Source organism: Leptodactylus fuscus, chromosome 2 (genome assembly GCF_031893055.1).
Source record: "Leptodactylus fuscus isolate aLepFus1 chromosome 2, aLepFus1.hap2, whole genome shotgun sequence".
Taxonomy (NCBI): Eukaryota; Metazoa; Chordata; class Amphibia; order Anura; family Leptodactylidae; genus Leptodactylus; species Leptodactylus fuscus.
The window spans coordinates 114,253,536-114,397,714 of record NC_134266.1 but is presented as its reverse complement, the minus strand read 5'-3'; the positions used below and the strand labels follow the sequence as shown (position 1 = coordinate 114,397,714).

The following is a 144,179-nucleotide window of genomic DNA, read 5'->3' as shown; positions in this document are numbered from 1 at the left end:
GACCATCCACCACTACCAGTAAACCAGAAGATAACCAGTCCTCAAATCTAATTCATTCCAATGAAGTTAGTATCCCTTCAAACTAAGGGACGTAGGTGGAGTCTCAGTACTCAGATGCAGTTTTTACAACCAAAACCAGGTGTGGGTCAGACAACGTGAAAGGACAAATGGTACGTCAATTCTTGACTGTTTAGGTAATCAGGCTTCTTGATGCCATTCCCCAAGTAGGAATGGACCACTAAAGGACCACTAAACACTGTTTATACAGGGAGTGTAGCCATTTTGTTAGATGCAATCCCCCAAGCAACCAATGACCAAGAATTCTTAATACTAGATTTAACTATTGCCCTGATACTCTTTGCCTCTCTGGTGCAGCCCAGCTGAACGCACGGCCAGCACTGCTACATCTCGGCATAGGAATGCATTGACCAGCGTTGATTGGTGGAATGCCATACGAGTACAGTACAATGGGAAAAAGTCAGCTCCCGCATATCACAAGCTGACAGGGATCCCGACGTAATACAGTGACTTGGGCATGTTAGATGCCCCCAGACATGCTTCCCCTGCTGTCCCAGTTGAATTCCAGGGTGTTGGCATCATTTCCTGGGATGTCATAGTGGACTTGGTGACCCTCCTGAGTCAAATAGTATAGCCATGTCTTATTCTTTGATGACCTATTCTATTCGTCACAATTTTGAGTTTCACAATATGAACTGATTAGCTTTCATTAACTTTTTTGTGGGGTCATTGTTAAAATCTACACGAGACTGGGCCACACAGTGCTCTATAGAGTTCCTGGACTTACCTGTGGTGGTGGGACTGTAGATAAATGGCTGTGCCATTTAAGCCACAACCCTTCCATCAGAAACTACGCCCATTACTTCCTATTAAGCCAACACCTCCATGAGTTTCTCTGCAGGCCTGGAATTCTTCCAGACTAAAGCAGGGTGAACACCCCTGCCTGGACATTGCACCCCTGTGGAACATAGCTAGGGGCACTGACTCCAAACCATTGCTCGTAGAGGGAGAGGCACAAACCCTACCAGTACAACCTCTCTTATGTCATCATCAGGTAAGCCTGCCCCAAAGCATTCACATAGGTCTGTTCCTGTCCCTAGGAGAAGATCTCTCTGGGTGCTGTTGTGGGTGATGGGAAAACCTAAGTTTGCTAATGTGACCAGCAGAGTCTGCAGTATCACCGCTGGAGAAAAATTTTCTTATGTTATAATACATGAGACAAAGCAGAGATTAAAAGATTGGTTAATACCATCCCAACAAGTTTCACCCTAACATGTACATATAGGGTCAAACACATAGATCACAAAATCCTATTATGGGGTTAGCGAAATCATTACTAATGTTACAAACCATTTATGACCCAATAGGAACATTTTATAATCAGCATATCATTACTACCACTCAAATTAAACCATACACCCCTAATGAGAATCTCTCTCCAATCAGAGTAAATGCACTACCAGACAGGCGCAATTGCTTGAGCATGAGTGACATGTATATGTTCTACTTGGGCTGAAATGCAGAGAATTCAAGTTTTGATGAAACCACAGGTACTTTTTGTTTTAAATATAAAGGAGGATTACTTACCATAATGGCCACATAGTGTCTCTCTGGAAGGGACAGAGCACCATCCATACGCAAAAGCTGTTGCTGAGTCTTCCGAAAGATACGCATATATTCTGGATGAAGCCCCATTACTGCTGCAATGTTATCACTCAGAATCGGCCCTGGCAACTGTAATAAAGATAACATTTAGGAATACACAATTACACTATGTATCTAGAATACATGGGTACACATCTTTTACCTGTGACAAAGGAATATAAGCACTGGGTCCCCTGACCTTTCCTGGTCTCATCTGATCACCTGAATCCTGAAAAGTGAAACACTGGTTTAATGCCAGAAAGCTCAATATCTACCCAGCCATTAAAAAAGCAAGAATATGACTGAGGCAAACTGGATGTGTTCTTTCAGGTTCAATACTAGCTCTAGCATCAACTGGATTTGCTCGATACCATGACAGAGGAGGATTCTCTCCTCTTACGTGGATGCTAAGGACAGGAAAACCTGTAACTTTTCAGACCTCCTCCTGGCATCAGTAGTTCCTGAGCTTTAGTCAGAGAATATGCAGTATATACACTCACCGGCCACTTTATTAGGTACACCTGTCCAACTGCTCGTTAACACTTAATTTCTAATCAGCCAATCACATGGCGGCAACTCAGTGCATTTAGGCATGTAGACATGGTCAAGACAATCTCCTGCAGTTCAAACCGAGCATCAGTATGGGGAAGAAAGGTGATTTGAGTGCCTTTGAACGTGGCATGGTTGTTGGTGCCAGAAGGGCTGGTCTGAGTATTTCAGAAACTGCTGATCTACTGGGATTTTCACACACAACTATCTCTAGGGTTTACAGAGAATGGTCCGAAAAAGAAAAAACATCCAGTGAGCGGCAGTTCTGTGGGCGGAAATGCGTTGTTGATGCCAGAGGTCAGAGGAGAATGGCCAGACTGGTTCGAGCTGATAGAAAGGCAACAGTGACTCAAATAGCCACCCGTTACAACCAAGGTAGCCAGAAGAGCATCTCTGAACGCACAGTACGTCGAACTTTGAGGCAGATGGGCTACAGCAGCAGAAGACCACACCGGGTGCCACTCCTTTCAGCTAAGAACAGGAAACTGAGGCTACAATTTGCACAAGCTCATCGAAATTGGACAATTGAAGATTGGAAAAACGTTGCCTGGTCTGATGAGTCTCGATTTCTGCTGCGACATTCGGATGGTAGGGTCAGAATTTGGCGTCAACAACATGAAAGCATGGATTCATCCTGCCTTGTATCAACGGTTCAGGCTGGTGGTGGTGGTGTCATGGTGTGGGGAATATTTTCTTGGCACTCTTTGGGCCCCTTGGTACCAATTGAGCATCGTTGCAACGCCAAAGCCTACCTGAGTATTGTTGCTGACCATGTCCATCCCTTTATGACCACAATGTACCCAACATCTGATGGCTACTTTCAGCAGGATAATGCGCCATGTCATAAAGCTGGAATCATCTCAGACTGGTTTCTTGAATATGACAATGAGTTCTTATTCTTATAGTAGAGTTGGAAGGGACCTCAAGGGCCATCGGGTCCAACCCCCTGCAAGTGCAGGTTTTCCTAAATCATCCCAGCTATATGTTTATCCAGATTCCGCTTGAAGATTTCCATTGATGGAGCGCCCACCACCTCCCGTGGCAGCCTATTCCACTCTCTCACTACCCTCACTGTCAGAAAGTTTTTCCTAATGTCTAATCTGTATCTTTCCCTTTAGTTTCATCCCATTGCTTCTTGTACTTCCTTGTGCTAATGAGAATAGGGGAGATCCCTCTGCACTGTGACTACCTTTCAGATATTTGTAGACTGCTATTAAATCTCCCCTCAGCCTTCTCTTCTGCAAACTAAACAATCCCAGTTCTTTTAGCCGCTCCTCATAGGACATGGTTTGCAGACCTTCACTGTACTCCAATGGCCTCCAGATCTCAATCCAATAGAGCATCTTTGGGATGTGGTGGAACGGGAGATTCGCATCATGGATGTGCAGCCGACAAATCTGCGGCAACTGTGTGATGCCATCATGTCAATATGGACCAAACTCTCTGAGGAATGCTTCCAGCACCTTGTTGAATCTGTGCCACGAAGAATTGAGGCAATTCTGAAGGCAAAAGGGGGTCCAACCCGTTACTAGCATGGTGTACCTAATAAAGTGGCCGGTGAGTGTATAACAACACCAGTGAATAGTTGACAGAATAAGCACCCAAGAAACATTTCGGATTTTTTTTCTGCATGTGCAGAAAAATCTATCACATGGGGTGGAAATTTGATGGGGTGCTGTCATGGGATTGAGGAAATCCAATTACTGGTAATGACCAGATGGCAGCCTTACAAACTTGGTCAATGCCAACTACACAGCAGCTATGAGGTCAGAAAAGATTTATGGGTTTCCTGACCTGGGAGGAAGATCCTCCTGTGTGGGTGCAGTCATGGGAGAAGGGGGAAGCACTGTACTGTTAAATACCATGTATTGAAGTACATTACATTTCCAACCATGGAGTCAGAACAATCTGTCACATAGCTTTCCTCATCACAGCAAGTACCACAGGTGAAATGGTCTACAATTCAGCAGACTTAAGATGGGAAGACATGGTTAAGACAGTTTATTTAGTTTTCTGGTTGCTTGTAGGTAAACATATCTGAAGTAACAGATTACCGTATATACTCAAGTATAAGCTGACCTGAATATAAGCAGAGGCCCCTAATTTTACCACAAAAAACTGGGAAAATTTATTGACTTGAGTATAAGCCTAGGGGGGAAATGCAGCAGCTACTGGAAAATTTCAAAAAATAATATGGTCGGAGTTTTTGGGTGCAGTAGATGCTGGGTACTGGGGAAGGGGAGGGGGTGTTTTGGTTGTCTGTCTGCCCCTTCCCTGAGCTTGAGGACTCTTTCTTCCCCCACTTGGAATTCAGTCTGGCTGAATATAGGGTATCTGCAGTGCTCCTATTAACCCCTTCCCGACGGAACAGCAGCACTGCAGATCCCCTATATTCAGTAGACCGGGCACTGTCAGACACAGGGATACCTAATGTGTATGTGTTTCACAGTCATTTTCTATTTTTGTATGTACTCTAGGGAAAGGAGGGATTAAGAACTTTTTTTTTTATTATTATTTTTGCACTATTTTATGGGAGATTCTATACATTGATATTGTGGCTGGTCATAGACCCCCCTCACCCTCCTAAAAAAATTTTTTTTCTTTTTTTTGCTGACTCGAGTATAAGCCAAGGGTGGCCTTTTCAGCACAAAAACTGGGCTGCAAAATTCTGCTTAAACTCGAGTATATAATACGGTATATGGGTAACGAATTCACATGGTCTCAGCAGTGTCAATATACTGGCTGCTGAGTGTGCCAGGACCTCTCCTGAGACACAAAGATCTATAAAACCCTGCTTATTAAAGAGAGACCAATTTGGCTTCTATTCAATGGAGTTTCTATTAAAGTGCTGTTTGCAGTAGCACAGCAGGATGCAATATTCTGTACCAGAGTAATCTACTCTTATTAAACCTCTGCCATCAGGTGAAGGTTAGAGTCACAGTAGCTAAACAAATCCAGTATTTACCTGACTAAGATGCACCCCAGGTTTAAACAAGAAAAATTAAGAAAAGGTTTCATATGACTAACCTTCCCTGGTGGTAAAACTGAGTAGAGGGGTTAATGCCACTAACCAGTGAGGGGCCAGCATGGAGCATTATACTGTGAATAGGGTGGCACTAATGGGATGTCAATGTCTGATTAGAGGCCTCCACATGATAAAGCCAACTATTGGTGACTCGGACTATACTCCTTAATGCCACAAAATATAATTCCCAGTTAGTGCCACCTCAGAATAATGCACCCAAGTGTGCAACAGTTTAATCCAACATGTATGGTAAAGTTCATTATGCTATGGCTGCAGGATTAATGGCTAAACTTCAGTTCTCAGCAGTTTAGCAGAAATCTTAGACTGTGCAAACAATGCTTCCCGTTTTTGTGCAGTGCCATTACTTGCTGAGATCTACAAGACTAAGGCTGGTCTTACACAACCGTATTGCTTTTACGGTCCGCAAGTTGCTGATCAGCAACAGACTCCACAGATGCTCGTAAACTGCCGCACTTGCCCATAGAGTTCTATGGGCGAGTCCGTGCAGTGCTGTGAATTACGGCCATTACGGACATGTACTAAAAAGTGCGGACCTCTGTTCCGGCACGGCACACCACACAAAATATCCGGTGGTGTAAGAGGCCGCATTGAATGTAATGTGTCCGCAAATGGACCTCAATTGAAAACCCTCAATTGCGGACCATTTGCGGTCTTAAACTACGGTCGTGTAAGACCAGCCTAACATGACATCACAGGAAGTTTGGGAGGGGGCAGGGCTTAGCTATCATTTAGTCTAATGCAGGGGTGCCCAATACGTCGATCGCGATCTACTGGTAGATCGCGGGATGCAGGGATCCCCGGTGTCTCTCTGTTCACAGTGCAGGCTGAGAATCATCTCTGGACACTGGCAGGCGGGGCTGCCGCAGCCCCAGCCTGCCAGTGTCCAGAGATAACTCTCAGCCTGTAAACAGACAGACAGCGGGGATCCCTGGGCGGCCACAGAACGCCGCTGTCTTGCTCTCGCCTGCAAACTAATATAAAAATAAAATATTTATCACCCTCAACAATGTAGCATGGGGATGAGGAGTTTGGGGTTCAAAATGGTAGAATTATTTGATACTTTACTCTTCATTCAGACAGTGTTAGGCACTTCCCAAAATGGCATAATTAGAGCTATGACTCCCCCCCCCTTTTTTTTCTGACTGCAAGCACACAGCACTGTTTTGTAACCTTCAATGCATCTATTGCGCAGGCTCCCAGCTTGCACAATAGAGATGCACTGTAGGCTTCAGCGCTAAGCCAGGACTCTGGCTCTGTTACACATGCGCATACCAAAGTCAGGGAAGGAGGAGGAGCAGGGTGCATCTGTATCAGCACACAGGCAAGACCTCCTTGTCTAAGGACTCGTGTGGGTCCCTTCAGTAGTACACCCACCAACCACAATTAATCACCTATTTTTGAGGACATTTTTTGCTGTGGCATAACCTGTAATAGAAGAAATTCTCCAAACAAAAAACTCTTGTACAGGTTTGATAGTTTCCAAATATGCCTCTGTTTTTCAGTTAGAGTCCCAGCGTCATGTAAATCAACATTGTATTCCTACGCGAGTTAAAGGGGCTCTATCACTGGGAAAGTCATTTTTAACTAATCACATCCTTGCATAGCCTTTAGAAAGTCTATTCCACACCTACCTTTAGTATGTAGATTGCCTCAATGGTTTCTGAATAAGTCCGTTTTTATTCATATGCTAATTAGACTGTTGCACGATACATCGTGCACTCCTCTCCTGTTTCCTATGGGAGACTGCTGCTGCTGATGATGATGACTGCTTCCTGTTTGCCTCACACACATAGGAGATAATAGGAGAGAGGAGGCTGCTGGGAACTTCCTGAGCTGGTTGGAAGCTCATTAGCATATGAATAAAAACGGACTTATTCAGAAACCACTGAGGCAATCTACATACTAAAGGTGAGTGTGGAATAGCATTACTAAAGCCTATGCAAGCATGTGTTTAGATAAAAATGACTTTTCCCAGTGATAGAGCCCCTTTAAAGCTCTTTGGGGGCCATGCCTGGGCTTTGGTCTCAGCTCTAAATTCCCAGGAATAGCACTTTCCCACCATTTTCATATGACTAAGGCCAAGTTCACATCTGCACCAGAATCTGGTGGAGATTCAATCACAGAAACCGTTGAAAATCTCGGAAGAGAACTTTCTTCTCTGCCAGTTTTAGTTTTAAAGGGGCTCTATCAGCAAAATCATGCTGCTAGAGCCCCACATATGTGTGAATAGCCTTTAAAAAGGCTATTCAGGCACCGTAAAAGTTATATTAAACTACCCCCCCCCCCCCCCCCCCGTTTTAAAATAACCTAAAAAAGAATGTGCTCTACTTACGGATCGTGCACCCTGGGCGGGCATTCAGGGTGTGTCTTCATCTTCCTCCACGCCTCTTCTTCCTCCGACGTCCTCTGGTCCCGTCCTCCTCCGGCGCTCGCGGACACTGATAAAAAAATAGCCTGGGCGCATGCACAGTAGCATGCGGCTTCTACTACAGCTACTGCGCATGCACCCAGGCTATCACTGTCCGTTCGCGAGCGCTGGAGGAAGACGGGATCGGAGGAAGAAGAGGCGTGGAAGAAGATGAAGACACACCCTGAATGCCCGCCCAGCGTGCACCATCCGTATGTAGAGCACATTCTTTTTTAGGTTATTATTTTAGAACGGGGGATAGTTTAATATAACTTTTACGGTTCCTGAATATCCTTTCTAAAGGCTATGCACGCATATGTGGGGCTCATCAGCATGATTTTGCTGATAGAGCCCCTTTAAGCAGCATAAACTCTATAGATCCCATTATGGTCCACCAGGTATCTACCCCTGGCGGATCCCAGCAAAGATGTGAGCCTAGCCTAAAGCTGAAAACCAGACGCACATTTGGAAACTGTAGAATCACCTCTATAAATGACTGGGATTAGCTTTGGAGCCAGTGAACTGCTGAGACTTCCTCTAAGGCACCGTTCACACGGGGCACAGTATGGCATATTTTGGTCCTGATTCCGACACGGGAAGCCACGTCAGAATAGGGCCAAAATGCGCCTGCCACGATTGTCGCGGCTTCCGAAAGGCGGACGCCGGGCCCGGGGCTGAATCAGCCACAGAATCCGCTTGAAGAAAATGCAGCTCTTTTTTCTGTGAGTGGCAACATGCTACTCACAGAAAAAAGTAAGCTGGCGGTCTACATAGACCTCTATTGTGAGGGGGCGGATTACGATGTGGATTCAGCACCAAAATCCGCCCCCTCTTGCCCCGTGTGAACGAGCCCTTAGCTTCACCAGCATAATCCCATCTAACGTCATTTTTCCACATTGCCCGAAACTATCGGGTACTTGTAGTATCCACTTTCAATTGATATCAAGTAAGCCAAATCGATACTAAAAACTTCAAGTGTCCGGACACTGCATCGGGTAGAATAACACCAGACAAATGGGTCTGGCTGCAGTGGAAGACAAACTACATGTGTTCCTGTGTGAACAGCCACCAAACAGAGGAAGAGGGGCCCTCCAGTTCTACACAGCTGATGTAATCCTATGTCAGGGTTGCAAGGTAGCCCGAGGCTGTGGCTGAGGAGCCGGGACTAGTCAAGCAGTCAGCTGGACGCCCTATGGAATCACTGCCCCCTAGAGCCCCAGAGGTGGAATCCCACTCAGTTCCCAGGCTTCCAAGTTGCAAACAGCTGAGCGCACCTTAGTTACGTAGACTGGTACGTGAGCCTGAGGATTAGCATAGAGCTAGAGCAAAGGTTAGCAGCCCTTCACCTCTACTAACTAACAAGGAGCAAGGAATGAACTACACAGGGACAAGGCAGGGACTGCCCCAGCTACAGCAAGAGGACGGGTCACGGCGGATCAGCTGCCACTCACCTTCATAGTCCTGCGGGCACTGCAAAGCTGGCATCCGGGGTAACAATCCTCACGGACCCTAGAGCAAGTACAGCCTACCACCCTGATAGGGGCAACGGAGAACATAGCTGCCGGGAGAGATAGGAGGAGGGCGGCCAGGAAAGTAGCAGCATAGAGCTCAGCACACACGGCACCGCCAGTCACTACAACACTCAGCTCATCTTCCGTACTCTTCTGCTTTCTCTGAACTCTGCTTCTTGCCGAAGCGTCCTCTCGCTCTATTTATAACCTCTCAGCAGCTAGCCTCACGCGGTACTTCTCCACCAATCAGAACACAGAGAATCCCCCAGGTACGCCCCATTACCTTCGCAAGTGTTCACGGGAGTTGTAGTTTTCTTTACTCTGTGTTGCAATCTCAAGGAAGGTATGGAAAACAACTTCTATAGCCTACCCAGTACAAGTTCTTTTTCAGATCCTTCTCCGACGTGTGCAAACTATGCACGAGGGTGGATACACCTCAGTGTAAGGTTCGCAAGTGTTGACTTCAAGTCAACTGACAGGATTGCTGATTCTTGTCATACACATATATATAGTCATGGGAAGGTCATCTCGTAAAATTGTATCATTATTGTGAAGAACAACAAAGGAAAGTCTAAGGATTGTTTGCTTTATAATTCAGTTAACATTCCCCCTCCAGTTGTGTCTTCAGGGATGCCTACATAGTGAGCTATAGTAACACAACCATGCTAAACCAAAACAACCCAAGGTTCATGGTCATTTTCTTCCGTATAGCGCCCGTTTTCAGGAATTCTTACAAGGGATCTATGAAAATTGTCCAGAGATAGGACTTGTCCTAGTTTATGATGGTAAGTTAGACAAAAAGACAAAAAAAATGGTTGTGTGAAAAGTGCCACGGAAATCAATGGGGGAATTCATGAAGACTGGCGTATTCAACCATTCCGCATCATCAGCTAAAATCTACATTTGCTCCTTTCTCGTGTAGATTTCTGTCATCATTTATGCCACAAAAGTTGTGTATATGATAGTAAATCCGCCATGCCCACAGGGAAAAGTGCCGAGGGTGAGGTAAAAATTCCATTTGTGACTATTCTACCCCTCGTTTACATCTGCGTTTGTATTCCGTTCGGGGGAGTCTGCATAGTCTATGGGGTCCGTGCACTTGCAATTGCGATTGTATCCTGTCTAGGGGGTCTCCATGCAGACTCTAACTGGACAAAATACATACGCTAGTGTGAACTAGGGGGAACATCCACAAAAAAGCTGAACTTCAATGAATGCCATGATCAACATATCAAGGGATATAGAGAGCATTTTAACTAGAGATGAGCGAGTACTATTCAAAACGGCCGTTTCGAATAGCACACACCCATAGGAATGAATGGAAGTGGCTGGCATGCAGGGGGTTAAGCGGCCGGCCGCCGGCACAGTCTGGCTGCGTCCATTCATTCCTATGGGTGCGTGCTATTCGAAACGGGAGTTTCGAATAAGTACTCGTTCATCTCTAATTTTAACCCCATAGCTGTTTCACAGATTTTATTAACATTGGCATGTGAAAATTAAAAGTTACTTTTTTCTCCAATAAACTCTCCATTTAACTCCAAATTTTTCTATTTTGCAAGGGGTTAAAGTAGGAAAAACACAGCACAGTTTGTTACACAGTTTCTCCTGAACACAGAAATGGCCTATATGTGGTCATAAACTGCTGTATAGGTACACGATGGGCTCAGAACAGAAAGAGCGCTATTTGATTTTTGGAGGGGGGATTTTGCTGGAATAATTTTCAGATGCCATGTTGCATTTGCAGAGCCCCTAAAGTATCAGTACAATGGAAACCCCCCAAAAGTGACCCCATTTTAGATACTACACCTTTCAATAATTTCTCAAGGGGTATTATCATTTTGAGCCCGAGTGCTTTTGAAACTTTTAAAGATATATGCCTTTTCAGTGTCCAATATGTATGTCCATATTCCTTATTTAGCTGCGTGTTTTTATATAAGCCGTGCCCCTTAACATGGCTGCTCCTAACCTGCTTTTCACATATCACCTTGCGAAGGGATTTCCCAGACTGACAACTCTGTATCACCTGCTAAATTTTGGATATCAGTATTACTGCAATAAAAGAACCACCATGTTAATGCAAAGGGTTGATTTAGCATATGTGCATATCCTTGACTTGACATAAAGATTTGTTTTACTAATAAGGTTGGAGTCTTTACCTGCCCAACACCTTGAGGCTAGTAGCTGTGAGCATGTACATATTTTCTTCTATCATCGCACTTTGCACTTTCCTCTTTTGCAGTAATGGATGAGTAAACATCACCCCACAGTGTGAGAGAATTTTTTAGAAGAGAAAAGGTGTGATGGGTTAGAAAACACTAAGGTGTGATCCCAACCCCCTCCTTTAACTACTTGATGGGGGCTGTGCTTTACTCTGTTTGTACTAAGAGAGTGGGTATTTGCCAGGCACATCTATTGTTGGTAGTTATATTTGCAGATAAGGTTTGAAATACAATGAGAGCACCAACTCAGCAGGTTTAGTGCAATGCAATTTGTATAGTGAGAAACTACAATGGTCAACTTGACAACATTGCTGCCTTGTCTACAGCAACTCTGTTAATTATTTGCTATTAGGGTTCTGCATCACTCTTCTCATTTAAGGCCGGGGCCCCACGTGGTGTAAAAATCACGGCATTTTACAGTCAGGGCAAAGTGGATGGGATTCTAGCGAATACTGGCAATACTTGCCATGAATTCCAAAAGCGGAATGGTTTTGGAAATCGCAGCATATCAATCATACCTACAGAAACGCCCACAGTTTCCCCATAGGAATATTTGAAACAGAAAGTCCGGAGAGGAAACCTCTGCAAACTTTCTGTCTAAAGCGCTGCGGGAAGAACCACAATGTGCTGCCGCCGTAGTTTTTCCCACAGCGCTTTTTTGCTGCAGGACTCCATGTGGGGCCTTAGCCTAATAAGATTACCCTGTATATCTGTCCAACCCACCAATTTTGACTTGACTGGGCAACAATAAAATGTGCACTGGAGTCTCTGACTCTTTCCCAACAACAGATATCAGCAGAGAGAAGGGTTGCTACAACCCTCAATTAATGCTAGGTTCACACCTGCGCCTGGGTTTCCTTTCTTCAGATCCATTTGGGGACCCAAATAATGGAAACCTAATCCGTAATGAGTCATCATCAGCAGCAGCCTTTGCTGTTCTGACACACACAGCAGACAGTGCTCACTGAGACTTCCGGTGCTCGCTGGAGGCTAATTAGCATATCAATAAAAGCGGGCTCAATTAAAACCGACTGAGGTGATTAACATGCAAAAGGTAGGTGTGGAATAGCTTTTCTAAAGGCTATGCAAGTATGTACTTAGTTAAAAATGACTTTTTCCAATGATAGAGCCCCTTTAAAAACTATACTGGGGTCCCTTTGGGTTTACACCTGTTTTCTACCTGAAAAATGTGAAGAGAAAAGTCCTGCTTTCATGACTTTTCTCTACGCTTTTTTTAAGCGGGTTTGGGGATGGAAACCCTGAACAGACACAGGTGTGATCCCAGATTCCGCATGCTTGTTTTTCAGAAGGAAGAAGAAATAACTGTGACTTAAATACGTAAACATATTTATTTAACATGTTTCACTTGTGAAAACAGGACACATAGTTTTTCTGATTGTTTTCATAGGGGTTTTTTTTTTTTTATTTTGATTAACATTTTGTAACTATAACATAGTATTAAACAGCCCCTGCAGGTTTACATGAATATATATGGACAAGGAGAAGCCATGAGAAACATTAAAAGGATTTTCTGACCCCAAATTGATTTTTCATACTGATGACCTATCCTGTGGATAGGTTATCAGTATGTGATCTGTCAGATCTATTAGCCTTAGGCTAAGGCCCCATGTTGTGGTAACACTGTGTTTTTTGTTGCAGGTTTTGCTGCATTTTTTGAGCCAAATTCAGGAGTGGGTTGAAAAGAAATGGGAAACACAAAGGAAGTTGTTAGATGTTTCCCTTCTGTTAAATCCACTCCTGACTTTGGCTCAAAAAATGCAGCAAAATCTGCAACAAAAAATGCTGCATTTCTAAAACGTGGGCATTAGCCTTTAAGGGGATTTTCTGGCCCCAAACTGAGCCTTGCACAGATCAGCTGTTTTAACATGCAGCACCACTCTGCGTGTTGGGGCCCTTGTTCTACCTCTGATCACATCTTAATGTGTCTCTAAGAAACTGAATATTTGAATATGGTGTTAAACTGTACTAACAGTTTGTATAGTCATACAATGCACCTAAACTAAATTCTGCTGGTGTAAACTGCATCTCCAGTACCTGTCATAGCAAGTGATTTTAATGGTAGGATCAATTTTGACAGTGGAAACAGAGGAACCACGCTCACCCTCTCTTCCAAGTATAACTTTATTCCAAATACACTATGTATTTCAGGGTCTATCCCTTTTTCAAGTGTCATGGCAAGTAAGTACAGCATACAGTATTGAAATGGTAAAATAGCTGAGAAGTACGAAAACAGAACACTTAGGAAATCTGCTAAACACATTAATTTATTAGCAATCCTCTTGCAGGACTTTTCTCTCTGCCAAACTTAGGTATAATTTTCTGCAGAGAATTCAATGCAGATTTGAACCTAGCTTTAGGCTAAAGCCCCACGTTGCGGAAACGCAGCCTTTTTTTGTTGCAGATTATGTTGCGTTTTTTTGAGCCAAAGCCAGAAGTGAATTGAGCAGGAGGTAGAAGTATAAGAACTTCCTATATATTCCCCATTTCTTTTGTAGCCATTCTTGGTTTTGGCTAAAAAAAACGCAACGAAATCTGCAATGTGAGGCCTTAGCCATATGGTTATTTTGTTTAGATTATATTTGAAAAATCAATAGAGCAGGGGGGAGGGGGGGGGCTGGCCTAAGCAATGGCGGCGTAAAGAAGCTCACCATCAGAACTCCCGGACCCTTACAGCATCTAAGCCTGATAAATCGGGTCAAACCGCTTACCTCTTCCTGGTTTCATCATGGTACGGTGCCTGGGCCGTAAACCTCCCTCCTCTGTCCGGGTAGAGTCGCAGCTGGCAAAATTCTTCTTAGCTGTGGCTCCGTCTACATCGCTGCCCGGTGGCTTCATGATGGCGCCAGTGCGCACCTCCAGCGAAGTGACAGAGGTCCCGCCTCTGCAGCAGTCGTCTTCTTAGCTGTGGCCTCCCTGCCCTCTCCTCATGTTTTGGGCACTGCACCAGAGGGCACCCCAGCCCAGCCTCAGGAGCCTCCCCTGAACCTCCGATCTTCCCTGCTGGACACTGTCTGCTCCCCTACGGGGGGCTTCATCTCAGTCCTCTGAGGCTATGGACCCCGCATCCTTGTCTCTGGCACCGCAGTCCCTTCCTCCAAGGGGTGACTCCCTCCTGGCTGTCCATCAAGCTGACCGAGATGTGGACTTCTCTGATGCTCTGGCTGCCCTGCGTGCGCCCCTTTCTTCAGATTCCTTTGATTCTTCACATGCCTCTGCTTCCTCCCACCGCTCTAAGCGTCCCAAGCTGTCGGACATGGAGCTTCTCCATTCCATGCCTACTAAATTGGACTTAGAGGCTTTGGTCCGCAGAGTTGAGGAAAGACAGGACAAGATTTTGTCGAGCTTCAAATTTGACCTTCAATCCTTGTCGACCCAAGTTTCCACTCAACAGCAGAGAACGGACTCTATTGACCAAATTCTGTCTGCAGTCGAGCAAACCCTGTCTACCTAACGCACGCTTAACCACCATCTGTTGCTACAAGTAGATGACCAGGAAAATAGAGGCCGTCGGCATAACATTAAATTGCATGGTATTCCAGATGCTGTTCCAACTGTGGAACTCCGCTCCATTGCCATCTCTGTCTTCAACACTGCTCTTTCTAGAGCGATGCGATGGACACAGAGATTAACATTGATAGAATCCACCGGGTGTTGGGCCCCAGGAAGAACTCTTCCACTGAGTTTCGTGATGTTCTTTGCCGTGTCCATTTCTACAAGGAAAAAGAGGACATTCTTCGGGCTGCTTGGCGCCATGGTCTGATCCCCTTCCTGGATGGCTCGATCTCTCTCCTTCCGGATGTTTCCAGCTGCACCCTGGCCATACGGCGCCTCCTGAAACCTACTCTTCAATTGATTTTGGACTTGGGGGCCACATACAGATGGGGCCATCCCTTTCACCTTCAAGTCCGTCGCAATGGAGCGGTGTTCACTCTTCACTCACCAGATCAGGCGGTGGCCCTGGCACAATTCCTGGATGTATCTGATTTGTCTCTGCCGGACTGGTTAGATTATCCGCTCCCGACTGCTCCGCCTATTGATCGGTCCTCTTCCTCCCCTTTGCCATGACAGAGTCGTTGAGAGGTGAACTCTCTCTCGACTACTACCTGAGGGACTATATCCTTGTCAGCTAAGTTGCCCTATTTGGGACTCATGTGAACTGTTGTTTATGCTGTGCCTTACGGTCTCTGAGATCTTCCTGTTGCTGAGTTTTTTCTCCTTAGACCTTGTTATTGCCAAGACTTGTGCCCCGTGGGCGTTCGGCGCGGTCCTTACTCCGCGCCGCCACCGGTGGCATGTTTCGGCCCCCCCCTGCTGGATTGGGGTGCCCCACGGCCCACTGTCCTCTACCTCCTGTCATGGTGACCCTGTATTTTTCGGCACCTCGGCTGGGACCATGGACCGGTGACATGCCTCTGATCTTGGCTGGCCGCGGCATGCATCGCTCTGTTTTGGGTTGGGGGGCCCATGGATTGGAAGGTGCTCGTGGCTCAGTCGCTTGTCCCTAGCCTTGACCCCTTCATTCCATTTCTTTACTGCATTTTGTATTGCTGTTCGGGGAATGGGTAGCTTTGGATTTCTGAACTACCATACCCCCTGTTGGTTAGGCTTCGCAGCTCTCAGAGCGCATACTGCGGTGTGCCTTCGCGACCTGCTTTAGTGGGTTTCCCCACTGTTTGGTGTTGTCCAATCCCGGACTAGCTGGGTTTGGAACTGTTTAATTGATTTGTATGTTTCCCTCCTGCCCCCTTTTTTTTCCTCTTCCTCCTCTTTCTCCTTTCCTCTCCTTCTTCCTTCCCCTTTTCCCCAGGGTTCCTGTCGCCTGCCTTGGATGCCCTCGTCTTTTCCTCCATCAGTGTTGACTATCCCAATGCTCCTGGATTGGGAATTGTATTTTGTTGTTGTTAATTTATAAATAAAGAATTTATAAAAAAAAGAAAAATCAATAAAGCGCTGTGGGAACAACCGTGGCGTGATCGCATTGCGGTTCTTCCTGCAGCGCTTTGAACAGAAAGTTCACAGAGTTTTCCTCTGCGGACTTTCTGTTACAATTATATCTAAGGGAAAGCCACCGGCGTGTCCGTAGATATAATTGGCATGCTGCGATTTTCAAAACCATGATGGTTTTGGAAATCGCAGCATGTCCACGTTGCGATCTTTTCTGCAAAGTGGGCATGGAATTCTTATGAATCCCATCCACTTTGCAAGTACTGTAAAATGCCACGATTTTCCCCAAATCGCGGCATTTCCGGCCCGAGGGTACATTCATCTCTGCCAGGGGTAGGCAACCTTTTTTGTTTGGCATGACGATTTAAATAAAAAAAAAATCAAAGTTGAGGTCCTCGGAGAGCCGCGCAATAATTGTAAGGCTGACAAACCCTGGTAAATGTATGTGATTGGGAGCAGAGTGAGGCAACACCTGTAGAGCAGTGACACACTATGTACCTAGATGCTGCATCTAGTCCTCGGCCGTCGGTAACTTCACTTTTCTGTAAGTGAAACGTAGATTAATTTCACCCACTTTTGATTCCTGAATTTGCGGTAACAGTAAAACCAAAGCCAGGAATTAATGAGTGTCACACTTACCCCAAAGTGACAGCACAGGTGCAAGGGGACTGGATTTCGCTATAGTTGCACAGTTGGGCACAGTTATAGTTGGCTACACAGTGTGTCACCACCCAAAAAGAATCACCCTAAGGGAGCCTTCACACGGAGTTTACGCTCCGCTCATTCTGAACGTAAACTCGTACAATCCAGAGTGGCGTAAAATCCAGATCCCATTGATTTCAATTTGTGCCGGCATACGCGCGCTACCCATTGAAATCAATGGGAGGCTTTTTTACCTATTGCTTTCTATGTGAAACGCGCGTATAACATTGAAAGCAATAGGTAAAAAAACTCCGTGTGAAGGCTCCCTAAGGCATTGCAAAAACGCAGCTTTTTTCTTTTGTTGCAGATTTTGCTACCATTTTTTTTTTTTCAGTCAAAGCCAAGAGTGACTACTAAAGTAATGGGAAATATATAGGAATCTCTTGTACTTCTATTCTTTGCTCAATCCACTCCTGTCTTAGGCTCAAAAAAAAAACCACAGCAAAATCTGCAATAAAAAAAAGCTGTGTTTCTGTAACGTGGGGCCTCAGTCTAAGTTTGGGCCCCGTGTTGTAGGAATGAAGCTTTTTTGTTGAATTTGCTGTGATTTTCTGAGCTAAGCCAAGATTGGATTGAGAAGAAGGGAGAAGTATAAGAAGCTTCCTATATATTTTCCATGACTTTTGTAGCCATTCTTAGCTTTAAAAAAAAACACAGCAAAATCTGCAACAAAAACACTGCGTTTTCGCAATGTGGGCCCTCAGCCTCCTGCACACAAATGGTACGGATATGGTTTTCACTGACCTGTCTCTCTATATTATAAAAATGAATTTCTGTCTGTCTGTCTGTCTGTCTATCTCTTCTCTAATGCGAACCAAACGACTGGACCGATCTTCACCAAATTTGGTACAGAGATACTCCAGGTATCCGGGAAGGTTTAAGATGAGACTCCAACTACCGTTGCTGAGATACAGCATTCCGAACACAGTGCCCCCCCCCCCCTTAGCCAATACAAACCTGCAAGTCTTTCACTTATATTCCAGCTGCAATACACACGGTCACTCCACATACACAACCCAACACTGATATCCAAACTGAGATACACGCATCAGAGGATTAGATACACAGATCAGCACACAGTATCACACGCCATAGGATTAGATACACGCGTCTGCACACAGTCCCACACACTGAAGGATTAGATACGTGCGTCTGCACACGGTTCCACGTGCCGGAGCATAAGACATGCACCTCTACACACAGTACCACATGCTGTAGGATTAGATACATGTGTCTGCACACAGTACCACACTTTGGAGGATTAGATACATGCCTCTGCACACATTACCACAAGCCAGAGAATTAGATACGCGTCTCAGCACGCAGTACCACATGGGGGAGGATTAGATACGCGCATCTTCACACAATACCACACGGGGAGTATTAGATACATGTGTCTGCATACAGTACCACACTTTGGAGGATTAGATACATGCCTCTGTACACATTACCACAAGCCAGAGAATTAGATACACATCTCAGCACACAGTACCACACGGGGGAGGATTAGATACACGCATCTGCACACAGTACCATAATCCAGAGGATTAGATACGCACGTCTGCACACAGTACCACATGCCGTAGGATTAGATACACGCGTTTACACACAGTTCCACACGCTGTAGGATTAGATACGCGCCTCTTCACACAATACCACACAGGGGAGGAAAAGATACGTGTGTCTGCACACAGTACCACACTTTGGAGGATTAGATACATGCCTCTGCACACATTACCACAAGCCAGAGAATTAGATACGCTTCTCAGCACACAGTACCACATGGGGGAGGATTAGATACGCGCGTCTGCACACAATTCCATGTCATTACATTAATAGCAATTAACCCCATCATGTCCCTCACATTAACCCCTGTGTGCCTCACATAAGGTTTACTGATATTGGTGGAGGTGATGAAATTCCTTTTTAAAAAATCAAGTGGTGACAAATTTAATTAATCAAATGAGATATTTTTTCTTTAATTGTAATTTGTTTGAAGACATGTAGCCTAGTTGCATCTTCTCTTTTAATTTGCTGACCCATGTAGACTGTCTGTGGAAAGTCAATAAGAAGGTGATTGGAAGTGAGGAAGAGTCAACAATGGAGATGGTGATTGATATGTAGTCTCTACTCAGGGTAAGACAAGCATAGGCTTAAGTACATGAATCATCAAGAAACAATAACCAATAAGCTAGATATAGATAACAGAGTTTTATCAGTAGGTCCTAGTCATGTTTGATGAAATTTGCAGACAGTGATAAAATATTTATACATCGGTTTTATATATTGTGTTCTCTGTGTACAGTAAGTATAACGTGCAATCCACCCCTAAGGTTACAGAGGATGAAGGAAGTCCCAGATGCTAATTCAATTATGGTTACTCTAATTAGCTAGTCAGGTGGAGTGAGTGGAACAGATATTGTAACTCTTGGTCAACTGAGATCTTGCTGATCAAAAGCTGTACATTTCCAACAAAGGAAAATTATGTCAGTCATCACAGGTGAGAGGTTGCAGGAAGTAGCTTGAGTGGGGAGGGGTCAGGGGTCTATAAAATACCATGAGCTACACAATCTCTTGGTCTGATTTTGGAGCTACAGGGTACATGTAGGATCTGCCCATCTGCTTTTGGCTGCGCTCCTGGCCAGACGTAAAATGGGTCTGTTTGTTATTCCATTTTATTTCACATTGTTTGCATGTATATGTCTTTTTGTTCCATCTTTTCCTGTAAGCACTGTATTTTTTAAGGTATATTAAATCTAAAATTTAACAAAATGGTCCCTTTCTTTCGACTGCATGTGTGTAAGTGATGATAAAGGTGTACAGAGACCCCACAGAATTAGTATACAGTGAGTGGAAATATCTTGTTTGTGCCCCGGTGCCTGCCACAGATTATAAAGGGTGAAGATACTCTGTGGTGCAGTCATGATATGGCCAAGATGAAATAGTGATGTGGTCAAAGCATGGTTGAAAACTGGGTGGCCATTCCAGGAGCCACAGTAATTCATGAATTCATTACAAACCAATTGTTTTTTTTTTTTTGTTTTTTTTAAATGTAGATTGTGAGCCCCACATAGAGCTCACAATGTACATTTTTCCCTATCAGTATGTCTTTGGAATATGGGTTGGAAATCCATGCAAACACGGGGAGAACATACAAACTCCTTGCAGATGGTTTTATGCCCTTGGCGGGATTTGAACACCAGGGCTCCAGCGCTGCAAGGCTGCAGTGCTGACCACTGAGCCACCGTGTGGCCCCCACAAACCAATTGTTTATTGAGCATCTCTCCTGTTGTTAATGGGGTTTTCCAGTCTAAAATTATTTATGACTTTTACTAATTTTGTCTAAGTTTTATCTACAGAGTGTTTAAACATAATTTTTACTTACAGTCCTGTTAGTGAAAAATCTTTTCTTAAAGAGGACCTTTCATCAAATCGGGCACATGCAGTTTTATATATGCCTTGACATGCCTTGACACTTATACTGATCCTGCTACCACACTAGATCGCGTCTGATGAAGGTCTAAGGACCGAAACGTCATATCCAATTGATCTAGCCTGTCTTTCTATGCCAATATTTTGCATTGTGTCAAAAGGCGTTAACTATATTGTAAAATAAATCTCTATATTCCTTTGATCACAAAACAGTGTGTGCAGCAAAATCTATTTTCACTAGTTTACAAGGCTCCCAGGCTTGTCTGCAAATTCTCTTTTTTGCAGGCTGGTCTATGCAGCCTGTAAAAGAGAGGATGATTTTTTGCAATGCATTGCAATGCATTAGCTTTGTAATGCATTGCATTAGTGATCAGATCCCCTGGGGTTCAACACCCCTAGGGGGTCTAATAAATGCAAAAACATTTTTTTTAAAAAAGTAAAAAAAAATATAAAAAGTATTAAAAGTTCAAATCACCCCCCTTTCCCTAGAACACATATAAAAGTAGTTAAAAACTGAAATATATACATGTTAGGTATCCCCGTGTCCGAAATCGCCGCTCTACAAATCTATAAAAATATTTTTCCTGATCGGTAAACGCTGTAGCGGGAACAATAGTCAAAAGTGCCAAACTGACGTTTTTTCCCTGTTTTGATTCTGATAAAAATTTGAATAAAAAGTGATCAAAGCAATAACATTTCCCGAAAATGGTAGAACTAAAAAGTACACCCGGCCCCGCAAAAAAAGACACCCTATGCATCCCCGTACACTTACGTATAAAAAAGTTATGGCCGTCGGAATATGGCGACTTTTAGAAAAAAATTTTTTTAACACAGTTTTGGATTTTTTTTAAGGGGTCAAAATGTAAATAAAACCATATAAATTTGGTATCCCTGGAACCGTACCAAAACACAGAATATAGGGGACATGTCATTTTGGCTGCACAGTGAACGCCGTAAAACCAAAGCCCGTAAGAAAGTCGCAGAAATGCATTTTTTCTTCAAATCCACCCCATTCTGAATTTTTTTCCTGCTTCCAGTACATTATATAGAATAATTAATGGTGGCATCATGAAGAAAAATTTGTCCCGCAAAAATTAAGACCTCATATGGCTCTGGGAGCGGAGAAATAAAAAAGTTATGGGGTTTAGAAGGAGGGGAGTCAAAAACGAAAAACGAAAATCAAAAAATGCCATCGGCGGGAAAGGGTTAAATGAATTAGAAATACCCTCTGTACATTGTTAATGTGGTAAATGACTATTGTAGCTGCAAACATTTGGTTTTTAATTTAATATCTACATAGGTGTATAGAGACTCATTTCCAGCAACCATCACTCCAGTGTTCTAATGGTACATTGTGTTTGCTAACTGTAGCAACAAAACAAGTCAACCACACAATTGTACAAAAATATAAAAGATAACTTTTATTAAATACTCATAAAATAGTATAACAACATGACACATACAAATAATGCAGGAAATTACAAAGGGGTAGACAAGACTACATGTACTAATATGCCAACATAAGGATATGGAATGGATGGCTCCATGAACATGAATATATACCAGGCAAACAAACCATAAGGTTTAAACAGCTCAATGATAAGGTAAATTGTGTGAAGACACCTCTATATGTACTGACCCCAGGTAAGTAACATGCCCACAAAGAATAACCAGAATATTGCCACCATACATACCCAAAAAATGCAGGGACCCGACGCGCGTACCCCTTTGTAATTTCCTGCATTATTTGTATGTGTCATGTTGTTATACTATTTTATGAGTATTTAATAAAAGTTATCTTTTATATTTTTGTACAATTGTGTGGTTGACTTGTTTTGTTGCTATGGTTATATACCCACACATAGGTTTCTATATATGCCTCAGCTGTTATTTGTTTGCTAACTGTGTAAGAAGGCTAATGGATGAAAACCCTTGTGCAAGTATGTTAGCACAGCTGAAAACAGTTTTGATGGTTAGAGAATCTATAAAACTGACCTTCCTTTGAGCTAGTTAAGAATCTGGAGTATTACATTAGTTGGTTCAATTAAACTCTCAAAATGGCTAGAAAAAGAGAACTTTCATGTGAAACTCGACAGTCTATTCTTGTTCTTAGAAATGAAGGCTATTCCATGTGAGAAATTTCCAAGAAACTGAAGATTTTCTACAACGGTGTGTACTACTCCCTTCAGAGGACAGCACAAACAGGCTGTAACCAGAGTAGAAAGAGAAGTGGGAGGCCTCGCTGCACAACTGAGCAACAAGACAAGTACATTAGAGTCTCTAATTTGAGAAATCGACTCCTCACAGGTCCTCAACTGTCAGCTTCATTAAATAGTAAAAATATAACTGAAAAAAAAAAATAAAATAACTACCACGGAATTAGATACTTGTTTTTTGGTTGAAGCTGCATTTTATTGATATTTGTATCTTCATTAAATAGTACCCCCAAAACGCCAGTGTCAACGTCTACAGTGAAGAGGCGACTCAAGGATGCTGGCCTTCAGGGCGGAGTGGCAAAGAAAAAGCCATATCTGAGACTGGCTAATTAAAGGACACGGACATTGGACAGAGGAAGAATGGAAAAAAAGTGTTATGGACAAACAAATCAAAGTTTGAGGTGTTTGGATTACACAGAAGAATATTTGTGAGATGCAGAACAACTGAAAAGATGCCTGACACCAACTGTCAAGCATGGTGGAGGTAATGTGATGGTCTGGGGTTGCTTTGGTGGTGGTAAAGTGGGAGATTTGTACAAGGTAAAAGGTATTTTGAATAAGGAAGGCCATCACTCCATTTTGCAACTCCATGCCATACCCTGTGGACAGCACTTGATTGGAGCCAATTTCATCCTACAACAGGACACTGTCCCTAAGCACACCTCCAAATTATGCAAGAACTATTTAGGGAAGAAGCAGGCATCTGGTATTCTATCTGTAATGGAGGGGCCAGCTTAGTCACCAGATCTCAACCCCATTGAGCTGTTGTGGGAGCAGCTTGACCGTATGGTACGCAAAAAGTGTCCATCAAGTCAATCCAACTTGTGGAAGGGGCTTCTGGAAGCATGGGGTGAAATTTCTCCAGATTACCTCAACAAATTAACAGCTAGAATGCCAAAGGGCTGCAAGGCTGTAATTGCTGCAAGAGGAGCATTCTTTCACAAAAGCAAAGTTTGAAAGAGAAAATGATTATTTCAAATAAAAATCATTATTTCTAACCTTGTCAATGTCTTGACTATATTTTCTATTCATTTTGCAGCTTATTTTATAAATAAATGTGTGAGTTTTCATGGAAAACACAAAATTGTCTGGGTGACCCCAAACCTTTGAACAGTAGTGTAACTACTTTCTATTTGATGGCGTAGTTTATTGCCAAACCTCGGGCACTGCAAAGGGTAAATGTTGTGCCCCCTCCTGTGCCAACTTTTTTGTTGGTTGGTGGAACATGGCATATGTACCAGTCAGATCTTTGCAAACAGCATACCTTTTGTTGGTACAGGTATATCGATGATGTCCTGCTTCTGTGGAGAGGGGACTAATAGTCTTGTATTGAGTTTATTAATTCTCTTAATCATAATGATCAGAATATCCTTGTTATATATAACATTTCAGATTCTTTCGCTGAATTTTTGGGTGTTAAACGCTCATTACAGGACAGTATGTAATGGTATCAGAGCTAAACAAACGGGTATGAATAAATCCTTACACTTTTCTTGCTTTTATCCTCACCATTTAACGGATGGCATCCCTAAGGGACAATTTTCATGGATTAGGAGAATCTGCTCAGAAGAATCTCATTTTAAAACGCAAACACTGAACCTGAATGAAAGGTTCCAAGAAAGAGGATACTGCAAAACCCCTCTGTCTAATACTTAGCAGCAGATAAAAACAATCCTGAGACAGACTCAGCTTAAACCGAAGTTATGGCCCAAGGATTCAGGACACTGCACTTCAATTGCTCCCAGACTTGTCCCGCCTCACCCTGGCCAGGCGGAAGGCCCTGAAGCCACTCCTGGATGTTCTACTTCAGCATCAAGTACCATACTCCTGGGGCTTTTCTTTCCACCTCCAGGTCCATCATAACGGCCATTTGATATCCCTCTGTCATCCGGATGAGCTCCCGTCTTTTGCTGCTGTCCTAGGACTTCCCTCCGTTCCTGGTCTCTCCTGTCCCTCGTTTTCTGGTGCTCTTCCCTTGGCTTTACCTGCCCAACCCCAGAGGCGCCCCAAACGGTGTCGCCAAGACCGTGCTCCTCCAGTGGCCAGCCATCCTCCAGGAGTTTTCTCGTTTTGGCCATCTTAGTAATTTTAAGGTCAATTTATCCAAGACAGAAGCTCTTAACGTTTCTCTCCCTCCAGCAGAGGTTGTTCTCCTCGTGCGTGAATTTCCATTCCGTTGGCAGTATGCCTCATTCAAATACCTTGGGATACATATCCCCCCCGACCCTTCCCACCTGTTTCAACTTAACTACCTTCCACTCATTGACAGGGTATCCTCCAATCTACGCGCTTACGGTGCTAAGTCTTTATCTTGGTTCGGCCGTATTCATGCCCTTAAAATGGACATTCTCCCACGGTTCTTGTACCTCTTTCAAACACTTACCATTCCGCTATCGCGTGATTATCTTAACTGGGTTCAATCATTGTTCGGGAAGTTTGTGTGGGGCTCCTCGCAGAGTAGACTCAGCTACTGAACTCACCTGATGTAAGCAGGAAGGGGGCGCGGGCTTGCCTGAAATTAGGATATATTACTAGAGATGAGCGAACACTAAAATGTTCGAGGTTCGAAATTCGATTCGAACAGCCGCTCAATGTTCGTGTGTTCGAACGGGTTTCGAACCCCATTATAGTCTATGGGGAACAGATACTCGTTAAGGGGGAAACCCAAATCCGTGTCTGGAGGGTCACCAAGTCCACTATGACACCCCAGGAAATGATGCCAACACCTCTGGAATGACACTGGGACAGCAGGGGAAGCATGTCTGGGGGCATCTAACACACCAAAGACCCTCTATTACCCCAACATCACAGCCTAACAACTACACACTTTACACACTCAATACCACCTCTCTGACAGTAGGAAAACACCTTGAAACATGTGTATTTGGCACTTGCAGTGAGGAGAGCTTGTCACCAGCAGTGAATTTGGCCCTTGTAGTAAGTTGAGGTTGGCACCAACATTTGTTTTGAAAATCAGGGTGGATTGAGCCTCTAACCAGCAGAGTTTGGGCAAATTCATGGTGGAGGGAGCCTCTAAAAACCCCAGTTTGGACCAATTCATGGTGGAGGGAGCCTCTAACCAGCCCAGTTTGGGCAAATTCATGGTGGAGGGAGCCTCTAAAAAACCCAGTTTGGACCAATTCATGGTGGAGGGAGCCTCTAACCAGCCCAGTTTGGGCAAATTCATGGTGGAGGGAGCCTCTAACCAGCCCAGTTTGGACCAATTAATGGTGGAGGGAGCCTCTAACCAGCCCAGTTTGGACCAATTAATGGTGGAGGGAGCCTCTAACCACCCCAGTTTGGACCAATTCATGGTGGAGGGAGCCTCTAAACAGCCCAGTTTGGGCAAATTCATGGTGGAGGGAGCCTCTAAAAAACCCAGTTTGGACCAATTCATGGTGGAGGGAGCCTCTAACCAGCCCAGTTTGGACCAATTAATGGTGGAGGGAGCCTCTAAACAGCCAAGTTTGGACCAATTCATGGTGGAGGGAGCCTCTAAAAACCCCAGTTTGGACCAATTCATGGTGGAGGGAGCCTCTAACCAGCCCAGTTTGGGCAAATTCATGGTGGAGGGAGCCTCTAAACAGCCCAGTTTGGGCAAATTCATGGTGGAGGGAGCCTCTAACCAGCCCAGTTTGGACCAATTAATGGTGGAGGGAGCCTCTAACCAGCCCAGTTTGGACCAATTAATGGTGGAGGGAGCCTCTAACCAGCCCAGTTTGGACCAATTAATGGTGGAGGGAGCCTCTAACCACCCCAGTTTGGACCAATTCATGGTGGAGGGAGCCTCTAACCAGCCCAGTTTGGACCAATTCATGGTGGAGGGAGCCTCTAAAAAACCCAGTTTGGACCAATTCATGGTGGAGGGAGCCTCTAAACAGCCCAGTTTGGGCAAATTCATGGTGGAGGGAGCCTCTAAAAAACCCAGTTTGGACCAATTCATGGTGGAGGGAGCCTCTAACCAGCCCAGTTTGGACCAATTAATGGTGGAGGGAGCCTCTAAACAGCCAAGTTTGGACCAATTCATGGTGGAGGGAGCCTCTAAAAACCCCAGTTTGGACCAATTCATGGTGGAGGGAGCCTCTAACCAGCCCAGTTTGGACCAATTAATGGTGGAGGGAGCCTCTAACCAGCCCAGTTTGGACCAATTAATGGTGGAGGGAGCCTCTAACCACCCCAGTTTGGACCAATTCATGGTGGAGGGAGCCTCTAAACAGCCCAGTTTGGGCAAATTCATGGTGGAGGGAGCCTCTAAAAAACCCAGTTTGGACCAATTCATGGTGGAGGGAGCCTCTAACCAGCCCAGTTTGGACCAATTAATGGTGGAGGGAGCCTCTAAACAGCCAAGTTTGGACCAATTCATGGTGGAGGGAGCCTCTAAAAACCCCAGTTTGGACCAATTCATGGTGGAGGGAGCCTCTAACCAGCCCAGTTTGGGCAAATTCATGGTGGAGGGAGCCTCTAAACAGCCCAGTTTGGGCAAATTCATGGTGGAGGGAGCCTCTAACCAGCCCAGTTTGGACCAATTAATGGTGGAGGGAGCCTCTAACCAGCCCAGTTTGGACCAATTCATGGTGGAGGGAGCCTCTAACCAGCCCAGTTTGGACCAATTAATGGTGGAGGGAGCCTCTAACCACCCAAGTTTGGACCAATTCATGGTGGAGGGAGCCTCTAACCAGCCCAGTTTGGACCAATTCATGGTGGAGGGAGCCTCTAAAAAACCCAGTTTGGACCAATTCATGGTGGAGGGAGCCTCTAAACAGCCCAGTTTGGGCAAATTCATGGTGGAGGGAGCCTCTAAAAAACCCAGTTTGGACCAATTCATGGTGGAGGGAGCCTCTAACCAGCCCAGTTTGGACCAATTAATGGTGGAGGGAGCCTCTAAACAGCCAAGTTTGGACCAATTCATGGTGGAGGGAGCCTCTAAAAACCCCAGTTTGGACCAATTCATGGTGGAGGGAGCCTCTAACCAGCCCAGTTTGGACCAATTAATGGTGGAGGGAGCCTCTAACCAGCCCAGTTTGGACCAATTAATGGTGGAGGGAGCCTCTAACCACCCCAGTTTGGACCAATTCATGGTGGAGGGAGCCTCTAAACAGCCAAGTTTGGACCAATTCATGGTGAAGGGAGCCTCTAAAAACCCGTTTGGACCAATTCATGGTGGAGGGAGCCTCTAACCAGCCCAGTTTGGGCAAATTCATGGTGGAGGGAGCCTCTAAACAGCCCAGTTTGGGCAAATTCATGGTGGAGGGAGCCTCTAACCAGCCCAGTTTGGACCAATTAATGGTGGAGGGAGCCTCTAACCAGCCCAGTTTGGACCAATTAATGGTGGAGGGAGCCTCTAACCACCCCAGTTTGGACCAATTCATGGTGGAGGGAGCCTCTAAACAGCCAAGTTTGGACCAATTCATGGTGGAGGGAGCCTCTAAAAACCCCAGTTTGGACCAATTCATGGTGGAGGGAGCCTCTAACCAGCCCAGTTTGGACCAATTAATGGTGGAGGGAGCCTCTAAACAGCCAAGTTTTGGGAAATTCATGGTGGAGGGAGCCTCTAACCAGCCCAGTTTGGACCAATTCATGGTGGAGGGAGCCTCTAAACAGCCCAGTTTGGGCAAATTCATGGTGGAGGGAGCCTCTAAAAAACCCAGTTTGGACCAATTCATGGTGGAGGGAGCCTCTAACCAGCCCAGTTTGGACCAATTAATGGTGGAGGGAGCCTCTAACCAGCCCAGTTTGGACCAATTAATGGTGGAGGGAGCCTCTAACCACCCCAGTTTGGACCAATTCATGGTGGAGGGAGCCTCTAAACAGCCAAGTTTGGACCAATTCATGGTGGAGGGAGCCTCTAAAAACCCCAGTTTGGACCAATTCATGGTGGAGGGAGCCTCTAACCAGCCCAGTTTGGGCAAATTCATGGTGGAGGGAGCCTCTAAACAGCCCAGTTTGGGCAAATTCATGGTGGAGGGAGCCTCTAACCAGCCCAGTTTGGACCAATTAATGGTGGAGGGAGCCTCTAACCAGCCCAGTTTGGACCAATTAATGGTGGAGGGAGCCTCTAACCAGCCCAGTTTGGACCAATTAATGGTGGAGGGAGCCTCTAACCACCCCAGTTTGGATCAATTCATGGTGGAGGGAGCCTCTAACCAGCCCAGTTTGGACCAATTCATGGTGGAGGGAGCCTCTAAAAAACCCAGTTTGGACCAATTCATGGTGGAGGGAGCCTCTAAACAGCCCAGTTTGGGCAAATTCATGGTGGAGGGAGCCTCTAAACAGCCCAGTTTGGGCAAATTCATGGTGGAGGGAGCCTCTAACCAGCCCAGTTTGGACCAATTAATGGTGGAGGGAGCCTCTAACCAGCCCAGTTTGGACCAATTCATGGTGGAGGGAGCCTCTAAACAGCCCAGTTTTGGCAAATTCATGGTGGAAGGAGCCTCTAACCAGCAGAGTTGTGGGAAAGCAGGGTGGAGGGAGCCTCTAACCAGCAGAGTTGGTGGAAATCAGGGTGGAGGGAGCCTCTAACCAGCAGAGTTGGGGGAAATCATGTTGGAGGGAGCCTAGTATTAGCAGAATTGTGCAACGCTTATGGTGGATGAGTATGAGGATGCGGAGGAATTGGAGAGGTTGAGTACAGACATGGAGTTTCATGTTGGGGTGCTTTACACAGGTGGGCACAAAAATGAAGGCTCTATCCAGTGGTGGTTCATTTTTGTCAAAGTGAGCCGGTCGGCACTCTCAGCTGACAGACGGGTGCGCTTGTCAGTGATGATGCCACCGGCTGCACTGAACACCCTCTCAGATAGGACGCTGGCGGCAGGACAGGACAGCACCTCCAAGGCATATAGGGCAAGTTCAAGCCACAGGTCCAACTTCGACACCCAATACGTGTAGGGCGCAGAGGGGTCGGAGAGGACAGGGCTGTGGTCGGAAAGGTATTCCCGCAACATGCGCCTATACTTCTCACGCCTGGTGACACTAGGACCCTCCGTGGCGGCACTTTGGCGAGGGGGTGCCATCAAGGTGTCCCAGACCTTAGACAGTGTGCCCCTCGTTTGTGTGGACCGGTGAGAACTTGGTTGCCTACTGGAGGAACTGCCCTCCCTGCCGCCAACGTCACATGCTGGAAACATCTCCATCATATTCTGCACCAATTGCCTGTGGCAAGCATTGATGCGATTGGCCCTCCCCTCTACCGGAATAAAAGACGAGATGTTGTTTTTATACCGGGGGTCAAGGATAGCAAAGATCCAGTACTGGTTGTCCTCCATGATTTTGACAATACGCTTGTCGGTTGTAAAGCACCCCAACATGAACTCAGCCATGTCTGCCACAGTGTTAGTTGGCATGACTCCTCTGGCCCCACCGGAAAGTTCAATCTCCATTTCCTCCTCATCCTCCATGTCTACCCATCCGCGCTGCAACAATGGGACGATTCGAAGTTGCCCGGAAGCCTCCTGTATCACCATCACATCATCGGACAACTCTTCTTCCTCCTCCTCCTCCTCCTCCTCCTCCATTAAACGCAGTGAAGCGGACAGATGTGTGGACCTACTCTCCAGCTGTGACGGATCGGATGCTATCCCTAACTCCTCTGTGTGATCTGAGTTATCCCTGATGTCAATCAGGGATTCTCTCAGAACACACAAGAGCGGGATTGTAAGGCTCACCATCGCATCCTCAGAGCTCACCCTCCTTGTGGACTCCTCAAAGACCCGTAGGATGTCACAAAGGTCTCTCATCCATGGCCACTCATGGATGTGAAACTGAGGCAGCTGACTTTGTGGCACCCTAGGGTTTTGTAGCTGGTATTCCATCAAAGGTCTCTGCTGCTCAACCACTCTATTCAACATCTGAAACGTTGAGTTCCAGCGTGTGGGGACGTCGCACAAAAGCCGGTGTTGTGGCACATGCAGGCGTTGCTGGAGAGATTTTAAGCTAGCAGCGGCTACTGTCGACTTGCGAAAGTGGGCGCACATGCGCCGCACTTTCACCAGTAGCTCTGGAACATTGGGGTAGCTCTTTAGGAAACGTTGCACCACTAGGTTGAAGACGTGGGCCAGGCATGGAACATGTTGGAGTCCGGCAAGCTCCAGAGCTGCTACCAGGTTCCGGCCGTTATCACAAACGACCATGCCTGGGCCCAGGTGCAGCGGCTCAAACCATATTGCCGTCTCATCGAGGAGGGCATCCCTCACCTCGGAGGCAGTGTGCTGTCTGTCCCCCAAGCTGATCAGCTTCAGCACAGCCTGCTGACGTCTACCAACGCCAGTGCTGCAACGTTTCCAACTCGTAGCTGGGGTCAATCTAACAGCGGAGGAGGAGGCGGTGGCGGAGGAGGAGGCGGTGGCGGAGGAGGAGGCGGTAGAGGAGGAGGAGGAGGGGGGTGTTCTTCTCGTGTCCCTGCCAGGAATGTTAGGCGGGGAGACGAGGTACACCGGGCCAGTTTGGGAAGCAGTCCCAGCCTCAACTACATTCACCCAGTGTGCCGTCAGTGAAATGTAGCGTCCCTGTCCGCATGCACTTGTCCACGCGTCGGTGGTCAAGTGGACCTTTGTGCAAAGCGCGGAACTAAGGGCCCGCCTGATGTTGAGTGACACGTGCTGGTGCAAGGCGGGGACGGCACACCGGGAGAAGTAGTGACGGCTAGGGACGGCATAGCGAGGTGCCGCAGTTGCCATCAGGTCCAGGAAGGCGGGAGTTTCAACAAGCCGGAACGCCAACATCTCCTGGGCCAGCAGTTTAGCGATGTTGGCGTTCAAGGCTTGCGCGTGTGGGTGGTTAGCAGTGTATTTCTGCCGCCGCTCCAATGTCTGAGAGATGGTGGGTTGTTGTAAAGAAACGCCTGATGGTGCCTTTGATGGTGCAGGAGAAGGAGATAAGACAGGACCAGGGGAGGATGAGGTAGAAGTCAACAAAGTGGCGGAGGCAGATGAAGTGGTGTCCTGGCTCGTCCTCTGGAGTGCATCGCCAGCACAGTCAGCAGTGGCAGTGGCAGAGGCAGAGGCAGTGGCAGTGGCGTGAACGGCAGGCGGCCTTTGTCCTGCCGTTGCTGCCTGCCACTGATTCCAGTGCTTGGATTCCAAATGACGGCGCATTGAAGTGGTGGACAGGTTGCTCTTCTCAGAGCCCCTAATCAATTTCGAGAGGCAAATTGTGCAGACAACACTATATCTGTCCTCGGCGCATTCCTTGAAAAAACTCCACACCTTCGAGAAACGTGCCCTCGAGGTGGGAGTTTTTCGGGGCTGGGTACGAACTGGAACATCTTGGGAGATTCCGGGTGTGGCCTGGCTTCGCCTAAGCTGCTGACCTCTGCCTCTGCCTCTAGCTACCCTTTTTGGTGCTGCACCTGCCTCAACATCCACACTACTTTCCCCGCTTGACATCCCCCCTGTCCAGGTCGGGTCAGTGTCCTCATCATCCACCACTTCCTCTTCCAACTCCTGTCTCATCTCCTCCTCCCGCACAATGCGCCGGTCAACTGGATGCCCTGACGGCAACTGCGTCACATCATCGTCGATGAGGGTGGGTTGCTGGTCATCCACCACCAAATCGAACGGAGATGGAGGAGACTCTAGTGTTTGAGCATCTGGACACAGATGCTCCTCTGTTAGGTTCGTGGAATCGTGACGTGGAGAGGCAGGTTGAGGGACAATGAAAGGAGCGGAGAACAGCTCTGGGGAGCAGGGACAGTTTGGGTTATTGTTCTGTAAAGCTTCGGAATTTTGGGAGGAAGGAAGACAAGACTGTTGGGTAATAGGAGGAGAGGAGGCAGAGTCTGACTGGCTGCTGGACAATGTGCTGTAAGCGTTCTCTGACAGCCATTGCAAGACCTGTTCCTGGTTCTCGGGCCTACTAAGGTTTGTACCCTGCAGTTTAGTTAATGTGGCAAGCAACCCTGGCACTGTGGAGTGGCGCAATGCTTGCTGCCCCACAGGAGTAGGCACGGGACGCCCTGTGGCTTCACTGCTACCTTGCTCCCCAGAACCATTCCCCCGACCTCGCCCACGGCCTCGTCCACGTCCCTTTCCGGGAGCCTTGCGCATTTTGAATTCCTAGTTAGAAATTGGCACTGTATACCAGTAGTAAAAATTGTGGGTGCACGTAACCCCAATATATTCTTTGAATTCCCAGTCAGACACTGGCACTATATGGCAGTAGCAAGAAATGAGGGTATTTGTATTCCCAATATACTCTTTAAATTCCCAGTCAGACAATGGCACTGTATACCAGTAGTAAAAATTGTGGGTGCACGTAACCCCAATATATTCTTTGAATTACCAGTCAGAAACTGGCACTATATGGCAGTAGCAAGAAATGAGGGTATTTGTATTCCCAATATACTCTTTGAATTCCCAGTCAGACAATGGCACTGTATACCAGTAGTAAAAATTGTGGGTGCACGTAACCCCAATATATTCTTTGAATTACCAGTCAGAAACTGGCACTATATGGCAGTAGCAAGAAATGAGGGTATTTATAACCCCAATATATTCTTTGAATTCCCAGTCAGACAATGGCACTGTATACCAGTAGTAAAAATTGTGGGTGCACGTAACCCCAATATATTCTTTGAATTCCCAGTCAGAAACTGGCACTATATGGCAGTAGCAAGAAATGAGGGTATTTGTATTCCCAATATACTCTTTGAATTCCCAGTCAGACAATGGCACTGTATACCAGTAGTAAAAATTGTGGGTGCACGTAACCCCAATATATTCTTTGAATTACCAGTCAGAAACTGGCACTATATGGCAGTAGCAAGAAATGAGGGTATTTATAACCCCAATATATTCTTTGAATTCCCAGTCAGACAATGGCACTGTATACCAGTAGTAAAAATTGTGGGTGCACGTAACCCCAATATATTCTTTGAATTACCAGTCAGAAACTGGCACTATATGGCAGTAGCAAGAAATGAGGGTATTTGTATTCCCAATATACTCTTTGAATTCCCAGTCAGACAATGGCACTGTATACCAGTAGTAAAAATTGTGGGTGCACGTAACCCCAATATATTCTTTGAATTACCAGTCAGAAACTGGCACTATATGGCAGTAGCAAGAAATGAGGGTATTTATAACCCCAATATATTCTTTGAATTCCCAGTCAGACAATGGCACTGTATACCAGTAGTAAAAATTGTGGGTGCACGTAACCCCAATATATTCTTTGAATTCCCAGTCAGAAACTGGCACTATATGGCAGTAGCAAGAAATGAGGGTATTTGTATTCCCAATATACTCTTTGAATTCCCAGTCAGACAATGGCACTGTATACCAGTAGTAAAAATTGTGGGTGCACGTAACCCCAATATATTCTTTGAATTACCAGTCAGAAACTGGCACTATATGGCAGTAGCAAGAAATGAGGGTATTTATAACCCCAATATATTCTTTGAATTCCCAGTCAGACAATGGCACTGTATACCAGTAGTAAAAATTGTGGGTGCACGTAACCCCAATATATTCTTTGAATTACCAGTCAGAAACTGGCACTATATGGCAGTAGCAAGAAATGAGGGTATTTATAACCCCAATATATTCTTTGAATTCCCAGTCAGACAATGGCACTGTATACCAGTAGTAAAAATTGTGGGTGCACGTAACCCCAATATATTCTTTGAATTACCAGTCAGAAACTGGCACTATATGGCAGTAGCAAGAAATGAGGGTATTTGTATTCCCAATATACTCTTTGAATTCCCAGTCAGACAATGGCACTGTATACCAGTAGTAAAAATTGTGGGTGCACGTAACCCCAATATATTCTTTGAATTACCAGTCAGAAACTGGCACTATATGGCAGTAGCAAGAAATGAGGGTATTTATAACCCCAATATATTCTTTGAATTCCCAGTCAGACAATGGCACTGTATACCAGTAGTAAAAATTGTGGGTGCACGTAACCCCAATATATTCTTTGAATACCCAGTCAGACACTGGCACTATATGGCAGTAGCAAGAAATGAGGGTATTTGTATTCCCAATATATTCTTTGAATTCCCAGTCAGACAATGGCACTGTATACCAGTAGTAAAAATTGTGGGTGCACGTAACCCCAATATATTCTTTGAATTACCAGTCAGACACTGGCACTATATGGCAGTAGCAAGAAATGAGGGTATTTGTATTCCCAATATATTCTTTGAATTCCCAGTCAGACAATGGCACTGTATACCAGTAGTAAAAATTGTGGGTGCACGTAACCCCAATATATTCTTTGAATTCCCAGTCAGACACTGGCACTATATGGCAGTAGCAAGAAATGAGGGTATTTGTATTCCCAATATATTCTTTGAATTCCCAGTCAGACAATGGCACTGTATACCAGTAGTAAAAATTGTGGGTGCACGTAACCCCAATATATTCTTTGAATTCCCAGTCAGACACTGGCACTATATGGCAGTAGCAAGAAATGAGGGTATTTGTATTCCCAATATATTCTTTGAATTCCCAGTCAGACAATGGCACTGTATACCAGTAGTAAAAATTGTGGGTGCACGTAACCCCAATATATTCTTTGAATTACCAGTCAGAAACTGGCACTATATGGCAGTAGCAAGAAATGAGGGTATTTGTATTCCCAATATATTCTTTGAATTCCCAGTCAGACAATGGCACTGTATACCAGTAGTAAAAATTGTGGGTGTATATAGCCCCAATTCTATTGCTAGGGGACTTGCAGGGTATTTCTGGGGTGAAGGTGGGGGGGCACACCGTTGGAACGGGTATCGGGGTATATATCGGGTATACGGGAATACACTGACAGTGTATTCCATTCAGGATCCTGGGAAAGCTGGGTTGCGGCGATTGAGCCCGTCAGTGCCACGTTACACTGACAAGCTTCTCCCTGGAATTTAGCTCTTACAAGAGCTGTTGGTTGTCTTCTCCTTCCTATCCTAGCCTGTCCCTGCCTACCCAGAATCTAAGCCCTAGCTAGCTGGACGGAAACCTCCGTCCTCGGTGAATTGCAAGCTCAGAATGACGCGAACCTGGGCGGCGCTGTTCTTTTAAATTAGAGGTCACATGTATTCGGCAGCCAATGGGTTTTGCCTACTTTTTTCAACGTCACCGGTGTCGTAGTTCCTGTCCCACCTACCCTGCGCTGTTATTGGAGCAAAAAAGGCGCCAGGGAAGGTGGGAGGGGAATCGAGTAATGGCGCACTTTACCACGCGGTGTTCGATTCGATTCGAACATGCCGAACAGCCTAATATCCGATCGAACATGAGTTCGATAGAACACTGTTCGCTCATCTCTATATATTACTGCTCCTCAGTGTTGCTTCATTTATTCCATTGGCGATACCGATAAACAATGGATCTCCACAGAGACCGACCTCCTGATCTTGCCCTCGCTTTCCTCCTTGCTGTGGATCATGCCGCAGTTCCGCCCTAAGTCTCCTGGCCACTCCATCCTCTACATGCAATTTTTTAAGGTCTGGGATCTGGTGTGTTCTAACAGAAGGCTAACTCGCGTTCTGGGCCCTTTGACTCCTTTGTTTAACAATTCTATGTTCCCCCCAAGTTGCTCAGAGGCTTAATTTCTCTGCTGGGACAAGAGTGACGATGTTAGCCTCCAGCAGGTTGTTGGTGACTCTTCCCTTCTTCCCATTGCTCAATTGTGTCTCTTTCATCCTGACCTTCACCTTCACTGGCTGGATTATAGCCAGCTGTCGTCCTTCCTGAGGAAGTTCTCTCTCCCACCCCTAGTTTCTTCACTTTTCTCAGCCTTGGAGTCCACTGTTGCGTGCACGGTCTCCCCTCAACGCGCACTCTCTGTTTTATACAATTTTCTCCTTAATGACGCCACATCAGGGCTTCCCTCTTATGTTGATGCTTGGAACTCCAACCTCTCATCGAGTCTGCTGTCTGCCGATTGGGATAAATCTTTCACGCCGTCTCATAAATTGGCTTTGCCCTGTAGTGCGCAGGAAAGGAGGATTTAAAACTTTGACCTGTTGGTATAGGTGTCCTGGCATCCTTCACAGGATCTTTCCTTCTGTATATGACCGGTGTTGGCGCTGTGGCACTGAGAGAGTCACCATACTCCATCGTCCTTTCTCCCCAACTGGCCCTGTTGTCGGCCCTGTTGTCGGTCATTCCTGGTAAGCTTTCTGAGATCAAAAGGGACCTCTTGGGGCATTTCCTCACGGCTGCCAAGGCCTTCATTCCGCAACATTGGTGTAGTTCCACTCCGCCCTCTCTGCTCGAGGTTTTACAGGAACTTCTCCTTATACAGAGAATGGAAGCCCTGGTTGCGGAGGACTCTCCCGACCCCTCTCAGTTTGAACGGCTATGGCGACTCTGGGGGATATTTTAGGAGTCTTCTGATTTCTTCTGTTCCTTCTCTTCAGTTAAGATCTGGTGGCGCTTCTATCCTTTTCAACCTTTCCCCCCTGCCTTTTTTTTTTTTTCTTTGTTCGCTCCCCTCTCTGGTTTTCCCTCCCCCTCTCTTGTCTAGTCTCTCCCCCTCGTTTGTGTTTTGGTTTTGTCGCCTTGTCTGTTCTTCCTGCCTTTACATGATTAATGTCCCCCTTCCCTTTCCCTGTTCTTGCCGTCCATATTGGTTGGTTCGTATTGAACGATTTTTTACTTTCTTTTCACTTGCTTCAGCAATGAATATACTGTATTGTACCTTGGTGGTCGAGGGTATCCCCCTTGCCCGTTCATGTTATTTGGGGCCTGTGTGCCTTGTTCGCTGCTTTAATTATTTGTTTTTGTTCTTATATCATAAAATCTTCAATAAAAATGGATTACACATAAAGGCAAACAGATCCCCCTCCAGCTATTCCCACGGTTTAATGTCCTCCTCCAGTGACCCCCATTGTTTAATATCCCCCTCCAGTTGTCCCCATTTTAATGTCATTCTTAATCCCCCCAGTTTAATTGCCACCTTCATCTGTCCCCAGTTTAATTTTCCCCTTTCATCTGCTACTGTTTAATATCCCCCCTTCAAGTTTAATGCCCTCCCAAGTCTGCCCCCACTTTAATGCCCCACCATGTCTGACCCCAGTTTAATGTCTCTACTTCATCTGCCCTCATATCCAAGAAAAAGAGAGGGATTGATAATCCCAAAAGGTTGAAAAATACTCAGCATATATCAAAAAATGTACAAAAATAGATTTTATTCATGAAAAAATTCACATCACTTAAAATCATACAATAGACACATAGGACACCATATTCCACAAAAAAGGTGACCAGCAGGTACGGACAGGCACTATAGCATAATAGGTGTCAAAAGGTCATAACATCATAAATTAATGATTGCTCAAAAGTACACCCCTTCTATGCAAACTGAGTATTACATCTCATAAACACCCTCAAACTGAGGAAATATATACATAAGATGTACCCAAAAAGAGCAGAGGAAAGCCATGTATGTTTAGAGGGGTGAATCAACCAATACTAGTATATAAGACAAGTGTCCAGAAGACAAAACTCCACTATTTTGGAAAATATAAATAACCCTCCATATATACAGAGCACCTTATCAGTATTATAGTTAGACCTAGACACAAAGTTCCTTACCCATTATTAAGATGATAAAGCGCACAGTTCCGTAGCTGCAGGCAACCTAACCCGACGCGCGTTTCGGCACGTGACCAGCCTTCATCTGCCCTCAGTTTAATGTCCCCCTTTTGTCTGCCCCTAGTTTATTGTCCCCCCTCTGTCTCTGCCCCCAGTTTCATGTGCCCCTCTGTCTCTCCTCCCAGTATAATATCATCACCTCCATCTCTGCCCCCAGTATAATGTTCCCCTTCCATCTCTGCCCCCATTATAATGTCCTCCTTCCATCTCTGCCCCCAGTATAAAGTCCCCCCTCCATCTCTGCCCCCAGTATAATGTTCCCCTCCATCTCTGCCCCAGTATAATATCCACCCTCCATCTCTGCCCTCAGTATAATGTTCCACTTCCATCTCTGCCCCTAGGTTACTGTTCCTCCTCAATTTGTCTTCTGCCTAAAATAAAAACACTGAGTCTCACCTTTCCTCGGCTCCCCTGCCGTTCTGTCTGCAGTCTCAGTCTGTTCTGCTTCAGCACTGGGCTCCGGCCACAATGTGATGACGTCATCACATTGCGCCCGGAGTCGGAGCACAGCGTTGAAGCTTCCTCCGATACTGGATTCCTCCGGACACAGATGAGTTGAAACCTGGACATACATCCTGCCAACCGGGATTGCGGGACATGACCCTGAATCCGGGAATGTCCCGCAGAATGCGGGACGGTTGGGACGTATGTTATTGTGTTCCTGCTTGATCCTCTGTTTAGTGATCTCAGCCTGATTTCTGACTCTGTGCCTGATATTGTTACTGATCAGCTGTTACTGTATGTATGACTTGATGGTTTCCTACAACCATGCATCTCTGCTGCCTACCTCTGAACTTTGGAGCAGACTTTACCCCCGCTTTTTCCTGACCTTCTGGTGCTTCCTGCTGTCATCTATATGGCCTTTGGATGAGGTGCCACCTACAAGAAGACTATTCGTAGAGGTAGTGATCTGGTGGTTCCCTGCAGCGATAACCAGATCCCTGTATATAGTTTAAAGGCTGAAAACCTGTTGACCACTTAAACAACTCCCCCTCAGGAGAAACCCAGAGTCAAGCCAGTTAGATGACATAGTGGGTCCACGAACCAAGACGCTAGATTTGTGCCAGGATAAGTGGCAATAAGTGAGAAACATGTTGATCAGCACTTGTTTGCATTGGTTTAATTACACAGATCGATGCAGACTGAATGGGGTGAAAAGGTCTCCACTGTGATTGATTCTTCCCGATTTGGCTGCATTGATTATTATCCCTGATTAAACAGAATGATGGGCTGACAATAATGCATCCTGTATAAAAGATGTGATCAATCGACAAGCGAACATTAGTCAGCTGATCTGCAGCTCTAGTAAGACAGGTTATTATTGGGAACGATTGTTCCTAGGAGCCCTTGTTGCTAATAATATACCTGAACATCAGACTGTCTAATTGGGCCCTAAGAGAGACTCTCTTTGTACTTTCTTTCTGCACCAGGAGAGCCCAATCTTGTAACTCAAACTTCCATAACAAATAATGGTTTGGCTTGGAATAAGGATTTCTCCCATTTCTTTAATTTTTCTTTTTAACCCTGGGTTTAGCTATGTATTCTTTTAGGAAAATCTGAGTTACCAGTTCAGATACAACAATATTTTCAGAAGTATTGTTAGGGAATTGCCAGGACAACAATTCCCCAGTAGCTGTTGAACACTAGAGGAAGGGGCACAAGAGACAGTGAGCCCTGGTCTGAAACCCCCCACTGTCCCTTCCTGCTTGCCGGTCCTATCCTAAATGATAGGTGACAACCTGGAGAAAATCCCTTCCTATATACGTGACACAAAAAACTCAGACAAGACAACAACAAAGGGAGGTCAGCTAGCCAGGGTTCGGTAACAGTCGAGCAATGCAGTGTCAAAATCGATATCCAAAAGTGTAGTCAATAGGAAAAGCCAGGGGTCAAGAATCAGAATACACAAATAAACAGCAAGAGAAAAAGCTAGCACGCACAAATTCAGCGCACTGTCAGCTTTCCAGCAGTATATAGAACTTCCTGTGCCCCAAACCATGAAAGGTCCTCTTTAAAGCTAACCTACAGCAGTGAAGAAAAATGGCTGGATTGTTATGGAAACCTGGAGTAAAGCTCTGATATGTGATGGTGTTAGTTATCCTCTAATGTTATCCTCTAATGTGTGCTGAGCTCTGTATCAGTATGGGGAAGGGGCTATGATAACCCTTGGCACCTATCTCAGGGTCACCACCCTAAATGGTGAATGCCCTGACCAGAACCTATCACTAACTATGGAATACCTTACATGACCCTCCCTTAAACAATTTATGATATGCAATTATGGACAGAAATGCTGAAAGCCACTTAGCACATAATGCCAGTCCATTGGCTGCCGTGTCCCATTATGCTAGTTATTTTTCAGGGGTTCATCTACTTAGGGCATTTTTGAGTTTCATGATCCCTCAATTGTGGTGCTATTTACATTTTAATGTTTGTAATTCATGTATTTTAATGGCATGATTTATTAAAAGTTATGTTTTATAGTTGATAGGTCTAATAAATGCATAAATTAATAAATAAATAAATAAATATAAACCAAAAAGTTCAAATCAGCCCCCTTTCCCTAGAACAAATATAAAGTACTTAAATACTGTGAAACACATACATGTTAGGTATCCCTGTGTCTGAAAACGCCCGGTCTACAAATCTATAAAAATATTTTTCCCGTATAGTAAATGCCATAGCGGGAAAAAAAAACAAAAATACCAAACCACCATTTTTTCACTGTTTTGCCTCTGATAAAAATTTGAATAAAAAGTGATCAAAGCAATAGCAATTCCCCAACATGGTGTAACTAAAAAGTATACCTGGTTCCACAAAAAAAAAAAAAAAAAAAAGCAAAAAAAAAAAAAGCACTATGCATCCCCATACTCGGACGTATAAAAAGTTATAGATGTCAGAATATAAACATTTTTGGGCACAGTTTTGGATTTCTGTTAAGGGATTAAAACGCAAATAAAACCATATAGAATTGGTATCCCCAGAATCATACCAAAACATAGAATAGGAGGTGACATGTAATTTTGGCTGCATAGTGAACGCTGTAAAAACGAAGCCCTTACGAAAGTTGCACAAATGCTCTTTTCCTTCAAATCCACCCTGTTCTGAATTTTTTTTGAGCTTCCCAGTATATTATACAGAGTAAAATAATGGTGGCATCATGAACAAAAATTTGTCCTGCAAACATAAGACCCCATATGGCTCTTAGAGCGGAAAAATAAAAATGTTGTGCAGTTTGGAAGGGGGGGTAGGGGGAGTTAAAAATGAAAATCAAAAAATGTCATAACAAAATAGGCAGGGGGCAGTGGAAAAAATAAAATTCATACTCCCCTTTCCACGGTGCCCCAGTGCCTCCCTGCACGGTCCAGTCTTCTGGGTTCTGTGCTGGGTTCTGTGCTGACGTGTGGCGGAAGTCCCAGCCTGAAGTGCCTGCCTGTAACATCACTAGACACCTAAAGGAAATCCAGCATCCGGTTATTCCATTAAAATGTAACTTTTAATATGTCAAGTCAACATTTACATAAATTTTTTTAAAAAATGCACAAGGTCGTATGAGCCTCCATATGATGCCAAAAAATACTGACATGTTTTGGAGAATTAATAGTCTCCTTAATCATAGCTTTCTAGTGGTGTATAAAACCACATGTGCCTGAGGAAATTAAAGGTCCTCTTTAAAGAGGACCTTTCATCACTTGAGGCACATGCGGTTTTATATACCTAGAAAGCCAACAGTGCGCTGAATTCAGCGCACTGTCAGCTTTCACAATCTGTGCCCCCGGTGAAGAGCCAAATTAGTCTATGAACGAGTACTGTGAGGAGAGGGAGGAGGCGTTCCTCCCCGCTGTCACAGTACAGTGCTATAGGCAGTGTTGTGAGGAAGGGCGTTTCTGACCGACTGTCAGGAACACCCTTCTGACGGTGAAGAGCTAGGGTACCGATCCTGATAGCTCTTCACCGGGGGCACGGATTGTGAAAGCCGACAGTGCGCTGAATTCAGCGCACTGTTGGCTTTCTAGCGGTATATAAAACCGCATGTGCCCCAACTGATGAAAGGTCCTCTTTTAAAAAGGTTGTCCTATGAACTGAACACTGCAGGACCTTTCCCCCATTCCACATTCAACCTGATCACAGTCAGGCTAAATGTGAACAGGAACGATGGTGGTTGGTACTCACTTTCAGTTCAATGGGTCGTTAGTTTGTTGGATATCCCCTTTAATTCTGGCATAAATGTGTCTATGGGTATAAAACAATATATGTCTAAATGTTTTGTTCAGTGGCGTAACTAGGAATGGTGGGGCCCTGTGGTGAACTTTTGACAGGCCCCCCCCCCCCCCGACCAAAGACCTTGACCAACCCCCTCCTACGCATTCCTGCGCATTCTATTATGCCCCATAGTGGCTCCTTCACACAGTATTATCCCCCATAGTGGCCCCTGCACACAGTATTATGTCCCTTAGTGGCCCCTGCACACAGTATTATGTCCCTTAGTGGCCCCTGCACACAGTATTATGTCCCTTAGTGGTCCCTACACACAGTATTATCCCCCATAGTGGCCCCTGCACACAGTATTATCCCCCATAGTGGCCCCTGCACACAGTATTATCCCCCATAGTGGCCCCTGCACACAGTATTATGTCCCACTGTGGACACCCATAAACGAATATTACACTCTGGGGTCTTTTCAGACCCCAGAGTATAATAATCGGAGACCCAGGGGAATAAAACATAAAAAACTACTGTTACTTACCTGTCCCCCGGCTCCTATGCTGTCTTCTCCGCTGCCGTCCTTATTCAAGGACGTCAGACGTCACATGACCCGGGACGCAGGCCAGGTTCATGTAACGTCAGAGACATCAGAAAGGATGTCAGGAAGGAGGCTTGGCAGGATTGTGGAGAGGTAAGTAACAGTGTTTTTTATGTTTCTTACCTCTCCCGGTCCGCCAATCATTATACTCGGGGGTCAGAAAAGCAGTGGTAGCGGCTGTCACCGGGCCCCTAATGTCCCGGGCCCTGTGGCAGCTGCCTCTGCTGCTATGGCAGTAGTTACGCCACTGGTTTTGTTGGTACATAGATGTACATGTCAGAGTCAAATGGATACTTAAAATGTAACAATCTGGGGGCGTGGCTTGGCCATGGAGGAGTGAGGACGTGTGTTGCCTCTGCTCCGTCTCTGGCCCTAGGTGAAGCGCCTTATACTGCTGACCGACCCGGCTCCATACCTACCTAGAGATGGGGAAGAACCGCAAGGCTTCCCAGCGCTCCTCTTCAACCCCTCCGGGACCGTCTGGATCCTCCTCCATTGCCCGCTTCCTCCGGGTGCCGCGCTGTGAAGAGGCTCCTTCCCCGGCCGGATCCAAGATGGCGCCCGCCGCTGCAGCTTCTCCACGCGGCCGGCCCGCCGCATCGCCGACTCGCTCCCCGGCTGTCTCTGATGCTGCAGGAAGCCGCTCTCCCGTCCCCAGCGATGGCCCGGATACCTTGCCGCCTGGGGATCCCTGTCCTCCAGCACATCTCCTCTGCAGCCCCGCTCTCTTATCCCCTGGAGTGAGTGATGCCGGACAGGTAGGCCGCGATTCTCCTGTGCCCTCCCTCCTGCCTGCATGTGGTCCGGACAGCTCCTGGCCGTCTCTGCCGCCCTCTCCTGCAGCCCCTCTGTTGTCCCCTTCCCTGGAACCTATGCCTGCTGCCCCCATGGACCTTGTCTGGGGTGAGGACAGATCTGCCTGGCTCCCTAATATGTCCTCTCCCTTGCAGTCGGCCCCTGCTACCCTTCCAGGTTCTGCCTGTGTGTCCCTGGATCCTTTGCAGGCTCCTCTGCATTCCTTGGCCCTGGACTGTGACCAGCCTGTGGACTGTGGCCTATCCCCCTTGTCTGCTGCTCCCAGGGGTTCTGGCCCCCTCCCTGTTGCTCCCTCCCGGCCTCTCCAGGGCCGTCCAACTGTGTCTGCTTCCCTGCCGGTCCCTCCTGGATTGCCTTCAGCTCCTATGGATTGTGGGCCTAGTTTTTGTATTGCTAATGACTCTAGTTCTGGTGCTGGTTCTGGTGCTCCCCCTGCCTCCATTGCTGATACTCTTGTGGAGTTGCGCCGCCTTAGCGCCCACTTGGCGGCAGTTCCCACCAAGTCTGATATGGAAGATTATGTGGTGCGACTTGAGCAGTCTTACAAATCGGAACTCTCCGCTGTCCGTTCCTCTGTACAACAATTAGAAACCAAGGTGGATTCCCTTGAGGTGGCCTCTGCCTCCCACGAGTCTCAGCTTTCCTCCCATGAAGCTACCATTGCTTCCCACACTCAACAACTGCGGTTTCTGTCCGATATGTTGGATGACCTGGAGAATCGCAACCGGCGTAATAACATTAGAGTGCGGGGTCTTCCTGAATCCGTTGAATCGCAAAATTTGGATGCTACTTTGCGCACCATCTTCAATTCCATTCTGGGGGCCCCCTTGGATTCGTCTATTGAACTTGACCGCGCGCACCGCTCTCTGGGTGCGCGCCCTCCTGGTGACAATAGGCCTCGGGATGTCATTTGCAGGGTTCACCGTTATCAGCTGAAGGAGGCGATTATGCGCAAAGTCCGGGAAGCCCCGAAGGTTCTGTTTCAGGACTCTGAGTTGCAATTGCTTCCAGATTTGTCTCGCCTCACCCTTGCTAAACGGAGGGCACTGAAACCCCTCTTGGAAGTTCTCAACCAGCACCAAGTTCCGTATACATGGGGCTTCCCTTTCCGCCTGCAGGTCCGTCATGGTGGTCGTGTCGTCTCCATGTCTCATCCGGATGAACTTTACAATTTTGCTTCTACCTTGGGTCTCCCGTCGGTTCCCGCCCTCTCCTGGCCCCCGTTCCCTGGTGATCTTCTGTCGGCTCCTCCTGCTCGTCCTCAGAGGCGCTCTAGGAGGCGTCGTAAGACCCGCTCCCCGGAGGGGGCGGATTGCTGAAGTGCCCGCTGTCATTCCTGTTTGCCCGAAGTGGACTCTCTTCTTTTTTGGGACATTTGTGGGAGGGTTTTGGGACATATTTTGCTTGTGGGTTCCCACCCTCTCTAAGGCTTAGGTGGTTTTGTTTGGTCCGCCTGCATCATTCTCTTTATTTTTGTTAGAATGCCCTAGGGGGCGTTGTGCGGACCTCTGTTGTGATATTTTGTTGGTCAACATTTTATTTTGTGTTAGAGTATTCATGGTTTTGGTGTTTTCGCCTGGGGGCCCGGGATGGGGTGCCGGCTTCTTTATTTGGAAAAGCCCGTTTCCCACCGGGGTCTCCACGCTTTCTGTTTGCGTGGTCTTTGGCAACTCTTTCTTTGCCGTCTCCCCACCTTATTGTGTGGAGTTCTTCCCTCCACCCCACTTAGTTGGTTTTGTCTTCCTTGCTTTTCTTTCTTTTGTGTCTCCCTTCAGTTTGTTTCTTCTCCCCCTTTTCCTCTCTTGTTTGTACCCCTTGACTGTTTTTTGTTTGTCTTCTGGTTGTCTCGTCTCTCTCTTCTTTCTTCTCTTTTCTCTTGGCCATGTCTTCAGTCAACTTTTGCACCCTCAATGCTAGGGGCCTAAATGTCCCCCAGAAGCGTAACCAAATTTTGTATCAGTTGCATAAACAGCGCTCACATGTCCTTATTTTGCAGGAGACCCATTTTAAGAAGGATCACGTCCCGGATATTCGCAGTCGTCACTTCCCTAAGTGGTTCCACAGCGTCAATCCAGTTGCTAAGTCCAAGGGAGTCTCGATTGCTATCCACCGTTCCTTGCAGCACGAGGTCCTGGACACCTGTATCGACCCTGAGGGTAGGTTCCTCTTCTTGAAATTGCGTACGGGCGGTACGGTTCTCACCGTGGCCGGTTGCTATCTCCCGAATCAGGGTCAGCTGGCGTTCTGTAGATCCCTTCTCCGCAGATTGGCAGACTTCAGCGAAGGGGTTGTGGTTTTGGGTGGTGATTTTAACTTCGTCCTGGACCCTCAGGTTGACTCCTCCCCCCCGCGTCCCTCCCACGCTCCCTCACAATTGCGCCGTTTATTGTCGGCCCTTCATAATTCCCAACTGGTTGATGTTTGGCGTATCCTACATCCTCAGGGTCGGGATTATACTTACTTTTCCCCGGCTCATAATTCGCATAGTCGCATTGACTTTTTTTTGACCAGCCATCACGCCCTGTCATGGTCCCCGGCAGTCCGTATTGACTCGGCTCTTTGGTCGGACCATGCCCCTGTCCATTTAACATTGGACATCCCTGGTTTGCTGCGGCGCCCTTTCAACTGGCGCTTGAACGAGGGCCTGTTGAAAGATATCCCCTGTAAGGAGGCTGTCGGGGAGACCATCCGGAATTTTTGGCTGGATCACGCTTCTGATCCTACTTCCCTCCCTATGCAATGGGAGGCTTTGAAGTGCGTGGTAAGGGGGGTCCTTATCCAGCATGGCGCTCGTCTCAAGAGAGAGCGAGCCGTTGGGGTTGCCACCCTTTTGACCCGGATCCATGATTTGGAGTTATCTCATAAACAGTCCGGCTCCCGCTCAACCTTTACGGAGCTTCTTAATGCTAGGGAGGAACTTCGCGCCCTCTAAGATGGGAAATATCTGCGCTTCCGGGACCGCCTTAAAAAACATTATTATGAGTTTGCTGATAAATGTGGTCGGTCGTTGGCTCGTCGTCTTCATCCGCGCGATTCCCCTGCGTACGTTCCGCGTCTGCGTGCGGTTTCGGGTGGTCTTGTTCACAATCCCTCTGACATTGCCGCGGGGTTCCGCTCGTTCTACTCAGACTTGTACAATATTCACGGTCAATACGCGGATTTGGATCCGTCCGTGCTTAGAGATAAGATCCGTCAGTATGTCTCTGACACTGCTCTCCCTTCCCTCTCTTGTGACGACGCGGAAGCTCTTGAGACGCCGTTCTCATTAGAGGAAGTTGCCGCGGTAATCCAGTCCACGCCTGCGGGTAAGGCGCCGGGTCCCGACGGGTTCACTGCTCGTTTTTTTAAATGTTTCAGTTCTCTCCTTTCCCCGGATTTGGCGCGGGTGTTTAATAGTGTGGGGGACTCGTCTCCGTTCTCCGCGCAATCCCTGTCTGCTCTGATCACTGTGCTTCCTAAGCCTGGTAAGGATCCTGTATGTCCGGGGAGTTACCGGCCCATCTCCTTAATTAACATTGATGTGAAATTGTATGCGAAATTGTTGGCTAACCGTCTTTCTCCCTTCATGCCCGCTTTGGTTCACAGTGATCAGGTTGGCTTTATCCCGGGTCGGGAGGCACGAGATAATGTTTGCAAAACTGTTTTGGCCGTCTCGGTTGCCCGCTCCTCTAGGGTTCCTCTTTGTTTGCTTTCGATTGATGCCGAAAAGGCGTTCAATCGCATTCACTGGGGATTTCTTAGGGAGACTCTCGCACAGATCGGGCTTGGCTCGGGATTTTTGGGCAAGATCTTGGCTCTCTATGGGGCTGCGTCGGCGCGTGTTCGGGTGAATGGCGTAATTTCAGATCCCTTTCCGGTCCGGAACGGTACCCGCCAAGGTTGCCCCCTCTCGCCGTTGCTTTTTGCTTTGGTGATGGAACATCTGGCGGTTGCTCTGCGTTGTTGCCCGATGTTCATGGTATTCAGTTAGGATCCCGTATGGTCAAGGCAGCTCTATATGCGGACGACCTTTTACTGTACGTCTCGGAACCGCAGGTATCGTTTCCGGCGGTCTTGCGCGAATTTTCCCGATTCGGTGCCCTTAGTAACTTTAAGGTCAACTTGTCCAAGAGTGAGGCCCTTAATGTTTCGCTTCCCTCTCCCGAGGCTGAATTCCTGGCGCAGTCTTTCCCTTTCAGGTGGCAACCTTCCTCCTTCACATACTTGGGGATTCACATTTCCCCTGATCCTTCTTCCCTGTTCCAACTTAACTATATCCCGCTTCTGGACACCATTGCTGCTGATCTACGTTCTTATGGCGCCCGTCTCCCCTCCTGGTTTAGCCGAATTCATGCCCTTAAGATGGATGTCCTCCCTCGGTTCCTGTACCTATTCCAGGCCCTTCCCATCCCTATCCCACGCGCTTTTTTAGCTCGGGTACAGTCTCTGTTTGGGAAGTTTGTGTGGGGTTCCTCCCGGAGCAGACTTGGGTTTAGTACCCTTGTCCGGCGCAAGTGCAGGGGAGGCGTTGGCCTCCCGGATGTGCATCTTTACTATCGGGCCTCGGTCTTGCTTCGTTTGTTTGATTGGCAGTTCCGTCGCCGTGATAAGCAGTGGGTCTCCATCGAATTTGACCTGATTTCGTCCTCGCTGTCCTCTTGGCCCTGGATTCCACCGCACTTTCGTCCCAAATCCCCTGGCCTTTACATCCTCCCTTCGCATTTCCTGAAAGTGTGGGATTCGGTTTGTTCCTCTGGCCATTTGGCCCGTGTTCCGGGCCCGTTGACTCCCCTCTTTGACAACCCTATGTTCCCCCTGGCTGTTCGGTTGATCGGTTCCTTTGTTGGGACAGATTGGATTGTACTTATCTTCAGGAGGTGGCGGGCGATTCCCCGCTCCTTCCTTTTGCCCAGCTATGTAGTTCTCACCCCGACTTGCGCCTCTCATGGTTGGAGTATGCCCAGCTTCAATCTTTTCTGCAGCGGTTCTCGCTCACTTCTCGCCTCTCTTCTCCTGCCTTGGCTTTGGAATCCTATGTCGGGCGACGGTCCTCCCCTCCTCGTGCCCTTTCACTGTTGTACGACGTGCTCCTCTCGGATGTCACTGCGGAACTCCCCTCATACGTTGCCGCCTGGAATGCCGATCTTCCTGTGAGTCTGTCATCTGCGGATTGGGACAGGTCATTCCTGCTCTCTCACAAGATGGCCCTCCCGTGTAGCGCTCAGGAAAGGAATTATAAGATTCTGTCCCGGTGGTATAGGTGTCCAGTGCTTCTTCATAGGATCTTTCCTGCTGTCTCGGACTCATGTTGGCGCTGTGGTTCCGCTAGGGGTACTATGCTGCACATTTGGTGGGATTGTGACGTTCTGCGCCCCTTCTGGGATACGGTGTTTTCTTTGTATTCCAGGGTCAGTGGGCGCTCGGTGGCTGTCTCTCCTCAGCTGGCACTTCTGTCGGTCATCCCTGGCCGTCTGTCGGAGATTAAGAAGGACCTTCTGGGGCACTTTCTCACGGCCGCCAGGGCTGTCATTCCTAGACGCTGGCGCAGCCCTACTCCCCCCTCCATGCTTGACTTCCTCCAGGAGTTCCTTCTTATTCAGCGGATGGAGACTTTGGTGGCGGAAGACTCTCCCGCTTATCCCAAGTTTGAACTTCGATGGCGTCCCTGGGTTATGTTCCAGGAATCATCTGCCTTCTCTTCTGCCTTCGCTTGAGTGTCGCTTGGCCGTCTATTTTCTTTCTCCCTCTTTTCCTTGCTTTTCTTGTCTTACTTGTTGTTTCTCCGTATTTGTCTCGTGTTTGTTTGTTTGTTCTGTGTCCCTCTCTTGTTTCCCTTTTCCTTCTCTTGTTGGGCTGTATTTGGTTTGTGCGGAGGGGGGTCTTTTTGGCTTCCCTGCCCGCTGATTTGTATGCTCCTGCATTGTTGCTCGACTGTATTTCTTTTGTTCGTTCTGTATTTTATTGAAAAATCTTTAATAAAACCCGTTTAAGTATAAAATGTAACAATCTGAATGAATTATCTCCTGCTGATCACAGCTACAAGGATGTAGACATAAATTACAACAGTGACATCTGTTGTCCAAAAGGAGGTATAACATGTAACGTATTCACCTTTGGCAAGTATGCAGCAATATTAATGTGTTATAACTAGAGATGAGCGAATATCGTTTGTTCGAGTAGGTATTCAATGTAATATTACGGTATTCGATATATTCGATTCCAATCGAATACCATGCGGTAAACGCAGTAAAAATTCAAATCCCCTCCCACTTTACCTGGCGCTTTTTTTGCACCAATAACTGTGCAGGGGAGGTGGGACAGAAAACAGGAAAATGTAGGCATCAAAAAAAAAAAAAAAGGAAAAAGTCATTGGCTGGTGAAATCAGGTGACCTCGGATTTATAAGAATAGTGGCAGCCATATTCGTGTCAGATGCGGTTTGGCGTTAGATAGGGAGAGACGTGCTGAGGGCTAGAGAGGATTTAGGTTTGGATAGGCAGGAAAGATTAAAACCAATAGCTCTTTTCAGACCTAAACTACTTCAACAGTGTATATACACAACTAGTATATTCACTAATCTCCAGAAATTTCACAAAAGCCCTATATACCTATCCATAGGGGTGAGAAGAAAACTGTATACAGTCATCTGGTATATATGGCAGTATATACGCCCACTATATCTACCCTCTGTGTATACAAAAAAAAAAAACAAAACAGTATACAATCCATCAATTTGTGACCTCACTCACTCACTCACTCACTCACTCATTCCTGCATATTGTCATCCAGTATATACGGCAGTATATACGCCCAATATCTCTACTCTCTGTATACAAAAAAACAAGTGATTATGAAGATAATCTTGATTTCCTTAGTCCTAACAGCGGCACAACTGGGGTATTTTTTGCCCGTGTGCTGGTAGGACAGGCGGATTTTCCTTGGATTTGGTAGAGCGCGAGCCCAGACGGTAATGGTTTATGAACGTATTATAATTTTGCTGATAGAGCCCCTTTAAAGGCTCAACTCACCTTAAGGGCCAAAAACACTGCTTGTTAAAGGCTCAACTCACCCAAAGGGCCAAAAACTCTGCTGGTTAAAGGTTCAACTCACTTCAAGGGCTTAATACTCTGCTGGTACAAGGCTCAACTCACCCAAAGGGCCTAAAAGTCTGCTGGTGCAAGGCTCAACTCATTTTAAGGGTTTAAATCTCTGCCGATGCAAGGCTCAACTCACCCAAAGGGCCTAAAACTCTGCTGGTGCAAGGCTCAACTGACTTCAAGGGCCTAATACTCTGCTGGTACAAGGCTCAACTCACCCCAAAGGCCTGAAGCTAAGTTTGAGAGGGCTCACCCCAAGGGCCTGAAAAATATATTTTTGTATAGCTCAGCTTAAGGGCATCTAACTTAATTAACTTAATTTGGAAGGGCTCACGTGAAGGGCAAGAAAAGTAATTTTTGGAGGTCTCACCACATCACACACACATAAACAATGACAGTTAAGGGTGGGTACTGTTGGATTTCCCATTGCCTATGCCATCTGTGGTTGTCATGCATACCTCCCAACCGTCCCGATTTCCGCGGGACAGTCACGATTTGGGTGACATGTCCTGCGGTCCTGGTTGGAGGGAGGTATGTCCCGATTTCAACTCAGATCTGCGTCCAGAGGACGCAGATCTGAGTTGAACACATATGCGGCTGAAGCAAGGAGCTGACACAGGTCAGCTCCTCGCTTCGCCGCTGCGCGCCTCTCTCGCTGACACATATGCGGCTGAAGCAAGGAGCTGACCTGTGTCAGCTCCTCGCTTCACCGCTGCCGCCGGTCTCGCTGACACATATGCGGCTGAAGCGAGGACCTGACCTGTGTCAGCGCCTCGCCGCTGCCGCCGGTCTCGCTGACACATATGCGGCTGAAGCGAGGAGCTGAGGTCAGCTCCTCGCTTCAGCCGCAAATGTGTCAGCGAGACCGGCGGCAGCGGCGAAGCGAGGAGCTGACCTGTGTCAGCTCCTCGCTTCAGCCGCATGTGTCAGCGAGACCGGCGCGCAGAGAGCGGCGAGGGAGCGGAGGAGAAGGTAAGTTTAATGTGGAGGTGGAACGTGAAACTGGGGGCAGATGAAGGAGAGGACGGCATGACACTGGGGGCAGAGATGGAGGGACATGAATCTGGGGGCAGAGATGGAGAGGACGGCATGACACTGGGGACAGAGATGGAGAGGACGGCATGACACTGGGGGCAGAGATGGAGAGGACGGCATGACACTGGGGGCAGAGATGGAGGGGACATGAATCTGGGGGCAGAGATGGAGAGGACAGCATGACACTGGGGGCAGAGATGGAGAGGATGGCATGACACTGGGGACAGAGATGGCGAGGACGGCATGACACTGGGGACAGAGATGGAGAGGACGGCATGACACTGGGGACAGAGATGGAGAGGACGGCATGACACTGGGGGCAGAGATGGAGAGGACGGCATGACACTGGGGGCAGAGATGGAGGGGACATGAATCTGGGTGCAGAGATGGAAGGGGGACATGAAACTGGGGGCAGATGAAGGGTGTATATGAAACTGGGGGAGAGATAGAGGGGGGACATATAATTTACGGGTGACTGTAGGAGGATTATACTGTGTGCGGGCACATGAAAAATTAACGAGTGGGCGGAGTCAACACAAAAGTGGGCAGGGCTAAATTTTTCACACATTTTGTCCCTCTTTCAGTTCTTCAAAAGTTGGGAGGTATGGTCATGGGCAATGTGATTTAAAGGGGTGCATGCTAATGTTTCTTTAGCTTAAAATTTGTGTTTCTGTCCATAATAATGTAGAGGAAAGAAGGTTTCCAAGTATGTTTCCACTTTCCATATTGAGTTTGGAGTGTCTAGTTGATAGGCTGTGATAGTGGGGTAATACTGGGACTTGGGCTTGTTAGATGCCCCCAGGCATGCTTCCCCTGCTGTCCCAGTTGCATTCCAGAAGTGTTGGCATCATTTCCTGGGGTGTCATCGTGGACTTGGTGACTCCAATTAGTCACCCTATCTGTGAGTTGAAACGATTTGTTAAATTCCAGTTTGAGAAATGTGGACACGACTTCATGCAATATCTTTGGTACTTATGATTCGCGACATCCAGATCAGAGAAATATTGCAAGAATAATGGACTATTTTGAAAACAGACCCCGACATTGCTCTGTTAATAGGTGACCATCCATGAATCAAATGCAAAAGGGGACGCAACTACAGGACAGACTAGTCCACTGTTAGAGTCCCCAGCATCAAACTACATGGCTACAAAATCAGCTGACTGGACTTATAAATGGAGCACATGTAAAATTTGCCCTTTCATTAATACAGCTAAATATTTATTTATTTTTATCAAAACAGGAAAACAATATCAAATCCATTCATTTATTAACCATAAAAGCACGGAGGTCATAATTAGAGATGAGCGAACAGTGTTCTATCGAACACATGTTCGATCGGATATCAGGGTGTTCGCCATGTTCGAATCGAATCGAACACCACGTGGTAAAGTGCGCCAAAATTCGATTCCCCTCCCACCTTCCCTGGCGCCTTTTTTGCACCAATAACAGCGCAGGGGAGGTGGGACAGGAACTACGACACTGGGGGCATTGAAAAAAATTGGAAAAAGTCATTGGCTGCCGAAATCAGGTGACCTCCATTTTAGACGAATAGTGGATTTCAAATCCGGGTCATATGAGAATGTGAACTTTGTGACTATGAGACAGGGATAGCTGTACAGGCAGGGATAGCTAGGGATAACCTTTATTTAGGGGGGAATGTTATTAAAAATAACTTTTTGGGGCTCTATCGGGTGTGTAATTGTGATTTTTGTGAGATAAACTTTTTCCCATAGGGATGCATTGGCCAGCGCTGATTGGCCGAATTCCGTACTCTGGCCAATCAGTGCTGGCCAATGCATTCTATTAGCTTGATGAAGCAGAGTGTGCACAAGGGTTCAAGCGCACCCTCGGCTCTGATGTAGCAGAGCCGAGGCTGCACAAGGGTTCAAGCGCACCCTCGGCTCTGATGTAGGAGAGCCGAGGGTGCACTTGAACCCTTGTGCACCCTCAGCTCTGCTACATCAGAGCCGAGGGTGCGCTTGAACCCTTGTGCACACTCTGCTTCATCAAGCTAATAGAATGCATTGGCCAGCGCTGATTGGCCAATGTATTCTATTAGCCTGATGAAGTAGAGCTGAATGTGTGTGCTAAGCACACACATTCAGCTCTACTTCATCGGGCTAATAGAATGCATTGGCCAGCGCTGATTGGCCAGAGTACGGAACTCGACCGCCTCCTCTGCACTGGCTAATGCATTCTATTAGCCCGATGAAGTAGAGCTGAATGTGTGTGCTAAGCACACACATTCAGCACTGCTTCATCAAGCCAATACAATGCATTAGCCAGTGCTGATTGGCCAGAGTACGGAATTCGGCCAATCAGCGCTGGCTCTGCTGGAGGAGGCGGAGTCTAAGATCGCTCCACACCAGTCTCCATTCAGGTCCGACCTTAGACTCCGCCTCCTCCAGCAGAGCCAGCGCTGATTGGCCGAATTCCGTACTCTGGCCAATCAGCACTGGCTAATGCATTGTATTGGCTTGATGAAGCAGTGCTGAATGTGTGTGCTTAGCACACACATTCAGCTCTACTTCATCGGGCTAATAGAATGCATTGGCCAGCGCTGATTGGCCGAATTCCGTACTCTGGCCAATCAGCACTGGCTAATGCATTGTATTGGCTTGATGAAGCAGTGCTGAATGTGTGTGCTTAGCACACACATTCAGCTCTACTTCATCGGGCTAATAGAATGCATTGGCCAATCAGCGCTGGCCAATGCATTCTATTAGCGTGAACTGAGTTTGCACAGGGGTTCTAGTGCACCCTCGGCTCTGCTACATCAGATTGCTACATCTGATGTAGCAGTGCCGAGTGTGCATCAGATGTGTAGTTGAGCAAAACTGACTCAGCACTGCTAAGTCTGCATTCGCATAGGAATGCATTGGCCAGCCTTCGGCCAATCAGTGCTGGCTCTGCCGGAGGAGGCGGAGTCTAAGGTCGGACCTGAATGGAGACTGGTGTGGAGCGATCTTAGACTCCGCCTCCTCCAGCAGAGCCAGCGCTGATTGGCCGAATTCCGTACTCTGGCCAATCAGCACTGGCTAATGCATTGTATTGGCTTGATGAAGCAGTGCTGAATGTGTGTGCTTAGCACACACATTCAGCTCTACTTCATCGGGCTAATAGAATGCATTGGCCAGCGCTGATTGGCCGAATTCCGTACTCTGGCCAATCAGCACTGGCTAATGCATTGTATTGGCTTGATGAAGCAGTGCTGAATGTGTGTGCTTAGCACACACATTCAGCTCTACTTCATCGGGCTAATAGAATGCATTGGCCAATCAGCGCTGGCCAATGCATTCTATTAGCGTGAACTGAGTTTGCACAGGGGTTCTAGTGCACCCTCGGCTCTGCTACATCAGATTGCTACATCTGATGTAGCAGTGCCGAGTGTGCATCAGATGTGTAGTTGAGCAAAACTGACTCAGCACTGCTAAGTCTGCATTCGCATAGGAATGCATTGGCCAGCCTTCGGCCAATCAGCGCTGGCTCTGCCGGAGGAGGCGGAGTCTAAGGTCGGACCTGAATGGAGACTGGTGTGGAGCTATCTTAGACTCCGCCTCCTCCAGCAGAGCCAGCGCTGATTGGTCGAGTTCCGTACTCTGGCCAATCAGCACTGGCCAATGCATTTCTATGGGGAAAAGTTAGCTTGCGAAAATCGCAAACTGACAGGGATTTCCATGAAATAAAGTGACTTTTATGCCCCCAGACATGCTTCCCCTGCTGTCCCAGTGTCATTCCAGGGTGTTGGTATCATTTCCTGGGGTGTCATAGTGGACTTGGTGACCCTCCAGACACGAATTTGGGTTTCCCCCTTAACGAGTTTATGTTCCCCATAGACTATAATGGGGTTCGAAACCCATTCGAACACTCGAACAGTGAGCGGCTGTTCGAATCGAATTTCGAACCTCGAACATTTTAGTGTTCGCTCATCTCTAGTCATAATCTTGATGACCTGTGCATATGTCATGCAATATGTAGGCAAGATGATGAGAGAGTTTAGAAGGTGAATCAGAGGAAATATCAATGACATGACAGAGACGAGGATACAACGAATGCAGGACATATTTGTCAGGCCCATGCAGGAGACCCCAACAAATCAGCTTCCAGAGGAATGAATTAGTGTCTCCATTGCCCAGAGGATGAAACTTTGATAGAAAGGTCCTTCTATGTGAAACCAGGTGGATATACATCCTACAGCCCATAAAACCAAGGGGGCTAAATGACTTTATTAGTTATACATGGGCAAGCTGGTTTGACAGAAGGCGTTCACACATTCTGGAAGCCCTGAAATATGGCAGCGTCAGCAGAACTTCCATACGCCCTAATATCCACAATTATAAACCGACAGTTGCTGTCAGCCAAGGCTAACAACACCACCAAGAAATACTGTTTATAATTGTAGTAAAGGGACCCTGAGTGAGGTGGCTTCTTAACACGAATGTGTTTCCTATCCAAAGCACCCAAACAATTTGGAAAATGGGTGGTGTTATAGAAGCCATCAGCGATCTTAATTCAGTCTTCTGCCTTGGGCTGGGGCATCTCCACGGCTTTCAGTCAATGCCAAATCAGTTGGTAGGTCACTTGAACAACTTCCGAAATTGTAGAGCAACCCACAAGAAAGTCATAGTGCAGTGATAAAAAAGTGAGTTTCCTGTTGCTAATAAAGCATCGCAGCAGGAGCTGCTAAACATTTTGCATTTGTCATTGGTACCTGCAGGTTGTCTTGTCTTTTATATGTCTATGGTAAATGCAAAATGTCTGCGATTTCTCTGTGTAATATGCACTTTGCTACAATTTGATACATGCTGTACTACCTCACGACCAATCACAAGCCACTGGTCGAGGTTGAAAAAAAGGGTTTATATTCTCTGGTAGCTGTTGCCACAGTTAGTCCAGGATTAGCTCAAGTGCAGTGTCCAGATCCAAGTCTAGGTTATCCAGCTACAGAGAGCAGTATTCAGAGCCCAGCAGCCATCTTGCATACTCCCTACTGAGTGGCACAACAGAAGAACTCATCCTAGAAACTAAAGAACCAAGCCATCTTATTTCAGGTATATCCGGAGTTAGTCTCAGAGTTAGTGAGAGAACTTGAGGTGTCACCGAGCAACATCTGTGTCTGTGCCATTAGGAGCTACAGAGGTACCCGACAAGACTTCCCTATCTGCTGAGTTAGCGAGTGGTACGAGAGGAGGAGAGGAGAAAAATACGGCCAGTACTGCAGAGTCCTAATTACCCTTTGACTGGACTCTTAAAGTCTAAGATATTGTCTATTGAACTGTATACAGTAATCCATCTTGCAAGGCTGCTGGTGAATCTGTTGGCGCTGTTGAATAAAAAGGTATTTGGTTTATCCCTTCAATCCTGGACTACTGAGTTGTTGCTTGCATCACCATCAGGGCTGCTCTTGAACAACACCACACCAGCTCAGTACTGAGAGATCCCCTCTCCAACAAGGAGAGCCCCGGGGGAGAACAAGGACTTTACCGCATCCAACAGGTAGAACTGCAGGACCCTCATACGGCTGCATGGCCCTGGAGGGGGTTCAGAGGGTGTGAGTACCGTACCATAGCTAGCAGGTGATACAGACCGTGTCATCTGATCCCCTCCACTGGGTTGCTCCATTAGGAATCTATAAAACAAAAACAAAGCATAAAAGAAAACATTCTGTACCCTGAATACATGTAGGCTAGAGGTAAAAAGTGGAACAATCATTGCTCTTACTTACTTGAGAGTCAGAATAAGCCACTGCTCAGCAGAAATGCACCATGTCTCATGTTAGTGTCCTGGAAGGTGAGGCCAGGGTGCAGTTTGTCCAGAAGACTATGAAAAGCAAGGATGGTCATACGGGAGAAGTTCTGAAACTTATCCACGTGCTGACGCAAGCCCTGATACAGGGTGTGGAAGCTTCCTTTGGAGCCACATTGTGAAACAATAGGGTGAACCCAAAACCTCCTTCTCTTTCTCTGTAGCTCTTCTTCCAACATTGCCACATGCCAAAGCACTGTGATACCAGCCAGTAAAGGAAGACATCATCCACATGATTAAGACATTTTAGCAATGATAAACCACACAAAATACATCACGCAGCTCAACACAGACTACAAGTACCAAGAAAATGGCAGCAAAGAGATCAGGTGAATTTTTTTTTTATAGGCAGGGATAGGAGTGGGGTCAGGCACAAGCTGGGGCAATCATTATTTTTCTCCTGTGTTTTTTTTTTTAAATTCTGATCCATAAACAAGGATCACATACTGATGATACTCTGTCCGTTTTTGCGGACATAAGGCACAGATGCTGAAGGAACACTGAAGACACACTGAAGACACTGCCGCTGTCCAGTTGCAGCCTCTCTGCGGGGAAACCAATTTTTTGTACGGAAACAAAGTCCTGCATGTCTGACTTTGTGTCCGGCCAAAAAAAAAACAGTTTCCCCGCGGAGAGGCTGCAGGCGGACATCGGTGGTTTGCTTTTAAAATCCATTCAAATGAATGGGTTTTACAACTGACCGCTGGGAAGCCGTCCCCTGTCCAGTTTCTTCAGGGTTTAGGACGGAAACCCAGCGGAATGACACAGGGCGCAAGTGTGAACGCCACCGAGAACATCTGATAGAGCATGCCACAATTTTATTTCTGTTGGATTACATAAGACTGTACCATATAGAGTCTTTCACAGGTACATTGTGGACCATACACTTGCTTCTTCATGAGGCCTAACAATTACAAAGAACTTCACACTACTTCCCAGAGTCTTACATGTCAGAGATCTTGGCTCACCGAATAAATATACCACATCATCATCCAGCCCTGGCACTGAATGGGTTATTATTACTTATCTCAGGAATCTTTTTCCATTCTACATACAATATATACAGCAGATGAAACATCCATTGGCAATAATGTGCGCTCATTGTTCACCATCCAAGATAAGCTCTGCGATGGGAGGAGAAAGAACCTGCAGAACAGTCCTTGAACCCCCCCAAAGCGTCTCTTGGCTGCCTAGCAACAGAGAACATTTGGATCTTTGGAGAAGCATTTCAGTTTCCTTGGCAACCAGGCAGTCTTGCAAGACCATTCAGCATCACTTCTACCACATCTCTTCCCTGTTGGAAACCGATGAACGTCCGCTATGTAAGGGAGGTCCCATGGTGATACCATGAAGTCATCGAGGAGGATTTGGCCTGGAAAGTCTGTCCATCGTTGTTGCCATGCAAACTCACTTTTCTTTCTTGCACAGTGAAGCAGATTTGTTGCGAAGACGGATTCACCCTCGCTTATTTACCGTAGTCTCCAATAATACTCCCTTTAATACTCCCTGTAGGAAAGATTTGTTGTCTGTCATAATATAAAATTGCAAGCACGCAAGTGCTGAAAAAATGTATCTGACAATGAATGTGAACTGCTCAGTCTGCATCAGTAAGAACAATGTGAATACCGGTTGATGTGATTAAAATCCATCCATGTAATATTGATCTGACCGTTGAAGCTACATAGAAAACATTATGGCGTCTTACTGATATTTGCTCCAGTTTTCCATGTAGTTGGGATTTTTATAGGTGAAACACATTTACGGCACTCCCTATTTACTATTGTTCACTGACTCAATGTGAAATGAAAGCCTTCAAGCATCAATAGAACAGGTGAAGATACAAAACACTCACTTTTTCTGTGTTCACCCTCTTCACTGATAGAAATACATCTAGAAAGCAGATGTCTCTTCTGATAGAGGCAGAGACAAACTGAGATGCTGCTACAGACTTAATTACGTGTCCTATCTCACCATACTGCTGGAATTATAGTAAGACTGCCCATTGTATAATGTCCTCCTCTCCATTCTGAAGGCATGCTAAAGGGTAATTCCCTTACCAAATTTACTAAAGCTTTCAGTAATATTTTTATGTCTCTGTATGTCTCTTGCTCTGCTCTGCCTTACTCAATACATAGGTTTCCAAGGGCAGCTGTATCCTGATCTTTCAGTGATGCCGAAAAGCGGTCTCCTCTCCGAATACATGGGCCCGTGCACATGGAGTTAACGCGAGCGTATTTTAGCATAATACACGTGTAAAAATAACACTCCTGTTGACTTCAATGAAATCTTTTACACGTGTAAAAAACGCGTCAAAAAAACGTATGACACTATTTTGGAAAATACACCCCCCACAGAAAATATCAAGGAATATGGTGAGCATTTTGACCCCATAACTTTTACACAGATTTTATTAACATTGAGACATGAAAAAGAAAAATTATTTTATTTTTTTTTACCAATAAAATCAATTTAACCCCAAATTTTTCATTTTCACAAGAGGATAAAGGGTAAAAACTTCCCTAGAGTTTGTTACACAATTTCTCCTAAACACAGAAATGCCCCATATGTTAAACCCCCCAAAAAGTGACCCCATTTTGGAAACTTCACCCCTTATGGAATTTTCTCAAGGCATTTGTTGAGTGTTTTGACTCTACAGTTGTTTCATAGATTTTATTCGCATTGGGATGTAAAAATGAAAAATTACTTTTTTTTACTGCAGTCCATCCAGGACTTTTCTTTCCAACATTTTTTTTGTCAGAATCTGCGGAAAATCCAGCATAGATGTGAACCTAGCCTCACTTACAGGAAAAGTGAAACGATGGAACTGGTATAATTAATCGATGAAATTGGTTGCCTGCAGCCACCACTAGGGGGCGCTCACTGCATAGGAATTTATGCAGTTACCAATGAGCTGCACTGAGTTCCCCCTATTGGCGGTTGTTAGAAAATACTGCCTACCTCCTCCCAGTAACCCCATAGCAGCTGCATGGTCTTCTTACATGTTAGGTATGTCACTATGTCATTATGTTAGGTATGTCATTTGAAGCAGCACATTATATAATCCTTGGCACAATGCACATTGTGCACCAGATGTACATAGTAAAACCACCCATATTTCACAAACGATATTGCACAAATTGAAGAAATGCGCATATCTGTGTGTGTATCATGTACAATTGCAGTTTCTAAATGTTTAACTTCCTTTTACGATTTTAAAGAGGAACCTAAGAAAGGGGGAAGTGTTAGAACAAGATTTGTTAGCGTGTGAAATAGACAGACAAAAAGTTTGAGACAGATGTAAATAGTATATTTGTAAGAAAGAAGAAAACATTAAGGTGAAAGCTCAAATCTAAAGGACTGCAGAGAGAGGAGAAGGAAGACCATCTGATGAAAGCCATCACACATTAGAAGGTAAGCTGACAACTGTCACCCATGTATATGTGCTTTACAATATGGTAGTGACGTGCGATGACAGATACTGTTCTAGTGTCCTTAGTGGATGAAAAGAGAAATATACCAATTCACTTCTTGTGCTATTGGAATAAATTATCTTAAAATCCAGTGATGGCAAAAGTTTACAAAAAACAATGAATATGATCAATGGGTCTCTGCTACAGTTCTCTATGCAGCTGAGGATAAAGTATTGTGATATCACTTTATAAGATGGGAATAATTCTATAAAGGGAGTTTACCTCCATCTAAAACAGTGTCTACCAAAGCACCTGTTACATATTGCACATCAGGACTTGTCTGTCTTTATGTTCGGGGGCTGCACATACATGACCACACCCAAGGTGCATCAAACAGTTCCTCTGAATAGAATACAAAGTTGATTTTTTTGACAGCAACATTGCACTTTGACAGAAGCCAGAACAGAAAGCGGTTTCATCTCTGGAAGCCCAACAGGTCCATGCATTACATGGGCAGGTATTCATTTGATATGCTGCGCTGTCAGTACCTTCCTTCAACAATAACAGCCACCAGATTGTTTTTGAAAAGGAGTAGTCTCCATGTCAGAACCTGTTGAAAGAATTCCCATGTTGCAGAAACGCTGCTTTTTTTGTTGGCCATCTATGTAAGGACTCGTTCACATCTGCGCCCGGGCTCCGTTCTGCAAGTTTCCGTTTCCTGCACAAAACAGAGGCAGGATACGGAAACCTGCAAGACTCTTTCTCACCCATTTGTTTGAATGGGTGAGAAAACTGTCCGGCCGTGAGCGGCGGTGAGCATTTTATGCTCTCCGCTGTGAAACCGGGGTTTTTAATCCAGACACAGAGTCAGACATACAGTACTCTGTGTCCGGATTTTAAAAAACGGTTTAGCGGCGGAGAGCATAAAACACTCACCGCCGCTCACGGCCGGACCCGGTCTGTGGTTTCTGTCTTCTTGCATGCAGAAGACGGAAACCACAGAACGGAGTGCCGAACGCAGGTGTGAACCTAGCGTAAGGAACATGGATGTTACAATCCTTATTTTTATGTACTGGAGGATATCCAAAAGAAATAGCTTTCTGTTTGCCTGGGAAGAACTTCATCTGTAACTATACAGCTACATTCATAACTAGAAAAAGCTTGAGCTTATAGTTGACTTGTGAATGGCCTCTCCTACTATTCCCCTAGATGTTGTGGCCACTATTGATGATTGGGGTCGAGTTATTTATTTATTTTTCCCTATCAATATGCCTTTTTGGAATATGAGATGGAAATCCACGCAAGCACGGGCAGAACATGCATCCTTGCAAATGGTTTTTTGCCCTTGACGGGATTTGAACACCAGGACTCCAGCGCTGCAAGGCTGCAGTGCTAACTACTGAGTCACTGTGTGGCCCCCAAGGGCTTGAGTTATTTTTGATCCTGGCTGTTGCATTGTTGTATATTCCAGTTCCTATGTTCTACTGAACACCATTGTAGATTCATTTGCTGGAATGCACTGCTAAAATGAATTTACAGTTAAGTGAGAATAATATGCATTGACCCTTGTTCTTAGAATCGGTGAGTCTACACATTGTATATAGGAGGCGTTTTTCCCAGATGCATTTTCTCCTATGATTAAAAAGTAAGGAAACAAGAAGGAAGAAAGTTTATATCTTGTTTTTAACTTTATAGTGAATGGCAACAGATAAAAATGGAGGGTACTACATCTGCTATTCTATTGCTCTTTCAGTCCATTGTTTAGCTGTAATTTTTATTGAAAGATTTATGAGAAACTAGCTGGTACCCGCGACTTCGTCTGCGGTGATTGTAGCAGTGGGTATATACAGGCGCGGGTAAGGTTTTCGTACTGTGTATAAGGGATGGGATATGAAATGTAACTGTGTTTCTTGTTTTTGCTGTAATTCTGAGAGCACATGAGACTTTTGTGTTGAATGTAATTTGTATTTCAGCCACTACGGTGTTGGTATAAACTGTACATATACTGTACATATACATAGTGTCTTTGGGACAGAGGTATTTCAGGTTAATATACTTCGATATACGACATTGTATGAGTTGTTATTTTGCGCCAGTACATGTAAGTTTTGGGCACAGGATACTCTTGAGCAAGCAACATAAAGTCTGGCCCTGTGCATGACAGTTTAGTAACTCCATGCGCCTCTTATTAATAGCAATTAACCCCATCATGTCCCTCACATTAACCCCTGTGTAAGAGTTACTGATAGAGATGAGCGAGTACTGTTGGGATCAGCCGATCCGAACAGCACGCTCGCATAGAAATGAATGGACGTAGCCGGCACACGGGGGGTTAAGCGCGCCGGCTACATCCAAGTGGAAGTACCAGGTGCATCCATTCATTTCTATGGAGCGTGCTGTTTGGATCAGCTGATCCCAACAGTACTCGCTCATCTCTAGTTACTGATATTTGAGAGAGTGAGGCACACAGGGGTTAATATGAGGGACATGATGGGGTTTATTCCTATTAATGTGAGGCACATGGAGTTACTAACACTAAACTAATAACCCCAAATGCCTGACATTAATGAGAATAGGAAGTAAAGGAAGGGAGCTGTGTGTTTCTTACTTTCAGTTTGCTAGCATCTTCGGCAGGAGCTATCACTATAGCAGGCAGAGACTTGAGCGATTAAGCTCCACCCCCTGGGTTTCCTGCACATCTCGCAAAGGGGAGTGTCCTTATGCCTTAGCTATAGCACAGCACTGAAGAGACTCGGACTTCATTTAACTCTTGCAGGTCCTGTGCTGCTGGCGTGCCAGTGAAATATGGCAGGAGTGCCACTCTTGGCACGTGTGCCAGGGGTTGCTGACCTCTGCTGTAGGGGGTAATATGAATTTTGTGGCTTGCTATGGTCCAAAGTGTGTGAGATTGCAGAGATAGTGATGTGAGTTTGGGTTTTGTGGGGGTCCTGGGAAAAACGTATGTGCGCTATTGTGACAAAAAGTAGCCTATTGCGCAATCGAGTGTAGGGACTATGTTTGTGGAAAATTTCAGCCAAATTGGTGGAGCGGTTTTTGCGTGATTGACCGCCAAACATCCGAACATCCAAAGTCACAAACCCACAAACTCTCAAACATTTCACATTTATAATATTAATAGGATACAAAATGGACAAACCTTTATGAAACATTGCTGTATTCCTGTATGTAACCATGCAACAGTGAACCTCAGATGTATACATAAACCTGAGACAAGAGGTGGAACAGAGGGGTAGTAAGAGCTAGGGCTTAAGGGAGGCATGGTCAAAGGCCCCGCAATATACAGTATCTATCATATTGATTGAAGAGAGAATGGAATGCTTCAACAGTGTTGTTCGGGGTCAAGCACCCCAGGCTACGGGTATCTTTCATTCAGGCCAAGAGTTCAGCACCAGGAAGGAAGGGTGGGAGGGGAGGAGGCTAAACACATCTCCATTGTTTAACTATATGAATTTTAGCAGTGATACACAAATAAAGAAAAAGCCTGGATATATTCTCATGTAGGGGTTTTCAGGAGATAGGTCATAGAATCTAGTGGGATCCACTGTAAAAAAAAATAATAAATAAATCAGTCAGTCATCTCCTTCACCTCTGCTCAAAAACCTTGTACTAAGGGGCTCTCCCAAAACAATCTGATGCAATGTACCTACTGCATTTTGGCATTGCCAACACTCCGAGGGAAAGAATGTAACAGGGCAGGGGTATGATACTAGTGCACCTGAAGTTTATATCGCGTTTCTTTATTGCGTTTCCTTGTACGTCCTTCCTTTTGTGGTATATCTATGTGTAGGGGATTCTCGACCATCTGGGGAGGAGAGGATCTGATAGACAATGAAAATCAGACCCTTCATGGAAGAACCTACCCAAAAGAGTTTCTCAAACAAAGTAGGGAGTGAAACCTTTAGACCAGTGGTTCTCAACCTTTTCAAGCATATTAACCCTTAGTGAGAAAATGTTGCAACCAAGTTCTCCCAAAGTAGCGATCACTTATTCATGTTAAGAAAATAAGGCTTTTTTTGGAGCATTCATTAACAATTAATGGCCCCCTCAGTGCCCCCCATGTAAAACAATGGCCCCCACAGTGTCCCCATAAGTAGCATAATGTCCCCCTTAGTGCCCCCCATGCAGTGTAATGGCCCCCTCACTGCCCCCACACTCAGTAAAATGTCCACATCAGTGCTCTCAAACTAAGTATTATGACCTCATCAGTGACCCCACATGTATTATAATAGCCCTACAGTGTCCCCAGAAGTAACATAATGGCCTCCACATGCAAAATAATTACCCACACAGTGCCACCCACATATAATAAAATGACCCCCACATATAATGGTCCTCATGGTCTGTGATATTTAAGGAACAAGTGCTAAGCTGCATTCATTACTTACCAACGGGGGGATTAAAAGTACCATGGAGTACTCAGGATGTTAAGAAAGCACATGCACCCCTATTCATGCCAAAGATCCCAGTAAAAGAATAATGCCCTATAGCAGCCCCCACAAAGTATAATGTCCCATATTGTCCCTCCACAAAGTATAATGTCCCATAGCAGCCATCCATGTAGAATAATATCCCATAGCGGTCCTCCACATAATATAATTTCCCATAGCAGCCCTCCCTGCAGTATAATGTCTCACAGTGACCACCAAACTGTATAAAGTCCCATAGTGGCTCCTCCACACAGTATAATCTTCTATAATGGACCTCCTTAAAGTATAATTTTCCATAGTGGACCTCCATACAATATAATATCACATAGTGACCCTCATACAGTGTAATGTCTCATAGCGGCCCCTCCATACAGTAAAATGTCCCATAGTGGCCCCCATACAGTATAATGTCTAATAGCCATCCCTCCATACAGTATACTGTGCCATAGTGGCCCTCCACATAGTATAATGTCCCCGAATGGCCCCTACATTAGTAAAAATAAAAAATTCCACATGCACAGGCATTTTCCAATCATTTCAGGTTGAGCCCAAACTAATAATATACTCTGGTGTCTCTTCAGACACTCCGAGTATAATTAGTGGAGGCCAAGGGAGGTGAATAAACATAAAAAAAACTGTTTACTCACATCACTTGGGTTCCATCAGGGTCTGTCAGCGACTACTGTGGTTGGTATTTGGACCTCACCGTGACACATACCCCTAGGTATAACTTGATGTACCCCCATGGGTACATGTACTGCACCTTTGAGAACTACTGCTTCAGACAAGGGAGAGCTGCTGACCACATGCAGACTATGGCTGTTGTCAGCCCCTCTGGGTAGAGAGGGTTAAACAGGAAGGAAACAATTGAAGAATGTTTGGGAAGTAAAGTGAAAAAAATTATTGCAAGTATTTCTGGTAGATCTTGTGAATCAAATGGGGAAAGGGTGCAGGAGGGTGAGGGGCGGTGAGTAGGTCCATAAAAGACCATTGGGGTGCATAGGTGCAAACCACAATTTTTCAATTTCTCCCAATAATAGTGGAGAATATGCGGGACCACCAACCCCCCCGCATTTCCTCCTCGCCAACATCACCGGCCTTGTGAAGTGGTGGCGTTTGGTATTCCAAATAGAATGTAAAATGTAAAAAAGTTCCGAGTGAGGAACTGATACCGGGAGCAACTCAAAATTATATAGCAGCTTCAGCAAGAGGCACATTTTAACCCAGTAGGGTTCTCAGCTCGCAAAATAACCTATGGTAATATGCAGAATACAGAGCATTGAAAGTTATAGTTACTGTGGAGGGTTAAAAGCTCCTGAGGAACATTAATCCAAAAACCCTCAGTATTTGAAGAATTTACTTTGAATCCTGAAAGTTGACTATAATCACCTAGTACTCGTAGTAAGTTAAGTAGGAAGGTGTGGGGACAAGTAAGTGTGAGGACAACATCATCCATGAAAAGAGAGATTTTAAATTTACCTGGTCCGTACACTAATCCCTTTAATGTCCTGGTTCTGCCAGTGGCTCAATTCTGAGTGCAAAAACAAGAGGGGAAAGGGGGAAACCTTGTAATGTCCCTTTGTAGATAGGAAATGGACCAGATGATGGGTGGGGGAGTTTCACCAATGCCGTGTGGAGGGAGGAGAGGGCCCGGACTGCTGTGAGTAAAGCTCCCTAAACCCAAAGGCCTATAGTGTGGCAATCATAAGAGACCAGTCAAGGTGCTTAAAGGGGTTGGCCACCAATATTGACAAACAAATGTACAATAAAAAGTTTTACAATTTTCATCACATGACAATGGACCGTAAATCGCATGACCATGGTCAGAGTTTTATCCTCTAGAAGTAACAGAATGAATGACAGTAAGCCGAAATCTAGAAAACCGTGAGGAATTGATACAGAAAGTATATTGGAAAATTGTATATCTTTTTATTGTACATTTGTTTCTCATTATTGGTCTGAAAGTGGCCAACCCCTTTAAAGGCTTTTTCTGCATCCAAAAAAAGGGTAGGGGTAGAGTAATGGTTGGCTATCTCTAACAGGTTCACCATCTTACTGGTGTTGTCCGTGTGATAAGTGAGGGTAGCCAATCATTCAGGCGGTTAGCCAATATCTTTGTAAACAGTTTCAGGTCTGAGTTCAAGAGGGAAATCGGTCTATAATTAAAGCAATCCCGTGGGTCTTTATTTTATTTAGGGACAAGAGTAATGTGTGAGGCAGTTGTGTAACTACTGGGGTAGCAGTGGTAGCAGCTGCCACAGGGCCCGGGACATTAGGGGCCTGGCAACAGCCACTACAGCTGCGTTTTTTGTTAATAGGCCATTACCGGCTGGAGTTACTCCAGCCATTAACGGGCCCTACTTACTTACTGATCCCGGTGGTATAATGAACAGAGGCCCAGGAGAGGTAACGGAACATAAAAAAACAGTGTTACTTACTTCTCTGTGCAGGCTTCAGGCTACTTGCGTGAGGTCCCTGACGTCCATATGTGTCGCAACGCAGGCCCCCCGGTCACATGACGTCCCAGACGTCATTGAAAATGGCTGACAGCGGCGGGAGTGCAGCATTTTTATCCCCCTGGGTCTCCGATTATTATTATACTCTGGGGTCTGAAAAGGCAGATGGAACATAGTATTACCTGGTTTGTAACAAAGTAGATAGTAGTATAATTATAAGGTCTGTCACTTCAAACTTAAAACCATCAAAAAAATTAAGTGGACTGAAAAGGGAAGCAAAGTACATGGACGGATCCCCACTATAGGCATTGGGACATTATACTGTGTGGAGGGGCTGCTATAGGACATTATACTGTGCAGAGGAGCAACTATTGGACATTATACTGTATTAGATCGGTATGAGACCTTATACAGTGTGGTGGCAACTTTGGTACATCATACTGCATGAGGCTGCTTTAGGACATTATACCATGTGTAGGGGCTACTATGGCATATTATATTTTGTGGAGAGGCCACTGTGGGACATTATAGTGTGTGTAAATAGAGGTTTCCTGGTGTGGGGCCAGAAAATGGGGTGCTATTCCGTTTGGGGTGGGGTCCCAAGTTAAATTAATGCAGAGGAAAGCGTTAATTTTGCTGTTAACAGTATTAGGCCTTGTTCACGCGGTGCAATTTGGTGCTGATTTTGAGTCAGCCCAAGTCAGAGGCAGTTTCTTCCGTGATTCTGCCTCCCATTGAAAACAAATGGAGCAGGATTGCTGTGGATTCTGCAGCTGATTGAACCACGGAGGCCACATCTTGAGACTCCCCACTGAATAGATCCATTCATTTGGGCCTGATCAGCAGTGGAAAGCTGCAACAGAATGCTGATGCCCTGCACCATGAGCCAGAGGGCATAAAATAAGGAGGAATCAGAGGCAGATGTCCGCCTCAAATTCCTTTCCTTTCCTTTTTGATATCTGAACAGGTTCTATCTACTTGTACCTGTATTACAGTCCATTCCAGTAGGTCTGCCTCAACAAAAAAACACCCAATTTCATTTTTTATTTTTTTTTGCTGCAGTGTGTATGGGTTGCTCCAAAAGGGACCCACTGTGGCTCTGTTGCCCAAGTGCCTACACAAACCTGAAGCTAGCCATGTGTAGGAATGGCCAGTGGAGTTACCAACACAGTTCAAACAAGGCCTGGGAATGAATTAAGCATTGAAACTCCCTGCAAAATGAGATTATGCGCATGGTGGGTCCTATTTGTTACACACATTTTATCTGCGTATTCTGTGAAGACCATGTTAAAGTCACTCCTCCCATCAATAACATGATCGAAGGTAACCTAGGACACCTTGCAGGAACAAGATCTGTGAAGTGGAGCATACACGTTACACAATATAATGGTTTGACCATGCAGCACTAAATACTGCCCTGAGGATCCAGATCAAAGGCAAAATTAAATGTATCTGTGTGGTCATAATGTGTTTCCTGAAGAAACGCCACATCCATCTGGAGGGTATGAAGATCTCATAGGACTAAGTGGTGTCTAGAGTTGTAGCCCAAGGCCTTTCCTGTTAAAGGTAATACATTTAATCATGGGTAACTAAAAATAGGGAAAACAGTAAATATGGAGGCAATCTCACCCATTTCACCATAAACCTGCAGGCTCTTTCACAATGGTTAAGCTTGAGAGAAGACAGTGCCAGGTTGTCTGACGGTAGCAGGCCTCTAGACCTAAAGGGGGTGGGGAGAGGAGATGAGAAGAAGGGGAGGAAAAGACAAATTGAGGGCATGACTACATCTCCTTTTAGGGGGTAGTCAGTTAAAACTGTGGATCTACCTATAGGAAAGCTGATGGTCTTGTAGAAGTTGGAGGAAACGGCGAAGATGGCACCTTTTTTGGAGAGTGAGCAGCGAGAGGTTTTGGAATAGTTATATTTTAGATCTGCCAAACATAAAGTTTCTCACTCTCCTCGCTTTACTCATGATGTTTTCTTTCAAAGTAAAGTTGTGAACACAGGATATAATGTCCAGAAGTAGACAAAGGGCCTTTTGGGAGGAGAGCTTGAGATGAAGGACTTCCTCTCAGCCACTGGTAGACTCTTGATTCTAATACTGTTGCACCTGCCCGTCTCATCAAAGAGCAGCAAGCTACCGTATATTACTGTACATACCTCTCTTCTCCCTGGCTCTTCTGTCTCTGCCCTTCTCTGGGCACACATGAAATGTCACAGAAATACGCCTGGAACAGGGGAAAAGCACAAAGGGCGATCAAGCATGGAGGTAAGTACTCTACAGAAAAACACTGTGTGGGACCACTATATAGTGTCATTATTTGGGGGGCATTATTTTATATGGGCCACAATATTGGAGCTTTATATTGGAGGCTGTTAAATTGTATGGGGGACTCTGGATGTTTGCCATTAAACTATAGGGGAGCAGTGATGGGGCCATTATATTGTTAAATTGTATGGGGCATTAGAGGGAATATGAGGGTATGTTTTGCCTCAAAATCAGTGCTAGATTCCACCTCGATTCTGCCTTGATTGTTTGTACCTCCCATCTGCCTCCCATTCATGACTTCTCTGAGACTGAATGAGCCCTGAAGACCAGCGCAGGAACCCAGGAAAAGTGATTAATACTGTATGTGATGTTTAGTCACACTCCCCTGGGCCTTCATTCATTACACTCTGGAGTCTGAAAACGCAAACCCCAAAAATTTTGGATTCAACTGTGCATGAAATTTTTGGAAAATTAATAAAAGAAAACAATGGGGGCCACTATGGCACATTATACTTTGTAAGGGGACACTATGGGACAATGTACTGAGTGGAGGGGCTACTAAAGGGACATTATGCTATGTGAAGGGCTGTTGTGGGACATTATACTGTATGGAGGTGTTCACTGGACCATGTGTGAGTATGGAATTGCATCTTCTATGCAAGTAATTAATACTATAACATTGAAAAGTAAGACACCATCACAGTTCTTATGGATCATATTTGACTAGTACTTTATTAAATCCAATTGTTCATAACAGATATAAAACAGAACTGAAGGGGGATACAACTGCTGAAGATACAGTTGTAAAAGAAATATTTGTGAAGAAAAAATATGGACCTGCCTGAATGAACACTGATATATGAATTTTCCATTTATTTATACCATTAGAAAAGGGCATTTAACCAACTTACTCCTACTACTCAGGTATATCCCATTTGTAAAATCGTGAATTCAAGCTTACCATGTGCGTAATAACGCCATACTCAAGGTGCCTTATCTAACCGAGAGTTCACCTCAATTTCCAACATAGGATCTATATCTGTGCCAAGACCAAGTTAAAATTACAATACACCTCCTAGATATTTGCCACCACCTTAAAAAGGGGTACAGGGGATATATAAATTATTTCTGTCTCAAAATTGCCACCTAAAAATATCATCTAACATGTTTCTCTTTATATGAATCTAAACTAGGGGTTCATCACTGGTACATAGATTAGATACAAGGGGTAAAGGGGGTAGGAAGTCCCCGCTACGTTGCTAGCTTATTCATTTATCTGCCATCAGTTATGTTATTACCCCCCCGTAGATTCTCCCCACACAGACATTCAGAGCGATATAATAGCTGTAATATAAAATAGAACGATAATAGCTCAGGCTCAATAACCATCAATACTGCTTGAAGACTATTCATGTCTATAGAGCTGTCAAGCTGTGTGACACAACCCTTTAGTAAAGCATGTGAAGAAAGGAGAAGTCTATAAAGAATTACAAGAATGCTGTTTGAGAGGAAGGGTGTTCCCTGTCACTTTTAGTTGCAGAGCATGTGTATGCAGAGGCGTAACTAAAGGTTTACAGGCTCTGGTGCAAAAGCTCAGCTTGGGCCCCCTAGGCCACTTCTCACGACTCTCAGATGCAGATGCAACATTTATATTCCCCTTTCCTTCCCTATTTTGGCCAAGATCCCCATGAAGACAATATGCTGTTGATTAACTACTACTTTTGGCATTCAAAGGTTCATTTTCTTTACCTGTCTCACTTTAGTATAAGGAAAATGTTTATTTTTGTACCGTGTTAGCCAGTGGTTATGAAATATAAAAAAACTTGCAAGTCTTCAGTAGGTGATACTTTTTTTAATGGGTAACTCATAATGATGACAGAATATGACGTTTCAAAGCTTCCTCTGGCTTCTTCTTCAGATACATCTTGAGATATATCTGAAGAAGAAGCCAGAGTAAGCTTCGAAACGTCATATTCTGTCATTATTATGAGTTAGCCATTAAAAAAGGTATCACCTACTGAAGACTTGCAAGTTTTTTTGTTTTTTTTATGTCTTGCTTCAATGAACCAGAGGGTAGGGAGTCAATGTCGGACTGGGATATCTAGGGCACACCAGTGGAATGATTTCTAGGGGCCCATCCTCAGGTCCCCTGCAGATCAACTGTACAGGCAATAACAATTCCATGCTGCTTACCTGCCATACAATATGCACCACTGCACTACTTAAATCCAACTCTACTCTATACATGACCAGTGAGCAGAGTGGCTCCTGGAATTGTTAACATTAACATGGTCCATAATTCTATAGTACCGACAACTGCGGTTGTCATAAATATGAGTGAGTAGTGCCAAGCATGGAAACAATACTGGGAGCTGTGTGTTTTGGCAAACATCTGATCTGCGAGGTCCTAACAGCCTAAGAGATCTAAGAGATCCGTGAGGGCCTAACACTAGGGTCCTGCTGATCAACTGTTTGGATGAATTGTGTTGCTTTTGCAAACTCCCTCACTCCTTTGCTATTTATGTTGCAAAGAGCTGTTTGATAGTGACCGTGCAATATAATTACAGCCTGTGATAATATCACATATCTGCTGTAAAACAGATGGCATGTGATGTAAATAGTGAAGAGGCCCCACAAAGTATAATATGCTTCACCGTAGTTCCTACAAAGTATAATATGGTCCACGATGACCCACACACAATATAATGCTCCATAGTGGCACACAGACCAGGCCTCCACATGTTATGATATGCTTCACAGTGGCCCCACACATTATGATATGCTGCACAGTGGTCCAACAAATTATAATATGCTCCACAATGGCCCTCACACAATATAATATGCTCTACAATGTCCCTCACATGGTATAATATGCTGCACAATAGTCCCACACAGTATAATATGCTTCACAGTGGCCCCCACACAATATAATGTGCTCCACAGTTCTCCTCACACCCCAGAGTATAACAATTGGAGGTCCAGAGGAGGTGATGGAAAATAACAAACACTAATACTCAACTCTCAACCTTTCCTCAACTCTCCTTGGCATCCTTGATCCATCCGGCTGTCTTCAACATCCTCTTCTGCCTGTGCCTGATGTCACACTCCTCAGATGTCACATGGGGTGCACTGAGTCATTGCGCTGGTACACCCCATGTGACTGCTGCAGCCCAGTAACAGCTAAAATCTCTTATGATAGGGAAGGAAGCTTTAGAATTGTTCCAGAGATCAATTATCATTCATTTTCTTTCACATCATGTGGATGACTGAGTCTGTGGATGATGCTTATCTGGAGAAGAGTTGGTACCAGGATACACTCACAAGAAGAAGCAGTGTGATGCGCTGAATTAAAGGGTTTGTCCCATGAAAAGCATCCTTTCTATACTGCTAGTTTATGCGAATTTAAGACTTTTCCTAAATACATTGCTTTATCAAAACTGCTTTGTTTGGCCGCTATCTTAATTTATTCACTTCATTGTTGACACTCAGTTTCTATGGCCACTGGGCTTATCTGCTCAGTTCCCAAGTGATGTAGCTGCCTGCTCTCATGGGTCGAGGGAGGGGCTGCAATGGAGCTCCTCAGATAGGGGAGGGGGGAGGTGAGAGCTTTGGGATTACTGTGCTGTCTATCTTCAGCTTTTCCACTTATCAGCCGGTTTAATTGAATTTGGCTGATAAGGAGTCTCGTATCTCTGTATGTAATGCAAGCTGACTCAAATCCAGCTCTGCTACATCAGTTTCCACATCAGCTTTATACTGTGGTAATGCATTTATCAGAGCAAGTGAAACCCCGCCCACCAATGTACCGAGAAATCCAGGAAGTGAAGAGAGCACAAAAGCCCTGCAGGCTGCAGAACAAGAGTTATGGGAATACCCCTTTAAGTTCTGACTTTGGGTCTTGACATTCTCATTCCACTTACCTACACATTGTTGCAGACCAAGCCCTTTATGGCACTAGCAATGGCTTGTACCATCAGGATAATGTGCTCTTCCACACTGCAAAATTTCTTGAGGGATTGTTTGAGATACATAACAAAGACTTCAAGGTGCTGGCTTAGTCTCTAAATCCCCAGGTCTCAATCCAATCGCCCACCTGTACGACACATGGAGAACCCCAACTTGCAGTGGTGCCAGATATCATAGTACACAATGTAAGGTCATTCATATGCACCATATATGGTTCTTCAGCGAGGAAGGATGCACTCCTCAAGAGGTCGGCATAAGATCCCAAAATGGTAAAAAAACATATTAAAAACAAAATAGGCAGCATTGCAAAACTGAGAAAGATCGTCAGTAGATGTATTCCAACTTCTCAATCAAGGATGCAGTATAGAAATATGATATGCAAGTGTGTGTGTATAATATATATATACATATTCATAGTGAGTAATCAACACACACATATACAGTATATATATATATATATATATATATATATATATGTAATCAGCACACACAATTAATTACAGTAAATATCCAATTAATCGTAATCATTGTAAAGTGACAATACATATTATATTTCATAAAGAAAGTGCATAGTGCAGTAATAATGACATTGTATAAATAGTAAAGTGCAAACATTAAATAGTAATTCATAAAGTATAGATATTTCATTATGTAGAATGCAAACATGTGATCAATTATACCTCCACCAATCCGAGGATGAGAGGGGTGGCTAATTCAAAGGCACACAGCAGCGCCACACATGCTGCACACGGGATGCCCAGGAAATTTACTATACCATCTTTATTAAAGGGGCTCTATCATTAGAATTTGGCCAATTGAGATATTCATATGCCTGGATAGCCTTTAAAAAGGCTATTCAGGTGCTGCTAAGCGTTTTTTCAAAGACCCCCCTGTTTTTATTACATACCGGTTAAACCAATATGTAAATGAGCTTGTCTGTGCAACCTGGGCGTTCCTCCAAGCCTCGTGCACCCCCTGTGTCATACCTTCAAACTGTCCCCTCTTTTGCTTGAGCTCTGAAAACTCCTTTCTCCCTGTAACCACCTCCAGTGTCTCTCATATCGCACCTGTACATTGAAATGTCGGGCAGGCACACTAACGCTCCCTTCTGAGCACTACTGCACATGCCTGAGCACCATTTTCTTGTGGACAGTGGAAGAAAGTGCACAAGAAAATGGCACTCGGGCATGTGCAGTGGCGTTCAGAAAGGAGGCGTTACTGCGCATTCCCGACATTTCAATATGCAGGAGCTAAGTTCTAGTGCCACATGATCCATATTAGTTTTAAAGGGCCAATATCCCCAAATTCATTTAAAGGGCCTATGCATATATCCAAGAATATACCTAACTTCCACACTAGAAATTAGCTCCAAGGCAATACACCATCTGTTATATCATAGGTAAGTAATTAATGAAATAAACATTTATTAAACCAATGATTGTTTTGTGAACGATATTTACACCAACGCAGCCATATCCATTTTGTTGAAACTGTTGGTCAAACTAAGCATACATTTTCAATTACAAGGGCAGAGAAAAAAACGATCTGTCAATTTAAATGTAAAATTTCACCAAATACAAATTGATCTGGTTGAAATCACCCATACTTACCAAGTGTAGACTAATGTATCTGGCTAACTTAAGCTGATACGTCTTGTGCAATGTGGTTCATTCTCAGTTTGCATTTACAGGAAGCGGTCATTTCCTGTGGACTTAATTCATCTCAGTGTTTCCCACAATGTATAGATGATGTCTACTGTATATAATGTTCATCTATGTTTGCACAGCTATATGCTAAGGACACTGTCAGAAAATGCATTGCAAAAGTACAATATTTCATTCATCAGTTGGCAACTCTTAATGTAATTGCTATGTCTGGTACATACTGTACAGTTTATTGCTGACCATAAGAGAACTGATATCCAAAAGATTTCTCAATCGCATTTATTTTCATAGAAGAGAGGAATGAGTTGATGGACATTTCTAATTGGGCAAAATGAAATAAGATATATCCAATCTTCATCTCTCCTGATGACACCTCTCAGGGGAAAGAGTCCGGTTCAGTGTCAGGCTTTTTCATCAGTGTTTTGGTCAGTGTGTTGTATCAGTGTTTCCAAGTCAAAACCGGGATTGAAAATTACCCAGAGATGAGGTATAATGGAAAGATTTGCACCTTGTATTTCGATGGTTTCGTATTACAAACAATGGTGCAAAACACTAACATGTGAATGAGGCCAGCTCATCTCCCATGCTGAACAATGATGAGGGAGGCCTGTGTAGTATTTAATGGTGGTGTTAATTTTTCCCCTGGGGTGCTTCCAGTTGAAGGGAGTCCTCTCTTACACTGTGCCATGTGATGGTAAGATGGAAGGGCCCAGATGGTACATGTAGAAAAGACTCAGGAGGCAGTGGTGCACATGAACCAAGAAGTAACTCAAATGTGTGAACTGGTATCAGAAAACTCATCCCAATGGGGATTGTAGTTTCCATTGTATGGGTTATCCCTGAACTTGGGATGAAGAATGCCCAATATAAGAAGGTGGGATATGGTGCCTTTCTCAACTCCACATTGACATACAATTTTTTACATCTCCCAATATGGCTATTGGCCCAGTCCTAGGACCAACATACTTGGATGTGAATGTGTCCTAGATGATGGGTTCTATGAACCACGTCTTCCTCCAAAATTAGGCACTTTCTTCTCTATGAAACTGACAGCAATTCTTCCCTTTCTTAGGGCAGTATATGACTGCCTCAGGGGCTGCAGAGAACACACCGCAAGTCTCGCCAATGGTCCTTGGAGACTTGCAGCCTTCACCACCAATCCAGAGGCCTGTGATTTGCCAGGGCTGTCCAAGTCCACTATTGTTCATAGGGGTAGCCAAATACAGCAGAATACTGGGGATACAGATATATAACAAGGGAAACTAAAAAAACATACAATACAAGGATATTATACATATAAAAAGTATATATATACATATAGTGTAATCAATAAAATAAAACATTTTAAGCAGTGTCCACTGGGATACCACAAATATACTGATAAGAAGTTCAAGTAGTTACAATGAGCTTTAAAATGGAGATAGAAAGATAGATAGATAGATGATAGATAGATAGATAGATAGATAGATAGATAGATAGATAGATAGATATTAGATAGATAGATAGATAGGAGATAGATAGATAGATAGATAGATAGATAGATAGATAGGAGATAGATAGATAGATAGATAGGAGATAGATAGATAGATATTAGATAGATAGATAGATAGATAGATAGATAGATAGATAGATATTAGATAGATAGATAGATAAATAGGAGATAGATATTAGATAGATAGATAGATAGATAGATAGATAGATAGATAAGATAGATAGATAGATAGATAGATAGGAGATAGATAGATAGGAGATAGATAGATAGATAGGAGATAGATAGATAGATGATAGATAGATAGATAGATAGATAGATAGATAGATAGATAGGAGATAGATAGATAGATATATAGATAGATAGATAGATAGATAGATAGATAGATAGATAGGAGATAGATAGATAGATAGATAGATAGATAGGAGATAGATAGATAGATAGATAGATATTAGATAGATAGATAGATAGATGATTGATAGATAGATGATAGATAGATAGATAGATAGATAGATAGATAGATAGATAGATAGATAGATAGATAGATAGATAGGAGATAGATAGATAGATAGATAGATATTAGATAGATAGATAGATAGATAGATAGATAGATAGGAGATAGATAGATAGATAGATAGATAGGAGATAGATAGATAGATAGATAGATATTAGATAGATAGATAGATAGATAGATAGATAGATAGGAGATAGATAGATAGATAGATAGATAGCTGATAGATAGATAGATAGATAGATAGATAGGAGATAGATAGATAGATTTTTTTTTTAAGGTCACAGTGTAATAAAATTCTTCTACCTTTACAGGGTGTCTAGGAATTTACAGATGACTGGTAATTCTGTTGGGCATATTGAATATTACATTATATTTTATAATATTTTCAGAATTGTTCTTATTATTTTGACCTCTGGGGATATAATTTACTACAAGTAGTGTCTGACAGTGACTTACTCTCCTGTCTCTCTTCAGAACCCATGCATACTCACTGTCACTTGTATCTGTCATACAGCAGATTTAGCAGAGCACTGTAAAAGAAGCTATGATACTTTGAAGTATGTACAAAATCTTACATATCTAATAACATAATACATTTGTTATAGATAGTTTTAACACCTTTGTAGTCAGTCAAATTTGGTTTTCCATATAGTGCCTAAAAGCTAATTCACTCTTATCCAGACATTTTTAAGCCCAATGATAAAATTAAAAAGAATTGTACTTGTAAAAGGAGAGGACATTATCATGATATCGGTGAGGGTCTGACACCTTGCACCCCCATTTATTAGCTGGTAACAGAGCCAGAAGCAGAAGGATCTATCCACTGTATAGTGGCAGTTTTTGTCCCATTTAAGCAAATAATCTGGCATGGCAGATGGCTCCATACAGTGGATGGAGCCTTCTGTTTCCACCTTTATCCTCTGAATAGGTTCCAGCACTGAAGGCAGACTGTTACAACTGCTCTGTGTTACGTCTTTTTGTCAGAACCCACCAATATGATAATGATGACCCTTCCCGAGCATTGGTCATTAGTACCAAGTCCAGCCTTATAATATGTCTCTGCATAAGACTAGCATACAAATTCCCTGTGTTTTGCTGCAACATATCTATCTATCTATCTATCTATCTATCTATTCAAAAAAAGGGGTTAGGGCCCCTTCACACGGAGGATACTGTGGCTGATTCGGAACGTGTAAATGTTCGGAATCAGCAGCGTTTAAAGCAGGTCCCATTGCTTTCTATGGGAGCCGGCATACGTGCGCTCCCCATAGAAATGAATGGGCTGCTTTTTCCCAGTGTTGGGTTTTTCTTTCCGCTTGCAAAGTCGGACATCTTTGCATGCGGACAGTGAAGGAAGGGCACGGAGTGCAAAAGAACGCACCCGATCGCCATTTAAATAAATGACAGGTGTCATGGACACAGCAAGTGTCCGCTCCTAATGTCCGTGCCAGATTTTGAATGGACAGTAGGAGCGGACACTACCTGTCGGACACAGACGGTAGTGTGAACGCCCCCTTAGTTTTATACTAGCTGGATGCCTATTAGACTCAGCTTCTCTGGGTCTCATAGTCTTGCATAGATGTCAGACCTGGAGGCCATTGTTAGGTGGGGACTGCCATCCACAAACCACAGTGCAACTATAAAACCACTTAGATACTACGATGGATATAGCCAGTCATTTCTTTCGCTTTCTCTACTTCCTACCCATCTCTGAGTCTGTACTGTACATGAGGTGGGTAGTTAATGGGAGGACAGAGAGCATGCCCAAATACTGCAATTGCAAGTGGACACATTCACTGTCTTTCCACTTCCACATGCCGAGTGGCTCAGAAATAAGGATGTGAAAAGGCAGTGAGGTGATGGGAAGTGGTTAAAGAGGTTGTCCAGTTTCAGCAAATAAATATTATTGTTTGTATAATAAAAAGATATACAATTTTCCATTACACTTTCTATATCAATTCATTCATTGTTTACAACCAGTGGATAAAAATCCATGGTCATGTGATATACAGTCCATGGTCATGTGATAAACACACAGGTGCACTGTGTCACTTTTCAGACAACTTAATCTCATTTCGTAGAGGATGTGATTATGGACCAAAATATAATGTACTTCAATTAAAAATAGGAATGCTTTCTGTGAAAACCCTCTGACACTAGGTTCACACTAGCATTTGGGTTTCCATCTTTTGGCTCACATAGGGACCTGCAAAACAGAAACCCTATTCGCTTAAAAATAAGTTGCTTGCGGAAACTCGTGGACCCCATAGACTATAATGGGGTCCATCTGGTTTCTGCCCGGTTTCTGAAAACGGTGGAGAGAAAAGTCCTCATGCAAGACTTTTCTAACTGCATATTTTAAGCATAATGCGGAACAGAGTCTCGTACTGAGACTCAAACCTTAGCGTGAATCTAGTGTAAAGTTCCCTTTCAGCTAATTTACAGTTCACTTTGTTACTAAGAAAGTCTGTCTCTAGATACAGTCTGTTCCATCTTGCTTATCTCATTGAGTGTGGGGAACCATCCTTTTTCTTTTCACATGGTGAATGGAGGGGGGAGGCAGGAGTGTCTGCGAACTGTTGCTGTGTGCAAAAAACTGAGGACACTGAAAATCCCACAGTTTACGCTAGGTTCACACATGCGCTCAAGTTTCCATTATTCAGGTTGGCGTGGGGACCTGAAAAATGAAAACCCAATCTGCTTAAAAATTGATTACCCAAAAAAACACCCGGACCCCAGAGACTATAATAGGGTCCATCTGGTTTCCACTGGGTTTCTGCCTGAAAAATGGGGAGAAAAAAGTCCTGCTTTTCAAGCAGAATGGGGAGCGGAATCCCTGAATGGAAACCCCCGCAGGTGTATAAGAAAAGTCTTTAATGTACTTGTATCTACCTCTGGCTGCTTGTGGGATATTCTTTACAGACCACAGCAACTTTTACGTTCAGAATGAGCGGAGTGTATACTCCGTGTGAAGGCTCCCTTGTTGTATATAACCATCACCTCAAAAAATGTTAACCTATCGGTATTGTTTTTTGTGTTTTTCTCTAATGGGGGAATATACTGTTATACTGTACACTGTGGCATATGTCAGAAGACACTTGGTCTGGTCTAGTATCTAGTATAGTAGAAGAACCAACACCTATATTTGCCTAGGTAGTGTGTAACCCTGTGACTTTTAGGGAAACCTCTGAAAACTATGGTAATACTCAGGATAAGCACTTTATTTTGTTCCAGGAGAGAATTTCTATAGTATGCAATGTATAATATGTATCTGCTTAGTATGATCAGGAGCATAGCTGTAGGGGCAGCAGTTCCTACTGGTTCCTGGATCCTGAGGGGCCCTCAAAGGTCTCTCTGCCTCATAAAATATACCACTATTCTAAATTACATAAGGTTGGGGCTCAGGAGCTTTAAGTTCCTCCTCTATGTAAGTTGTATATATCGTGTAGGTCAAGGGGATTCTGTGCGGACTGTCTAGACTGACATACCCATAGAAAAACCAGACCATCCCCATTTGGAATAAAGACACAAGACAACTATTTGAAAAAACTCAATTTAGTGGACTGGGTAGGCCACAGCTTTATTGAATTTGCATATTTGTTATTATTAACCTCATAATAACCTTTATTTTGCAAATAGTAAACAACAAGTAGGGGGCGTGGCATAGTATGCCAGCCGTGAGACTCCACACGGGCACGTACAACCACTTCCCATTACACCACCAAAAACCGCCAGCTGTGCCTTAGGCCAACTCCAGATCCTCTAGAAAAGAGTCAAGCATAAGCATCACCAAGTAAAAACAAACATCAAAGGGGAGGGAAGGCGGGAAAACGCTCAGGTGAATGGCTGGAAAGAGGCAGACTAGGTAGTGACACAGATTAATAAGGCTATGGGATCTACCAAAATTAACCAAAACAAAAATGAGGGGGGGGGGGGGGTGGAGTAAGAGGGGAGAGCTGTGCTGATATTCTTTATTATAACAAGAAACGCCACAGCTCCCCCTGCATAAATAGCCTGCTCCCACCAATACAAGCTTATGGCAGGTAGGGGATGCAAAAGGAAAATGGCCGTACCTAACTGCTATACAGTCAGGGACGCCATCCCTAAACGGATCGGCGTTCAACATTATGTATAACCTATGAAGATTTTGATATGAACAGGGATAGAAATCTCTCACATTTTGTCTCCCATTGTGTAACATCTCTGCCTGCTCGGGTCTCTGCACCGCCCTCTGCTCGCGTGCTGCGGCGCAGGAGGCGTGTGCAGTATGGTTCTTGGCTTAAAGTTTTTGGTCGCACTGTGTGAACACGGCTCTAATGCTGTGATTGTATTTGCACCACACCCGTCTTCAGCCCTTGTTGCCTCTGTCCATTAAGTGGTTAATTTTGTCTTGCCTGTGATTGACAGCCTGCCTTCCTGTCAATTCCATGGGCAGGTTCTTCCTCCCCTATTTTATCTTGGCTCTCATTCACACCAGTGCTTGCTATTGCCTTTTGCATACTTGCTCCTTACTGTCCCTATTATGCTTGCATTCTTATCCTTGACCTTTGGCTTTCCACTGACTATTCTTTGGACTCCAATTTGGCACTGCATCGCTCGACTTTTACTGACCCTTGGCTAGCTGACCTCTCTTCTTTGTTGTCCGTCTTGTCTCCGTTTTGTGTTTCACATATCCAGGAAGGGACTGTCTTCGTGGTTGCCGCCTATTACGTAGGATAGGGCCTGGCAATAGGAAGGGTCAGTTGGAGGCTTCAGCTTAGGTCTCACTGTCTCTTGTGTCCCATCCCAGGGTTCAACAGCTACTGGGGAATTGCTGTCCTAGCAATTCCCTAACACCTTGCCAGTTACTTTGTGGTCAAAGTTGTTCTACTGTGTATTTCTTGACAAGGTCACTGAGGTTTCTTTATTGGTTAAAACACATCGAAGAATTTCTCTCTTACTTACTCCCACTCTTCCTTATTTCACACAGAGAGAACTAGACATATGAAACTTAGTAGCTGGGCATTTTACTTTTTCTTTCTATGGAACGCCCTCCTCCACGTCAAAATATTCAAAAAGCATTATATAGGCATTATTTTTTTTATTGTATCACATGTGGGAATAGTAGTGTGTCCCCACAGGCACACTGGCTAAACAGTCAGTTATAGAGGTCAGTTAAGGACTAGAGATGAGCGAACACTAAAATGTTCGAGGTTCGAAATTCGATTCGAACAGCCGCTCACTGTTCGAGTGTTCGAATGGGTTTCGAACCCCATTATAGTCTATGGGGAACATAAACTCGTTAAGGGGGAAACCCAAATTCGTGTCTGGAGGGTCACCAAGTCCACTATGACACCCCAGGAAATGATACCAACACCCTGGAATGACACTGGGACAGCAGGGGAAGCATGTCTGGGGGCATAAAAGTCACTTTATTTCATGGAAATCCCTGTCAGTTTGCGATTTTCGCAAGCTAACTTTTCCCCATAGAAATGCATTGGCCAGTGCTGATTGGCCAGAGTACGGAACTCGACCAATCAGCGCTGGCTCTGCTGGAGGAGGCGGAGTCTAAGATAACTCCACACCAGTCTCCATTCAGGTCCGACCTTAGACTCCGCCTCCTCCGGCAGAGCCAGCGCTGATTGGCCGAAGGCTGGCCAATGCATTCCTATGCGAATGCAGACTTAGCAGTGCTGAGTCAGTTTTGCTCAACTACACATCTGATGCACACTCGGCACTGCTACATCAGATGTAGCAATCTGATGTAGCAGAGCCGAGGGTGCACTAGAACCCCTGTGCAAACTCAGTTCACGCTAATAGAATGCATTGGCCAGCGCTGATTGGCCAATGCATTCTATTAGCCCGATGAAGTAGAGCTGAATGTGTGTGCTAAGCACACACATTCAGCACTGCTTCATCAAGCCAATACAATGCATTAGCCAGTGCTGATTGGCCAGAGTACGGAATTCGGCCAATCAGCGCTGGCTCTGCTGGAGGAGGCGGAGTCTAAGATCGCTCCACACCAGTCTCCATTCAGGTCCGACCTTAGACTCCGCCTCCTCCGGCAGAGCCAGCGCTGATTGGCCGAAGGCTGGCCAATGCATTCCTATGCGAATGCAGACTTAGCAGTGCTGAGTCAGTTTTGCTCAACTACACATCTGATGCACACTCGGCACTGCTACATCAGATGTAGCAATCTGATGTAGCAGAGCCGAGGGTGCACTAGAACCCCTGTGCAAACTCAGTTCACGCTAATAGAATGCATTGGCCAGCGCTGATTGGCCAATGCATTCTATTAGCCCGATGAAGTAGAGCTGAATGTGTGTGCTAAGCACACACATTCAGCACTGCTTCATCAAGCCAATACAATGCATTAGCCAGTGCTGATTGGCCAGAGTACGGAATTCGGCCAATCAGCGCTGGCTCTGCTGGAGGAGGCGGAGTCTAAGGTCGGACCTGAATGGAGACTGGTGTGGAGCGATCTTAGACTCCGCCTCCTCCAGCAGAGCCAGCGCTGATTGGCCGAATTCCGTACTCTGGCCAATCAGCACTGGCTAATGCATTGTATTGGCTTGATGAAGCAGTGCTGAATGTGTGTGCTTAGCACACACATTCAGCTCTACTTCATCGGGCTAATAGAATGCATTGGCCAGCGCTGATTGGCCGAATTCCGTACTCTGGCCAATCAGCACTGGCTAATGCATTGTATTGGCTTGATGAAGCAGTGCTGAATGTGTGTGCTTAGCACACACATTCAGCTCTACTTCATCGGGCTAATAGAATGCATTGGCCAGCGCTGATTGGCCGAATTCCGTACTCTGGCCAATCAGCACTGGCTAATGCATTGTATTGGCTTGATGAAGCAGTGCTGAATGTGTGTGCTTAGCACACACATTCAGCTCTACTTCATCGGGCTAATAGAATGCATTGGCCAGCGCTGATTGGCCGAATTCCGTACTCTGGCCAATCAGCACTGGCTAATGCATTGTATTGGCTTGATGAAGCAGTGCTGAATGTGTGTGCTTAGCACACACATTCAGCTCTACTTCATCGGGCTAATAGAATGCATTGGCCAATCAGCGCTGGCCAATGCATTCTATTAGCGTGAACTGAGTTTGCACAGGGGTTCTAGTGCACCCTCGGCTCTGCTACATCAGATTGCTACATCTGATGTAGCAGTGCCGAGTGTGCATCAGATGTGTAGTTGAGCAAAACTGACTCAGCACTGCTAAGTCTCTGCATTCGCATAGGAATGCATTGGCCAGCCTTCGGCCAATCAGCGCTGGCTCTGCCGAAGGAGGCGGAGTCTAAGGTCGGACCTGAATGGAGACTGGTGTGGAGCGATCTTAGACTCCGCCTCCTCCAGCAGAGCCAGCGCTGATTGGTCGAGTTCCGTACTCTGGCCAATCAGCGCTGGCCAATGCATTCTATTAGCCCGATGAAGTAGAGCTGAATGTGTGTGCTTAGCACACACATTCAGCTCTACTTCATCAGGCTAATAGAATACATTGGCCAATCAGCGCTGGCCAATGCATTCTATTAGCTTGATGAAGCAGAGTGTGCACAAGGGTTCAAGCGCACCCTCGGCTCTGATGTAGCAGAGCTGAGGGTGCACAAGGGTTCAAGTGCACCCTCGGCTCTCCTACATCAGAGCCGAGGGTGCGCTTGAACCCTTGTGCAGCCTCGGCTCTGCTACATCAGAGCCGAGGGTGCGCTTGAACCCTTGTGCACACTCTGCTTCATCAAGCTAATAGAATGCATTGGCCAGCGCTGATTGGCCAGAGTACGGAATTCGGCCAATCAGCGCTGGCCAATGCATCCCTATGGGAAAAAGTTTATCTCACAAAAATCACAATTACACACCCGATAGAGCCCCAAAAAGTTATTTTTAATAACATTCCCCCCTAAATAAAGGTTATCCCTAGCTATCCCTGCCTGTACAGCTATCCCTGTCTCATAGTCACAAAGTTCACATTCTCATATGACCCGGATTTGAAATCCACTATTCGTCTAAAATGGAGGTCACCTGATTTCGGCAGCCAATGACTTTTTCCAATTTTTTTCAATGCCCCCGGTGTCGTAGTTCCTGTCCCACCTCCCCTGCGCTGTTATTGGTGCAAAAAAGGCGCCAGGGAAGGTGGGAGGGGAATCGAATTTTGGCGCACTTTACCACGTGGTGTTCGATTCGATTCGAACATGGCGAACACCCTGATATCCGATCGAACATGTGTTCGATAGAACACTGTTCGCTCATCTCTATTAAGGACCTCTAAACCCTTTTAATCTTATTTTAATAAACAATATTTTCTATTTTTCAGTCCTGTTTTAGGACTAAACTGTGTGAACCTCTGACTACTGTAATAATAGACTGTACTAATATCAGGAGTCTAGCAGCGTCCTATTGTATATGCGTATTAGACCTAACAGGTAATTATATACAGGTACTCTGTCATGCACCTGACTGCAGTGGTCAGTCACTCCTTGATCTAGTGATGTGTAATGTTCCAGATTTAAATTAAAAAATGGAATCTAAAACTATAATCTAAAAAATACTGCTGTAACTTGGAACAGAAAATTATAACCATATGAGGCAGGTTATTACAATAAAATATTCTTCCGCTTTACTATACTTTGCGCCATCATGGTAGTGCTCATGACATGTAAGTGTACAGATAGGCCATTTGTGCTGCTTTAGCTCCTACTCATTAGAAATTACACCAATCTATCATTGGCGTCCTGTGGATAGGTTATCAGTTGAAAATTTGTCAGGTCTGTTTGTTAACAGTAGGTCTAAAGAGCGTCCTTTTTGCAGCACCAGATGTATTTTTTATTTATATCATTTTTGGGGAGTCTGATTTGCATAGCTTTTGCTGCTACGGGTCTCTGCCATGTTTAAAGACCCAACTTTGGGAAAGGCCATTAAGGCCTAAAACAGGCCAGTCACTAATGTGTTAAATAAAGGGGCGACCTTGGTTTACATCCACCAAAAATAAATTGTTCTACTCTTGCCTGTCATCTCCTTACCACATTAGTTCCTAGTATTTATATTTGTACTATTCAGTTCCCCATCCTCCCTGTATGTACAGTTTACAAGGTACCCTACTAGTGATCTGTAAAGGGATCTGTCAGCTCATGCAGCACATCACCACTACCGTAGTTACAGATCACTGTCAGAGTGTGTAGTTGTGCTCCATCTAAGCTTCTGTACCTAATGAGTGGGGCAGTTTGTGAACCAGGTAGGCTTTGTACTAAGACTATTTAATGTGGTGTGTAACTTTGGAGTACAGATCCCTTTAAGACGAGTAGTACATATAACTAACATCAAGAGGTAGGGGCGCAGCTATAGGGGGTGTAGAGGTAGCAGCCGCTACTGGGCTTTGCACCCTGAGAGGCTCTAAATGTCCCTCTGCCACCTAAAATATACCACTATCCTAAACGGCACGAGATAGGTAGGGGTCCTATTACAGGTCTTGCATTGGGACATCTGACCTTCAAGTTACATCTTAGGCCTGGTTCACATCTGCGTTTGGGTTTCAGGTTGGGGAGTCCGCTACATACTGATAGGAGACATTCTGTGTATGAGATATCTGTATGCTCTATCACAGGTTTACTAGACATTGATGTGCTCATGTAGTGATATCCGCCCTCCTAGTCATTCAGGAAATGATTGACCACCTGAATCTTAACAGGAAGGAAGAGGTCAAGCGTTCTGAAATGTACATGCATACAATTTAGAATTTTATGATCTATCTTATACAACAACAGGGGTTCGAATAGAAACACGCAATGAAAGCAATCAAATAATAAGAATAATAGGCCAGAATAAACAAGGCTGTAGAAAATAGGAATATAGACACCCCGTATGAGAGGAACTATGACTCAGGGCTAGTACATAAGAAGGAAAACTTCAATTTCTTGTAATATCAGAAGCCTGAAAGGATATAGACTCATTACTGTCTTTGTGTCTTCCAGACTACTCTCATTTGGTGATGTTTCTCTTCTGACGTTTGTTTTTATCAGTAAGTATAATATCTTCAGTAGATGAGTTACATTGCATTACGCTCAAGTGGTAAGTCAGAGCGGATATTTCAGTATAAAGATAAAATACCTTTTCATGGCTTTTAGGTTGGTTCTATTCTAATATTTTCTGCACAATTTTATTTTTAAAAATTTTCAGATCTTATGCAAACTTTTCAGCATTCCACTCACTTTTTGGGAAGCCTTCGTATTTACAGTAGTCATAGGTGCATATTGTGAAATGGCATATTTGCACAAGTTTCTTTTGTTATTTTTTTATTTATTTTGTTAGTTTCTATAGGAAAACACAAACCAGTGTGAATATAGGCTGGCTGTGATTTTAATAGCTTCTTAAAAATCGTTCCTTCCTGTACTGTTACATTTTGCATTGTGTGATTTTTTTTTTTTGTAACACAATCTGAATAAGACAGACTGACACGGAGTTCACACTAGTGCTTGGGTTTCCCGAAAGACAGAGATCCTGTCTGCTTTAAAAACGGTTACACACAAAAAACCACAGATACCATAGACTTTAATGGGGTCTGCCGGGTTTCCACATGGTTTCTGCCGATTTTATGCTGAAACCAGCGGAGAGAAAAGCCCTCCTTGCAGGACATTTCTATCTGCTGATTTTAGGCAGATTCTGCGGAAGAGTCTCATATGGAGAGTCCAATGCTAATGTGAATGCAGCCTGAACCCAGCTTTATTTCTGAGTAAATATTCTAGTCTTTGAATAGGGACCTGAAATGGGTGAAATCATTGTTAGGTAAAATTTATAGCTTTACAGAGGGTGCCTAAGACTTGTTTGCAAATTCCAGTTGCAGCCTGCTGCCTAGTAGAGATGAGCGAACACTGTTCGGATCGGCTGAGTCAGTGTCACAGGTGCTTCCATTCATTTCTATGGGTGCGTGCTGTTCAGATCGGCTGATCCGAACAGTGTTCGCTCATCTCTACTGCCTAGTCACTGACTCCTGTCCTGGGGTCCTGTCAGTAGCCCGCTGCCTAGCTCTTGCCTTGATCTAGGGCCGTATTAGTTCTGTGAGCCAAGGATATTTGTTCACATAGCAACAGACAATATGATTGGGGCCCTTTGGTGTGAATAAAAAGTTGCCGCCCATGGAGGAAGGACACTGGTTGGCTTGACTCTGCACACAGATCTCACCTCAGCCTCCACTCCGTCCACAGTATAGAAAAAAATAAGTTTCTTAAATATTCTCCTTAGTATATTTTTCTGACACAGAGCCTGGTTGAAATGTGTATGAGTATTCAATAAAATACAATGAGTTTATAGTGCCATGCGAGTGCGAGCTAGGGCTTCACTGAGGGAATCACCTGTGGGCCAGTACAACAATGGGTGAAATCCACAAAATATCCATATACAGTTCTCAATTCTTGTGCCCTATGACAAAGACAATGCTGACAGAATTTAGACAGGTAAACAGTCCCAGCACATATTTAAGACTAAGGTCTCATACAGAGAATTTTGGAAAAAAAACCAAACAGTGTTTTTCACAGAAAGTCTGCAGAATTTTCCTCTACAGACTTTCTGTTTCTATTATACCTGTATGGAAAGTGCCAATATTTCTAAACGTATGATTGATGTGCTGCAACTTGGAAAAATCTCATTTAATTTGCAGTTAATGTAAAACCCAGCGTTCTTGGCTGTGTTTGAAATGTGGGGCCCTGGCCTACAGGTATTATACGGGAAAATAAAATTTGCAATGTATTCACTTGCACTAGATAAACCTTGTTACTAATGTATATGGCAGTCTCACATCACCCTCATTCCTTGGCTTGTAGAGCACAGTGGGTGGACAAATGTGTCATTCCTTCTCCTCACTGCGTTCTGCAAATTAAGATTGAGCATGACTGGAGAACAGCATATACAGTGACATGCAAGAGTTTGGACACCCCTGGTCAAAATGACTGTTATTTTAAACAGATAAGCAAGTAGAAGATGAAACAATCTTTAAAAGGCATAAAGTTAAAGATTAAACACACTTGTCTATAATTTTAAGCAATATCAGTATATTATTATGTATGAGTACAATTTTAGAGTGAAAAAGGAAAAGGAGTACCTTGCAAAAGTTTGGGAACCCTTGTAGTTTAGTGTGCTTAGATAACTTTGACCAAGGTCTCAGACCTTCATTAGCCATTTAGGGTTATGGCTTGTTCACTATCATCGCTAGGAAAGGACAAGTGATGTAAGTTTTACAACTTTATACATACCCAGCCTCCTGTAACCTTGTGCCAAAAAACAGCAGCCATGAGTTCTTCTAAGCAACTGCCTAGCCCTCTGAAAATAAAAATGGTGGAGGCCCACAAAGCAGGAGAAGGCTATAAGATGATAGCAATGTGTTTTCAAGTTGCCCTTTCCTTAATTCAAAATATAATTAAGAAATGACAGGTACAGGAACAGTGGAAGTCAAGAGAAGGTCTGGAACCCCAAGAAAAGTTTCTGAGACTGCTGTTCGTTGGATTGCCAGAGTGGCAAATCAGAACCCCTGCTTGACTGCAAAAGACCTTCAGGGAGATTAAGTAGACTCTGGAGTTGTGGTACATTGTTCTACTGTTCAGCAATACCTGCACAAATATGGCCTTCTTGAAAGAGCCATCAGAAGAAAACCTCTGCTGCGTCCTCACCATTAAATTCAGCATCAGAAGTTTGCAAAAGAACATCTAAACAAGCCTGATACATTTTGGAAACAAGTCCTGTGTACCAATGAGATTAAAATAGAACTCTTGGGCCACACTAATCAAAGGTATGTTTGGAGAAAAAAGGGCACAGAATTTCAGGAAAAGAACATCTCTCCAACCATTAAGCATGGGGAAGGAGCAATCATGCTTTTGGATTGTGTTCACAGGTAGAGGGAAGAATGGATTCAATTAAATTTCAGCAAATTCTTGAAGCAAACATAACACCATCTAAAAGCTGAAATTGAAAATGGATACTGATCCTAAACACACTTTAAAATCCACCATAGACTACCTAAAAAGGCACAAGCTGAAGGTTTTACCATGGCCCTCACAGTCCCCTGATCTGAACAGCATTGAATATCTCTGGCTAGACCTCAAAGGATATACACAATACAGGCCCATCACAGATGTGTGGAAGAACTACCAAGTAATACAAAAATAAACAACCACACAGACAATAAATAAAACATAATAAAGTTTAATAATAAATTTAAAAAAAGACAGACATAAAACATTTAATTTGGGGGACTATAAAAAATAGCATATACAGGTGTGCCAATACAGTGGGTAGCTCCGGTGTGTAAGGAAAAACATGGACCGAAGGGGCTATACAACAATCAAAGCTATTACAAATAAGTGTCTACCTGGTATATATAATTTTCCCTCCGGATGGGTAAGGACTCCCAATCCAAAATAATGGTTACCAAAACGACACTTATGTATATGGGTCTATATTCTATACATAAGTGTCGTTTTGGTAACCATTATTTTGGATTGGGAGTCCTTACCCATCCGGAGGGAAAATTATATATACCAGGTAGACACTTAGACACTTAGTAGAACATGCAAGATGACCCAGGAATGTCACAGAACTGGAAGAACGTTCCAAGGAAGAATGGATGAAAATCCCTCAAACAAGAATTGAAAGACTCTTGGCTGGCTACAATAAGCATTTTCAAGCTGTGATACTTGCCAAAGGGGGTGCTACAAGGTAATAACCATGCATGGTGCCCGCGCTTTTGCTTCGGGCCATTTTCATTTTTTGTTATTTTGAAAATGTAAAATATGAATATATATGTTTTTTTTCATTAAATACATTGGGAATGTGTCATCTTTAATGTTATACCTTTTGAAGATCATTTTATCTTCAACTTGATGAACTGTTCACAATATCAGTCATTTTGACCAGGGGTGTCCAAACGTTTGCATGTCACTGTATATTAGTAAGTTTATCCAGAAAATGCGCTGGTAATCTCTTTATATCCCCACATAACAGATTTACAATTTGCACAGATTTATCCAAGCGACATACCAGGGATACACCAAATTTGGATTTCACTAGGGTAGATTTATTTCTGTTATACTATCCAAAAAGTGTCCATGGCGCTACCAAATATATTCACTGTTTTATTGTGGAGCACAAAAGCACACGGATTTGGCTTGCAATACTTTCTCATGCTGTATAGGCATTTTGGCCTAAATACATAGCAATTTTCAAGGGGTTTACTACCATTGTGATATGGTACTTACTGATTTGGGATGGTCTGACTGCCAGAATCCCTACAATACTTAGAATGAAAAGGCCACATTGCTAGCTAAACACTTTAGCCCCTTCGCTGTGTATTCCTGCATATTGATACTCTTGGCCACTATACAGTTTACCATAACAGTCCAAGCCTGGGATAGTAAAGGAATTGCCATTGGAATATTAAAGACATGGGATTTAATATGCAAGTAAAGTATAACTAATCTTTCAAACAACTTTTATTATCTGGCAGCATTTGTAACATTAATAAATATAATATAATAAGAATATACTTTATAAAAAAATTATTTTTGGCTCCTTTCTGAGAAATGTTACATTGAAATCCACTTTTGTACACCCCGACTTCAGTGAGAATCTAGTGAGAGAAACACAGCAAAGAATACACAAGGGATAGAAGTGGATTTCAGTACAATATTTCACACAAAGGAGTGAAATTCCATTAATAAATTATATTACCATATTTATTAATGTAAGTAATGCACCAAGAAAAATAATCGAAACGTGATTGTAACTGTAGTAACACTTTCAAGAGGATCTGCCACCAAGCACAATATGCTAAATGCCATACATTATTTGATTCTCGCTGTTCCTCTGGATGAGGTGGTGTTTTTCTTTTAAAACCCATCCATATGTTCAAAAGATATGGACCATGGAAGGTTATATGTGACCTAGCCCTGATCTCCAAGTGGATCGCCCACATTGAGTACCAGAGGTCGCATATAATCTTCTGGGGGCCGTATCTTTGGAATGGTTGGACAGATTAAAAATAAAACAAAAAACTCCAAGTTGAACAGAAGCACAGCGAGAATCGATGATATATGATATTTAATATTTACTTGGTGACAGTGCTCTTTATGCGTCTTTATACCATCACCTACTTGAGTCTGCCCCCTATAGGGTGCTACAGGCAGGTTGCTGACTATAATCTCTACAGGTAATGGGCTGTGCACAGTGTAAAAAGAAAGAAGAAAAAGAAGAGGATAAAAGTGTCCAGAACTTTTCTAGTGAACGCTATTACCCAGATCCCATATCGTCATCATTCAACAATCAAGACATCAGCATTTCTGCCATCAAGTCAGTATGTGTAGTTGGAGGACCTTTCTTGGGAGGAGGACAGATATGCATGGGTGTCACTGGATCTTCAGGTAATCTGATAAAAAGGGAGCACAAGGCAACAACGTGACTCATGTATAGGATATGCTATAAATGTCTGATGGGAACTATAACTTTTGAGAGAACAGCATTTAAAGAGAGCCTATCTCACCAGCTAAGGCCCAGTTCACATCTGCATTCGGTATTCCATTCAGAGAGTCTGCTTGGGGACCTCCCGAACGGAATACCGAATGCATTAAAAAGCAGTGAGCAATGAAAGCACACGAACCCCATAGACTATAATGGGGTCCGTGTGTTTTCTGCACAGTTTCCACACTAACCATGCGGAGAGAAAAGTACTGCAAGCAGCAGCACCCGAACGGAATAATGAACGCAGATGTGAGGCCTAAATCAAATAGCTTGTGTCTATGGGATAAAAGCGGATTTTCTTAGCAGTAGCAAAGCACAATTAAATAACAATGGTATAACAATATATTAGTGCCAAGTTTGGTAATGGTGGGTTCCCATTAAATTAGTGGTTTCCAAACTTTCTTAACTTTCTCACTACAATACTTAAAAACTTAACCCCATTTGAAAAGCAAAAGTCCCTATAAAATAAAAAATGATACCTGTATTTCGCCTCTGTTTTGTTTATGGTTATTCTATCTCTATTCTGATTTTCAGCGTATTCTGCCTCTATTTTGCTTTATCAAATTTCAACTCACCCCCATTTTCTCTAAATCCCAACTAAGAATAAAGAAACATAACCGCATTAGATATCCCTATGTCTGAGAATGCCAAACTAGAAAGGTCAAAAATATTTTTCCCATACGGTGAAAAAAAAAAAAGAAAATAGTATTGCTGAAATGCTTTTTCATAGTTTTGCTCTCCAAGAAAATTTTAATAAAAAGCAACCAAAATGTCAAACATTCAGAATTTTTTGACACTTTCCAGCACATTGTAAAGTAATATAATTACCATGAAGTACAACTTGTCCTGCAATAAATAAGTCCTCATACAGCTCTGTGAACAGAAAAAATAAAAGTGTGGAATGCGGAGAGTAAAAAACGAAAAATGACTAATGGCTGGTAAAGAGTTAAAAAATACTGCCTGTATTACAATTCCCAAAAGGCCCAATGTGATTAGATGACTAAAAAAAGCCAATAAATGTCCTTAATGCCTTAAACCTATAGGGTAAGTTCACACGGGGTTTTTTTGGTCAGTGAACTTACCCTTATTTGCTTATGGAGGTGTATGGGAATAGGAGGGGGCAGTTTGGAACGCTATAGGTGACTATTCTATTCTGGCTTGCAGCACTACCTTCCTGATATGGCTGTTGATGGCTGGCCATGTGTCCCAACCCATCCATCAGTGACCATATTAGAAACACAGCAGCACACAGCATGAATATAATGTAGAAAAAAGAATACAGTGGCAAATATACACAATAATATTTTTTTTAAAAATAGCGCCATTAAGGTTGCGTTAGTAAAATGGACTACAGGCTTAGCCTGTCTATGCCTTCTGGAAATACAAAAATGTTTCAGCACCAATGACAAGTTAATTCAATAAAACGTAGCCTTTAATGTAGAAAAATATATATAAAAATACATAGTGCACAAGAAACCAGAAAAAGTAAAAGTGGAAAAACACACTTATGACATGTATTCACAAGGACAATGAAGAACACGAACATAGTGGTGCGCTGGCTGCCTACGCGTTTCAAGGCAATAGCCCCTTACTCAAGGCAATGGTTAGGATATATTAAAAAAAACTAAATAAATATATCCTGCGGCACCCACTAGGCTCAGAACTGCAGGGCGTACTGGTGTGAACAACTTAACTTCTCATAGAAGCTGTCACTGCAGAACAAAGCAGCCGCTAAATGAATACTAAAGTCTTAGTGGTTACTTCACCACTAGACAACAACTAACAATGACTGTGTGCTCCCAGAAGCTTAAAGGTCCGCACCCATACCACAGCCACCTGCTGTGGAGTACCACAGGTAACAGCCTGCCTAAGGTAACTGACAGACTGTGAAACATATAACAGTACTGGGCGAAACACACAGCCGCAGCACATGAAACAATACGGATTAGAGGCTAGCTAGGTGGGAATTCCCTGGGCAATTCTAGGGACAATTCTAACTAAAGCCCTACCTAGCTAAGGCAGAACTCTGCCAAACTCTGCCAAACTAAAGTACTGCACTGACATGCAGCATGTGGCATTTCAGTTTTAGGCTACAGAACCGAGCGTCCAAACCAGCTTCCTTAAATGGAGGGAAGGTTGACCGATCAGCCCGCCGAGGTGCTCAAGCCAGATGCCGATAGGCTGTCACCAGTGTCAGTCAGCAGACCGACCACGCCTATCGGCTGCAAGGGGATTAACCCCATGCATGCTGGACTGAATAATCACAGTGGAAGAGGCTGCGACCCTGATATCAAGGCCGCACCTACTGCACAGTCCTAACAGCGATATGGTATCGCCATGAGTAAGGGGCTATTGCCTTGAAACACGTAGGCGGACAGTGCATCACTATGTTTCGTGTTTTTCATTGTCCCTGTAACTACATGTCGTAGGTGTGTTTTTCCACTTTTACTTTTTCTGCTTTCTTGTGCACTATGTATTTTTATATATATTTTTCTACATTAAAGGCTACGTTTTATTGAATTAACTTGTCATTGGTTCTGAAACATTTTTGTATTTCCAGTTTTTGCCTGAAGCGGGAGGTTTCTTTTTCATGCACCTGACAATGCTTTTCTCCTGATCCATATGTTGTATTGCTCTGGGCTGTGAACTGTTGTTTTCTTTTTGGATACTGTCTATGCCTTCTGTTGGCAGTGCACGCTCTCAGAAACAAACACGGCAATAGTCAATAATATATAGAAAAAAGAGTCGGGGCACGCACCAAGGCAATCTTTTTCATAAAAGGATTTCTTTATTCCAATAGTTTAAAAACATCGGGAGAGAATGACATGTGTGGCTTGAAAAAGCGCTATAAGTGCGAAACGGCTGTTGCCAATTTTTCTTGCCCTGATGCTGTCATTCTTTCTCGAGGTTTTTAAGCTATTGGAATAAAGAAATCCTTTTATGAAAAAGATTGCTTACTACTCTTTTTTTTCTATATATTATTGACCACAGCATGAATATGTGTGAAAGCTTGTGGAAGTTCTTCATATGATCTCCGAGGGTTCCCGAGTCATTGTGACCCACGATTTGGTAAATAGTGCTTTAAATCATCTTGGTTATCAAAGAAGTAGAAGATAGTTACAAAAATAGTTGAATGCATATCCAATTGTATATGAAATAGCCCAAAAAACTGAGGAACAGCTCAACTTTATTTTGCCCTTTAGTTTTCCATAGGTGATGTATCTCTTGTTACTGTTTTGAAACATGGCAGTGATTCTGCTTTGATTCTCCTGCAACTAAAACTATCATAGTCTGAATGCCCTGAAGTCATGTTGTTTTTCTCCTCCTGCCCTTAGGAGCTACAACCTTCATTGCCCTGTATGACTATGAAGCTCGGACAGAAGATGACCTAAACTTTGTGAAAGGAGACAAATTCCATATCATAAACAACTCGTATGTAAACAACATTTCTAACTAATAACCATATTAACATAAGCTCAACATGCAGTTTGTACACGAAAATTATTGGAAATGTTGTCACTATAGCATTCAGAGCTAATCTTCCCTTCTGTGAAATCTACTCTTGTTTTGGCTCAAAAGCCCCCCAGCAAAATCTGCAACAAAAAAAGCAGTTTTTACGCAATGTGGGGCCTTAGCCTACAGGTATATGCTGTGTGTTTTCTGCAACAAAATCTGTACTAAGCTGAAGCCTCACATTGCGAAAACACATTGTTTTGGCGCTGTGGAAACACAGTGGCATAAAAACGCTGTGTATTACAGTACCTGTAAAGTAAATGGGATTCTGGCTAATCCCATCCACACATTGCAGAAAAACTTCAGCAGCAGAAAAGCTGCATTTTTTAAAACCAGACAACTGAATAAAGAAATCCACATATAATAAAATAGATCATAATTTATTATACAGTATACTCTACAGTCACCTATCAGGATGTCACACACCCTGAGGGTTGGTTCACACTAGCGCTTGTATTCCGTCCACATGGAGACCCCTCCCCCCCCCGCCGAACGGAATACCAATGCTAATGCAAGAGCTGTGCGTGCAGTTAAGCACACGGAGCCCATAGACTATAATGGGCTCCGTGTGCTTGCCGCGCTCTGCCAGCACAATTCATTTGTGCGGGCAGTGCGCGGCAAGCACACAGAGCCCATTATAGTCTATGGGCTCCATGTGCTTTGCAAGCACATCGCTTGCAATTGCAATTGCATTCCGTCCAGGGGGTCTCCATGCGGACTCCTTGCGGACGGAATACAAGCGCTAGTGTGAACCAACCCTGACACGCATAAAAACATGATGCATTTCCCTGCAGATTTTTTCTGCAGTGATATTTTTGCTATGTGGGGCCTTAGCTCTACAGTCTGCACCAAATATACATGCAAATTGTGCTTTGTATTTGTCAGATCTGTTTCAATTTTCAAACTTCATAGAAATAGGTGCAGTCTGCATAAAGAATTGAAATCCTGCAGATTTTAAGATCCATACAACAATACCATAATTTTTTTTTTGCTGAAAAAAATTTGTATTGTGTACATGCGATTAAGGAAATCTCCCTGATTTAAATCTATTAGGGTGCAGATTCTCTACAAGCAATTTGCGCATAATCATGACGTGTGCATCATCTTTAAATCTAAACATCCGTTAGGACTAGGCCCCATATAGCGTAAACATTGCGATTTTGCCATACCTGCAGAGTGAATGGGTTCTAGCTAATTCCATTCACACATTGCGGAAAAATATCCACAGCGGACATGCTGCGATTTGAAAAATCGTTACGTTTTTTGTAAAGTGCAGCACGTCAATTACATCTATGCAAACAATGGTGTTTTCCGTAAAGGTATAATTGAAGCAGGAAGTCTGCAGAGGAAAACTCTGATGACTTTCTGTGAAAAGCGTTTCTGCTGTGGTTTTTCTCAGAGCGTATTTTGGCTGCGTCCCGATAGTTGGGGCCTTAGCCTCAGATTAGGCTAAGTTGTGGTAACAGTCTTGCTTTAAGGTCAAGACAGCTGAACTGAGTGTGATCATCATGAAATCATTTAGATATCTAAGTTCCATCAGATTCAAAATATATTTCAAGATGAAGGTCATATTAAATGTAAAACAGGAGTTCTTCACTATTTATCAATTCACAGTTTTAACATTATAAAATTCTGTTTTAAAGGAGTTTTTTTTTAAAGGGGGTTGTCCAGGAATTGCAGGTTTCTACAATGTAGCTAGAGAAGGTGAAAAATTAAATAAAACCCATATTTTCTTGTCCCTAGTGCTCCAGTGTCTCCCACCGCTGTTTGGTCCCCAGAGCTTGTTCTCACCGTGTGTAATTGGCCTCCGCAGCCTAAGGAAAAGAAGCAGAACATCAGAGATGACATATGTGAGTGATGTCCTGGTACCTTTACTTAGGCCGCTGATTGGTCTCAATGGTCACATGGCCAGGACTTCTGCCGCAACAAGCCCTGGAGTGCTACTGGTCCGGCCAGCAGTGGGAGATAGCGGAGCACCAGAGAAAAGTGAGTATGGGATTTATTTTATTTTTTACCTTCTCCAGCCTCCTCGCAGAATACTGTAATTCATGGACAACCCTTTTAAGCTTGTTCTGTATCTTTTGTGTGTCACTTTGTGTCTCTGTAGAGAAGGTGACTGGTGGGAGGCTCGGTCACTGCGTTCTGGAAAAACAGGATACATTCCTAGCAACTATGTGGCCCCTACAGATTCAATCCAAGCAGAAGAGTAAGTACAGTAGTTTATATTGAAAAGAAATGTATCAATCCTCTGTAAGCACAGTTGGCACTACTTTAGCAGCAAAGTCAATAGGATAGAGGTATTGCTGGTATCTGTAGTTCTACTATGCTGTTTACAAAGACAGTACTTAGTATTTAAAGGGGCTGTCCCATCTCCAGGATCCTATCTATACTGGTAGCTTATGTCAATTGAAGACTTTTCTGCTTTAGAAATTCTGCTTTGTTCTCCTGCTATGTGACCTTATTCCTCCCATTGTTTACAAAGCGTTGCATAACCCTGGACCTATAGGACAAGTGACGTCACTTACTCACTGCTCTTGGCAGGACAATTGTTCAGCTAATTGCAGTTTGCTGATAAATCCTGGTCTGTTATGTAAACACACTGAGTCCATTCTGTACAAGAATCTGCATATTATCTGATCTGTATAAGTGTTGTGAGACTTCTCTGGCCATTTAGCAAGAGGGAGGAGGAGAGAGAAATACAGGAAGTGAGATGAAAAGACTGCAGCCAGACTGCAGAAACACTGAGATGGGAAAACCCCTTTAAGGCTGGAGCCCCACGGGACGTAAACACCGCGATTTGCCCGCAGCGGAGACACTGCGGGAAAAATCACGGCGTTGTACAGTGCAGGCAAAGTGGATGGAATTCATGCGAATCTCATCCCCACGGAAAAAATTGCAGCGCGGACACACTGCAATTTTCAAAGCCTACGAACTTTCTTTTGAAAGCGCTGTGAAAAGAACCGCTGTGCGTTCACGCCACGGTTCTTTCCGCAGCACTTTAGTGCTGCGATTATGGCCCGTGGGGCCTTAGCCTAAGTCAGTTTTGTATCAGCTACAATATTGTAGATGATAAATACATGGAACTTGCACTTTTGATGTTCACAGCAATCCTTTACATGCTTATTACATAGCAGACATACAAATTTTCAGTGGCCCACAACCTCGTCACTTTCTGTGCTCCATTTAGGCCTCTTGGGAAATAGTGTGTCTTACATTCCCAGCTATGTGTCGATAAGATTAGATAAGATAATATAATCCTTCATTAGTCCCACAGTGGGGAAATTTCAGTATGTTACAGAAGCATAGTAATACAGATACAGGATAATGCACAGTAATATATTACAGAAGTAGACACACATATGCTGAGAAGAGAAGATATACTAGGAGTCCACAGCAGCTTAGGAAGAGAAGAAAGAAAGAAAGAAAGAAAGAAAGAAAGAAAGAAAGAAAGAAAGAAAGAAAGAAAGAAAGAAAGAAAGAAAGAAAGAAGGAAGACTTCATAATCATATTTATTTAGTTTTCTGTGCGGGGTGATCTTGATCTGATGTAGATTATACAGCCTGGTCGCGGTTGGAAGGAAGGACCTGCGATAGCGCTCCTTCTCACACTTGGGGTGAAGCAGATGGTCACTTACAGTGCTGCCAAGTGCCATCAAAGTCCCATACATGAGGTGGGATTTGTTCTCCCGCATGGAGGTCACCACGGACAGTATCCTTCTGTCAGCCAACAGATGCATCTCTGGTGTAGCAGAGCTCAGCACACACTCAGCTCTGCTACATTTCTGGTGTAGAAGAGCTCAGTGCACACTCAGCTCTGCTACATCTCTGGTGTAGCAGAGCTCAGCGCATGGCCAACTCTGCTACATCTCGGTTGTAGCAGAGCTCAGCGCACGGCCAGCTCTGCTACATCTCAGGTGTAGCAGAGCTGTGTGCTCAACACTGCTAGATCTGAGATCGGACCACAATGGAGACTGCTGTGGACCTATATTAGACTCCGCCTCCTCCGGCAGAACCAGCGCTGATTGGCTGAATGCTGTACTCTGTATGGCATTCGGCCAATCAATGCTGGTCAATGCATTCCTATGGGAAAAAGTCAGCTCCCACATATTGCAAGCTGACAGGGATCCCGACGAGATAGCGCCCCAAAGAGCTGGGTAGGTGACATTCCCACCTAAATAAAGATAATCTCTAGCTAACCCTGCCTGTACATCTATCCCTGTCTCACAGTCACATAGTTCACAGTCTCATATGACCCGGATCTTAAATCCACTATTCGTATAAATTGGAGGTCACCTGATTTAGCCAGCCAATTACTTTTTCCGATTTTTTTTTAATGCCTCCGTTGTCGTAGTTCCTATCCCACTTCCCATGCACAGTTATTGGTGCAAAACAGCGCCAGGGAAGGTGGGAGGGGATACGAATTTTTAGTGCATTTGCCTTGTGGTATTTGATTGTAATCGAATACCTCGAACGGTCTGAAATTCGATCGAATATCAATTCGATCGAACGCCGTTCGCTCATCTCTAATCATTTTTATCATTTACAATCCAATATATCGCAATAAATTAGTATGCCTACCTATACTACTCATTCGCATGAACATTGCTTTAGTAACAAAGACCTTCATAGAATAAACTAGTAACTAGTTCCAAACTATTTCTATGGCACTTTAAGGCTATGGCTCCAAATAACATAACAGAAACACAGAGGAAAATGTGCTGCATGTTACAGTACCAGCAAAGTGCGTGAGATTTCATTTAATGTCAATCACATTGTAGAAAAACATGCTGTGGAAAAATTGTGTTGTCAAAAACCCAGCATTTAATTTTAGATCTGGAATCGCAAGTGTTTTCCATGTACATTTAACGGGGGAAGAAAAAGTGCAGAGGAAAGTGTATCAAAAACATAGCCTTTGCTATAATAAGTTTGTGATTTAAAAGCATATTCCCATCTAATAATGTTATGGCATATTGCTACTACTGGGGCACTGTGGATAGCCTGGTAAAAGATAAGCTTCCTATGCAAGCAAATCTGTGAATAAGGAGCAACACTTAACCAGCATTACTGACCAGTGGTGTAACAGAAGTTTGGTGGGCCCAGATCCAAACTTTTGTCCAGCACCCCCTACCTTCTTCCCACAGCAACTGTTTGAAGGTACTTGGTTCTTTACTGAGTGCGGTGACACCTTTACTATTTACATTGCACAGGATCTGTTTTATAATTACCATACAATTTTATTACAGCCTGCAAAAAATAGTGCACATCTGATATAAAATAGATGGCTTGTGATGTGAATAGTGTAGGGGCCCTACACAATATAATATGCTCAACAATGGCACCACACATAGTATAATATGCTCCACAGTGGCCACTACATAGTATAATATGCTCCAAAATGGCCCACACATAGTATAATATGCTTCACAATGGTCCCCACACAGTATTATATGCTCCACAGTGGCCCACACAATATAAAGACCTAACAAAAGTTCCCCTAGAGCTGCCTCAGGTGAACCCCACATTGCTATTGTTATATTTTGTGGTCTTTTCAGACCCCAGGGTATAATAAGCAGAGGCCTAGAGGAAGTGATTAAAAATAAATATTTGTACTCACCTTGCCTCCCCTCTCCTGAGCATCCTCGCTTAGTCTGACTCTCTTCAGCATCTTCTTCAGTTCTCCTCTGCCTGCTACTGAAGTTATGTGCCCCAGTCACATAGGCTTCATAGGTGAAATGACATCAAGCCTTTAGTTAGCCACTGTCTAAGACCGCCATGGATTAATCATAGCATATCGTAGAAATTATAATAAAAAGCCTATACACCATTAAAGGGGCTGGTGTTTTTGAATAACATAAAAAATCTAAAAAGTCATACCTCCCCACATGAGTACTGACAGGACAAGCCTTTAAGCTTTACAGTATGTCTACAAGTATAGTAGACTGAACTCTTTACATATCTTCATTTCCACAGGTGGTACTTTGGTAAACTTGGCAGAAAGGATGCAGAGAGGCATCTGCTGAGTGAAGGAAATATTCAAGGAAGTTTCTTGATCAGAGAAAGCGAAACAACAAAGGGTGAGAGATTAATACAAAAAGTTAAGAAGGTAGACTGTGCTTTGGGTAGACTTGGGCATAGTACAATACCTAAATGTGTTACCAAGAATCTATGATGTGTGAACAACCGGAAATAGACAACATTTTTCATTAATAACTAGAGATGAGCGAACAGTGTTCTATCGAACACATGTTCGATCGGATATCAGGGTGTTCGCCATGTTCGAATCGAATCGAACACCACGTGGTAAAGTGCGCCAAAATTCGATTCCCCTCCCACCTTCCCTGGCGCCTTTTTTGCACCAATAACAGCGCAGGGGAGGTGGGACAGGAACTACGACACTGGGGGCATTGAAAAAAATTGGAAAAAGTCATTGGCTGCCGAAATCAGGTGACCTCCATTTTAGACGAATAGTGGATTTCAAATCCGGGTCATATGAGAATGTGAACTTTGTGACTATGAGACAGGGATAGCTGTACAGGCAGGGATAGCTAGGGATAACCTTTATTTAGGGGGGAATGTTATTAAAAATAACTTTTTGGGGCTCTATCGGGTGTGTAATTGTGATTTTTGTGAGATAAACTTTTTCCCATAGGGATGCATTGGCCAGCGCTGATTGGCCGAATTCCGTACTCTGGCCAATCAGTGCTGGCCAATGCATTCTATTAGCTTGATGAAGCAGAGTGTGCACAAGGGTTCAAGCGCACCCTCGGCTCTGATGTAGCAGAGCCGAGGCTGCACAAGGGTTCAAGCGCACCCTCGGCTCTGATGTAGGAGAGCCGAGGGTGCACTTGAACCCTTGTGCACCCTCAGCTCTGCTACATCAGAGCCGAGGGTGCGCTTGAACCCTTGTGCACACTCTGCTTCATCAAGCTAATAGAATGCATTGGCCAGCGCTGATTGGCCAATGTATTCTATTAGCCTGATGAAGTAGAGCTGAATGTGTGTGCTAAGCACACACATTCAGCTCTACTTCATCGGGCTAATAGAATGCATTGGCCAGCGCTGATTGGCCAGAGTACGGAACTCGACCAATCAGCGCTGGCTCTGCTGGAGGAGGCGGAGTCTAAGATCGCTCCACACCAGTCTCCATTCAGGTCCGACCTTAGACTCCGCCTCCTCCGGCAGAGCCAGCGCTGATTGGCCGAAGGCTGGCCAATGCATTCCTATGCGAATGCAGAGACTTAGCAGTGCTGAGTCAGTTTTGCTCAACTACACATCTGATGCACACTCGGCACTGCTACATCAGATGTAGCAATCTGATGTAGCAGAGCCGAGGGTGCACTAGAACCCCTGTGCAAACTCAGTTCACGCTAATAGAATGCATTGGCCAGCGCTGATTGGCCAATGCATTCTATTAGCCCGATGAAGTAGAGCTGAATGTGTGTGCTAAGCACACACATTCAGCACTGCTTCATCACGCCAATACAATGCATTAGCCAGTGCTGATTGGCCAGAGTACGGAATTCGGCCAATCAGCGCTGGCTCTGCTGGAGGAGGCGGAGTCTAAGGTCGGACCTGAATGGAGACTGGTGTGGAGCGATCTTAGACTCCGCCTCCTCCAGCAGAGCCAGCGCTGATTGGTCGAGTTCCGTACTCTGGCCAATCAGCGCTGGCCAATGCATTCTATTAGCCCGATGAAGTAGAGCTGAATGTGTGTGCTTAGCACACACATTCAGCTCTACTTCATCAGGCTAATAGAATACATTGGCCAATCAGCGCTGGCCAATGCATTCTATTAGCTTGATGAAGCAGAGTGTGCACAAGGGTTCAAGCGCACCCTCGGCTCTGATGTAGCAGAGCCGAGGCTGCACAAGGGTTCAAGTGCACCCTCGGCTCTCCTACATCAGAGCCGAGGGTGCGCTTGAACCCTTGTGCAGCCTCGGCTCTGCTACATCAGAGCCGAGGGTGCGCTTGAACCCTTGTGCACACTCTGCTTCATCAAGCTAATAGAATGCATTGGCCAGCACTGATTGGCCAGAGTACGGAATTCGGCCAATCAGCGCTGGCCAATGCATTCTATTATCCCGATGAAGTAGAGCTGAATGTGTGTGCTAAGCACACACATTCAGCACTGCTTCATCACGCCAATACAATGCATTAGCCAGTGCTGATTGGCCAGAGTACAGAATTCGGCCAATCAGCGCTGGCTCTGCTGGAGGAGGCGGAGTCTAAGATCGCTCCACACCAGTCTCCATTCAGGTCCGACCTTAGACTCCGCCTCCTCCAGCAGAGCCAGCGCTGATTGGCCGAATTCCGTACTCTGGCCAATCAGCACTGGCTAATGCATTGTATTGGCTTGATGAAGCAGTGCTGAATGTGTGTGCTTAGCACACACATTCAGCTCTACTTCATCGGGCTAATAGAATGCATTGGCCAGCGCTGATTGGCCGAATTCCGTACTCTGGCCAATCAGCACTGGCTAATGCATTGTATTGGCTTGATGAAGCAGTGCTGAATGTGTGTGCTTAGCACACACATTCAGCTCTACTTCATCGGGCTAATAGAATGCATTGGCCAATCAGCGCTGGCCAATGCATTCTATTAGCGTGAACTGAGTTTGCACAGGGGTTCTAGTGCACCCTCGGCTCTGCTACATCAGATTGCTACATCTGATGTAGCAGTGCCGAGTGTGCATCAGATGTGTAGTTGAGCAAAACTGACTCAGCACTGCTAAGTCTGCATTCGCATAGGAATGCATTGGCCAGCCTTCGGCCAATCAGCGCTGGCTCTGCCGGAGGAGGCGGAGTCTAAGGTCGGACCTGAATGGAGACTGGTGTGGAGCGATCTTAGACTCCGCCTCCTCCAGCAGAGCCAGCGCTGATTGGCCGAATTCCGTACTCTGGCCAATCAGCACTGGCTAATGCATTGTATTGGCTTGATGAAGCAGTGCTGAATGTGTGTGCTTAGCACACACATTCAGCTCTACTTCATCGGGCTAATAGAATGCATTGGCCAGCGCTGATTGGCCGAATTCCGTACTCTGGCCAATCAGCACTGGCTAATGCATTGTATTGGCTTGATGAAGCAGTGCTGAATGTGTGTGCTTAGCACACACATTCAGCTCTACTTCATCGGGCTAATAGAATGCATTGGCCAATCAGCGCTGGCCAATGCATTCTATTAGCGTGAACTGAGTTTGCACAGGGGTTCTAGTGCACCCTCGGCTCTGCTACATCAGATTGCTACATCTGATGTAGCAGTGCCGAGTGTGCATCAGATGTGTAGTTGAGCAAAACTGACTCAGCACTGCTAAGTCTGCATTCGCATAGGAATGCATTGGCCAGCCTTCGGCCAATCAGCGCTGGCTCTGCCGGAGGAGGCGGAGTCTAAGGTCGGACCTGAATGGAGACTGGTGTGGAGCGATCTTAGACTCCGCCTCCTCCAGCAGAGCCAGCGCTGATTGGCCGAATTCCGTACTCTGGCCAATCAGCACTGGCTAATGCATTGTATTGGCTTGATGAAGCAGTGCTGAATGTGTGTGCTTAGCACACACATTCAGCTCTACTTCATCGGGCTAATAGAATGCATTGGCCAGCGCTGATTGGCCGAATTCCGTACTCTGGCCAATCAGCACTGGCTAATGCATTGTATTGGCTTGATGAAGCAGTGCTGAATGTGTGTGCTTAGCACACACATTCAGCTCTACTTCATCGGGCTAATAGAATGCATTGGCCAATCAGCGCTGGCCAATGCATTCTATTAGCGTGAACTGAGTTTGCACAGGGGTTCTAGTGCACCCTCGGCTCTGCTACATCAGATTGCTACATCTGATGTAGCAGTGCCGAGTGTGCATCAGATGTGTAGTTGAGCAAAACTGACTCAGCACTGCTAAGTCTGCATTCGCATAGGAATGCATTGGCCAGCCTTCGGCCAATCAGCGCTGGCTCTGCCGGAGGAGGCGGAGTCTAAGGTCGGACCTGAATGGAGACTGGTGTGGAGCGATCTTAGACTCCGCCTCCTCCAGCAGAGCCAGCGCTGATTGGCCGAATTCCGTACTCTGGCCAATCAGCACTGGCTAATGCATTGTATTGGCTTGATGAAGCAGTGCTGAATGTGTGTGCTTAGCACACACATTCAGCTCTACTTCATCGGGCTAATAGAATGCATTGGCCAGCGCTGATTGGCCGAATTCCGTACTCTGGCCAATCAGCACTGGCTAATGCATTGTATTGGCTTGATGAAGCAGTGCTGAATGTGTGTGCTTAGCACACACATTCAGCTCTACTTCATCGGGCTAATAGAATGCATTGGCCAATCAGCGCTGGCCAATGCATTCTATTAGCGTGAACTGAGTTTGCACAGGGGTTCTAGTGCACCCTCGGCTCTGCTACATCAGATTGCTACATCTGATGTAGCAGTGCCGAGTGTGCATCAGATGTGTAGTTGAGCAAAACTGACTCAGCACTGCTAAGTCTGCATTCGCATAGGAATGCATTGGCCAGCCTTCGGCCAATCAGCGCTGGCTCTGCCGGAGGAGGCGGAGTCTAAGGTCGGACCTGAATGGAGACTGGTGTGGAGCTATCTTAGACTCCGCCTCCTCCAGCAGAGCCAGCGCTGATTGGTCGAGTTCCGTACTCTGGCCAATCAGCACTGGCCAATGCATTTCTATGGGGAAAAGTTAGCTTGCGAAAATCGCAAACTGACAGGGATTTCCATGAAATAAAGTGACTTTTATGCCCCCAGACATGCTTCCCCTGCTGTCCCAGTGTCATTCCAGGGTGTTGGTATCATTTCCTGGGGTGTCATAGTGGACTTGGTGACCCTCCAGACACGAATTTGGGTTTCCCCCTTAACGAGTTTATGTTCCCCATAGACTATAATGGGGTTCGAAACCCATTCGAACACTCGAACAGTGAGCGGCTGTTCGAATCGAATTTCGAACCTCGAACATTTTAGTGTTCGCTCATCTCTATTAATAACCATCTTGTATATAAAACTACAGTATGTAAATTTACTATCCCTGAAATCATAGAATACAGGTGACATGTCATTTTGGCTGCAGAGTGAACACCATATCAACGAAGCCCGTAAGAAAATCGCACAAATATAGTTTTCTCCAATTGTACCTCATTCAGAATTACGTTTCCAGCTCCGCAGTAAATTGTACCAAACGGTAAATGGTACCATTATGAAGAACAATTTGTCATTAAACATTAAGCCCTAATGTGGCTATGTGAACAGAAAAATAAAAAGTTGTAGGGTTTGGAAGGCGGGAAGTCAAAAACGAAAATCGGAAAATGTCACAAAAAGGGAAGAGGTATATAAGGTGGTATTTACACTGAACTATCTCCCAACATTTCTGTGTAAATCACCCTTAAGCTATCAGTAGCCGTAAAGGGGTCGGCCACTTTCAGACCGATATTGAGAGACAAATGTTATTGCTGACATAGCTAAGTGATGGCTTATTCTTTATGGTATACAAGTTGTACTTTCATTTGCCACCATTTTGGGGTACATATAATGTTTTGATTAGCTTTTATTAATGTTTTTGAAAAAGTGTTAAAACCCCCCTAAAAAATTTCTACAATAATTTTTGCTTTTTGTTTTTACCGTGTTCATTCTGAATTACAAAATGAGATGGTAACTTTATACAGCGGATCATTATGATTATGGCCATATCCTATTTATGTATATTTTATTATGTTTTACCACTTTTACAAATAAAATAAAAACAAGCAATTTTTCTGGGGTCAAGGGGACTTGAACTTTGGATCTCTATTCCTCAGTGCAATGTACTGCAATACATGATGTTGTGGCACATTGCACATAGATTGCCTATGAGTTACAGGGTGTGGTAAGGTCTCCTGGCTGCCATGAGAAACCCTCAGTCCCCTAAATCTTATCATTGGGGATTCAGAGGGTAGCAGGGAGGGACGATCTTATCCCTGGGCCTCCTGGATGCCATGATCGCTATTGATCAGGCGTTAATCTTTCAGAAACGGGGTATCTTCTGACTTCGGCGGCTAGTCCCAGGCCTCAGCTGTGAAAGATATAGTCTGCCACTATTCTGTCAAAAAAATTAAAGAAGTCAGTGGCAACAGCATGACTGTACTGATGCCTTTTTCATACATACATTTTTCACAGGCACTTTAGCAGAATGGCCAGATGTGATGTGAACATTGTCTTTTTAACTTTGCATTAAAAGCAAGCTTTCTTTCATTTCTCTTGCCCCTTATATTCTGTTGCCTCTTCTGGTTTCTACATAGGTGCGTTTTCACTCTCTATTCGTGACTGGGATGATACAAAAGGAGATCACGTCAAGCATTATAAGATTCGCAAGATTGACAATGGAGGTTTCTACATCACAACACGGGTACAGTTTGACAGTGTGCAGGAGCTGGTACAACATTACACAGGTATGAACAGCCGCTATGTCTGCACATCTGGAAATATAAACATAGACTTCTTCAGCATTTGTGTCATGTCAATTTAAAGGTAAAGTTGTAGCTATGGCTGGTCCAGTATTAAGGCAAATAATATACTGTGGGGAAATTATCTCGGTAGAAGCAGTGGTGCGGACCCAAACAGTAAAGACAGAGCACAAATTGCAGCAAACTGGTTTATCTAGAAAAAAAAACAGCAAAATAAATAAACCTTGACTTCAAGCACAAAAATAAGCAAAATAAAATACAGCCTTAACTTCAATCAAAAACAAAATAAATATCTGCTAAGCACTTATCCTTGCTCTTGTTTTGTATTTATTGACCTCTGCTTTTTGGCTTTTGACTACTCTTTTGGATTAAGATTTGGTACTGTTTGTCTCTCTGGTTTGACCTTGGATTGCTGATTCCTCTTCTGTGTTGTGTTGTCTTGTCCTGTTCTGTGTAATATTTATCAAGAGAAGGGACTGTTGCTCAGTTGTCCTCTACCATCTAGGGTAGTTGTGACAAGTAGGTAGGGACAAGGGCTGGGTCGAGTTTAGGGCTCTCTGTCGCCCTTCCTTCCAGGTTTCAGTGGTAGTCATGGGGAAATAGCTCAATAGCCAATTCCCTAAGTAAGATTAATATACAATAAATATATCATAAACAGAACATAGTGATGGCTCAGTTTAAAAGACCTTACCACAGTGGCGGAAAGAGTCAACTACAAACAAATTCCTTAATTTACATTACTTCAAGGAGAAAATAAAAATCCCGTTCCTCAGGCCACAGCTAGACTGGTGGTGGCAAAGGCATTCCTCACTTATTCCACTTCAAATAATGATACAAACACCCACAGGATCTTAAATATACCTTTTTCAATTCACTTGTAGGTGTTAAGATCCTGTGCATGGAGCATTGTATCATTATGATATATTTATTGTATATTAATCTTAGTCAGATCCCCTGATGAATGGTGTAGACCCACCAAGAAACGCATAGGGCTTGTTAGAGTTGCTGTGTAAGAGCAGAGTTTGGTAATGCCCTTTGTAAGCTGATGGCTGGTCAGGTAATGGAGGGGGTGTACATCTCACCCAGACTACTAAGGTGGGTGAGATAAGAAAACTCTAGAAGGAATGTTTGTTCTCATCAGACAACTTTCATGTGCTGAGCATTTTGGTAAATGTTCAGTATTGGGCTGGATTTTTAGGAATGGCAGATAGGTTGGTAGTGGGACCTGTCATTCCACCCCCCTCCAGCCCACACTTTGGGGATGTTCTGGCAGCAACTCAACTGCAGAGAGTCTGCTCAATAAGGGAGCTTAAGAAGCCAGCTCCAGCAGCAACACTTTGGGCATAGTTTGGCTGGAGAGCCAAAGAAAGAGGTCATATTTTTGGAGCTGTGTCCTGGGTGATTCTACTGGCTTTTTGATTTCTGTTATTCTAGGTGAGGTAACCTATTCTATGTTTAGTTAGAGCCTAGCCGGGCAGGTATTTATTTTTGTATTGTTTCCCTTTGTTGCTGCACTATATTTTTGAGTGAAAATAAACTCCACCTTTGTTGTGGACTAAAGAAACTGGACTTGTGTGTCTATGCCACCTAGCAACCCCAGACCCTGACACCTTGTAAAGGCTGGAGTCACTTGGGGTGATAGGGGGAAACCATTTGAGGGTCAGAATAGAGATGGTGTGCTACATCTGATCCTATATATCATGGTCGGTACATCCCTACTCAGCTGATGTGGTGAGATCTACCCTGTTTATATCTACAGTTATTGTGATGTGACTCTGGCAATGGAATGTTTAGATCGGAGGATGGCTGCCGCCGTTCCCTGCTAAGTGACCTGTAACTGGCAATGCTTTATTTGGGTAGTGGTTTTGGTTGCCTTACATTTTATTTTAGTATTAATAAATGTTAATTTTTAATATTTTTTCATCAGTGCTCTATGTATATTTGTATAAGTTGATGATTTAATATCGTTCTCTCTGTACAGCTATTGTCTTTGGCTCAGTTTTTTTTTTTTTTTTATTTAAGGCAAATAATACAATCTAATGCTTATATATAGTATATTATGTGTAATTGTGTTTGTGTGTATTGTACTTTCAATGACACTGAATCTGTCATGTATGTCTTGTGTTATTTTAAGATATTGAGAAGTTTATTTTCAATGCAGTATTAATTGACCAAACTTGTGGCATTTGGGGTTCTGTTAACCGTGTTTCTAGCCCAGAATATCCCAATTATCAGTTACTTATGGACAATCTATAAAGTAGTGTTACAATTCCAAATTTCCAATTACTGTCAACATACAGTCCTATGAAAAAGTTTGGGCACCCCTATTAATCAATCATTTTTAGTTCTAAATATTTTGGTGTTTGCAACAGCCATTTCAGTTTGATATATCTAATAACTGATGGACACAGTAATATTTCAGGACTGAAATGAGGTTTATTGTACTAAGAGAAAATGTGCAATATGTATTAATCCTAAATGTGACCGGTGCAAAAATATGGGCACCTCAACAGAAAAGTGACAGTAATATTTAGTAGATCCTCCTTTTGCAAAGATAACAGCCTGTAGTCACTTGCTATAGCTTTTAATCAGTTCCTGGATCCTGGATGAAGGGATTTTGGACCATTCCTCTTTACAAAACAATTCAAGTTCAGTTAAGTTTGATGGTGGCCGAGCATGGACAGCCCGCTTCCAATCATCCCACAGATGTTCAATGATATTCAGGTCTGGGGACTGGGATGGCCATTCCAGAACATTGTAATTGTTCCTCTGCATGAATGCCTGAGTCGATTTGGAGCAGTGTTTGGACATTGTATTGCTGAAATATCCATCCCCAGGGTAACTTCAACTTCGTCACTGATTCTTGAACATTATTCTCAAGAATCTGCTGATACTGAGTGGAATCCATGAGACCCTCAACTTTAACAAGATTCCTGGTGCCGGCATTGGCCACACAGCCCCAAAGCATGATGGAACCTCCACCAAATTTTACAGTGGGTAGCAAGTGTTTTTCTTGGATTGCTGTTTTTTTGGACGCCATGCATAACGCCTTTTTGTATGACCAAACAACTCAATCTTTGTTTCCTCAGTCCACAGGACCTTCTTCCAAAATGAAGCTGGCTTGTCCAAATGTGCTTTTGGATAACTCAGGCGACTCTGTTTGTGGTGTGTTTGCAGAAACGGCTTCTTTCTCATCACTCTCCCATACAGCTTCTCCTTGTGCAAAGTGTGCAGTATTGTTGACCGATGCACAGTGACACCATCTGCAGAAAGATGATGCTGCAGCTCTTTGGAGGTGGTCTGTGGATTGTCCTTGACTGTTCTCTCCATTCTTCTTCTCTGCCTTTCTGATAGTTTTCTTGGCCTGCCACTTCTGGGCTTAACAAGAACTGTCCCTGTGGTCTTCCATTTCCTTATTATGTTCCTCACAGTGGAAACTGACAGGTTAAATCTCTGAGACAACTTTTTGTATCCTTCCCCTGAACAACTATGTTGAACAATCTTTGTTTTCAGATCATTTGAGACCAGGCTGTCCATGCTCGGCGACCATCAAACTTAACTGAACTTGAATTGTTTTGTAAAGAGGAATGGTCCAAAATCCCTTCATCCAGGATCCAGGAACTGATTTAAAGCTACAGGAAGCGACTAGAGACTGTTATCTTTGCAAAAGGAGGATCTACTAAATATTAACGTCACTTTTCTGTTGAGGTGCCCATACTTTTGCACTGGTCAAATTTTGATTTAATGCATATTGCACATTTTCTGTTAGTACAATAAACCTCATTTCAATCCTGAAATATTACTGTGTCCATCAGTTATTAGATATAGCAAACTGAAATGGCTGTTGCAAACACCAAAATATTTAGAACTAAAAATGATTAAGATTAATAGGGGTGCCCAAACTTTTTCATAGGACTGTATAAGAAGTGGTGTCACACACATAAGAGATGTGCAAGTACGTAGTGGAATATCTTAATACAATCACATAATATTCATTTAATGCAATGTAGTGGCCAAGAAATGGCAGTGTGAATGTAGCCAAAGGCCATTTTCACATCTGCTTCTCTTTGGAGCCTCTGCTGCAGATTCCATCTGAAATTATGGACAAAACATCCTGCAAGCCTAACTTTTGCACCCGGTGATGTCAGGGAAAAAACAATGGATACTCAACGGACCCCATTATATCCAATAAGGACCCCTGGGATCCATTGTTGTCCATCGTTAGACAGACCTGTCTTTATTATTTAATTCATCCTCTGTTCTTGCGATGGACCAGAAGAACCGATAAAAAACACACATGTGAACGCACCCTTAGCAGCCTGAGACTGTGAACAAGAGTTATCGAATTCATTGACCGCAACATAAGATGTGTAAGAGTGTGACTGTCATGTTATAATATAATAACTAATATATTATTATAAATATAATATAATGTCATTTTTTTCAATAACTAAAATAATTAATCAGAACCTCTTTAAGAAAAATTGCATAAAAAGAGAATTTAATGATATCAGAAAAAATATTTACTTTATTCATGTAAGACAGGATGATATTGCCATCAAGTGGAAATAATTGGTATAGCACCTTACTTTTTTAATACTTTTTCTTTTGGCCTGCATAAAATTTGGAAATAATGTACTGTATTAGAAATAATAAATGTCTCTGAACTTTTACATTAATAGAAGTGTGACACCGAAAGTACAGAGATAGATACAGCTTCCTACAGCATTAAACACATGTTGTCTTATACAGCGATAGCTACAGGACCATAAAATCCAGGGCTAGTTGTCTGTGCAGCTGCAGGCCGCTAATACTTGAGTGCTTCAAATTGGTAGAGAAGGCTCGCAGTAATTCACACAGTGCTGTAATCTTGGTCTTGCAGTCAGTGGATCCTTTCATTTGCTTATGTTTTCTAATGTATTTAATACTGAGTGGAAGCTCCTTTCTCTTTGTTCACAGCCCATGGCCACCTGTCTGCATTGCTAAATTGTATTCCATGTGTCCATTGAATGTGCATTGCAATAGTTTGACTCCAGGAGAAAGTATATGGGATCAGACATCTTGAATTTCAACATGCCTAATCCAGCAAATATTAGCCACGGTTAGGTTGCAATCAAACACATTGTAGGGAACTTATTAAGACCAATACATTGCACAATAGTTTATTATATTTTAGGCCGGGGCTCCACAGGCCGGAAACACCGCTATTTGCGTGTGGCGGAAACGATACAGTACAGGCAAAGTGGATGGGATTCAAGAGAATCCTATGCCCAGTTTGCCTTAAAAACAGCTGCGCGGACACGCCACGATTTCCAAAACGGCGCGGTTTTGGAAATTGCAGCATGTCAATTATAACTACAGAAGTGCTGATGGTTTCCCCATAGATATTATTGTAACAGAAAGTCCGCGGAGGAAAACTCGGCGAACTTTCTGTTTAAAGTGCTTCAGGAAGAACCACGATGTGGTTTTCTCGCAGCACTATTTTGTTGCAGGACTTCCCGTGGGGTATTACTTTTAGGGTATGTTCTTCGGTATTGCTGTCACAAAAGTATGTCTTTATCCCTAGAAAAAATTCTCTTGCGATGATGTATTATTTTTCCCATGTCACAATAATCTTTTATTCATGTTAATGCACAAGAATCTCAATATTTATTTATATGTTGTGTTCTATTGTTACAATGTGTATTCCGTTTTAAAGGGGTTATCCACCTTATAAATTGATGGGCTATCCTTAAGATCCCACTGCACTGCACACTCGCTTTAATTTATTCATAGTGTTTGCCTTTCTGAACCAAAGAGTATTGCTTTGAAGTTGGAATAGGATTTGTCTTTTCAAAGGCTGTGTTGAATTTTAGTTTTAGTTATTCTTCCTTGGTTATGTTCTATTGTTTGACATAATTCTTTTGGATTGATGTTACAGTACTGTGCTTTTATTCCTAGTCTGTGTTCAGTGTCGTATCAATTGTGTTCCATTGTCATGATGTCATAGCAGCCGTTGTATTTATTGATAGTTTCCTATTGTGATGATATGACATTAGTATTTATCATTAAATAGTGTTTTATTATTTTATCACAATAGTGTCTGTCTGCATAGTATTCTCCCCATGTTCACATGAGTTGTTTTTGTATTGTTTTGATGTCACAGCAGTTTGTATTAATTATACTGTGCTCCATTGTCATGATGTCACAATAGTCTATATTTATTTACAGGCTATGTCCTATTACAAAGTTGTCAATTAGAGATGGGAGAACCGATTCGTTATGAGTTGGCTTTGACCCAAATATTCCAAATTGTCGAGTAGTTAATGGAATCCAAATATTTTGCGATGCAAGTAGGGCTACTTAAATTTCTGCTTCTACATTCATTACACGGTGAAAATACAGAAGAGACACATCTGTGACATGCTGGCATGACCTGACAGCCTCTCAGCCAATAATGAGTGGTAGGTGTAGGGTTTACAGTGCTAACGTCACATACAGAATATAAGATGCTATGGACAGGAAGAAGAGCCATTTTATTGATAGTCAAGCTAAGCGACAGATGTGTTATTCATCACTGCCTGGTAGATAGATAAATCATAGGAGAGGAGGTAGTGAAAATTTTTTCACTATGCTGTGTGCCTGACTGCTGCAGTTTTTTTTTCCAGTAAATACATACAAATTGCCATTGTAATGGCAAAACGCAGATGCAGCATGTACCAGTTTGAAAAATCTCCCTAACTGCTGTTGTAGTGGCAAAATACTAACACAGCCTATGCTAATCTGAAAAAACTACATTTGTCAAAGGAGTTGCCCATGAATTTCAGGACTCTGATTGGCCTTAGTGGTCACATGACTTTCCACCAGTTAAGGCATAGTATGCAATTGACCAAACCGCAGCAGCGGACACTGGAATGCCAGGGACAGGAGATAATGCTTTTATTTTAATGTTTCACTTTCCCCAAGTCTTGAAATTTGTGGACAACCCCTTTTAGGGTTTTTTTTGGATATCCAATATACAACAAACTGCCGTTGTAACAGCCAAAGAAAAAAAACCAAGCTGACTAATGCATTTCTATTATAATATTCATGGACCAGGTCACTCTCTAAGTGCTCTTAGTTCTTTAAATTTTTCTTGAAATAGTTTTTGTAAAATAGAAAAAACATACACACAGTGTCAGAATTGCCAATCAATATTATAATCAAGATCAATAAAAATGTAGGTGGCAAAACACAACACTACTTCTGGTTTTGGTGGCACTGCTAGTAGCCATGGGTATATTGTACTTCATGAGAATGAAAATGAAGTTTTTGATTATTTGGCTCACTCCTCAAAGAGTGATTTGATCTTGAGTCAAGAGTTCCTCCTCCTTCTCTAATGTTGGAACACATAATTCACTGCAGGGCAATTCTGAATTTTCAACCATGTCTCTTTCATCTTATTCACTGACACAGATTCCTATTAGTGATGCAGCACCTGCTGAGAAAGCTATTTCTCCTAGTCAGGGGTGAGCCTACCCCTTTCGCCGCCCGAGGTGAACGACAGAAAGCCGCCCCCCCCAGAGGAGGGGGCGGAGCGGAGGGGGCGTGGCTGACCAAACGGGGCAGGGCAAAATGAGGGGCGGGGCTTAGCACCGCAGGCACGGAGAGTACTTGATCTCTGCCTGAGCGTGAGGGGAGGCTGCTGGAGCAGCGCTGCTTCAGTGGCCTCCCCAATCCACCGCTCGGTGCTAAGCCAGTCCAGGACAGCTTGTCCTGGACTGGCTTAGGAAAGGAAAAATGACGCCCTCCCTGGGGCCCTGACATAACGCCGCCTGAAGCACTCGCTTCAGGTCGCCTCATGGGAGGAGCGGCGCTGCTCCTAGTCAGAGTACACTTCCTCTACTTCTTGATGAGTTGGATGAAAACAATCAGCATTTTTTGCAAGTAGAGGAGTCAGAGGTAGAAGGGGAACACATGGTTGTTGGGGGTGGAGGTAGCAGTGGCAGAGGGTGTGGTATTGATAGTCGTTCTGGTAGAAGCACTAGGGGGAAATCTGTGGAAATTATGAGGGTGTGCAAGACTCCCTTGGCTATGGTAAGTGAGAAAAAAGTGAATGATGATTTGTTTGTGGATTGGACTTGGCAACCAGATAAGGATGACAAGGTTATATCAGGGGAAGAAGGTGGTGATAGTGGTGATAATAATGATTACAACCAATGCCCCAGCATCAAAAAAGCCTCCCCAAAACAAACCTAGGGGAAACTTGTGGGGTCGGGGTGGTAGTAGTGACAGACATGTTTCTATTGCTGCTGGTGTTGATGGCAGCAACTAAACGTGGTCATCTTCCACATGGATTTTTTTTTTTTTTTTCAAAATTGCCAAACAATAAATCCATGGCAATGTGCAATATCTGCAAGTAGAAACTTGCCTTGGCTGGCACTTGCAGGGGAAGTAAGCAAGGCGATCTTACTTCTCCCCATAATCTTCCTTGTAGACAGGCCACACCACACCTAGACTATGGTCGTTGTTATCATCATCGACAACTTTTTCTCCTACTCCTCATCTTCTTCCACGGCAACATCAGTCATCCATAAGTGAATGGTTGTCCAGGAAACAGCAATATGTACCCAGTCAACCATCAATACTGCAACTTAACTCGCACCTGGCCAAGCTAGTGGCAGTCGCTGCCATACCAATTAGTGGATTCCACTGAGTCTCACCAACTTATAGCTAACGCTTAACCTCGATGTAGGACACCTAGTTACCATTATTTCTCTAGGAAAGCTGTCCCTGATTTATATCAACATGGGTTAGAGCATGTGGGCCTTTCTTTGGATATGTCAGTCTTGAAAAAGGTGCACACCACCATAGAAATGTTGAGCAGTAATTATGTACAAGGACAATACATGGCTTTCATATCCCACCATGTCAATGTTATGAGTGGCAGCAGCCATAGTGCAGAAATACAACAAGGGCAGGTACTAGTTCCACCCCATTTTTGCAGGTCCATCTCCGTCACCATGCACAGTTTCCCGTCTCCATTTTCACCAGGGAAAGGTGTCGCTTCCAATCCTCTCTTGTTTCATGAGTGTAAGGTGAAGTGCTGCCATGTAGATTTACAGCTAATGAGCCTGAATGAAAGGAGCCACATAGCGGAGGAGATGGTCCGTCCTGGATTGCTCTTCGCCAACTACAACTGGGCAGTGTTGTCAGTGAAAATGGCACCAATATTATTGTTGTTGTTTAGCAGTTGGGTCCCTGTATGACACATTTGCTAAATCTGGTGGGATGCCCCTTTATCAAGAAGATCAACCATGGCAGGCCCCTGCATCTGTGTTCATATTTGCAAGCATGGCAAACTTTATGTTCTTCTGTGACAAGTGTAATATTAACATTAAGTAAAGTACTGGATTGCCGTGCTCTTAGACTCTCGCTATTAAGCCATAATTGGGAAATTACCACTCTCAGCAATACAGCAGTATACAGTGTTTGGCTGATGTGATTCCGCTGTTGTGATGCTGCAGTGGTGGATGGGCATCTTGCTGCAGTGGTCAATGGACACTTGCACAAAAATCTGCATCACTCTTATCAAAGGTGTTACACAGTATTCCACTACAGCCAAGTGTAGTGGTTGACTCTTCTTGGTGAGTGGAAGCAGCCACAACACTCAGGCTCAAGAGTGGATTGATGACAGTGGTACTACCCGATCTGTATGTGCGAGCCCAGCACTACTGATAGTCAACCCTAATTGTTGTGGAGAACTCTCTCACTAGTGCCATCTTGTAGAAATAGCTCCCTTGAAGGTCAATGTCTGATTCTTTTGCGGATGTCTGCTTTCTTTTGGGGGTGCAGTTCTTTTGGGAATGCCTGCTTTCCTTGATGAAGGTTCTACGATATCTATCCTGCTTCATTCTATTTACTTTTTTTACATTTATAGCTGCCTATTTTTAATGAACTGCAATGATGGCTTGTTTTTTGGAGTAGGGTTTACATTTTAAGCATACTCCAAAATTCCTGAAAAATCATACTTGGGCTTTTTTTATTCAGGAAAACTGGGTAGAAGGAGAAAAAGTAATAGCAACAGCAGTTAGTACAGTGTCTGGAATATGATGAACCAGAAATTTTTCAACTTGCATCCCCAACCAGTTACGAGTAGGTACAGTTGTATCTAGAGTGCTCTTTTATTCCAGTAGATGACATTCACCCCATGGAATTCTGGGCAAATAGGTGAAAGCAGAGAAAGGAGATGGCCAGTTTACGATGGTAGTTTTATCTTGTCCAGCCTCAAACTTAATGACTGAGAGGGTGTTCACTGCTGTGGCGGCATTGTGACATCTAAAAGGACCAAACTGTCTACCGCTAGCATGGAAAAAATTACTTTTGGCAAAATTTATCAAGCATGAATCAGTGAGTAGTTTCACACACCTCACACACCTTTCGAAGCAGAATTGCGTGCTCTGCTTTTGGTGCCCACACAGTATTATATGCTCCACAGTAGCCCCACACAATATTATTTGCTCACAGTGGCCCCACACAGTATTATAGCCTCACAGTAGCCCCCTCACAGTATTATTTGCTCACAGTGGCCCCTACACAGTATCATATGCTCACAGTGGCCCCCATACAGTATTATATACTCACAGTGGCTCCACACAGTATTATATTCTCAGCAGTGACCTCCTCACAGTATTGTATGCTCACAGTGGCTCCCACACAGTATTATATTCTCAGCAATGGCCTCCTCACAGTATTGTATGCTCACAGTGGCTCCCACACAGTATTATATGCTCAGGAGTGGCCTCCTCACAGTATTATATGCTCACAGTGGCCCCCACACAGTATTATATGCTCAACAGTGGCCCCCACACAGTAGTAAATAACAAACACTTATACTCACCCTACCTCCCATCTCCTGAGCATCCTCGCTTGGTCATGTGGTCTTGGGCATCCTCTTTTGTCTTCCATGTGAGTTCTTGCACACAAGCGATCACATGGGGCGCAATGACATCACTACGCCAGCATGCCCCAAGTGACCACTTACATGACCTCAGTTGCCAGCAGGAAGAGTCCTGGAGCAGATGCTCAGCCCAGGACAGGTGAGTATAAGTATTTTTTTTTATTTTTATACACCTCTTCTGGGCTGGCATTTAATGTTGGGCCCCTTTCCATTAAAATAATACACAGGGTATAGGGAGTAGACTAATGAGTATACACAAAAAAAATCCATATTAAAATTTAACTTTTAATAATTTCTAATAAAACGAAAATCCCTTCCATTAAAATTCATAACTGGTAGTGCAAGAAGACTGTCCAAGTTCAGGACATAGATAAGAGCTCCTATATGGGTGCATAACATGTGGGACTCAACCCTCATGAGGGTTGGCCCCGTTACTTAAAGGATCCTTTAAGTAATGGGGCCAACCCTCATGGTCCCGTGAACTGCGGTTTTCACCGCACATCTACCTTGCAATAACGCTATTATAATATACCTCCTGATGAACATATAGGGAAATGCGTCAAGGTCAGCAAATCATTTGCGTGGGAAATATTTAGCAGGGGTCCGGCGATTGGCAGCCTAGTCCTTGAGGATTGACGGGACGGGGGTAAAACAGCCACTGATATAGGACCTAACTCGCAAATCCTAACCCACGCTCATTACTTTTGTATTGCCATGTAGAGACATATAACCTGGGATGTTAGAAGACGGCGATAGGGCTACCTGATTGAAATATAGTGGTAGTGCACTAATTATTTGGACAGTGGTGACCGCAAGAAACAGAGTGAGGGTTGAGTCCCACATGTTATGCACCCATATAGGAGCTCTTATCTATGTCCTGAACTTGGACAGTCTTCTTGCGCTACCAGTTATTAATTTTAATGGAAGGGATTTTCGTTTTATTAGAAATTATTAAAAGTTAAATTTTAATAGGGATTTTTTTTTGTGTATGCCCCTTTCCATTAGCAATATGTATAGCGGTTGGGGAACAAGGCTGTCCTTGACCATTATCATGGTGGTCCGGGGCTCTGGTCATTTCCAGCTGGCCATGGGCCAGTAGCAGTTGCACCCCCTGCGACCACGATCATTCTTTGGCTGTGCTTCATTCTGATGATGTCACAAGTTTGTAAGTCTAAAATTTTCATACTGTTACAGGAGCCTAATATAGTCATTGATAGGCTGACTACGATTTTGTTCATATCACTATAGTCTACTATATGTAGACTATCTACTGTATGTTGATGTCACTGTAGTTTTTACATCCATTTTAGGTTGTTTGTCTATATTCCTTGTCTGTGTTCCATTGTACTGAAGTCACAATAGTCTCTGTATGCCATTATTTGTCGTGTTCTATTGTGATGATGTTTCAGTAGAGTTTGTAGTCATTTGTTGGCTATGGTTTATTGTGCTAATGTTATTATTCATGGACTGTGTTCCATTGTTATGATGTCACAATAGTACCCATATTCAGTTACAGGCTATGTTCTATTGTGATGATGTCACAATAACACTTGTCTTTATTTCAAGGCTGGTCTCCACTGTCTCCACTGTGACAAAAATGTTACAATAGTCTCTCCAGGCAATTCTGAGGAAACCATTTTAACATGATATTGTAATGTGAATGTGCAAACTGGAAATATAAAGAAATAAATATGTAATATATTGAAAGCAACATTTTAACATCCAAAAAGAAAAACAAAGGCTCCTAATATTCTATCTAACCCATTTGTCTAAAGCACTAAAGCAAACACAGCTTAAGTTATGGCTAGTGACATTGGCATGTATGTCTGTGGGTAAACAGATGGTTGGCAGTGGATGCAAACTGCTAGTTTAACCACACACTACACTGCCACTTTCTTTTATGTTTTTTTAACATTTAAAACTTTGCAAAACGTTGCCCGTTTTTAGGGAAGATGCCTGTCCATATTTTTTCATACACACACAGTGGTCATATCATTGTTGTAGCACTGATTTGGTATATAAATTATCCCCTTTGGGGACTTGTAAGTGCAACAGGCTTGCTATATTGAATAAATGTGGCAGTGGCAGTGTGCGTGGCTGAAAAGTGCTGAAGAAGTGGCTTTCCAAAACAAAAGCTGACAAAAATGATGGGAGTAGAATGCTGCACTACCATTGTGTTGGTATTGGATGAAGCAATGGTGGGTTTATTTTATTGTTATTATGCCAAGAGTGTGGCAGTGGTAAGTGGCAACAACAGAATTTGAGAAATAGTGGCACACTATCAATGTGCCAGCCAGTGGAAAACTGATCAAGAACTGACTGTATAAAAGAGAAAACACCAAGAACCATCCCTTTATGGGAAGAAATTCCAGACCAAAGTGTGACAATTACAGAAGTTCAAGAAAAAATAGAGCAAAGTGATGAATTGATTAAAAAAAAACCACACACACCAAAATTATCCGATTATGGAGCAGATTCTACACCAAGGAGTGACTACAGAATTTCAAGAAACATTTTTGGCACACTGTCAGTGTGTGTACCAGATGAAACTCGGTGAGGAATTGACATAAAAAATAATAGTCACCAAAAAGTATCTCTTTATGGCAGAAGATGTGAAACTAAAATGGCGTTGGTATTGGATGAAGTAATTGTGTGTATTTTTTTTGTTTTGAGGTGGGGACATTTTTTTAATTATATTTTGTGTTATGCCAACACTGTGGCACCAACAGTGTAGAATAGGAGAAAATGATGGACCAGGCAGAATGGAGGCAGTCGTAGTAGCTGACTAGGAGTCCTCCACCAGGAAAATCCTGACCTACTACTTTATCCTCCTCCAACTCCTCTTGCATAACCCAAGGGTGATGACTGTGATCAAAAAGTGAAAGCTGTTCTTCATCAGTGTTTTTCCTGTAAGATATATAGTAAAGGGATGACCTCACTGATACTGCAGATATCCTTGACAAATTTGGTGGCCTCTTCAAAGGGTTTCAGAAGGCGACACACTACTCTCATGAGCCTCTAATGGTGGATCTCAAAATAACACATTTTCTCTGTGGTTTGTTGCATGCATTAATCATTCTGCTGCATGCATTAACCTCTTCCTGCCACAGGAATTTTTTGATTTTCGGCTGGCTGAGGAGTTGTCATTAGAGATAAGCAAGTACTATTCGAAACGGCCGTTTCAAATAGCATGCACCCATAGGAATGAATGGAAGCGGCCGGCGACCGGCCGCTTAACCCCCTGCGTGCCGGCTGCGTCCATTCATTCCTATGGGTGTGTGCTATTCAAAACGGGAGTTTCGAATAGTATTTGCTCATCTCTAGTTGTCATATTTAAACACCCGACATCCACCATACTTGTATGGCAGATGTAGGGTAGGGGTTAATAAGGCATTAACCGCTTTCTGTTGCTCACCCATATGCTCTAGCATATGTAATATATAATTCCAGTGAGTTGGAAGCAGATGAAGCTATGAAAGGGAATGCCTTTTTTTTTTGCCACAAGCCCAGCAGTGTGTTTTTAGCCACACAAGAATGGCTGAAATGCACAGGCACCATACTGACCATGAACAGTGCCTCCCTTAAGACACTGTATGCATTCATAAAATGGCACATGACAAAATTTAGCAGAAGTGATGTACAGGGACAATGTGTTATTCTATACAACTGCAATAGAGGCACAATAATCGTGCTATTGTTGCTATCAACATAGCCTGGTTGTATTTTGTGGGGAGCCATCCAATGGGATACTTGCTGCAGAACACAGCAGAGCAGCTCCTTTGCTGTGAGGCTTTTCTGATCTGGGCTCATTAGCTGTAAAACCATATGATAGTGTTTCAATGTACACCCATGAAACGGGGGGGGGGGGGGGGATAGAGTCAAAGCAATGGTTTCCCCAGGTGAAGGGAAATGTTCCAGTGAGGAAGAGTGCCCCACCTTGTTTTGAAATTGGACCTGCACAAATGGGATGGTACTAGCATTGGCCTTGTCATTCCTGGACTGTGGCCACTTCCACTCAAAACATTGATTCAATGAGCTGTGAAAACCATGTGTTATCCTTGTGCATAATTGCTGCTCCATGTGTCAACGGTGGCATGCACCTTTCCCTATAGTGACATATCCAAGAAAAGGTCCACGTTCTCTACATAAAGCATGGAAAGCTTTCCTACAGAAATAATGGCTGCTAGGTATCCTGTTTGCTATCCTACATGCAATCAGTTTGGAAATGCAGTTGAATCCAAGCTTTAAAACAGTTACTTTTCCATCAGCAATTTGGCCAAGTACGAATTTCAGAGCCACTGGATGACTGGGTGCATATTGTTGTTTTCTGGACACATATTCATTTATGGATGACTGACTTTGGAATGAAGGAGAAGTTGGGGAAGTCTATGGTGGTGATGATAATAATGATGACCATGCGCTAGTTGTGGATGTGGCCTGCCTACAAGAAAGATCACGGGCAGAATGAGTAGGATGGTCTTGCTCACTTTTCACTGCCAATTCTATTTTGCCAAAATTGCTGGTGATGTTTTTTTCATGTGAGTATGGAGAGATGTTCCTCTGTACAAATGGGGTGGTCAGGTCCAAAAGAATCTTCATAAGCAATGCCATTGTCATCCCCATTTTTTTAATTCATCATAGCCATTGGATTCATACACGTCCGTCATAATTCTCACCATGAGATTTCCCCCTAGTACCTCTATCAGCGCAACTACTAGTACTAAACCCCCACTACTACTATTTCCACAACTAATGGTCATATCTTCCTCTTTCACCTCTATCTTTGCTACTTCCAAAAAATGCTGATTGTGCTCATTAAAGAGAGGAGAAAGAATCAGACTAGGACTTTCTCAGCAGGTGCCACATCTCTACTAGGAATTTGTGTCAGTGAAAGTGAAGAAGCACATGGATAACAGTCCAGAAGGGCCATGTAGTAAATTACAACATTAGGGGAAAAGGAACAACACACAGAACCCTGTCTAAAGGTTGTACTCGAAACATTGCTTCAGATGTAACATCTTCCTAAGACTGAGATGAGCGAGCTAAGGAATCAAAAACTTCATTTTCAATCTCAGAAGGGACAACAATCCTATGGCTATCCTAGCAGCGCTGCCAAGACTACAAGTAGTGTTTCTGTTTGCACCCACATTCTTATTATTAGCACTTGCAATCATGAAGTCATCAAACATGATGTCATTAAGAGGTAAAAAGCCAGCATATTTTTTCACAGATCCAATATAATACATATTTTTGTTGCTCATGACTGTTTCAAGGCCTTACTATAATTTATTATCTATTAAATACATTTTCATTATCTTTGCAGAATTCAATGATGGTCTTTGTCAACTGTTAACAAAGCCTTGTGTCAACCTAAAGCCTCAAACAATGGGACTTGCAAAAGATGCCTGGGAAATATCAAGGGGGTCTATCACTCTAGATAAAAAGCTGGGACAGGGCTGTTTTGGAGATGTCTGGAAAGGTATGACTATATTGGTTGTCTTCATAGTTGAGATTCATCACTGAATGCATTATTGTTATTGTCCAGCTCTACCTAGAAAACCAGATTAAGACTAAAGTCCCATGTAGCAGGCCGGAGCAAAAAAGTGCTGTGGGAAAAACTGTAGCGGCAACGCATCAAGGTTTTTCCCATAGCATTTTTCACAGAAAGTTTCCTCTACAGACTTTCTGCTTCAATTATACCTATAGGGAAACCTTTTTCATAGGTATAATTGATATGCTGTGATTTCTAAAACCGCAACGTGTTTCATATATTTTTCCGCAATGTTTGGATTGGATTCACATCACTATTTCTTTGCAGGGATCCACTTTGTCCTGGCCTTAGGCTCAGGCTAGGTTCACACTAGTGCTCGGTCTCTGCTTAGGGATGCCCTTCCCCATTCCACTTTTAAAATGTGGTGAGAAAAGTCCTGTAAGCATGACTTCTCTCTCTGCATTTTTCCATCCTTTTCAAGCCCCCACATGGAAATCCAAACACTAGTGCAAACCTAGCGTCAGGCCCCACGTTGCAGAAATGCTTGCTTTTTTTGTTGAAGATTTTGCTGCATATTTTGAGCAAAACACTACTAGTGGCTACAGGAGGAATGGGTAGTATCTAAGAAGCTCTTAGGCCAAGTTCACATGGGAGTTTTTTGGACCGGATTTTGACGTGGGGGCCGCCTCAGAATCCGGTCCAAAAAATGGCTAGCCGTGACTGGATGCCAGTGCAGTGCATACAGTGCACCGGCATCCAGTCGAGGCATTCCTCTCCGAATTAGGTCCAAATGAATGGGCTTAGTCGGGATGGAGTGTCACGAGGCAGACGTCTGCGGCTGAATCAGCCGGGGAATCTGCCTGAAGAAAGGGCATGTCGCGTCTTTTTCTACGAGCGGGAACAAACCACTCACAGAAAAAGGAACCCATTGAATTCAATGAGAGGCAGTTTTTTGAGCTGGATTTTGATTCTGCGTCAAAATCCAGACCAAAAACCCTGTGTGAACCCGGCCTTATACTACTTCCTTCTGATCAATCCACTATTAGCTTTGGCTGAAAGACTGCAGCAAAATCTTCAACATAAAAAGCAGCTTTTGCACTATGTGGGGCCTTAGTTTACATGTAATAAATTGGAAGAAGACTATAGATCTCTGGTATAAAAAGTCCACTTTAGTTTAGATAGTGTAGAGAGTCCTATTATATAAACCTGCCATAAAAACATGAAATGGAATTTCAGAAGAAGTTCTCCGTTATATGTCATATATTGTGACATTTGTTATTTTTCACATTTCACTAACTTTCCATACTTACAAGGCACATGGAACGGTACAACTAAAGTAGCTGTGAAGACCCTCAAACCAGGCACTATGTCTCCAGAAGCATTTTTGGAGGAGGCTCAGATCATGAAAAAGCTTCGCCATGACAAACTGGTCCAGCTATATGCAGTAGTTTCTGAGGAGCCCATATACATTGTCACTGAATTTATGACACAGGGTGAGTATATACAGCAGTGAGCTGACCACACTACTACTGTAAAATGTAGCTATACAATTTAGCTGCCAAGAACTAGTCCAACTTTAGTCTGGTTTTCTCCCCTAGGAAGCCTGCTCGATTATCTGAAAGAAAATGAAGGCCGATTTTTAAAGTTACCACAGTTAGTGGATATGTCAGCACAGGTACGTGGGTTATCACCGTTTCAATAATATAAAAATAAACATTCAAATATCTACGTTCTCCATAACATCTCCAGTGGTTTGCTTTTAAAACCCATTCAAATGCGGAAAGAACATGTGGACAGAAAAGTAGTTCACAATCTACTTTCCTGTCCGCATGACTCGTACGGAGACCTGCGGAAAGCATGTGGACCCCATTATAGTCTATGAGATCCATGTGCTTTCACTGCACACTGCTTGCCAATGCGTTTGGTAGTCCGTTTGGGGGGGTTCCCATGCAGACTCCCCCGAACAGATTACTGATGCAGATGTGAACCGGGCCTCAGGTTCTAAACCTGTCAGCCCTTTTCAGGCTTCCTTCTCCAGTAATGAGGTTTCAGGAAGCCTCACCTGAGAACACCTGGGACTAGGGAAAAACCCGTAGTGGACTAGGGGTGTGGACAGGAAGACTTCTACTGCCAACCTGTCCTCCAGTCCAGGAAATCCAGCCCATGTATCTTAAATAAAGAGCCCTAGCAGACTAAGTTCTGCAAAAGCAACATGTATCCTACTGAATTTCCGATACCATGCCTGGCTGAGGAAACCAGGTGAGATATACACCTTGTCCACCATTTTACCATACACTTTACCACACCATTCATTATTTGCAAAACAGCAAGGCAACGGGCCGTTTCACACTAAATGTGATTTGTCTACCCTTATGACATAACAGCACTGGTGGAGTCCCCATGTGTGGCCTGTAGGAGAAGTCTGACCTTGAGGAACAAGTTGGTAAATAGTCATTTTAGGGTCACCCAGAGTAATTGGCTGAGGAATTGTGTGCAGATTGGTAAAAGTTGCAGATATTATAATGTGTAGCAGAAAACCCCAAGAATAGGTGTGATAATCCACACATTTCATTAGCTCCAAATTGGATTTTGTTGTTTGTGCCATCCCTGTCCAATATAATCGCTTTTATATTGGGAAATGGATTAGACAAATGCATATTCGCTTTAGAGCACATTATAGATCAATTGTGTCAGGGAAAGGTTCCCCTCGCCTAATTGAACATATTAGGGAATGTCATCAAGATGATCTGGGAGTCTTCCGTTTTGCAGGGATTGAAGGAGTGAACCCAGGCTCAGTAAGGGGGAACCAGCATAAGGGCTTGTTACTGCAGGAAGGGGATAATAAAGATACATGCAATGGAACTGTTTGTTTTAAATATTACATGATATATTTTGCTTGTTGATTGCTGGGAGAACTGCATAAAGCACCCCCCACCCCATTCCCAGCACTATTGTATTATAAGGCTAGACAAAGCACATTTAGGGCGAAATGGCCCTCCCTCTGTGGTGCCCAACATCCTGTTGCCAGCTATACTATTTACCAATAAACATGTCCTTTCTTTATGGATGTAACATAACAGTAGATAGGTATACTTGGGTCCCTCTGGTTCCTGCAAGCAGCACTTTTCTCTCCGCATGATTTGTACTGACACTGCGCGTAAAACACATGCAGATGCAGATGTGATCCAGGCCTCAGACAGCAGAGACTGGCACACATCTCTACTGCCTGTGGACAGCGCCACTAACAGAAAGGGGCCCAGCATCATGTGATGTATGTACATGTTGCCAGATCCCTTTCCAATAGAATCCAGTCCAGGTGAGGTGAGTAAAAATAACAAATACTGATACTCACCTATCCTGGGTGTCTGATGGTTTCCAGCATCCTCTACATGCTTCTTCCCACCTGCAGCAGATGTCACATGCTCTGGGGGTACGTGGGGGCACCAGTGTCATGATGTCAGCACTCCCCACGTGACCAGTGAGGCCCAATCACAGACCTCAGTGCTGCTGTTGGGGCATGTATTGTCAGTCACAGCTCGTAAGAAGCCTGAAGAAGATGCTGGAGACTCCCTGTACCTCCACTAATTATTGTCTGGGGTCTGAGGAGATTGCAGATTTCAGTAATAGTAATTAAATGAATTGGAGGGTTGAACCTCATGAATATTTGTCCAAATGAATTTTGTGGGGCTCACCTGAAGCAGCTGGAGCTTCCAGAGCATATTTGACCGTCGAAGGAAGGCTATTGGGAGCATATTATACTCTTTGGGGCCATGGTAGGGAGCATATTATACTGTGAAGAGACACTGTGGAGCATTACATTGTGGGTATAAGGGCTCTGGGAAACAAATTACACTTTGCAGTGTCCCTTCACTATTCACATCACACTCCATCTTTTTTTATAGCAGTCATACACTTTTAGTAAAGGCTATACTTACATTGCATAGTCATTAGAAAACAGATTCTGTGTGATGTAAGTAGACAAAGGGTCATGGTGCTGGCAAAAGCACCATAGTCCATTCAAATAGCTGATCAGCAGGGGTCCTGAGTGTTGGACCCCCAATGAGCTCTTAGATCTCTTACACTGTTAGAACTGCAGATTAGCTGTTTCCTAGAGCATTGTTGTTATGCTGGGTACTGCCCTGTTCACTCACCGTATTCTTGATAACTGCAGTTGTGGGTACTACATTTGTTTTCCTTGTGGGGAAGGGAGCTGAGTAGAAGCTGTGGTGTGGACCCAAGCAATCAGAGACAAGGACACAAATCTTACAACAAAGCGGTTTATTTAAGAAAAACACCAAAATAAATAAACCTAAAATACAGCCTTAACTTCCGGCAAAATAATGGCAAACCAAAATCCTGCAGAATCTGGGGCTGGTATAGAGTGATTCCTGTACTTTGCCTTTCACCTTCTCATACCCTTTAAAGTATCTGAGATACTGCTGCAGCGCCTAAAACTTTCGCTATCTAGAATATGCTGTATAGAGGAGCCCCGGACAAAGTTTGCACAAGGGCCTACAAGACTTTAGGCCACTGCCTGGATTACACTATGCAGATGCAGTACAATGACCAATGTCATTATCAACTATCTTCAGTCTAAAGAAGAACAAGGAGTCCTGGAAGTGATGATATGGCCCCCAACATCATCATGTTTGTCTGGGATTACATGAAGAAACAAGGTTTTGAACTAGCCTATAGCTATCTAAGATCTGTGCTTAGTTCTCCAACATGTTAGGAACAACCTCCTTACTTTACTGGCTCCAATATGATATAATGCCCCCTTTCCTGGCCCCCATAAAGTGAACTGCCCTCTTTTCTGGCCCCCCACATGGTATAACATCCCCTTTCTTGTCCCCCACCTGCTTTATTGTTCCCTGTATAGGCCGCCATACAGTAATTTCCCCCTTTACATGCCCCCATACAGTAAGTGCCACCCATATAGTGACTTGGCTGCTACTGGATTGCTTCAGCGGGTCTATTTATTTACCAATTACCTTTCCTGCCCACGCCTGTGAGTCTTACATCATGTTCTGATGCAGTAACATCATGTGCAGCACAGGGGGCCCCATAGAGGCTGGAGTTTGGGGAGGAAGTGGAGGAGGCTGCTGTGGGCAGGAGCAGCGATTGGTAAGTTAATAACGGCTGTTAGAAGCTGGAGTGATCTGGCTGGTAACAGCCCATTAAAAAAGCAGTGGGGAGTCGGCTGGTCACCTAAAGGTGCAGGGCCTACCGGGGGATTCACCGCTTCCACAGTGGACCAATTTGAACCTAGTTCTGCCATTGCAGCTTTGAAATGGTAACAGAAAGAGTTGAATCTGGTCATCAATGGTATCTAGAATTTTAAACTTTGAGAAACCTATTATTTAGGAACTGATGAGTACTAGGAAAACAATGCCTGATCTATGGCATGATCAAAAGCATGAAATATTTGCTTTCCCCTATATGACAATACTGAACCACAGTATGGTTGTATGCTTACATCAATATATAAACAACTGTTACTATTTTTCTTTGGTTTCTGACTCTCCTTTCAAACAAAAGATGTCTGCAGAACAAAACCAGGCCTTTTTCTTACTTTTCGACTTATATCCCTGTAACTATGAATGAAAAGCCAAAAAGATTTTACAGTTTTGGAGAATTCATGGTCATGTCACGTTCAGTCTCTCAGGTCAAATGTTCTGGTTGTCATGATGTGACTTCTATGACAACTGCTCTTTATGTCAGGGTGCCTTTTTTGGTACAGGGTATTGTGGCTTATTGTGGAATTACCAATTTTGTTAAGGTGTTTTTAACAATTTCTCAATATGAAGTGTATATATTTCAAGTGAGTTAGGGAATGTATAGCTGTTCACGGGGCGAGGGTATGAAACATGATGAATATACAGATGTTCATTATGCTGGCAGCATACGTCCCTGTACACACTAACAACTACCAGGCTGCTAATTACAGGGTTCCAGGGACACAGCCAGGAAACATTTTACGCTGTTGCTAGCCAGTCGATCAGAGCTGTTGTACATGCAGACTGTTGGACTTCCGCATCTGGATAAACCTCGGTTATGATCCTCGGGGGATTCTTCATGCAGAAATGAGAGCCTCTTAGTCTAAGGAATCTGAAATACACTGAACCTAGTTTGTTTAGCTTGGTTACTGATATTTACTGTAAGCCGTATACTTGATTCTACTATTTACTATCTATTGTATTCATAGTTATGAAATAATCTGTAAATAGGCAGACAGAATAAAATAATATGCATTTCAGTACACAATATGGTTCAATAGTGAATCATACTGTGTATACTTCAGTACCGGAGGATTGGGGGTATACAAGGCCCCACTGACCTGCACCACTGCATTAACCCTGCATACGGCATCTATAATTGTTTCATTCTATCTGAAAACACATGGATTTGGAGACAAAGAACTCCTGTTAAGCACTTGCTATGGGCAATAGCTAATGTATCAAAGAAGGATTTAAGTTGGCCATACATGGGCAAATAATTGGAAGCCAATTATGATGAGTATCTGAGCAGATAATCTAAGTGTCTATGGCAACGTAGAAGAGGAGGTCTGCTCTGAATAGGTGTTTAATATTACCTACAAAACCTATGTATCAATTTCCAAGTGCTTTAACTGCTGCTACTACGATGACATTGTATATCAAAGCATGGAATCTGTGATTCATGTGTGTTAGTCCTCATTTAGACAAATTGGATGTCCTGAAAGGGTGACACCACTTTCTAATGGCTGAATGTTATATTGGACTGATTTTTAAAGGGGCTCTATCAGCAAAATTATGCTAATAGAGCCCCACATAAGCGTGAATAGCCTTTAAAAAGGCTATTCAGGCACCGTAAATGTTATAGTAAACCCCGGTCCCGTTTTTAAATAAAGGCATTAAAACATATATGCTAATCGTACCTGAACGTGCACCATGGGCAGGGATGCACGGTGCGACATCAGCTTCGGGCACGCCTGCCTCTTCTGTTTTCTTGTAGTTGCGCCCTCTGGTTCCGTGTCTTCTTCCATCTTATTGTCTTCAAATCCCGCACCTGCGTAGTAGTGCTTCCCTCCGGAGCACTACTGCGCAGGCCCACTTGCCAGTCCCCGTAGAACTACACAAGCTTACTGCACGCTTGCGAACTGCCATTAAGTAAAATGGCGAGTGAGCCTGCGCAGTAGCGATCCTAAGGGAAGCACTACTACGCAGGCGCGGGATTTGAAGACCTCAAGCCGGAAAAAGACCAATAGGAAGCCGGCAGAAGAGACGGGACCAGAGGGCATTGCTCCAAGAAGAAAGAAGAGGTAGGCGTGCCCGAAGATGACGCGGCATCGTGCATCACCGCCTTTTTAAAGACTATTCACGCATATGTGGGGCTCTATTAGCATAATTTTGCTGATAGAGCCCCTTTAATGTGTCAAGAAACAGTATAGCAGAACAGGAAGTCTGCTCAGTATAGGTGTCTGATACTTCGAGGCCCAAATCTGCAGTCCAGGACTACTGTCGCTTTAGTACATGCCATATGTTCTGCCTCACTCATTTTACTCTTGACTCTTATTAAGGTATTTCCTCCAACCTTTGTTCTTCTAGCTATATTTTTTAGTCCAACAATTCCTCATTATATCCATCTACATTAGATTTACTTGGCATTGATTAATTCTACACTGGTTATATGGACTGATATAAACTAAGTGTCCCTACTCTTATAGATAGCTTCCGGTATGGCATATATTGAAAGAATGAATTATATTCATCGTGATCTCAGAGCTGCCAACATTCTGGTGGGTAACAACTTGATCTGTAAGATAGCAGACTTTGGCCTTGCACGTCTCATCGAAGACAATGAATACACAGCTCGACAAGGTAACTGTACTTAAAGGAACATTTAATCATAAGTATTGTATATAACAGTGTATACTTGTATATATAGGTCTGTGTTAATACTTCTGGGTAGCCAGTACTGCAGTATTTGTACTATTATGTACCCATGCATGTGTTTGCATTCTGTTATGTGTTTGCATTACAATATGGTGTTACTATGAAGAGACTATAGTGTGGGCTCCTATTACTATGTGGCTTTATTGCTATGAGGCATTTGTGTTTAGGCTGGCACTCTTGTGCCTTCCTTACCGCCAGCAGTGCTTCACTCTATTGTCGTAAGCAAGTGTATTTTGGGGTCATAGTAAAACAATATAAGTAACAAGCCACATGCAGAAATTATACTATGTTCAAAATACTAATATTAAAGGAAAACTATACTGTGGATACATAGAGGCAGTCTATATGTACTAAAATTTACACTCCATAGCCTTTTTAATAAATATAGCCATGGTAGTAAGTGTTGGCACCCCTGAAATTTTTCCAAGAAATGAAGTATTTCTCCTAGAAATAACAAGTAACAGGTTTGGGCAATATCAAATTCACACCTGAAACCAGATAAAAATTGTGTGTGTCTCTGTGTGCTACACTAAGCATGGAGAACAGAGAGAGGACCGAAAACTGTCTGAAGGCTTGAGAACCAAAATTGTAGAAAAATATCAACTATCTCAAGGTTACAAGTCCATCTCCAGGAATCTTGATGTTTATCTGTCCACAGTGTACATCATAATCAAGAAGTTTACCACCCATGGCACTGTAACTAATCTCCCTGGATGTGGACGGAAGAGAGAAATTGATGCAAGATTGGATAGTTCAGATGGTGGACAAGCAGTACCAATGAAGTTCCAAAGAAATTCAAGCTGTCCTGCAGGCTCAGGGTTCACGAGTGTCAGCGCGAACTATCAACATTTGAATAAAATTAAATATTACGGCAGGAGACCCAGGAGGACCCCACTGCCGATACATACATATAAAAAAAACTAGACTGCAGTATGCCAAAATGTACATGAGTAAGGGCTCGTTCACATCTGCGTTGTAGGGTCCTTATTGCAGGTTTCCGTTTCCTGCATAAAACAGATGCAGGAGACGGAAGCCTGCAGGAGACTTTCTCACCCATTCATTTGAATGGGTGAGAAAGCTGTCCGGCCGTGCGCAGCAGTGAGCGTTTTGCGCTCTCCGCCGCGAAACCGGGTTTTATAATCCGGACACAGAGTCGGACATGCACTACTCTGTGTCCGGATAAAAAAATCCGGTTTCGCGGCGGAGAGCCTAAAACGCTCACCGCCGCGCACGGCCGGACCCGGTCTATGGTTTCCGTCTTCTGCCATGCAGAAGACGGAAACCATAGTACGGAGACCCTGAACGCAGGTGTGAACCCAGCGTCAGCCAAAATTCTTCTGGAAAACATATTGTGGACAGATGACACCAAGATAGAGCTTTTTGGTAAAGCGCATCGTTCTGCTGTTTACCGAAAATGGAATGAGGCCTACAAAGAAAAGAACACAGTACAAACAGTCGAATATGGTGGAGGTTCAAACATATTTTGAGGTTGTTTATCTGTCTGTTGGGAGAAGGCAGTCTTCAAATATGAGAGACCTGGAGAAGTTTGCAAAAGAAAAGTGGTCCTAAATTCCAGTTGAGAGGTATAAGAAGCTTGTTGATGTGTATAAGAAGCGATTGATTTCAGGTATTTTTTCCAAAGGGTGTATAACCAAATGCCAATAATTTTGTCCGGCCAATTTTTGGACTTTTGTGTGAAATTATATCATTTTTGGCTTTTTGTTTTGTTCCCGTACACACAAAGGAAGTAAACATGCATATAAAAAACATGTAATTTTCTGGGAGAAATACTTAATTTTCTGGAATAATTTGAGTAGTGTCAACACTTACTGCCATGACTGTAAATAAAAATGGCCATGCCATGTAGGCAAGAATAACATTCCACATATTGCCCTTGTTGGGCAATTTAAATATGAAGATCTTATTCATGACTAAAGATTATTTAGTGATATTATATCCCCCAATAATCAAAATGGCAGAAGAAAATCATTGCTGTATTAAAAATCAAATAAAACCAAAATAAAGATTTCCCTTTTCTTCATTCTGCATAGATCTGTCTTAAGATTATCACTGCTTCCTTCCAAACAGGTGCTAAATTTCCTATTAAGTGGACAGCTCCTGAGGCTGCTATGTATGGAAGATTCACCATTAAATCTGATGTCTGGTCATTTGGAGTCCTAGTGTGCGAGCTGGTGACGAAAGGAAGAATTCCGTATCCAGGTGCAAAAATTCTGCTAGGCAACAGAACGTGGGGAGCTTACTACGATAAAACAACACACACAGCTGTACTTAGACCACACATTTCTATGCACAAACACACATATGTTCACATGAGCTAATATTCACTGTGTTACAAAATCTACATATCTATTAACTCCTTTAGTACCAATTTTCTAATCTTTACTTACAGTTATAAAATGTTACGTGTTATTGTCTTTTCTCTAAACCAGGTATGAGTAATAGAGAAGTATTGGAGCAAGTAGAAAAAGGGTACCGCATGCCATGTCCTTCTGGTTGCCCTCCATCTCTTCATGACCTTATGTTACAGTGCTGGAAGGGTGATCCTGAGGAACGTCCAACATTTGAGTATTTGCAATCTTTCTTGGAAGATTATTTCACAGCCACTGAGCCACAGTATCAGCCTGGGGACAATATCTAAAGTTGGAATGAGGTAACAGGAAGGAAATATATCGCAAGAGAGATAAGTGGCTTGGCAGTGTGGTCTTGAGTTTATTGCAATCCACCAAAAGATGATACCTGAATCTTTACAGTTAAACCTTAGAATATGTTCTTGAAGTGCATGGGATATACAAAAGAATGGCAGAATGACAAGAACAAGATCTTGAAATACTAAACATTGAAGCATTGGTCATGACAACAGCAATATCAAGGGCAATTCATATAAACCCTGTTTATGAAACGATGAATGCAACTATTTAATGTGATGTGGATAATGATACCTGGGATTTCTCATATGTCCTGTTTATTTCACTTATTCTATGTTCTGCGAGTCTTGTTTTAAAACTTCTATCAAAAGTTATGCATTAAAATAGTGTTGCATGCTGAGTTCTCTACCATTATATGTATTAAATACAGTGCCATAACTAAAGTCTTGTTGGCCCTGATGCAATCTTTTGTCTGGGACCCCTGCCTCTTCCCTTCCACGAATTCTTGATAGTGATAGCTATGGGTGCTAATGAGTTTAATCAACCTTTAGTGTGGTTAGGGTAATCTGTGGGTCTCTTTGGCTTATGGTCCAGATGGAAGCTGCAATCTCAATACTGATGCCAGTGCTTATGGGCTCCCTAAGGCTCCCGGGCCCTGATGCAACTGCACCCTCTACACCCCCTCAAGTTACACCCCTGAATAAATACTGTTTAAGGTTAAGGCCCCATATAGTGAGCTGTAGCAAAAAAGCCTATCGTGCTGCACAGTGTGAGCGGGGAGGAACGCCCCCTCCCTCTGCTCACAGTGCTCGTCCATAGACGAGTATTATCAGGAGAGGGAGGGGGGAGCTCCTCCCCGCTCCACAGCACAGCGCGATAGGCACTGCTGGGCAGAAGGGCGTCCCTGGCTAAGTGTTAGAAACGCCCTTCTGACTGTAAAGCGCTACAGTAACGGGACCGATAGCGCTTTACACCGGCCACAGATCGGGAAAGCCGATAGTCAGCTTTCCAGCAGTATATAGAACTGCCTGTACCCGATCTGATGAAAGGTCCTCTTTAACTGGTGAGGTTAGTCCAGGTTATGGCCTATTTCTAAAAAAAAAAAAAAAAAAAAAAAAAAAAAAAAAAGAAGCATCGGAGCCCGCCCCCCAAAGGTCCTGGGCTTTGTGACACTGACACAGACTAGGAGTAAAAAGATCATCATTAGTTCTACGTGCTATCCGTTCATGTATTTGTATTAGATCTCCCCATAGACATATTTTTTCTAAACTGAATACCGAAGTTTGTTAATCTATCGTTGTACTTCAATTCACCCATTCCCCTAATCATTTTGGTTGCCCTTCTTTGCACTCTTTCTAGTTCAATTATGTATTTGTTGTATACTGGGGCCCAAAATTGCGCACAATAGTATAAGTGTGGCCGTACCAATGAGGCTTAACTATGTTCTTGTCATGAGAATCTATACCATTTTTGATGCATCCAATAATTTTATTTGCCTTGGCAGCAGCTGCCTGGCACTGGTCACTAAAGGTAAGCTTGCTGTCCACCAAAATCCCCAAGTCTTTTTCATTGGCAGTCTTACCCAGTAATTTACTATACATACATAATCATACATTTTATTTCTTATACCAAAATACATAACCTTACATTTCTCTACAGTACATTAAACCTCATTTGCCAAGACTCAGACTATGCTTCCAGCTTCCTTCGATACCCCTGTAATATTTTCCTCAGTTTTGATTACCTTACAGAGTTTGGTAAGAGTTTGGTTTGCAAGTATGGACACCCTGTTCTGTAAACCCTCTACCAGGTCATTAATGAATATAAAGATATTAAACAAATTCTACCATTAAAACCTTTTTTTGTGGATAAGACGTCGGAATAGCCTTTAGAAAGGCTATTCGTCACTTACCTTTATAGACGTGGTCTCCGCTTAGCCATTCCTTAGAAATACCGGTTTTTCCAGTATGCAAATGAGTTCTCTTGCAGCGATGGGGGCGGGCCCCTGCGCTCCAACAGTGATGGGGCCGTCGCCACCGCTGTCAGAGAAGTGTCTCCAGCACCGCCTCCTTCTTCGTCCGCAGCGTCATCTTCATTGTCTTCTTCCAGCGCAGACTTCTAGCAGAGCAGACTGCGCAGGCGCACAGGCCACGGAAAAATGGCCACTAACAATACTGTGCAAGCGGCCATTTTCCCGTGATCTGTGCGCCTGCGCAGACTGCTCTGCCCAAGGCCCGAGGCTTGGAGACACTTCTCTAGCAGCGGTAAGGCCACCCCCATCGCTGCAAGAGAACTCATTTGCATACTGGTAAAAACTGGAATTTCGAAGGAACGGCTCAGCGGAGACCACGTCTAAAGGTAAAGGCTATTCCGACGTTTTATCCACAAAAAAAAGGTTTTAATGGTAGAATCCCTTTAAACAGGAGAGGACCCAATACTGACCCCTGTGGCACCCCATAGGTGACTCTGATCCAGTCTGATTATTTACTATTACCAAGCAACCTCTGCCTCCTATCATTGAGCCAGTTATGAGACCACCCGGGTATATGAGACTATCAGGGTATAGTGCTTAGCTCTTTTTGGCGGTACCCTAAAAAAGAATGGAGCAGCAGTTCATCTGCCCAATCATTGCATCATTCAGATAAGGTGCAAGGCTCCCCTGTCCTCATGATTGTGAAGACCCTAGCAGTCAGACCCCATCTATCTGCAACTTATTCCTTGGCCTGTGTGATAAGTTGCGTTGATGGTCAAACTCCATTAAAGGGGTTGTCCAGAAATTGGATATAAGGAGCCAGCATAAAAAAAATTTTCTTACTTATCTGTCCATGGTACACCAGTATCCAAAACCTCTCTCAGTTCTGGTGTGCGCCATGTCTTCACTGCCAGAAGTGGTCTCTGCATGTGACCACTGAAGTCACTCAGTTGCCTCAGCAGCCACAGAAAAGGACTCGGTGATGTCTGAGAGTGACATCATTGGGTCCTTTCTAGCCTCTACTGACTGGCCTCAGTGGTCACATGGAGTCACTTCCAGTTGCGATGGTATGTTGCACAGCAGAACAGAGAGCAGCGCTGTACACTGGAGCATGAGGGACAGATGAAAGTTAATTTTCTTTTTAGGTTACTCACTTCCCAGCCTCTTCTCTGCTTTATGCAGTTCCTGGACAACCCCTTTAAGTGAACATTTATTTTAGGCAATTATTTTGCTTCAAAAAAAAGTACGCCAGTAATAAATATATTGCATTAGTACACAACAAAAACAGGGCGCAAATATTTTTTCATTTTGGGGCAAATCATTTAGCTAAAACAAATAAGGTGCAATCCAAAATCCTGTCAAAAAGACCTTAGTAATTGAGAGACATTTTGCTGAAAAATCTGTCAGAATGGTAAGTTAACGTGTATCTCCAATGTGACGGTAGCTAGGCTAAAGTGGTAGAGAGCTGTATTACTCGCACATCCCTAAACTGCTGTCATTAGTTGAATCTCTTCTGCAGCAAGATCAGGGCAGCCAGAGGGAATTAAAATTCCCCGTGGTTGCCTAAGAGCTGGTCGCAAACTATACACTGCTGTTTGAGGCAATCTATAGTCTACCTAGAAGGAGCAGGCCATATATTGTCAAATAAAACAGGCTAGAGCTTGTTGACAGACTGCAAGGACGCCTCGGGGAATGTGATTACTCTGTGGTTTATATTATCATCTGAGTTGGCTAATAAAAATATATTGAGAAAATGCTAATAGTGTAGTTGACTAAGTCAGGCTCCAGCAGACAGATATACTTACTGGTCACAATGGCATGTGCAATAATACCATGAATACATTATTATCAGACATGGTTTAGAATTGCTTATATAAATTGATCCATTGACATGGCTGTTCTTATATCCCAATCTTTCCGGTACTTTTCCTATTAACAAGCCTGTGTTTTCCATTTTCTTTTGCATATTGAACCATTCTTTCCTTCTCATCCCTATCTTTTCTCTGCATCTCTTTCTGTCTCTTCTCCCTCTCTCGGGGTTATATTACAGACACCTCTCAGCTGATTCAGATGTTTTCACACCTCCCTCCTTGTGTAAAGTCCTCGTTCCCTCCTCCCTCCAACTCCCAGACTGGATTTTTCTGCTGTGTGTGCAGAGACATATTGGCATTAAACCAGCCCTTTCCCTGTGCAAACAGAATGCCAGCCCCTTGCCGCCTTTTCCACCTCTGGGAGCTGTAAAGGGATAGAAAACAGGAGAAAGGAGAGAAGTAGTTGAGGGGCAGATGGTGTCATGTGCTTAAAAAAGGACAGGCAAGATGTGGGTAGCATGGAGTGTGGAATGGAATCAGTAATAGGAGATGTGATGAGGGAAGGTGGCGAGAAGCAGCGGGGTGGTGATTAAGAGTTGGTAGGGGTGACTAAAAGTAATTGAAAGCTCTGTAGACGAAGGGAGAAAATGCAGGGTAATGAGGTAGTAGGAGGGCACAAGGAGAATGAGTGGTTGGAAACAAGGAAGTGGTGAAAGGAATTCTAAACAGAGGAAATCTAGAGAAAAATGGGTATCATAGCATCTCATGCTAGTTGGCTATACATTTCAGCAAACAAAATAGACACTTACATACAAGCAATGTACACCAGACTCTAACCGCTGCGACAAATGGATGTAGAAAATAAATTGAATTAACCCATTAAGAGTAGGTACCCTGCTAAACACAGGCTACTTAATAGATACTTGCATATTCCATACATAGGTGCTAACAATCTCATATCTTTGTGGAACAATAATAAGATTTCAATACATTCAATCCAAAACTATAATGTTATCTTAAACATGCAATAGCTGTGGATACTGAAACATAGAGGACTCATGTATGGATTCACACATCCACATTTTTATGTCTCCTACGGTATGAAGGGAGAAGCTCAGCTCTCAGCATTCTAGATTATGTGGGTAACCAATGGGGCTACTGTTCAAGACGACTGTAAATTTTACCCTTGGTATAACACTAGCTCCTTTTTAACCCTTTCGCAGTCACTGCTGCAAAATGTACTGCAAAAAAAAAAGTTCCACTCTGAGCTCACATACCATTAAAGCGACCCTCCATGTTCCCCTTTATTAATGCATATTAGTAACATGTACTTTATACATTAGCACTGACTGTCATTCGGGTAAAATTTTCGGCAGTCTCTGCAACGGAGTCTCCAACGGAAGGTGAGTCAAGGGGTGTGTCTTAGACTACCACTAAGCTAAAATAAGCTAAACTTTGTTCAGCAGCCAAGATGGGCAAACAATGAGGAAAATGAATAATGCAAGCATTACCAATAGGTAGTGACATGCATATAATTTAGGAGGAACTTATCAAAACCTGAGGTTTTCACTAACTGTTTATACACTCACCGGCCACTTTATTAGGTACACCTGTCCAACTGCTCGTTAACACTTAATTTCTAATCAGCCAATCACATGGCGGCAACTCAGTGCATTTCGGCATGTAGACATGGTCAAGACAATCTCCTGCAGTTCAAACCGAGGATCAGTATGGGGAAGAAAGGTGATTTGAGTGCCTTTGAACGTGGCATGGTTGTTGGTGCCAGAAGGGCTGGTCTGAGTATTTCAGAAACTGCTGATCTACTGGGATTTTCACGCACAACCATATCTAGTGTTTACAGAGAATGGTCCGAAAAAGAAAAAACATCCAGTGAGCGGCAGTTCTGTGGGCGGAAATGAGTTGTTGATGCCAGAGGTCAGAGGAGAATGGCCAGACTGGTTCGAGCTGATAGAAAGGCAACAGTGACTCAAATAGCCACCCGTTACAACCAAGGTAGCCAGAAGAGCATCTCTGAACGCACAGTACGTCGAACTTTGAGGCAGATGGGCTACAGCAGCAGAAGACCACACCGGGTGCCACTCCTTTCAGCTAAGAACAGGAAACGGAGGCTACAATTTGCACAAGCTCATCGAAATTGGACAATTGAAGATTGGAAAAACGTTGCCTGGTCTGATGAGTCTCAATTTCTGCTGCGACATTCGGATGGTAGGGTCAGAATTTGGCGTCAACAACATGAAAGCATGGATCCATCCTGCCTTGTATCAACGGTTCAGGCTGGTGGTGGTGGTGTCATGGTGTGGGGAATATTTTCTTGGCACTCTTTGGGCCCCTTGGTACCAATTGAGCATCGTTGCAACGCCAAAGCCTACCTGAGTATTGTTGCTGACCATGTCCATCCCTTTATGACCACAATGTACCCAACATCTGATGGCTACTTTCAGCAGGATAATGCGCCATGTCATAAAGCTGGAATCATCTCAGACTGGTTTCTTGAACATGACAATGAGTTCACTGTACTCCAATGGCCTCCACAGTCACCAGATCTCAATCCAATAGAGCATCTTTGGGATGTGGTGGAACGGGAGATTCGCATCATGGATGTGCAGCCGACAAATCTGCGGCAACTGTGTGATGCCATCATGTCAATATGGACCAAAATCTCTGAGGAATGCTTCCAGCACCTTGTTGAATCTATGCCACGAAGAATTGAGGCAGTTCTGAAGGCAAAAGGGGGTCCAACCCGTTACTAGCATGGTGTACCTAATAAAGTGGCCGGTGAGTGTATATGTAATATTTACTGTAGGAGCATGTTTTTAAAGAGGACCTTTCACCATTTTGCCCACAGGCAGTTCTATATACTGCCGGAAAGCTGACAGTGCGCTGAATTCAGCGCACTGTCGGCTTTCCCGATCTGGGCCCAGTGTGAAGAGCTTACGGTCCCGGTACCGTAGCTCTTCTATGGTCAGAAGGGCGTTTCTGACACTCAGTCAGAGATGTCCTTCTTCACAGCACAGCACGATTGGCTGTGAGGAACGCCCCCTCCATCTGCTCGCAATACTCGTCCATAGACGAGCATTATCAGGGAGGGAGGGGGGAGTTCCTCCCGGCTCTCACAGCACAGCGCGATTGGCTGTGCTGTGAAGAAGGACATCTCTGACTGAGTGTCAGAAACGCCCTTCTGACCATAGAAGAGCTACGGTACCGGGACCGTAAGCTCTTCACACTGGGCCCAGATCGGGAAAGCCGACAGTGCGCTGAATTCAGTGCACTGTCAGCTTTCCGGCAGTATATAGAACAGAGCCCATTGATTTCAATGGGAAGCATGCGTATATTGTATACACGTGTCTGAGCGCGGCGCTTCAAAACAGAGTCCATTGATTTCAATGGGAAGCGTGCGTATATTGTATACACGTGTCTGAGCGTGGCGCTTCAAAACAGAGTCCATTGATTTCAATGGGAAGCGTGCGTATATTGAAATCAATGGGCTCTGTTTTGAAGCGCCATGCTCGGACACGTGTATACGTGTCTAAATGAGCGGCGCTCTTACGCCGTGTGAAGGGGCCCTTAGGATAAAAAATACTCCTCTTATAATTTTTGGAGTATTTTTAGCAAAGGAATATACAAAATTTGGAGTAATGCAAAAAAAAAAAAAAATCTCAAAGGGCAAAGGAGAGTCACAAAATCTTCAATACATTCACACATAGATTAACATGCATTTGCTTCAGTTTAGATCTAATTAGGGAGCGTTCATACTACCGTCATTGTCCGACAGGTAGTGTCCGCTGTAGTGTCCGTTCAAAATCTTGCACGGACATTAGCAGTGAGCGTGACATTTTTCATTCATTTAAATGGCTATCGGGTGCACTCCGTGCCTGTCCTTAAGTGTCCGTTC

At 44.0% G+C, this 144,179-nt stretch overlaps 2 protein-coding genes across 3 annotated transcripts in view; one reads left to right on the top strand and one right to left on the bottom strand.

Moving 5' to 3' along the window:
• Nucleotides 1-9,337, bottom strand: part of LOC142194967 (sestrin-2-like) — a 20,014-nt gene extending 10,677 nt beyond the window's left edge. Inside the window, exons 1-3 of one of the 2 annotated variants that reach the window (XM_075264419.1) lie at nucleotides 9,116-9,337; nucleotides 1,826-1,891; nucleotides 1,606-1,752 (exon numbers count right to left, since the gene is read on the bottom strand). In XM_075264419.1, the coding sequence (XP_075120520.1) occupies nucleotides 1,606-1,752; nucleotides 1,826-1,891; nucleotides 9,116-9,220 (318 nt within the window). In that variant the 5' untranslated portion in view covers nucleotides 9,221-9,337. The remainder of the gene's footprint in view (nucleotides 1-1,605; nucleotides 1,753-1,825; nucleotides 1,892-9,115) is intronic. The other variant, XM_075264418.1, reaches the window with a different exon arrangement.
• A 51,768-nt stretch (nucleotides 9,338-61,105) lies between these two features.
• FGR (FGR proto-oncogene, Src family tyrosine kinase) lies at nucleotides 61,106-136,775 on the top strand. Its single transcript, XM_075262722.1, has 13 exons — nucleotides 61,106-61,248; nucleotides 88,005-88,051; nucleotides 93,227-93,437; nucleotides 96,870-96,966; nucleotides 99,155-99,253; nucleotides 103,017-103,120; nucleotides 109,310-109,459; nucleotides 125,716-125,871; nucleotides 127,197-127,376; nucleotides 127,482-127,558; nucleotides 133,589-133,742; nucleotides 135,906-136,037; nucleotides 136,268-136,775. Exons 3-13 carry the CDS (start codon nucleotides 93,230-93,232, stop codon nucleotides 136,474-136,476), a joined length of 1,566 nt encoding a protein of 521 aa, XP_075118823.1. The 5' UTR covers nucleotides 61,106-61,248; nucleotides 88,005-88,051; nucleotides 93,227-93,229; the 3' UTR covers nucleotides 136,477-136,775.
• The last annotated feature ends 7,404 nt before the right edge of the window (nucleotides 136,776-144,179 follow it).

Bases quoted from the DNA above. Each gene is read 5' to 3' on its own strand.
- FGR (XM_075262722.1), top strand. From the start codon at position 93,230: ATGGGCTGTGCACAGTGTAAAAAGAAAGAAGAAAAAGAAGAGGATAAA. The intron at 127,559-133,588 runs GTACGTGGGTTA...CTACTCTTATAG, and splicing joins TAGTGGATATGTCAGCACAG to ATAGCTTCCGGTATGGCATA. The intron at 136,038-136,267 runs GTGCAAAAATTC...TCTCTAAACCAG, and splicing joins AGGAAGAATTCCGTATCCAG to GTATGAGTAATAGAGAAGTA.